The 143,514-nt window shown below is 43.3% G+C and overlaps 5 protein-coding genes and 1 pseudogene across 11 annotated transcripts in view; 2 read left to right on the forward strand and 4 right to left on the reverse strand.

Moving 5' to 3' along the window:
* Positions 1-13,838, reverse strand: part of LOC118006572 (A disintegrin and metalloproteinase with thrombospondin motifs 12-like) — a 298,824-nt gene extending 284,986 nt beyond the window's left edge. For 2 of the 5 annotated variants that reach the window (XM_034999292.1, XM_034999293.1), the window contains exons 1-2: positions 13,407-13,834; positions 6,005-6,369 (exon numbers count right to left, since the gene is read on the reverse strand). In XM_034999292.1, the coding sequence (XP_034855183.1) occupies positions 6,005-6,369; positions 13,407-13,533 (492 nt within the window). In that variant the 5' untranslated portion in view covers positions 13,534-13,834. Of the gene's footprint in view, positions 1-6,004; positions 6,370-13,406 lie in introns of all 5 variants that reach the window. The other 3 variants (XM_034999294.1, XM_034999295.1, XM_034999297.1) reach the window with 2 other exon arrangements.
* Positions 13,839-30,405: 16,567 nt separating this feature from the next.
* Positions 30,406-32,135, forward strand: LOC118006525 (relaxin-3 receptor 1-like). The gene has a single exon (XM_034999205.1). The coding sequence runs from the start codon at positions 30,588-30,590 to the stop codon at positions 31,962-31,964; it is 1,377 nt and encodes a 458-aa protein (XP_034855096.1). The 5' UTR covers positions 30,406-30,587; the 3' UTR covers positions 31,965-32,135.
* Positions 32,136-36,463: 4,328 nt separating this feature from the next.
* Positions 36,464-71,592, reverse strand: LOC118006497 (membrane-associated transporter protein-like). The gene is made up of 7 exons (XM_034999180.1): positions 70,608-71,592; positions 68,613-68,789; positions 50,469-50,794; positions 45,337-45,480; positions 44,519-44,642; positions 39,380-39,594; positions 36,464-37,068 (listed from the first exon to the last, which is right to left on the reverse strand). Exons 1-7 carry the CDS (start codon positions 70,990-70,992, stop codon positions 36,847-36,849), a joined length of 1,593 nt encoding a protein of 530 aa, XP_034855071.1. The 5' UTR covers positions 70,993-71,592; the 3' UTR covers positions 36,464-36,846.
* A 6,193-nt stretch (positions 71,593-77,785) lies between these two features.
* On the reverse strand, positions 77,786-95,473 carry LOC118006478 (alpha-methylacyl-CoA racemase-like). Of its 2 annotated transcripts, XM_034999147.1 has the most exons (5): positions 95,125-95,473; positions 92,901-93,044; positions 91,635-91,795; positions 86,987-87,173; positions 77,786-78,534 (listed from the first exon to the last, which is right to left on the reverse strand). In XM_034999147.1, exons 1-5 carry the CDS (start codon positions 95,369-95,371, stop codon positions 78,125-78,127), a joined length of 1,149 nt encoding a protein of 382 aa, XP_034855038.1. In that variant the 5' UTR covers positions 95,372-95,473; the 3' UTR covers positions 77,786-78,124. The 2 variants fall into 2 exon arrangements, with proteins under 2 accessions (XP_034855038.1, XP_034855039.1); XM_034999148.1 differs by lacking the exon at positions 92,901-93,044 and having other exon boundaries at positions 77,798-78,534; positions 95,125-95,467.
* LOC118006571 lies at positions 83,190-84,710 on the forward strand (annotated as a pseudogene).
* Positions 95,474-99,582: 4,109 nt separating the features above from the next.
* Positions 99,583-122,961, reverse strand: LOC118006495 (complement C1q tumor necrosis factor-related protein 3). Of its 2 annotated transcripts, none has more exons than XM_034999178.1 (6): positions 122,797-122,961; positions 117,288-117,399; positions 114,686-114,840; positions 110,628-110,757; positions 104,943-105,042; positions 99,583-101,500 (listed from the first exon to the last, which is right to left on the reverse strand). In XM_034999178.1, the coding sequence occupies exons 1-6, from the start codon at positions 122,878-122,880 to the stop codon at positions 101,341-101,343; spliced, it is 741 nt and encodes a 246-aa protein (XP_034855069.1). In that variant the 5' UTR covers positions 122,881-122,961; the 3' UTR covers positions 99,583-101,340. The 2 variants fall into 2 exon arrangements, with proteins under 2 accessions (XP_034855069.1, XP_034855068.1); XM_034999177.1 differs by having other exon boundaries at positions 122,578-122,961.
* Positions 122,962-143,514: the final 20,553 nt, after the last annotated feature.

The raw sequence follows: 143,514 nt of genomic DNA on the forward strand, positions 1-143,514 counted from the left end.
GATCTCAGGGTCCTGGGATCGAGCCCCGCATCAGGCTCCCTGCTCGGCAGGGAGCCTGCTTCTCCCTCTCCCTCTGCCTGCCGCTCTACCTCCTTGTGCTCTCTCTCTCTGTCAAATAATAAAATCTTAAAAAAAAAAAAAAGAGGATTGCCTTGAACATGTCAAATTTAAGATTCCTATTAGGCATACATGTAGAAATGGCAAAGAGCTGGAACTAGGAAATATCAGAGTTAGATACATAAATTTAGTAGTTATTCGTATACATATACAGAGATAGAGGCAAATGATATAGATGATAGGCAGATGAGTGATGACAAACAGATAGACAGACAGGTAGACACAAAAGACAGATAATTATACAAAGAGATGATTAGATAGATGATAGATAATAATGATAGATGATAAATGAACAGATAGACAGATGGACAGACAGAATGACAGATAAGTAGATAGCAGTTGAGGCTGGTCAGGATCACCTAATAAGAGGGTCAAGTTAGAGAAGAGGGAGCCACAGACCAAGCCCTGGAACATTCTATTAATTAAAGATATGGAAAGGAGTAAAGGATGTTGAGACAGAACTCTCAGAGTGGTGGGTAGGAATAAAACTGTAATAATATGGTGTCACTTAAGCCAAGAGAAAAAAATACTTAAAAATAGGAATTGTGTCACATGGTGCTGAAACACAAGTACAAGGAAACCAGAGAAGCACCTACTGGCAACACGACCTTCACTGATGACTTGACAAGAGCAGTTTTCATGAGGTGTCGTAACAACGTGGGTAAAGAGATTCGGCTACTCCTACTAAGCCAACAAAAGAACTGGGTACTTTTCTCAAGTATTTGAAGCTGTTATCTACAATGGTGTGAGATAAGCAGGGATGACTAATGAGATTATCCATATTTTTCGTGTAGAAATAGTTTGCAAGGGGCATGTGAGGTTAAGGCAGTCACTGAAATGAAGGTTCTTGCTACAGCTTTCGAGACAAGCTGCACACTTAAAAACCTACCAAAAGGGAAAAGGGCACTGGAATTCTTCAGACTGAAAAGAAATCCTAAATCATACTAATGAGGCATAGAAACTTGGGTTCCATCAGAGCAGACTCTTCTCCAAACCTGCTCTGAATCAATGAGCTAAGTCTTGCCCACCAGCCCCCATCTTTCAGCAGCAGGGAAGACAGTGAGGTTCAGCACAGAAGAAATTACTATCATTCTACCAGACTAATTTAGAATCAGAAAATTCTCCAAAACAGAATACTTCAAGAATAAATGTGAGTGAACAAACCAAGGGAACAAATTTGCAAAAACAGTTTCACAATTTTTCCCCAAATAAATTCTCTGACCCAGAAGAGGAAATTAAAAAAAAAAATACAAGGCAATTATTGAGTCCATTTAACAGCCTCATTCTCTAATCATACTAACTACTGGACAGGTGGGATGGGCCTGCAGGTCCATAAGAACAACCCATTTAATGGCTGGGAGATTTCCTGGTGAGAAATGCCATCAGAGTGAGATTTAGAAGGGAGGGCCCAAGGAGCTACAAAACTCTCACCTTGGGAAAGAGGGAAGACCAAACATGGATCTTTCAGTCCCACCAGTCAACCTGGATAGGTTTCATGGGAAGAACTGGAAGAGACTTACCATGTTCATGGATTGGACTAAACATAACAAATGTTAATTTCCCAAATTTATATATAGGTCTAATATAATTCTTACCAAAATTTCAGCAAATTTTTGTGGTCAGATTATTCTAAAACTTATATGGAAAGGCAAAGGAAGGAGAATTACTAAAACAATTTTGACAAAATATAAAACAGTAGGAATCATTCTATTTGATTTCCAGACTAATTATATAGCTCCAGTGATAAAGATTCTACTGGTGGAATAGAATATAAAACTCAGAAATAGACACAAAAATATTTCCAAGTGATTTTTGACAAGTATAGAAGCAATTCAATGGAAGGAAGGTAACTTTTTTAAAAAAAATGGTGCTGGAGCAATTGGACATCCATAGGCAATAAGAAAAAAAAGAGAATGAGAATGAACCTCTACCTAAGTCTCACATCTTATACAAAAATTAACTCAAAATGGATCATGACTCAGGGCACCTGGCTGGATAAGTTGGTTACGCATCTGCCTTTGACTCAGATCACGATCTCCAGGCCCTGGAACTGAGCCCCATGGCAGGCTCCCAGCTCAGCAGGGAGTCTGCTTCTCCTCCCTCTTCCTCTCCCCCTGCTTGTGCTCTCTCTGTCTCTCTCTCTCTCAAATGAATAAATAAAATCTTTTTAAAAAAATTTTTTTAGGGCGCCTGGGTGGCTCAGTTGGTTAAGCGACTGCCTTCGGCTCAGGTCATGATCCTGGAGTCCCAGGATCGAGTCCCTCATCGGGCTCCCTGCTCAGCAGGGAGTCTGCTTCTCCCTCTGACCCTCCTCCCTCTCATGCTCTCTGTCTCTCATTCTCTCTCTCTCAAATAAATAAATAAAATCTTAAAAAAAAAAAAATTTTTTTTAAATAAAGGGGAAATTTTTTTTTTTTAATGTATCATGACTTAAATATAAAATGTACACATAAGGAAGAGCTGGGGGCCTGAAGGAAATAGGTGTGTCTATAAAAGGACAGCACAAGGAATTGTTTGTGATGGAAATGTTGGGCATCTTGACTGTATCAATGTCAAAATGCCGGCTATGATATTGTACAGTAATTTGGGCAAGATGTTCCCATTGGGGGGGACTGAGTCAAGGGTACATTGGATCTCTCAGTATTAGTTCTTTCAACTGCATATGAATCTATAACTATCTCAAAATAAAAAGTTTAACTTTAAAGAAAAACTGAAAATAATACCTCTTTGAAAATTTCAATCCATAATTGAGCTCAAAACAAGAAAGAAAATCTCAGTGTGCTAAAAGGGAAAAGGAAAAAGTTGAGTGGGAGTTGAAGCTTAGTGGCCCGAGAGAGAGAGAGAGAGAGAGAGAGAGCCATGACCAGCTAGCTAGCTATTCAGATTAGGGGTCAGGATCTAATGCCCCGGTAGTGGCTGGAATTGAGGTTAGGCTTTAGGATAGAGCCAAAAATCATATTCACTTTAATAAAGCCTGAGGTGAGAAATACTGTCTCTGACTGTGAACAAGAATTTAAAATATTTACTAAAATAACAAACATTAAAAATATTTACTGACTCAGGTATACAGTCCAGGTGCTGGGAGACTAGACCAAGCCATCGATGAAGGGGGTTACCCATGAAGGGTCAGAACCCCAATCCCGTATCATGCAGAAGTGTGGAGTGTAACACTTTACAGAAACGTCAACTGAAATACTAACAACAAACTGACCTGGAACAAATCCTTAGAGGGCCCCTGGCAACAGCAAATCCAAAACGACCCCCCTGGGAGTCTCACAGGTAATGACTCCCACCAAGGAGGACTTCCAAGTCTAATTGATTAAACAACACGGTCTCTCCATCAAAGAACTTAGAATGGAACAAATCAACTAAACTGTTCAAAAGAAGCAAATTCCATAACTTCAAGGTTATAAAGACTTGAAGGGAGAGAGTGACGAGAATGGTAAAGACGACAGAGGGAATGCTGCTGGGCTGGGACACGGGCTGACTCAGTGGAGAGCAGCCTCCAAGAAGATGGGGACCAAAGCCATGTGGAAGGTATTAAGTGGAGGAAGGAGGTCACCCCACACCCTGGCCCGAGTGACCTTTCTTGGGTCTTCAGTTTGCAACCATCTGAGCCTGCTCCAAGGGAAGCTAAATAGACCCTAAATTATAGACAACCCCAAGAGAACACAGCCTACAGCATTAGGGTGACTACATCTAAAGCAAAGATTATGCCAGGCCTGAGCCAGAGAAAGGAGAAGCAGATGTCCTCCTCCACATGAGAGTGTTTGCTTCCTCAGAAAGCCTTCCCAAACGCCACCTCTGTCCTTAGGGTGGTGGGGGGCGTAAAAGTGAATATATCCTAAGCCTGCCGTCCTGTGAATTTGATGGTGGGGTCATGTTTGGGTGAAAGGGAAAACAAATACCACAGAAGTCAGATTCCAGAGAAGTGATCAGGAGAAATCAGACACACGTCCAACCACTATCACTTCGATGCGGAGCACTGGCCATAATGGTACATGAACTTGGAGCCAGCCAGCTCATATGCTCACAGAAAGGGAAGAAAGTCACTTGGATTTTAGTGCCTATTTTATAACTGTCCATAAACTGTTCAATTCTGTGTAACGGGCTACAAAATTATGCCAGTAGACTCGTTCTTCTGGCAAAAATCATTCAGCAATTTGAATCTAAAATTTCCATCATCTGGCTACCACATTAGTCCATTAGTGACTATTTGCTTCTTTGTGTCCCTGTGTTTAGTATGAATCTGGAATCTGAATCTGAAAATGCCCACATGGTAGTCCACACTGCTCCCTGGGGCCATTTGAAATTGAAAAGGTCCCAATATTCTGTTCCCGAGCGTGGAATAATGCTAAACAGTGTGCAGTCTCCCTGAGAGAGTACAGGATGAAAAGGGGGGACAACTGAGAGCAGCAGTTCTCAACCCTGGCTGCACGCTAGAATTATTCGGGGAGAACTGCTACTTTAGAGTAATATTGGCTAATACTGCTAATTAATCCCCACTCACGCTAATCCATTGGCTGGCAACACCTACCACACATTAGAGTTTCCTAGGGAGCTTTAAAAAATTACTGATGTCTGAGCTCCAGTCTCAGACCACTTAAATCCAAACATCTGGGAGGACGGGTGGGGAATGGGTACTTTTTAAAAGCTCCGCAGAGGATCCTAATGTTCAGCCAGGGTTATGAATGACTGCTCTAGTCCAGTCTTAAACTTCAGTGAGCACCAGAATCTCCTGGAGGGGTCATTAAAACAAGCGTTTCAAATAAGCAGATAACAGAGATAGAAGGTAGATTAGTGGTTCCCCAAAACCAGGGGAGGTGAGGGGATTAGAGGGCAACTTGTAAGGGGTAGAAAGTCTCGGGCTCAAATTAGCTGCGCAGTAAAGTTATTCGACATCTTCAAGCTTCATCATCTACTCAAATATAACCAAGATGGGGGGCTGGAGAGCAGAAGAGGATGACATACAGAAAACCCCTCACACGCCACACAATCCAGTACCTGGCATATTGGAAACATAAAAAATTGATAATAGCACCCAACATCCATTGAGTGTGTATTATTCGTAAGCACTCTCCTAAGGTGTTTACATATATTTATTCATTTAATTCCCACAATACTCTATTACGGGGATCAGGACTTTTTTTTTCCTATCAAAGCCAGATAGCAATTTTGGGGGCTCATGGGCCATACAGTCCTGATCCCAACAGCTCTGCTGTTGTACTGTGAAAGCAGCCTTGGACAATGTAAACACGTGGGCTTCTCTATGTTCCAATAAAACTTCATTTATGAAAACAAGTGGTGGTCCAGATTTGGTCTGCGGGCCGTTCTTTGCCAAGCCCTGCTGTGTGAGATGGGTATTGTCATTATCTCCATTTTATCTCTCACAGGTGAGCAAACCAAGGCACGAAGGGATAAACTGAGCCTAAGTTTCCGTATGAAGTCTGATGACGAAGTCCACATAGTCAGCTATCTACCAGAGCAGCCGGTGACGACACCGTCTTCGCTATGAGCCTCTCTCAGTCCAAACCCAGGTCCTCCTAATTCAAAAGGGGCTGGCCAGCCACTCAGGTACAATCCCCTCAGAGCGGCCTCAGAGGCTGAAAACCCGACTCCAGTCCTCCCTTCCCCCCACGCCGTTCCTGGTGGAAGTTCTCCCTGCTCTGAGGCCTCAGCGCCCTTACTCTCCATACCTCCCGCATTGGTCAACTTTTACTTTCATGCATTTCTCCCCAACCCGTTTGGCAGCCAGGACCATGCACATCACAAGTGTTGAATCTGCACGTGCTGAAGGTGGGTGCGAGCCCACTGGTAACTGGGTGTGCAGGCTGGGAGGACGGGGGCCTGGGGGCAGAGGAGGGAGGCGAGGGACCCAGGCACTCACCAGTCCCTGGCAGGCGCTGAGGGCCGCGGTCCCGATCCTGGTGCCCCGTTGCAGCACTGTGCCCCGGAGATGGCAGGGGGGTGCCGAGGAAGCCACCATCTTCACATGGGAAAGGTTCCCGTATCTCCGCTCCAAGATATAGCTTTTGGAAAGAAATCCCTGATTGACGGACAAGTTAAAGAACAGGTCCTTCTCCTCGTGTGAAATTCTGTAGTACACCCGCTCCTCTGGGCCATCCAAGTCTCTCTTCCTCCTGTTGTTGCTGCTGACGGGATGGTGCAAGCCATAGGACTGAAAATGCCCACTGGCATCTACCCGGACCGGGGCCACCACGTGGTATTCAGGCAGGGCCTTGATAAAATGCTCTGAAAGAAAAGGACACAAAGAATAAAACTGAGAGCACTCTCTGCTGAGTCTCCAGCAAGGTAAGCGCTCGGCCATTTGGAACTTAGACTTTAGCGTGTTGATGGCAAAATACCCCTGTTGGCCTGAAGTTTACAGATCCCATCTACCGCACAAACACCGGCAACAGTAAACTCCCTGAACCACTCAAAAGCGACTCGGGGCCCCTCCTGGATGACACGTGGCAGTCTGAGCCGGCACCCGGGCACAACTCTGGATGGCAGATGTTTTCCCAGAGACAAATCAAGATGAGAATTCACTCATGAGGCGTCCAGTTAGCAAGGAGGCAAGGTCAGCTTAAGGAATGTTTCAAGTCTTGAGTTGATGAATACAAGTCACAGAGCCTCGCTGTTTATTTTAAGGAGCTTAAACGCCTCAGGAACTTCCCATTAACTCAGGTTCAAAGAAAAATAAAAACAGCTAACCCGTCGTATAGACTCTGACAAACTTCACACGGATCACAGCATTAGTGTTCTGTAACATGAAACCGGTACTTAAAGAAACAAAGTTGGATTTTTTTTTTTATTTTTACAAAGTATACAAAATAAAATGGTAAGATGAAAACTTTAAAAATGCAAGACAGGACACTTGTCCCTTCCACACAGGAGAACACATACACCTTTTGGCTTGCTCACGTTTAAATTCCCACCACTTCCTCCTCATCCTGATGTTTGAAAAGAACAAGGAACCTAACTAGCAGGGGCGAATCATCCCTCAGGATGCCAGACTACTTCAGGCAAACCATTAGCCACTTAGTAAAATAACTCATTGTTTGCGTTAGAGAGAAAAAAGAAAAGAAAAGAAAGAAAGAAAAGGAGCCAGGGAGGAAGCAAGAGAGCAAGAAGGAAAATCAAATTCCACTTGCCACCTCCCAGATGTATTCCTTGCGCCTTCTAGCTTACGTTGTTTTCTACAGTTACGTCGCACTTTTGCACTCTCTACTGATAGCCTGTTTATTCTCACTTAGGCTTGAACATCCCAACTACAATCCCCCTTCTTTCTCCTAAGGTCCCTGGTTCAAGTTCTTTCAGGTCCTTAACTTTCCATACCTCTCAGAATAGCCTCATTTTACCATGGTTTTTGTGCATCAGACTTTATTCCCGAAGCCTCTGGAGGCAGAATCTTGCCCATCACAGCTGCCTGGCTCGCAATGTGTCGCTCTATCAACGAACACATCTGTAGTAGGTTAATTAAAAGAACTGGACTTAATGGGGTACATTTATAAAACAGCCTCTTTTCCCAGACAACTGCCTTCCAACACACTTTGTGAAATTGTTCATCTCTGCCTTGGATGAAATCTGGGGCAGAGCGCAGAGTTTTCAACTTAGGTACTAATAAATAGTCTCCGTTTTTTAGGTGTAAAAAAATCCAGAATCACTGCTTCTAATTGCAGCAGTTCTGAGCAACAAATCACACAGCAACACGGACAAACCTTTAAAAACAAGGTTCAGTGAAAAATAAGAAACAATACAAGTTAATACAGAGCCACTGACATCAATGGAAAATACATGCACACCAAAACAATAATACAAAGTCAGCCAGAACATATGCAAAGGAAAAATACATATGGAACCCATTAAAATGGTTTTCCATGAGGAGGAATGGGAGTGGGGACAAAAATGCAAAAAAAATAATAAAATAAAGCAAGAAAGGGGTTTTGCGCAAATCAGTGACGCTAGCGTGCCATGAACTAGGAGTCAAATTGACTCAGTCCTCTGATACTCCCCAAAGAATATCTGGACATATTTAGCATCAGAGTCTCACCGACCTTCCAAGTTCAGAGCTTAGGAGGGGAAAGGCCAGGGTGGGTCGGAAGAAAGTGGATACAATTGGCTTCCTTTGGGTTACTCTTTTCTTCTGCTACTCACAGTAATGTCTCTGGCTTCTCCAGGGTGAGCAGTGGATGGAAGTTAGGGGCAAAAAAAGTCTTACCCAACAGTGTATAGCCATCATCTTGCAATGGGCCCGGCTGTGCGTGCTCACTGCCCAGATGCTGACTCCCCCTCTCAGGGAATGCTCCTATTTGCCTTATAGGGCCTGTCGCTGAAGATGCATCTCAAAGAATTAAACATGATTTTTGAAAGTATAAAATGAAAGATAAAGCTTGCCTAAGCCCTAGCACCTACTCCTCAAAGAATAAAAGAGCAAACAAATTTAGAGCTCTTGACCCAGTTGCTTTCTTTCTAATGGGTTTTGAAGAGATCCAGCATAAGTTGGCTATACAATAATATAATGATAATAACCACAGTAACCATTTAACGAGCACTTGCTATGAGCCAGGCACCATCAGTCCCTTCTCACTCAGTCCTCACAATTTCAGTGAATTCTCATTTCATAGATAAAGAAACAGAGCCTAAGAGAGGTCCCAGAGCCAATATGCAACATCACTTATACTGAAATCTCATGTTTCCTATTTCAAAATCATGTTCTTAGCCCCTGTACTTCATGTACATAAGCAGTTGCCCTTGGCAGAAATGTATAACAGAGTAGAAGTGATATCACTGCCCTGGGGAGATGATTTGACAAGAAGAAGGTGGCTTGACTTCTTTAAGAGGCTTCAATTTGCTCAGCAATAAAGGGAGGATAATAATGGCCTGTTTGGCAGGTAGAGTAACAAGGGGTAAGACTAGTTTTGCCTCTTGATTTGATTGCAAACGAAGCAGCTAAGCCATGTCAGCCCATAGGTGTGGACAGAAATAAGAGGCCACGGGAGTGTGACTTATGCTGGTGGCCCACCTGCCGTTGCTTTATCTATACAAAGGAGTCACAGTACGAGTTTTCACCCCCTAGGGTGGCTGTGAGGATCCAGTGTGTATTAATATATGTAATAGATGTAGAGCGGTGCTTGACAAATAGCACTCAGTGGCTATGATTGGTATTAAAGATAGAAACTTGGCCATCAAGGATCACTGTGGCCATAAATAGGTATAAACTCCAAGCAGAGACAGGGGAGAAGCCCTCGCTCACCTTGGCTTCCTCTCAGTGGGTATTTAGTTTGGAAGATGAGGTAGCTATAACTTTGGCCAACAGAAGGCAGAGCTCAGAGGGGATATGATAGAAGTGGAGAAAGTATATGTCAGGAAATAATTTTTACCATTCCTGTGGTCAAGCCCAGCATTTAGAGTATACCAATCTGGTCTTGTCTAATCTGTACGGTTCTCTGGGACAGATATTATTAACTGTGTCCCTCATCTTAGCCCTCATTCCCACTCCTGTAAAAAGACAATGGAGAAGGACAAGGATTCATTCTGGGGTGATCTGACCCCGAAGCCCACCCTTCTAACCGCTGCCCTTGCTGCTTCTCAAGGGGCTACCGCTGAGAACCAGATGTCAAGTTGGGGAGTCAACAAGGCTGTGGGTGGGAGGAACTGAGGCACACTGAAATCCCATCACAGTCTGCAGCTTTATGGAAACACATTATCAGCCCTGAATACCTTGACTTGCCTTCTTTAAAATTAGCCTCGAAACCCTCGGTCACAAACATTGATGATACTTCATGAGAAGCTTTGAGTGAAGCCTGTTGGCACAAATGCTTTTGAAAATTCGCAACATCAGGCGATTTTTTACCCTCTGCTTAGAAAGAAAGGAGAGAGGTAAGAGAATATTTACCTGCCAGATTTTATAGTTTAGGTTAAACCTATACTTAACTCTTTGTATTGTGTATTTCTATCTTAGAGAGCAATGAATTTCTAAGGACTCTTCACTAAAAAGAGCAATGAAATTCTCTAAGAGTCAGAAGTTCATTTTCATAATTCTCTTCCATGGGATGCTGCAACCTTTCAAATATATTTTTACCACAGAAAACCACATGTGTCAAGATGTGGAGGATGGCGTTGATCCCTCCCAAGTTGTAAAATACGCCACAGGAGGTTGGAGTTGCTCACCAACTATAGGACCACCAACCTCCGGACTATCATTGCTTATGATAACAAACACAAATAAAATACCCAAACTGTGAAGTGTCTTCTTACATAAAGAAAATACATGAAATCACTTCCTTCTTTCTTTTTTTCCAAATAGCATAGATACATTATTAGGCCATTTGTCTTAAAGCATACTCAAAACACTTGTCTGGAAACACTCCCTCTGTTCTTACACCAACCTGTGCTGCCGAAAACACATTTCTACTGTGGGATAAAGTGCCCGCCCTGTTGATTTCAGAGTTGCTGGGGGCAAAAGAGATCATAGATGCAGCCGGTGACTTGTAGACAATACAAGGAATAAGGAACCCAAGGGGCTATCACTGGTTGTGGGAAAAAAGGCAGTACGTTGTGCGCAGGACTAATATTTCCCGTTGTTCTGACACTTGGTTGGGAACCAAGAAACCTTGTGGAAGTCACTGCACTTTTCTGTATCACAAGTGAGTGATGTGGAAAGAATACTGGGCAGAGTGTCAAATCTGCCTTTTCTGGTCCCAGAAAAGATTGGATGTACCTCTGTGTTCTTTTCCAGGGCTAAAATCCTCCCTCTGCCCGACCCGTAGGGCTAGAAAGAATGTTAATGATTATCTAGGATCAGAATGTTTCCAACCACACCCTGTACAATCCCCTCCACCCCTCGGGTGAAGGAGCACTTCATAGGTGCTCACTGAACACACACTGACTAACAGACTCACCTCCGAGGCCCCCCCTTCCTCCTCTGGAAAAATAAGGATGGCAGAGATGATATCTGAAGTCACTTTCAAGTTTAAATGCTCAGAATTTGGGTGCAATTCAAAAATGTCAGAGGGCGCCTGGGTGGCTCAGTTGGTTAAGCGACTGCCTTCTGCTCAGGTCATGATCCCGGGGTCCTGGGAACAAGTCCCACACTGCGCCCCCCCCCCCCCCCCCGCTGCTCTGCGGGGAACCTGCTTCTCCCTCTCCCTCTGCCTGCCACTCCCCCTGCTTGTGTGCTCTCTGTCTCTGTCAAATAAATAAATAAAATCTTTAAAAAAAAAAAAAAAAATGTTGTCAGAGTAGAAGTGGAAATCTAGGTCCATCGGTTCTTTGTGAAATGACAGGCTGATCATTTGGGGCAAAACCCAGGTCATCCTAGTCCCATGAAGCCTTAGAATTTTCTCATCCCTTCTCTCCACCTCTCTCTCTCTCAATTGTTCTCCCTGTCTCCACTCGGTTCTAAATGAAGCCTGCTCAGGAATTTCTCTGTTGCACCAAATGTGGATTACTTGTAAATCCATTGGTGAGTTAAGAACAAATATTCTGGAGAAGACTTTTAGAAGTGGAAATTATTTTTAAAACCTAAATATCTGTGCATCGCTGATAAACTCCGAGCCCTCTACAGCTACTTGTCAGTGTCAAATAGTTTCAGGACATAACCCCAGTGGCCACCAAGCAAAACAACCATCTCTCCCCTTCCAGGGAGGAGAGAGCAACGCCCAGGGGGGGTCTGCTCCACACTAAGCTGAATTCGCTTACAAAGAAGATGTGGAGCAAGGAGAGCTGAAAACCAACGCAGGAGAATGTGTGTCTTTGAACCAAATCCTCTCCAAACGCCCTGGGAAGTGCTCACAGGCTCTGATTGTGCTGCCAGAAGGGAGACTTTTCACAAAGGGGCTGTTTTTCAAAGAAAAACAAATGCTGCTATTTTAAACTTGGGGGTGGGAGATTGTATCTGGAAGGTTTACACAAGCAAGTGCTGGGTGATTGACATCTAACCCTGGTGTTCAGGCTCCAGCTTCCAAGGAAAGCAAAGGGACTTGCTTCGGATTGCTCCTGAAGTCACAGCAGATGAGCTCTCAGCAGTATTTGAACTTTGCAATGTAGGCAGAACCCTGTGTGGAAATCCTCAACAAAGGCAGGCTCCTGATCTCTGCCACCCAAGTGGTCTTGCAGATTAAAGGGGGCCCAAATGCTAGAGAAGCTTCTCAAGGCTTGAGCATAGTCAGCAAACACTGAACATAATGTTTGCTAAAGCAGTGGTGGGTGGGTGGGTGGGTGGGTGTGTGTGTGTGTGTGTGTGTGTGTGTGTGTGTTGCCCCTACCCTATTATTGCTAAGAGGCCAGCCTCTGGAGCCAGGCTACCTGGGTTCAAAACCTCACTCCACCATGAGCTGGGCCCATAAACTCATCAGGCTTCCTCAGCATTAAAACCGGGACGGTAACAATGGTCCCTGCACCCCAGAAGGCTGTGGACAGTGGTTGCTGGGCTGACACATGCAGAGTGCCTTAGCAGTCTCGATGCATGGAACTTTCTCCAGCCATGCGGGCCATTGCTGCCCCTCTATCTTCTCCTAGATGCGCAAGGAACTCCCCACCGAACACAAAAGTGTCTCTGACCCTTCCAAGTCCAATAAAAAAAACCAAGGCAGCCGTGCTGCTCTGCCCGAGGGGTTAGGCTTAAGGACAAGTTGTCCTCACAACCCCGCCAGTGTTTTCCATAGCATTGTATGTTTCATGACATTCACAAGGACGTGCAGTCAGCCGCCCCCAGGAAGGCAGGACAGGGAAAGGTGAGCCCCTACAGTGGTAAATGTCCCCCAAAAAGAACTGTTATTTTTAAAAAGACAGCCCTAAATCTTTCCAGGAAACCAAAACACAGCCAAACTCACTCAGCAGGGGGCCGGAATCACATTTCCCCTCCCCTGTCCAGAGCTGAAACTAACTGGAAACACCGCCAGTGGCCAGTTGGAACTTAAAAAAAAAAAAAAAAAAAATCATTTTCCATATTCATGATTTGAAAAATAGAGGATTGAAACAGAGCAGCATTCAAAGAAGAGACAAAAGGGGGGGGGCATTACCAGTTACCTCTTGGGTCTTTCCTGCCACAGCATTAGTGTATTAGAGACGGGATACTGGCCTTTCAGTAAGAATTAAGGAACCATCACATTCAACACTGAATTCTGAGACACCCTATGTTACTGAGCTCCCAGCCCAGATTTCCTTACAACTCAGCCAAACGGTTTTGCAGAGTTCAGCCAGTGGGGGAGGGGAAGGGAGAGCAACCAACTTTCCACGCGTCTCACCACCACGGTTTTCAAAGGAAATAAAGAAAAGCCACTAACCTTGCCTCCTGTCCGGGAAGTGCACCGGGCCTGGCTGAGCTTGTCTCCCATAGCAAAGGGCCCCAAAGTTAAGGAGGTGCGCTACAATGGAGAGGTTTGCAAGCCAGCTCCTCTGGGCACATGGCATGATTCGGTTGTTGGGGAGAAGAAAAGTCACCAAGGTTTAGCTCTCAGCTCAAGAAATCAAGTCCTCGCCTGTGGCCGAGCAGAAAGATGCAGAGGTGCATGGTCCAGGAGTGGGACGGAGCGGCTGCAAAGCTGCCCACGACTTCCCTTTGCTTTTTCAAGCAGAAAAGGGCTAGTTACCTTTATCCCCCTTCCCTCCTGAAAGGGGAATGATTCAACTGGCAGTCTGCTTTCCGCGGGGTGTGGAACGGGTCAGAGCGGGAGGGGGCAGCCCACCCAAGATCCCCACCCCTCTGCCTTCCGCGCCCGGCCTCGCAGCCAACTCCGCGCATCTTCCTCCGGCCTCCCACCCCCACGCTCCTCCGGCCCCGCCCAGAGCCCTGCCGAGCCGGCCAAATAGGGGAGACCCGGGAGAGCCACCCTGGGCGGGACTGCGAAAAGAGAGGCCCCCAGGCCAGCCCTCCCTGGCCGAAATACAGGCCGAAAGTGCCGAGCGCAGAGGTAGGGCACAGGGGACCCCACTCCTCCACCCTCCCGGCTCAGTGCTGCCCCCTTGGCTGCCTTTGTCCACCCAGTTCCGAACTTTTCCTAACAATGCTCTACGGAGACCCCTCCATCCGCCAGGCTTCCCGGGGATTCCCTTCCAAGGCATACTAGGACTTCCATTTAAAAAAGAAATGGGCAGTTTCTCTCTTGGCCAAGTCACACAGAGGGAAATGGCCTGAGCTAATCTTCTGGTTCAACCCTGAACAAGTCCATGGGCACGAAGACGTGATGAGACCAAATGATTATGAGCTACGCTGGGTCTGCAGGTCCCTTTGGTGCCTTTCTACTTTTATTACCCCACCTTTCCTAGCCCACCTCCACTCACCCACAAGGAAACCAAGACAGCGGAGGAAGTAAATAAGCCCAAGACCTGTGTGAAGGTATTTCTCCAGTTGACCTGCCCAGCTGCTCATGGAGGGCGCATCCACTGGGCTGGAGCTTTACATTACTGAGAGAATGCTGCAAACCAGGGAGCTCGCTAAGCATCCTGAGAATTTACTGGGTAATCCAGCCAAGATTTCACACCTCTGGGCTGAAACAGGCTTCCTTACTCCATTCAGGAGGAATTTGGCCCCATACTGGTCCTCCATGGCCTCCAGCCAGCCATGTGTCCAATGAGAGGTGCAGGAAAGCAACTCCTTCAACCCTGTGCAGGCCTGGGCAGCCCCAGCAAAGCGTGATCCAAGGGCAAGGTGGTCCTCACAGTCTTGGGGTGGGTATGAATCCTTCAGACTGGAAGCATATGCTCCACGGTATTTCCAGGGGGTATGAATTAGTTTTCTATTATCGCCATTAAGCATTCCCATAATGTTGGCGACTTAAAACAGCACAGATTTAGTGTCATATAGCTCTGGAGGTCAGAAGTCTGAGATGGGTCTCCCTGGACTAAAATCCAGGTGTTAGCACAGCTGCATTCCTTTCTGGAAGCTGTGGGGAAGAGTTGTTTTCCTGTTTTTTTCATCTTCTAAGAGGCTACCCACACTCCTCAGTCCCTTGCCCTCTGCCCCTGGTTTCAAAGTCAGCGATGGCCAGTGAGTCTCCTATATGGCATCATCGTGACACTATCTCTTTTCCCTCCCTTTTCCATTTATAAGGATCCTTGTGATGACAGTGGGCCCACTCAGATCACCCGGAATAATCTCTTGATCTTAAAGCCAGCCCATTAGCAACATTAATTCCATCTGCAACCTTTATCCCCCTTGTCGTGTAACATGGCATGTTATGTCATCATGGGCCAGTCATGGAAGTGCTCTGAGCCTCTTCTCCTGTGACGTAAATATTAAGTAGGAAGAGCATAACTTAAGTGCAAAAGAAACTCAGATATGACAGGCGATCTGGTGAAATGATCAGGCAGAAATGCAATTACAAGGGCACTGAAGAACCACTTAGAGCCAGAACTCCTTTTGTTTCTTTTCCTTTCTCCCTCTTTTCCTTCCCCTCAGTCTCCCTCCTCCACTTCCTCTTCTTCTTCCTCTTCATTTTATCCTTTTAATAGCAAGCGGAGTCTCATCTGAGGGTGGGATCACTCCTGGCTTCCGTGCCCTGGAGAAGAGCTATGTCTCTCAGGTAAAAAACTCTGGGAACTTTTGAGTCCCAATAATGTCAGGGAATATCAGGGAGGATCCATGGAACATTCTGGACTCAGAGTTTCACAACCTCTTCAACTCTAATGGCTTTCCCCTTACTTTCTCTGCCCCTCCTACTCTCAAGACCATGACCAGAAATACCTGTCATCCAGAGTCATCCAAGCCTGAAATATTGAAACTATAAAATCCCACCAAAATTTTGTATTCTGTCAGCCCTTTCAAACCTTTATACCCAGTACCTTGGGTCTTCAGCCTAGTAAGGACTGCCTGTCTCCTGATCTCTCCATCTTTGGTTGTCTCATAATCTATGAGCATCTCTCTGGCTTTATCTCCTTTTCTGCCAGCCATATCCTATGATTCATCTCCTTAAATAATCTCTCACCAGTGCCTTCAACTCTTCCTCATCAAACTCTAACCTTGTTTTACCCTAACTGCTGATTTTCTCGCTCTTTGTTTCCAAGTGCTGTTGAAACAACTCACCTAATTGCACCTACTGGTGCAACTATCAATTCATGTCTCCAAGTTCAGCAAGTTTTCAACATGACTCAGCACAAATACGCATCCTGCTACTATTCTAACACCAAGTTCTTCCTACTTTTTCCAAAATTTACAAAATGCCTCCAAAGCTTGGTATTTCCTCGGGGTAGAGGGAAGAGTTCATCTTACTCAACTTTTCCTCTGCTCTTTGGGAAAAGGTAACAAATGTTCTTGGTGACAAAGGTTGGCAGTGATTAAAAAAAAAAAAAAAAGCCAACTACCTTTCCTGATATGTCCACTGTAGAGAGCAGAGCTGTGAATCACTGCAGAGTCTCCAAAACATCCCTGAGGTGGCTGATGAAAATATACTACCACTGAAGAAAGACTATAAAAACATGTAAAATACAAGAATAATAGCTAAGAAGAGAAAAATTTATTATACACTGATTATGTACGGGGCACTGTGCTGAACACTGTATCTGCATTACCTTATTTAATCTTCACAAAAACCTATTAGGTAAGTACTATTATTATCCTTGGTTGATAGGTGGGGAAACACTGAAAGATTATACAACTTGCCTAGGACCACATCACTATGAAGTGGGAAACCGGATGAAGTAGTGAGGGTCAGAAGAAGGAAAAGATTTAGCCAAGCCACTAAACAGAATCAAACACATGTCTGTCTTACTTAAGGCCCCTGTGTCATGCCCTCATTTACAGAGAGTGGAAGGGCTAAGAACACTGATATACAGACATCATTGTAGCATCTCGGGTGGTGGTTTAGTTTCCTATGGTGAAGTGTTTTCTGTGCAAAAATACAAATTGTGACAAAAGATATAAATTGCCTCACCAAGAGCTCCCTCTGTTTTCATGAGCAAAGAAGGCTTTCAAAAAGCTCATACTTTCCAACTAAGCCTATAGAAGCCCAAGGGATAGCTAAAATTCAAGGACAGGGAGTCCAGTGCATTTCTCAGAGCTGTCATTAACACTGGAAAGGCAAGATAAACTGACTGCAAACAAAAACAAACCCAAACCACCCTTTCTTCAAAAATCATACATTTAAATATTGTTGTCACATGTACTATTTTCTTTTCTTTTCTTTTACATTTTTATTTAAATTCCAGTTAGTTAACATACAGTGTAATATTGTTTCAGGTGTACAATACAGTGATTCAACACTTCCATACAACACCTGGTGCTCATCACAGCAAGTGCCCTCCTTAACCCCCATCACCTATCACCCATCCCCCGACCCACTTCCCCTCTGGTAACCATCAGTTTGTTCTCTATAGTTAAGAAAGAGTCTGTTTCTTGGTTTGCCTCTCTTTCTCTCTCTTTTTTCCCCTTTGCTCATTTGTTCTGTTTCTTAAATTACACATATGAGTGAAATCATATAGTATTTGTCTTTCTCTGACTGACTTATTTTCCTTAGCATAATATTCTGTAGCTCCATCCATGTAATTGCAAATGTCAAGATTTTATTCTTTTTGATGGCTGAGTAATATTCTATTGTATATGTGTACCACATCTTCTTTATCCATTCATCAGTCGTCGGACACTTCGGCTGTTTCCAAAATTTGGCTATTATAAATAATGCTGCTATAAATATTGCATGCATGTATCCCTTTGAATTAACATTTTTGTATTCTTTGGGTAAATACCTAGTAGTACAGTTGCCAGATTGTAGGGTAGTTCTGTACTATTTTCTTTTAAACCTCTCTGCAGTCTTAAAAGAAGATGGAAGTAAGTATTTGTAACCCTCAGAAGTGTCAGTTCACTTTTATTCTTCCACCCAAGTGTATTCAGTGTGTAAGTGGATCAATCATCAGCGCTGCCCACTCTGCACACTCAGCCCGCAGAGAGTTTGCCTACCTGGCTCAATCTGAAGATCCTGGAATCTATGCCTTGCAGATTTTGTAGTTACCTGGCCTTGGATCAAGTGGATTCTATTTTGGAACAGTCTTCTGATGTTGTAATTAATCAATTTAATTAAATAAACAGTGTCATGGTAATGCCCCTTTGAAAGCCATGGCTGAAAAGGCTATGGATCCCTGATTAATGAAACATACTATTGGCTGGAAGAAAACAGCATATTTCAGAAAAAAATGTGTAGCACATAGATCAAATTATTGCAGTAAATTGAAACTAACTTCAGTTTGTTTCTTAATGCACCTTAAGCCTAATCAAAATGAAATACAACAAGATTTTACTGGGTTGGTAGGGGGAGATTCACATGGGAGGTCTGCCAGAGAGAGCCCAAGTTATATGGGGGGGGGCAGGAAGGAGCCTATTGAAAGGTGTCAGAACCTCAGCCATTTTAATTGTCATCCATGTAGGACCGCTGCCCAATGCATGGTATCAGAGACTGAGCAGAGTGAGGAGGGCATCCATCTGAGAAGAACTGTCCCAGCAGGGTGTTGAAATAATGACAGGGTAAGGAGGGGTGGGGTGATGGTGGCAACTGATGGTGGTAATTGGAGATTGGTTGCATACATACTGATCAGATGAGTAAACGTAGCAAGTATAATGGGAGTCAAGTTTCTCACTACCAGTGAAGACAATTACCAATGTAAAAAAAAAGAGGAAAGTAGAATAAACTCTATGTTGGATTATAACTAAGGTAACTGGTATGAATCCAAAGTTGTTGATGATTGTATAGGCGCATATAGAAGTAAAGATATAGGGCGCCTGGGTGGTTCAGTCGGTTGAGCGACTGCCTTCGGCTCGGGTCATGATCCCAGGGTCCTGGGATCGAGTCCCACATCGGGCTCCCCGCTCTGCGGGGAGCCTGCTTCTCCCTCTCCCACTCCCCCTGCTTGTGTTCCCTCTCTTGCTGTGTCTCTCTCTGTCAAATAAATAAATAAAATCTTTAAAAAAAAAAAGAAGTAAAGATATAAATAAGCATAAGTATTATGTATATGTGTGTGTACATACATATATTGTCTAGGCCTGTTCACTTGAGGGTGTTGGAGCAACGACTCCCCAGCAGCAGTGAGCACATCTGACGCCCAGATCTTGGATTCTAAATACCATTCTCCTCTAAAAGGAACCAGGACTCCTTAGAGAAATGACTGACTTCAGAACTAGGGCTTGGGAGATAGAAGATAAAACTGAAACATTTTATTGCTAAAATAAACAAACAAACAAAACAAAACAAAACAAAAACCTCGAAGAAAGATGAGAGCTTGTCGAAAGGAGAGAGGGTTTAACATGAAAGGCCCCCCACTGGCCAAGTCTAGGAAAATTTAAGCAAAAATATATAATAGTAATAAATTATTAGTCTTAAGATAAGAACCCATGAATCCATACTGATACAAATAGATAAACGAATAGAGAGATTGATGAGGAATGGGAACTTTATATCATTTTAAAGCATCTCCTCCCAAATGTTTATTAAATAGAAAAGCAAAAAGAGGGCGCCTGGGTGGCTCAGTTGGTTAAGCGACTGCCTTCGGCTCAGGTCATGATCCTGGAGTCCCAGGATCGAGTCCCGCATCAGGCTCCCTGCTCAGCAGGGAGTCTGCTTCTCCTTCTGACCCTCCCCCCTCTCATGCTCTCCCTCTATCTCATTCTCTCTCTCAAATAAATAAATAAAATCTTTAAAAAAAAAAAAAAAGAAAAGCAAAAAGAGTACTTCAGCATAGACAAGCATAGCAAATATCCCCCTAATCAAGTAAGCAAAGAAAACAAAATCAGTAGTGTGGACAATCAAAACCGCGTGCTACCTGACAGGCTCCAGTAAGAACACCATCACTCTGTAAAATATCTGCCCAAGATACATAGCCTGAATCTAATCATGAGAAAACATCAGACAACTGAAATCAAGGGACATTCTACAAAATAACTGTGGTTTTTTGTTTTTTTTTTTAATCTTCAAAATGCCAAGAAAGTCAAAGGAAAGCTGAAAAACTGTTCCAGATTGAAGGAGACCAAAGAGATATGGCGACGAACAGCAACACATGATTCTGAAGATCCTTCTGTTACAAAAGACATTGTTGGAACAATTAGGAGACAGAGAATGGGATGTTAGTATTGTATCACTTAATGTCCTGATTCTGAGGGTTGTGGCTGTGTAGAAGACTGTCCTTTTTTGTTAGAGATACACATGAAAGTATTTGGAGGTGAAGGGGCATCTAGTTGACAATTTACTCTCAAATGATTCAGAACACAAAATGTTGTCTCTAACTTTACTTCCAACTTCTATGTGAGTTTGAGATTGTTTCTAAATAAAAAACACAAAATGTGACAGTATGTTCTTATTCTTTAAAATAACTTGACATTTGGTGGAGATACTATAGAATTGGAAATTAGAGAAGCCCAATAATGAGAAGTTGGTAGCCAACTGAGTGCCCATGCCTGGTGGTCTCTGAGCAGCCATGCTGGCACCTACAGATGCCATCATTATCAGATTGGTCCTGTGTTAGTCCTGAGCCATGTGGGCACCAGTCCCTCTCTGTCATTCTGCCTTAAAGATTAAGTATGAACTAAAGAATAGTGTGCCCATTGTTCCCAAGGAGAGGAGGAAATTAGGAATGGAATGTATTAGGGAAAGCTTGAGCACGACTGCCTTAGCAAAAAGAGAATACTTCATATCTTCATTCAACAAATATTTATTGACTGCCTTCTGTGTCCAGGCATTGGGAATAGAGCAACAAATGAAATAATCAGAGACTCTTTCCTCATGTTTGCTTGAGCCAGGGGGAACGAGAATAAACAAGTAAAGATATAATATGTAAGACAGTGGTAAGAACAGTGGAGAACAATGAACAGACTAAGGAGGACTGGAAGTGATCGAGATGGGTGGGTTCCTGTTTTATATAAGAGGGTCAAGAATGGCCTCCCCTAAGATGATTTTAAGGGAAGGCATTAAGAATCTGGATGAAATAGGTATCTAGGAGAAGAGCATTCCAGGCCAGGGAGACAGTAATAGGAAAGACCATCAATTGGGAATAAGTAGGAATATGCTTAGAGAGCTCAAGAGGAAGCAAAGTGTTTGTTGTGACTATAGTGTGTGAACAAGGGCAGAGTGGTGATAGACAGGAGAAGGGAAGGTCATGAAGGCACTTAGATACCACAAGGAAGACTTTGGATTTGACCCTGAGCACTTTAAGAGCCATTGGGGGTGGGGAGGTTGAGTACAGGAGTGACAAGAATTGACTTAGGATTTATAAGGTCTCTTGGGCTGCTGTAGAGGGAAAAGGAGGAGCATAAAGAGCAGTTAGGAGGCCACTGAATTAACTCAGGTACAAGATAATGATGGATTACATTACAGCAGAAGACATGGTGAAAATTGGTCAGATTTATTTTGAAGGTAAAAAAACAAGACTTTCTAATCAATTGGATGTGTGAGAAAAAAGAACTCAGGATGGATTTCAAGGTTCAGAGTTGCCCATAATTGAGATGGGGAAAACGGAAGGTAGAATAGAAATGGTGGGAGTGGGGAAAATCAAAAGTTTAGTTTGAGACATGTTAAGATGTCTCTTAGATATCTGAAAGGAAATGTCAAGTAGATCACTGGATATACAAGTCTGGAGTTCAGAGAGAGGTTCAGGTTGGGAAGTCATCATAGGTATTTGGATGATATTAGTAGTCTTGAAATGGAATGAGAATACCTATTGTATGCATGTAGCAGAGAAGAAAAAAGACATGAGGCTTGTACTCTGGGTGCAATAGACTAAATATCTGTCCCCCTGTCCCCATCGCTACACATAAACAAAATTCATATGTTAAAATCCTAAACCCCAGTGTGATGGCATAGGAAGGTGGGGTCTTTGGGAGGTGATTAGGTCATAAGAGTGGAGGCCTCATGAATGGGATTAGTGCCCTTATAAAAGAGAGCCCAGAGAGCTCCCTCACCCTTTCTACCATGTGAAGACGCAGCAAGAAGTTGGCCGTCTGTGAACCAGGAAGCAGGCTCTCACCAGGCCCTGACTCTGCCAGGGCCTTGATCTGGGACTTCTCAGCCTCCAGAATTGTGAGGAATGAATTTCTGTTGTTTATAAGCAACCCAGTCTTTGACATCTTTATTATATCAGCCCAAATAGGCTAAGACCCTGGGAGAGCGCCAATATTTAGAGTCCCGGGAAATAAAGAGAAATCAGCACAGGAGACTGAGGAGTGGCCAACAAAATAAGAAGAGAATGAATGGTGAGTGTGGTATCTTCAAAATCAAGTGGAAAGCATTTCAAGGAGGAGTTATTCACTAGCACAAACTGGAATAAGAACAGGAGAAAAGTCCAGGCTTTACATACTCTGCTGCCCAGAAGGAAAAAAATGGAAGAGAAAGATTGAGTTCGTTTGGTTAAGAAACAATAACTCCACCTACTAATAAATGTAGCTCGATCAACGTCCTTGGAATCTGACCAATCATAAATTCTTTCATGGAAAGCAGTGTCAGGAAGGTATGAAAGTGCCAAGGAAGGTTCACAACCCTAGTTTATCCCACTTTTAATATTCTTTTAACCCACTGAGGTCAACAAGAGCCCATGAGTAGCCTGGGCTGGCATTCTCCTCCTCAGAGGAGAGCTCCTGCCCTCGTCCCAGGGGGTCACCCCCCTGATGTTCATCACTGCTTTCTGTTAGCCTCCTGTGGTCATTGAGAGCAGATCAGCTATGCCCCCAAGGAACTTCGGAATGAGTTAATGAGATCAGTTCAGGTAGCAATAAAGATATACCATAAGAGTACCCCCCTTTTTGTGTTATTGAGGCACAATTGATATGCAATAAACCGCGTATGTTTAAAGTATACAATTTTATGTGTTTGCAAGTGTATACATACACACCTGCGAAACCATCGCCACAGTAAATTTTGACATATATATGTGTATGTGCACATGTGGTGTGTGCGTGCTAGTGTGCGTGGATCAAACCAGAAATTTCTTCCTGCTCCTTTGCAGTCCCCTCCTCCTGTCCCTACTTGTATGACCCCACAACCACAGGTAGTCACTCCTGTTGTCACTGGACATTCATTAGCAATTTCTTGAATTTCACATAAAGGGACTCATACAGTATAAACTAACTTCTGCCTGCCTTCTTTTACTCAGCATCATTATTTGGATATTTTGTGTCCTAGTGCACTGCTCCTTTTTATTTCTGCACAGTGTTCTATTGTAGGGATCTACCACTGTGGGCCCATTCATTCACCTTGTCACTAGTTTATCTGTTGGTCGTTGGAAAACCAATGGAGCAAAAACTTGGTCAGCAACACCTAGCCTAAAATCAGGCAGACGCATACATACTACTAATTCCTGTTAAAGATATTTCCTTGTAACTTAGGAAGCAAGGCCCCTAAGTTCTCCAACAATCTCATTTCAATGGACAGTATATGTTTCTCCTAAGGATGAAGTGACTTTAAAAAATACACATGAAAATCACAACAAATTCACTTTGAAGTTAAGCCTGGATAAAGATAAAACTTCTCTGTATGGTTTTGTAGAGTTTCAACATAGCTTGTCCACTCTGCCAGACAGAGATGTAGGTTATCTCTACAGCCACGAGATGAGTATTTGCAGCCCTTTGGTCTTCAGAGCACAGAAAGCCAGACTCTGTGCTTTCAGAGACCCTTTCATGAGGCCCAGGGGACAGCTAGCCGAGGGCTAGATGCCTCTTCGAACACCTTTCTCTACCTTGGCCACACTGTCCAAATGGTGCCCACCAGGATGACCTCCTTGGCAACAAGAAGGCCTGTTCTGTTGCTTCACAGCCCCTCTGAGTGTTGCAGATAACACTGACTCAACTATTAGTTGATTGTTTGCTGTCCTATTAAACCTGCCCCCAGTCTCCTGAGAGGCCTCCAAGAGCAAAAGGCTGTATTGATTCAGTCACCACTTCCTGCAGTAGTGGTGGCTGTGATCCGATTAAGATGTTGTGATTCCTCTTTTGAAGGTGAGAGGACTGATAACGTGTATGGATAGACTGATGGAGTCTTTGAAACCCAATGTGAGAAAACTGGGCACACAGGATATGTTTTTTGAATACATGGACTAGTATGTAAGGCAAAGAAAAATCTGTGAAAGACTCGTAGAAAGAACTGATGTTGTCAAGTGGTGAATTAGAAAGCAGGCAGCCAAGCTGAATTTCACTGTGTGAAGTTAATGAATCTCATGATTCCTTATCTTGATTTTCCCCTTGATTATAAACTATAGATACAAGGACTATGTTTTATTTATTGCTGCATTTCCCTCAAAGATAAAAATGATAAACAAATATTTGATCCGAGGGTGGGTGGCTGGGAGACTTAGTGGCGAATGTTCTGGGAACGACCTGCTTTGAGACCCATGGACACACCTCTCCATTAAAGAGTTGACTTCCTCTCCTAACTCCCAGGTAGCCTCTGGGGAACTCTGGGGAAACAGATTCTGGTTTTAGTATTAGACTATTCATTTCTCTCTTTGCCCTTAGAAATAAATATTCTCCTTTATGGATATGCTGAAAGCCCCCCGAGTAACCCCACCTTGGCCGCTCTGGTCTTCTCTTGACAGTTCCTCCACCCACTCTCTCTGAGTCAGCAACTAGAAGGTTAATCCCTGACATCGCAGGGGCTGTCCAAATGTTCTGCTCTTATCTTTAATATACCCATGCTGCTTCTTTCTTTGGAATTAAAGTGTTTGTCTTTCTCTAGGATTTTGAGTTGGAAGCTTAGATCATTGATGTTTAACCTCTTTTCTTTTTTTTTTTTTAAGATTTTATTTATTTATTTGGCAGAGAAAGAGACAGCGAGCGAGGGAACACAGCAGGAGGAGTGGTAGAGGGAGAAGCAGGCTCTCCGCTGAGCAGGGAGCCTGATGTGGGGCTCGATCCCAGGACCCTGGGACCATGACCTGAGTGAGCCAAAAGCAGACGCTTAACGACTGAGCCACCCAGGCACCCCAACCTCTTTTCTTTTCAAAAATATGCACTTACAGCTATAAATTTCCCTCTAAGCACTGTTTTGATTGCATCTCAAAATCTGATGCCATGTTTTATTATGATTTACTTTAAAATATTCTATAATTTGTTTTATAACGTTTTGTATTTTAGTTCTTTAATCAGGGTTGTTTAAAATGTGTGGCTTAATTTTGAAACATTCAAAGACTTACAGTTATCATTCTTTTGTTGATATCTAGTTTAATTCCACTGTGCTCAAAATACATGTTCTGTATGATTTCAACCCGTTGAAATGTGTTGAATCTTGATTTTGGCCCAGCAAGTGGCCTAGCTTGGTGAATGTTTTATGTGTATTTGAAGAAAGTGTGTATTTTCAGGATGTTAAGAATAGAGTGTAGAACTTACCTTTAGGATGTTCCTCTTTTGGGGTTTGGCCTGAAAGCCTAGACTGTTTACTTACTCCCCTCCACTTTACTAAGCTTGAATTTCAGTCTTTATTGTTCCAGCACTGCGGAGCTGTAGGACTTCAACTCCTGTTTCCTGCTGGGTATTGTGACAACCTGCCCTATGTCAGGTTTCAAGATGATCCCAATGATGTCTGCCTCCTAGTAATCATATGCCTGTATAATTCCCCCCTCCTTGAGTGTGGACTGGACTTATTTTTTAAAGATTTTATTTACTTATTTGACAGAGAGAGAGAGAGAGCACAAGTGGGGGGAGTGGGAAAGAGAGAAGCAGGCTCCCCACTCAGCAGGGAGCCTGACACTGGGCTTGATCCCAGGACTCTGGGATCATGACCTGAGCTGAAGGCAGATGCTTAACTGGTTGAGCCATCCAGGTGCCCCTAGACTTATTGATTGGCCTCCAAAAAATAGAACAGGGAAGAGGTGGTGGGAGTATCACTTTTACTAGATCATAAAAACACTATAGCTTTCATGCCAATTCCTCTCTCTCTCTCTCTCTCTCACTCTCATCACTCACCCTGCTGGAAACCAGATGCCATATTGTGAAGCAGCCCTGTGGAGAATCCCACAGAGTGAAAGATCAAGGTCTGCCAACACCCTTCTGAATGAATCCCCCTCCCTACCACTAAATCTATTAAATAAACCCACAGCCCCAGCTGATAGCTTGCCTGCAATCCTATGATAGACCTTGAGCCAATGACCCTATGCTGCACCTGGATTCCTGACCTACACAAACGATGGGATGATATTTGTTGTTTTAAGCCGTAAAGTTTTAACATAAATTAGTATTCGGCAAGAGATAACTAACACAAGGAGAAATGGAAAAATAGAAAGAAGTAGATAGATTCAGGAATTTGGGGGGTTTGTTTTTGTTTTTGCTCTTGAGAACATGCTAACAAGACCTTCTAGATTGAGTTAAATTGGTGTAAGGAAAAATGAGAGATAAAGAACTACTCTTGGGGTTTTGGTTCAAACAGTTATATGAACAGTAATGCCTTAGACTAAGATTGAGTAATCTGAAGGGAATTAGCAACCATGTAGAAGTGCCAAGTAGCAGTTGGATATGCAGCTTTGGAGTTCTGGGCATTAAAGGCTGAAAATCAGATCTGTGATGATAGTAGTATCAACCTCACTGTTTTTCAGTATTAGGTGAGAAAATTCAGATAAAATCCTTTGCACAGTGCACGTGGTTGTTGCCTGTAATTGGTAAAATTTTATCTCCTAAAAAGATATGTTCAAGTCTTAGTCCCTGGTACCTGTGAGTGTGACCTTGTTTGGAAATGTAAATGTACATTCTTTGCAGATGTAATTAGTTAGAATGAGGTCCTACGGATTAAAGTGGACCCTAATTCAATGACTAGTGTCCTTATAGAGAGAAAACAGAGATACAAAGATATACACAGAAAGAAGAATGCCATCTGAAGACAAAGACAGAGATGACAGTGATGCACTTACAAACCAAGAAATCAACATAGACCCACCAGAAGTTGGGAGAGAGGCATGGGATGTTTTTTCCCTCAGAGTCTCCAAGGAACCCACTCTGCCAACACCTTGATTTCTGACTTCTAATCTCTAGGATTTTGAGATAATAAATTTCTGTTGTTTCAAACCACCTGTTTTGTTGTAATTTGTTACAGCAACTCTAGGAAAATAATAGTGTCCAAATAAATGTGAAATATAAGTGGTTATCATTGTTTCTATTATTATCATTCATATTGTGCCATTGTTGTTTTTGTTGCTATATATCCAAACACCTAACACATTGCTTTGTGCCTATTAGGAACTCAATTCATAATTATGGTAAAATAAAAATCTGTGATATCTGCAGACTGAAAAGAAGTAATGCACAGTGAAGGGTATCTGCACATATTCCAAAAGAATCTTAAAAGAATAGATTCTTTTTTCTGAAAACCCACCTGGCTTTGTAGAATCCCAGAATCAAGATTGTATATCTCCTCTCTAACCTGAATCCTGTAATGTCCTGTCACCTCATTTAGATCCAGCTCAAGTTCTGTCTTACTACAGTCTACCCAGAACAAACAATCCATATGATAACAGGCTCCCCCAAACTCACACCCTGGCCTTTACTTACCTGTTGGTTATATACTACATTATTTGGATATGATCTTTTATACCTAAGTGATATTTGACCACAACTGATATGTTTCTCTCCTTGAATTTTTTAGATGATGTTTGAGAAAAGCATGGCCCATGCTTTTAAGATAAATGGTCCAAAATATCTTTAGTTCATATTGGAAAAGTTCATTTCATATTTGAAAGGGGATTTTTGCTTCCATAACAAAGGCTTAGTTAAGTGATACTATAAATTCCTGAACATGATCTCTGGTTCATTTGCAGAGAGCAGATTTGGAAATGAAGAACATTCTAGGCTCAGAAGCATCTGGCAGCATTCTCGGAGAGTAGCCCTTGGGAACAGCCTCTCCTGAGGGCTCAATCTGAGTTGTGTGGGCTAGTATTCAAGGCCTGGCGTACCTCAAGAGCACATGGCCATCCCAGTCCCACAGTGAAGAAAATGTCATTGTTGGGCCCAAATGCGATTTTAGGGAAACTTGCCAAGACCTCCTTCTTTTCCTTTGCTTCCAATCCTAGTGTGTGATAAACCATCACTGGACATTAATTACTTTGGGAGACTTAATATTTTTTACATGGAATGTTAGAAAAGAAATAAAAGTCCAGATGTTCCCAAACTTGGGAAAAAATTAATATCATCTGGAAGAATGCTTTTAAAATGTAGAGTCTTTGGCCCTTTTCCAAATCCACTGAGAATCAGAATCTCTGGGCCAGTGTGGGACTGGGGGGAGAATTGCAATTTATATTTTTAGCAAGGTGCCCACCTGACTCTGATGTCATCTGCTTAGTACCTATCCTCAGAATATTTGAAAACTATAATTCCTTCCATATACAAATGTGAAAACCAAGGCAAAGTGCTGTCAGGGTATGCCCTAGTCTTCTTTGTTTTTCAACAGCACCTTGAAATTTTTTTTTTTTTACTTTTTTTTTAAAGAACGGAGAGAGAAAAATTTGATGGAGAAAGAACTGTAAAACACGAAGTGAAAAGTGAGCTTGAAGGTGAGACTACTAAAACAGAGATAAGAGGTGTCCACAGAGGCAACCTGTGGTTTGGGAGCAATAATCAGAGCAGGGTTGAGCTTCTCCGGATTAGAACAGTTCAAAGGTGGTTTGGTTTTGGTTTGTTCTTTACTAAAGCCCTGACGCCCTCTAGCAGGCAAGTGGAGAAGTCCAGAGTCTCTAGTGAAGAGTGTTCTGTGCTTGGAACTGGGTTGCGGCTTTGGAATCCAGATTGTTTCGGTTTCCCTTCATATGTTTTGGGTACCACATTTCTTTTTTTAACTAAGTATTTTACCATCTCCTCTTCTTGAAAGTCATATCCTCTCGATTTCTGTAAGTAAAGTTGTGGGCTTCGCAGGAGAGAGAACAGCCATGCTTAAGATACTTTTGTTTCAGTTTCGTTGGGGACAGTGAGGAAAACATTTCAAATTTCTCAAGTCCACCGTAAAAAGTGCAATTTACACTAGAGCAGTTGAACTGGCATTTAAATAAACTACAACTTGAGAAGTAATTCAAATGGTTTACACTGGTTCCCCTTGTCCAAAATAGCTTAGAAGATTCCTTAGCATTTACTTCCTTTGGTCTAAAAAACACCTGTTAAAGAGTTCTGATTATAATAGTAGTGAAAGGAAGCGGCTGGTGGTCCAAAAACAGCCTTATGGAATCCTCTATTCCAACTAAATCAAGGTAAAGAGAGTGCATGTGGGTAAACAATTTGTGGAAGAGCTTTGGGCTGAGGGCTGGACAGGTGATATCTAGTGTCTGTGAAGTCAGCTCACCAATGATATATTCTCGGCTTAGGTTCAGTTCTCAGAATATACCAAAGGCAGAGGGCAACACTTGAACCCAGAGTTTTGCTATATGAGGACGCTTTGAAAATCCTGACAGTCACAGGCACCAAGTAAAGTGGTTAGATAATTAAAGAAGGAGAAGCGTAGCTTGTGTTTGTCTATCCGGTTAAAGCCCATCATCTGACTTAGGGTCTGGGCATGAAGAGGTTGCTCATTGCTTTTAAAAACAAAAATGGGCAAGAGATCGTGAATTTTTAGAACCATCTTTCATCACATGGGATCATTTCAAAGATAAAGTGGGAGTAAGGAAGAAAGAAAAAAATTTCTAATACCTGTAGTTATGTTTGGGAATAAGAAAGAAAAAGGGATCGCAAATCAAAGCCGACTCTTTCTCCAGCAACAGAGGATAATAAAGGGTTACAACCATGTCCTGAAACTTTGAAGTGGAAAAGGGGAATCAGCTAGTGGGCTCTGCCCCCTACCCACAGCTTCCTCCTCCCGGAGGAGGAAGTTCAGCACCTCGGAAAGCGCCCCCTCTCCCCCGCGCGGGGGTTACGCATGCTCCCTGGGAGCCCGCAGCCTAGGCTTTGCGGGTACAACTATAACTCGGGTGGCCGCAGCTGGCGACTCCTGGGAGCTGACAACAGCGGAGAGGTGAAGGCGCGAGGCAGCTGGGTAGACGTCGAAAGACCTCCAGAGGGTCAGAGCGAGGTAGACGGAATTCTCCTATCTTTTTCTCTCAAAGGACAGAAACCTCGTCCAAGCAGCAGCGGAGGGAACCGACAAAGGTACTTGAAAGAGAAGGAGCGAGCCCCCAGTAGCGCTCCTGAGCGGCAGGGTGGATATAGGCTAGTGCCCAACAAAGGCAGTGGGGGGACGTCTGAATCGTACGGCAAGGACCGGGAGACTCCGACCTTGGCCAGAGAACCCTTGGGCGCGCACCGTTCGCCTCAGAAGCTGCGCTAGAACTCCCCTCCAGAACAGACGCCAAGCGCAACTCCGGCGTGCGAGGCTGGGTACCCCGCGCGGGGAAAGCGTTTGGCACCTACTTTCCGGGAACTATCTGCAGCTGCGGCTTTGAAAGCTCCCACGCATGCCCTGCGCCCTCGCCGGGACAGAACCCCCCGCGAGTTGGACTGGCTTCGGTCTTGACTCCACTCTCCCACACACACACCCCGGAACAGGACCTAGAAGCCCCTGCGCTTGCAGGTGGTCGCTGCCGCCACCACAGTCACCATGAATAAGGAGGCTGGCGGAGAGGAGCTCGCAGAACTCTTCAGTCTGATCCCGTACCTTCTACAGGCGGCCAACACCAGCGGCAACGCGTCGCTGCAGCTCCAGGACTTGTGGTGGGAGCTGGGGCTGGAGCTGCCGGACGGCGCGGCGCCGGGGCATCCCCCAGGCACCCGCGGGGCACAAAGTGCGGACACCGAGGCGCGGGTGCGGATCCTCATCAGCGTGGTGTACTGGGTGGTTTGCGCGCTGGGGCTGACCGGCAACCTGCTGGTGCTCTACCTGATGAGGAGTAAGCACGGATGGCGCAAGTCCTCCATCAACCTCTTCGTCACCAACCTGGCGCTGACAGACTTTCAATTCGTACTCACCCTGCCCTTCTGGGCGGTGGAAAACGCTCTCGACTTCAAATGGCCCTTCGGCAAGGCCATGTGTAAGATCGTATCCATAGTGACGTCCATGAACATGTACGCCAGCGTCTTCTTCCTCACCTCCATGAGCGTGGCGCGCTACCGCTCGGTGGCCTCGGCTCTTAAGAGCCACCGGACCCGCGGGCATGGCCGGGGCGACTGCTGCGGCCAAAGCCTGGGGGACAGCCGCTGCTTCTCAGCCAAAGCACTGTGCGTATTGATCTGGGCCTCCGCCGCGCTGGCCTCGTTGCCCAACTCCATCTTCTCCACGACCTTCAAGGTGATGGGCGAGGAGCTGTGCCTGGTGCGCTTCCCCGACAAGTTGCTGGGCGGAGACAGACAGTTCTGGCTGGGCCTCTACCACTTGCAGAAGGTGCTGCTAGGCTTCGTGCTTCCGTTGTGTATCATCAGCCTGTGCTATCTTCTGCTGGTGCGCTTCATCTCCGACCGCCGCGTGGCTGGGACCGAAGGAGGAGCCTCAGCGGCCCGGGGCGGCCTGGCCGCAGCCAGCGCCCGGAGACGGTCGAAGGTCACCAAGTCAGTGACCATCGTGGTCCTATCCTTCTTCCTGTGTTGGCTGCCCAACCAGGCGCTCACCACCTGGAGCATCCTCATCAAGTTCAACGCGGTGCCCTTCAGCCAAGAGTATTTCCTGTGCCAGGTGTACGCGTTCCCGGTGAGCGTGTGCCTGGCTCACTCCAACAGCTGTCTCAACCCCATCCTCTACTGCCTGGTGCGCCGCCAATTCCGCAAAGCGCTCAAGAGTCTACTGTGGCGCGGCGCGTCGCCTTCCCTCACCAGCATGCGCCCTTTCACGGCCACCACCAAGCCAGAGCCCGAGGATCAGGGGCTGCAGGCCCTGGCACCTCTCCACCGGACCGCGGAGCCTGACCTGGTCTACTACCCGCCCGGCGTGGTGGTCTACAGCGGGGGGCACTACGACCTGCTGCCCAGCAGCTCCGCCTACTGACTCGGGCCCAGGGGGCACAGTCGCTGCAAAGTGGCCTTCCCCGAGTGGGGAAAGAGGGGAGCGGATTAGGAGATGCTGGGGGCCCACAGGATCCAGAGGTAGGAGGGACCAGGATAGGGAAAGGCGTAAAGGAGCAGCCTGTGAAAAGGCGGGGGAGGGGAGGCTGTCTGCGGAGAGGGGAGGCTTCCAAACCGGGTGGAGAGAGGACGCCGGCAAACGGGCCGAGGTCAACCTCACAGGACTAAGCCACCAGCCTGCGTCCCCTTCTCCCCGCCTACGCCTCTTCCTCCCTTAAGCTGTTAACCCAGGGCGGGGGTGGGGGGCGCGCAGAAGCGGGAAAGGAATCAAGAACGTAGAGAAATTGGGGCACGAGGAAGTGGGGCTCAGCCAAAGGTGCGCAGACAATTGAGCGCATTTATTCCAGCCACTTTTATGGAGCTCTTGAAGGGGTCCTCAAAGCGCATCCAACCGCGGGAGCCGCCTACAAAATCCTTTGCGCCTTGGCACGCGAGACCACCACAGCGCCCTCTGACTTGCTGCGTGGCTGCGCAGCAGACCTAGTTCGCGAATAAGAAACTTCTTCGGAGTCGGAAGGAAGTAGTGACCACCCCGATCCGCCCTCCAAAGAAAGGCACCGCGAGAGGGGCACCTCCCAGGGGGGCATTGGATCGTTTATCATCCCGGACAGAGCGAGTGGCTCTGCGGGAGCCGGACCGCGACTCTGCGCTTAGATGTCACCGAGGCAAAATACTTGTCTCCAACACGCGCTAGCCATTCGCTGGGGAGTGGCCTCACTGCGGGAGGAAGCGGATGCAGTGTGATGAGAGGGACTGAAGAGAGACCTCTTCGGGCCACCGCCTCTAAAGGAAAAGGGGAGCTGACGTGCTCCTTGGTGACCGAGTAGGAAGTGAGTGCGCCAGGCGCTGGCAGCCGGGACGTCCGGGTTCCCCGGAGAGCGGAGGGGGCGCCTGGAAACACTGCGCGCTGCAGGTGAGCTGTGCCCTGGAGCAACTTGACAAGGTCTGAGTAGACAGGCCTGGGAGTGGGGGCGTCTCTGCAGCGCCCCCGCCCCCCCCCCCCCCAGCCCTCACTCTTCGCGAATCCGGATGTCCCTTTGATAGCGGCTTAGGACCAATCAGTAGAGGGATGGCTCCGCCAGAGTTTTTGTAGGCTTAGATAGAAAACTAAGAGATGCTGTAGAAATGTGCAGGGGCGGGGGGAAAGGGGGGGTGCTCCTGGAAACCAAATTTCAACAGGAGGGGTGGGGTGGGAAAGGGAACGGAAGACTCAAGTAAAATCTGTCCTAAAGTGAAGAGAGTACAGAGAGTCTGTTCTAAGGGGATCCTCAGAATTTCTGGTGTGGGGTTCTCTCTTTCTCATGATATGGAGAGGACAAGGTGGGGAGTAAGACTTCCCATAGGACACACCTTAACCAAGTTCCATTTATTCTAAGCAGTGCTCTGCACAGTGAATGAGTATTATGAATTCTTCTGTAACCCCCAGGCAATCTAGGGAACCATCTCTGAAGAGTGACACGTTTCTTAGGACAATTCTGTTCTGGTCACAGCAGTTTAATCCTTTCTTGAGGATGCTTAGAGAATGGGAATCAAATATCAGTCTATCCACCCAACCGCTAGTTTTGACAGAGGTGCTTCTGTTCTCTTTGGCGATCTAGCTTGGGGTAAAACAGCAACAACAAGAAAAACCCAGCAACGTGGGCATCTACTGCTGTGGTTATTTTAATACAAAAAATAATCATTATACAAACATGTCTGTTTAAATAACCTCTCAAACTGTAAATCTTTTTGTAATTTTGTTGGAAATTTCCGTATATTGTCTGAGATTTAAGGGTAAGTGTGACCATCTACAGCCCTAGCGTCCTTTATCCTGCTTTCTGTGACAAAACACAGTGCAATTACTAAGCATTCATACCTTTGCCACAAAAACAAAAGCTTCCTGATTTCCTCAATCCTGAGCAGTCTTGAGAAGTTAACTGTTTTAGAAAACAGAATAATGCTTTTGTTTTAAAGCAGTCAAATTAGGGACCCACCCGTGGCTGGCTCAGTCAGTAGAGTATGTGACTTTTGATCTCTGGTTCCTAAGTTCAAGCCCCATCTTGGGTATAGGGTTTGCTTTAAAACATAAATGTATAAAGTAGGCAAATTAGTCTTTCTTTGCCCTTTAGGAAGAAAAATTATTGATAGATATTGAATAGCAATTGGGCTAATAAAAATTTAACTGCAGGGCGCCTGGATGGCTCAGTTGAGTTAAGTGTCTGCCTTCGGCTCAGGTCATGATCTCAGGGTCCTGGGATTGAGTCCTACATTGGGCTCTCTGCTCAGCGGAGAGCCTGCTTCTCTCTCTCCCTTTGCCCTTGCCCTGAACTCAGAATGATTCTGTTCATTTTTTTTTCTCCCTGCTCGTGTTTTCTCTCTCAAATAAATAAATAAAATCTTTTAAAAAAATTGAACTGCAAGCCCCTCCAAGTCCCCAAAACACAATAAACATGCAAGTGAACACCCAGAAAGAACAAATAGTAGTAGCTTGGCAGTGTATCCATGTGTAGTGTTGATATTAGACTCTTATTGAGAGATTCTCTTTATCAAAGGAACTTGCCATTTCAATTCTGACAGTAAAATACTGTGTTGGTAGCTTGGGGTTTTTAGGAAAGTATGTTGAAGTGTGTGCTTCTGCTGTGATGGACACTAGAAAAATGGAAGGGGCTTCATGAAAGAACACTGCGAAAAGAATCAACTGGTCCCCATCTGAACCTGAGGGCTTGTAAGAACATGGCTGGAGGGAGCAAAAGCTATGACTTCCGTCTACCACAAAGACAAAAAAATGAACTAGGCAATGGCCACATTTTTTTTTTTTTGAGTGCCAGTTGCATGCCAAGCCCTGTACTGGGTGCTGAAATGGCATATACCAGCTGGACACACTACTGACTTTTACATCTAGAAGGAGACAGAGCCATGTCCACAAGGTACGTAAGTCATGGAGCAGTGAGTTGAATGTCATAGCAAGGACTAAAAGAAAGTGCTATGGGAATATAAGGGATAGAAAGCTTGGCTCTGCTGGGGGGGTGGGGGGAGTCAGAGACTTCCTCACCAAAATAGTACTTGAGATGGACCTAGAAATATGGGTACAATTTAGATGGGCAAGAATGCCCATTTAGACAGGCAGTGGGGACATAGAAAGGACATTTGAAGCTGAGGAAAAGCAATGATTAAAGGTTTGAGATTGAATGTCTGCTGCATGGTGGGGGAAGCAGGAAGCAAAGCAGTTTGGCTTCCTTTTCTTCTACAGAATTTTCGGGGATTTCTGTTCAGAATTTAGGTGTCCCTGTATTTGTTTTATTTGTCTGGGAATGGAACATTTTTGTCCCAGAGAGAACATGCCATTGGTATACTGAGAACAAGTACTTGAGTTCCCAAAGGTGGTTAAAGGCTTTTAAAATTGGCTTCTATCCACTCATTCAAACCTCAGTGGAGTGGAGTTGAAAGAGCCCAGTGTTTATTTGAATATTTGAGTGTGTGTGAGTGCATATGTATGGGGGGGGGGTGCATGCTCTAGCACCTTTCCTCATGCCAGCAACCCATCCAGTACTCCAGCTGAAAAGAGCTTCACTCATAATAAAGACCATGCCCTCTGGTTGGCCAAAGATGACGACTTTTAACTTCTTGGAGTCCAGGTAAGATGGTCCTCAGCTGCAGGTCACTCTCCTAGCTCACCCATTCATTGATTTCAAAATCTTCAACCACCAGAACAGTCTTTGGAGAAATGATCAGGAAATATACATTGAACTCTGCAAATAATTCCATTTTTAAGCCTTACAGAGGTCAAGGACAGGTGGGTAAAGCAAGCGAGGTAGCTGTTTCTTTTATAAAGGTGCTGTTTCTTTTATAAATGTAGGGTACTGACTCACATGGGGTCCTCTGAGCATTTGCTCATCATCATCCCACACTTATCGGGAAGGAAGCAAGTATCGATTGTCCCTGATCGTTCCTCTAACTCAGTCATGACCTTGCAACTCTGGGATAGATAATGTGATGGAGAGGGAGGAAGGCAGACTGGGGAAGATGGAGTGGTTTTGAGTGTTGACTGTCTCATGTAATTTATTGAATATTGTACTGAAAAGGAAAAAAAACTGCAGAGCTGTATGGGGATAGAATGGTCAATGTACCAGTTGTTCACCTTTGTGATCATGAGGCTGACTGGGAGCTGAGCTGTCACTGCCTAGCATCATGAGAGAGGAACATACCGCATATCACCCAGAAAAGATCAAAATTCAAAATTCGAAGTATGGGTTTCTACTGAATGCGCATTGCTTCCCAACTATCATAAAGTTAAAAAAAAAAAAAAGTTAAGTTGAACCATTGTAAGTCAGGGACTATCTGTCTATATGAGCAAATTATGAATTAAATATGAGTAAATTAATATCATAAAATAAATCATCAGCAGTATTTTGAGTATTGGTGACTTAATGAAAAATATGACCCTCTGACAAAATACGGACCTCTGATTAGGAAAAAAAAAACCACATGATAGAATAGACCCAATTTGTCGTGTGTAGAACTAGTCTGCTTCTCGAGTTTTGTCAAGGCCAGAAATAGCCTGAGATGGAGGAGCTCTCTCCAACACTCAACCTTTGCCCCAGTGAATGGAGGCAGAGCCCAATCTTTTCTAAGATAAATGATGCCCGAAAGCTGGAAACTGTTGTGCAGAGAGCTGGCAGAAAGTGAGGTGTGGGCAGACGGCTGAGGCTGAGGTCTTATCACAGGGCATCCAATGGGCAGACCCTAAAACTGCAGAGCCAAAAAAAGAGACTGATTTCCTGCCATGGACTTCCCTGTGTCTGAGGGAAGGGACGACGTTTATTGATCTAATCCACGTATCTAACAAAGAGAGCCACAAAACAGGAGCCGATCAGCGCCAACGCAGAGGCCGTGATCACCACGATGCCGCTCCCAGCCTTGTTGACCAGAAAGCCCAGGCCACCTCCAACCAGGATCTGCGCCAGCTGCACCATGCAGGTGAGGACAGCGCAGGCCAGGCCCTGCCCTCTCCCACCGCCGTCCTCGCTCCCTCCCGGGGCCTGCTGTCTCTGCAAGGGAAACACAGGAACACGCTTCATCTACAGGAACTGTGCTTTAGGGCAGAAGCTGGCGCACACTTTTTCTGTGAAGAGCCAGATAGGAAACCTTTCAGCTTGTGGGTCCCATGGTCTTGGTTGCATCTACACAACCTGTTCAAGACCAAGTCTTAAACTCCCCTGTTAATGCCTAGGAAGGTTAAATGGTTAAGATATGCAAAATTATCTCTTCCTAAGAAGTCAGTAAGTAGGGGCACCTGGGTGGATCAGTTGTTAAGCGTCTGCCTTTGGCTCCGGTCATGATCCTGGGGTCCTGGGATCGAGCCCTGCATCGGGCTCCCTGCTTGGGGGGAAGCCTGCTTCTCCCTCTCCCACTCGCCCTGCTTGTGTTCCTGCTCTCGCTATCTCTCTCTCTGTCAAATAAATAAATAAAATCTTTAAAAAAAAAAAAAGAAGTCAATAAATACAATGTAATGGAAACTCAATAAATATGCCATTCCTTTCCTTCCGTCGTGTTAGAAGTTCAAATATGTATAAGAAGGGTATTGAAGCACAGATCTACATAGGAGAGGCAACATGAAAAAAAAAAAAACAAAAACATTTCAACCTTTCAGAATGCAGTTGGTCTGAATTGGTTGATAATGTTGCCATTCATCGGGTGTCTTTTACGTGCTGGGCCTTACACAAGATTCTTTGGCTTGTGTCGCTTCGCTGCTTCACCGCATCCTCCCCTCCTTCCGGGTTGCACATACTATCATCCCCATAGAACAACAATAATACTAACTACCATTTTTTGAGTCCTTCCCAGGTGCCAGGTAGGCATGATGCCAGGCACCCCACTTGCACTACCTTGTTTAATTTCATTTTCCAACCACTCCTTAAGGTGGGCTTATTTTTCCTATTTGCTTGATTAGGAAGCCCAGGCCCTAGAGTCTGAATGATAATTCCTATATCATTAAGTAAAAAAAAAAAAAAAAAAAGCATTGTGCAGAAAAAAGCACATAATACTTTGAATACGAGAGGAAAAAATAGGAAAACAGATTCATACTTGCTTGGTGTTCATTTTAAAATACTGGAAGGATAAGCAAGATAAAGAAGAACCTAGCAAGGGGCTCACGCGTAAGCCCCAGAGGGCGATAGGAAAGGTGTCAGCGGGAGCCACTTCGGGAGTGCGCGTGGATATGGTTGGCATTGTTGAACCATGTGAACATACTGCCTTATCGAAAAAGGAAATCATTTTAAGGGATATTTAATAAATAAACGAATAACACCCCCTGTGTCACACACCTGCCAAGTAGGGGTGGCAGGATTTGAATCCAGGTTTCTCTGAGTCCAAAGCTTGTGTGTTGCGCCCTGGTACCACCTAACTGCCCCTAGGAGGGACGGTTCTGCGTGATAACTGTCTCTAACAGCAAGACCCTTGCGTGCATCGGAACATTAGTGACACTGATTGCCAGGGGGGTGAGGACAGCCACAAACTCTCGTTTGGAAGGTTCTAACTCCTGGTGCCACTTCGCCCTGCGGCCTTTGCCAGGTCAAGGGATAGGGAAAGCGGCGAGCATTGCAGCCACATAAACGTGTTTCTGCAGCGTCACACTGTGATAGAGTGAGCTGGAAGTTACCTCTTTAGCTCTTGTATCACTACTCCAGCTAAGGAAAGGTGATGCCTATTTTCATGGAGAAAAAGTGACATCTTTTGAAAAGAAGAGGTGGTTTTCTTAGAGCAGAAACACCAACCCACTGTTGCTGGGGGGCAGCATGGTGCCTTGCCCTCCAGCCTGAGCCTCAAGGCAGAGCTGGGGCAGGCCTCCCTGGAGGCAGCTGGTGGGCTGACCACCTGCAACCTCAGCTTTCCTCCTTGCACGCAGGGTCTGACTTGCTAAAACCTGGTCTCCAAGGGAAATCTCCTACCTTTACCCAACGATTCCCAGAAATGCCACCTTGCAGCCACGGGGGTGGGTGCCAGTGCAGGGGAAATGCTGCAGGTGCTCGGGACATTGGGGCAGGCGTCAGAGTCCCCAGGTTCCCCTTTCTTTGTCTCTGTGTGATAACCAGGGTGGGCTTGTTTCTCAGCATTACTGAGCCTTCTTTCCCTAATCAGATACCGGAGGGTAACTGGACCTGCTCTACAGCTCTCCAGGTGCCCAGGGCTTCCGAGTAAGGAGGGGGGTGTGGGCTGCGAAGGTGGTCATGCTTTGGCCAGACCCTCACTACATTTGGCTGGGCATTTTAGAGTTGCTGTTCCAAGACCCTGATTCTCCAGCTCTGCCCTGTACTTTCCTACCACATCCCCCCAGCCTTCCGGTGAAGTTCAATGACGCACCTTCTCCTCCTGCTCCTCGCGGTGGTACTTGGCAATGAGGTTAAAGGGCACAGTGTACAGAGTGCTGGACATCACACCAAACAAGGTACACAGAGCCAGGGTGGAGTAGACGTTCGGGAAAAGCCCAATAAATCCTGTCCCCAGGCCAAATAGCAAATACCCCATGAAGTAAAGACCCTTTAATCCGATGTAGGATACCAAAGGTTTCTGAAAGTCTGTGGGGAGAAGAAAGAAAGAAATTACAGCTGGAAGTGCCTCACAGCATTTGGTAATTTCAGACAATCTTTTCTTTTGAAGATTCACTGTTTTTTAGGAGCTTTCCTTTGATACCGAATCAGGAACAAAAGAACCTCCTTATCTTTGCTTCAAAATAGCTGGCTTTTGGAATCGGTTTTAAATCCTGTGCATGCAGACAGCTGGAAATTGTCTTGCTAGGTTGGTTTTTTTTCCCACAAGTAAGGACCAGGCGCCGTTCTGGCAGGCAGCTGAATAGCAATAGGATGCAAAGAAGTGCTGGAAAAGCGCACCTTGGCTATGGGACTGTGGGGGTGCAAGACGTGGAAGAAAAGTGGGTCCTTCTAATTCACAGAGTCTGGCCTAACAGGACACAAACAACAATCCAGGCCTATTTTGGCCCCATGGCCCAAAGTCAGGTTGGAGGCAACTGAAACAACCAGATTTTAAGAATGATCCAAGTCATCTGGTCCCTCCACCTCCATTTGAATGTCATCTGCATACCTGAGAAGGAAGCCAAAGAATGTTCTTTGTCTAAAGACAGGTTCCCTGACTTGCCAACACTTCCCAGGCTAGTGAGGGGCCCTCACTATACCCAGCACCTCCCCATTGCGGGCTCCCTCCCTGTCAGTCCATTCCCATCACTTCTCAAAACCTCAGGTTCCTCATCTAAAAAAACCTACACAAACAAATGGAACTAATAAAACCCTTCTTTGTGGTTGTTGTCAGGATCAAATGAAATCCAATGCTTGTGACATCACTCAGCCCAGTGCCAAGCACACAGAAGACATCCCGTTAATGGTGGCTATTGTCATTTCAACAAATACAGGCTTGACTGAGGCTGAAGATGGTTATCTCTTAACTTGGTTCCCCACCCAGCAGGTAAATTTGGCTTGCTCATAAAAGTACTCTAGTAGAGTTCATTCTTAAAAATTGAAAATTCTGCTTTACAATGTTTTACTATGTTTATGTTCTGCTTTACAATGTTTTACAATGTTTACTATGTTCCACCATGGTAGGAGAATTCCCTAAAAAACTTCAGTCTTTCGGAGCACCTAGGTGGCTCAGTCATTTAGCGTTTGCCTTCGGCTCAGGTCATGATCTCAGGGTCATGGGATGAAGCCCCGCATCAGGCTCCCTGCTCAGTGGGAAGCCTGTTTCCCCCTCTTCCACTCCCTGCTTGTGTTCCCTCTCTGTGTCTCTGTCAAATAAATAAATAAAATCTTTAAACAACAACAACAACAACAAAAACTTCAGTCTTTCTTTTTTAAATAGCTGTTTCTCATCCATAGGCTCCCTATCTTTCCCCTGGTCATTCTACTGGAACACGAACCCAGGGGATAAATGATAAAGACCGAAATGTGTCTATTCAAGAATGAAATTCTCCCTATCTATCCAAATAACTGTTAGATTCACATCACAGAGACAAGAAACCTAATCTGTATTACATTTGAACCAATTATGAAACTAAATACTGTCTCAGATCATCCCATGGAAGTCAAAGCTCTGAAAATGACAAGTGGGCAACGTTGCTTCCTCTATTAAGTTCATACCATCCCTAGGGGGTTGTTGTCAAGGTTGAGAGAAAAAGCAGTATAGAGCTAGGTCAGTTTCTGTTTGCTTAATGATTATATTTATACAAAAAAAATGTAATCTAGGTGTCTCAGTACCTAAAAGACACCATCAGTATTCACTGGGGAAATGCTCTCATCCAATATGTAGGCCAGCCAAGAAGAAGGCAAAGAAGCATAAAGAGCTATTTGGAAACATAAGTAACTTCAGAACAAAGACTGAAAGCCAAGCAAAGAATCCTTTATCCATGAAGAGAAATCAGTCAGTGTAAGGGTAAACCTGACTCGCCCTCCACTGGGTCTAATACCCAGTCATAGTTATGTCCTCACACTGTGCCTCTCATTAGGATTGGAGATAAATGACGGATTTAAGCACCAGCTATGACTAGTAATGTCAGATATGATAAATTGGCTACATTTCAGTACTCGATATTGCTATTTTCATGGATCTAAGTATGCTTGCTATGCAAAAGGAACTTGAAAATACCATACCTCACCCTCCACCCCAGCAGCCAGTTTGCCCTGCCAAACTCCATCTGGATAGAAATTCCAGATCTGCATCTGATGTTATGTGATGAGTCCAAGATAAATGGTGCACTCTGGAACTGAAGGAAAAGACTGATTCTGCTCAGGGTGGGTTAGAGTGCAGAGGGAAAGAACTTGGAAGATTTAACAGACAAGGTCCATGGGAGCTGAGTCTAAAAGCAGGATTAGCAGTTGTCTAGATGTGGAATTAGAGAGAGCATCTGGAGAAGGAGAAACTAAAGGCAGTAGGAAATACACAGAGCTGAGAAAGTCTGTGTAGTGAGTCATCAGGGGTAGTGAATCTGAACAGGAGTGAGAGAGGTCAAAGTGTGAACGGGACCAAACTGAAAATCATGGAATGCCAGGCTGAGGACTTTGACTTTATCTTATGGTCACAGAGAGCTCCTGAAGATCCTTAAGGTCTGGTTGGTATTTTATAAATAAAATTTTAGCTCTAATTCAAATGAAAGGGATCCCATAGGGGCACCTGGGTGGCTCAGTCATTGGGCGTCTGCCCTCGGCTCAGGTCATGATCTCAGGGTCCTGGGATCGAGCCTGCATTGGGCTCCCTGCTCAGTGGAAAGCCTGCTTCTCCCTCTCCCACTGCCCCCTGCTTGTGTTCCTGCTCTTGCTATGTCTCTCTCTGTCAAATAAATAAATAAAATCTTAAAAAAAGAATTAAAAAAAAAGAAACTTACTTTAAAAAAAAGGGGATCCCATAAATTTATATATTAATATAACTTTGGGAAACTATTCAAATAATAGTTTATTGTACACAGGGCTTTTAACTTAAAAGGACCTAAAAATAACATGCATTTTAATCTTCAAGTGCAATGAAATTCATACAAGAACTAAGACTAGACTAATGGGATGTCCCTAGTAGGGATTCTTTGAGAAAAAATTATTTTTTAATTGACACAAAACTAAAATGCATATTACTTGTGGGAAAATGGGCTCCTCTTACAAGAATGAGGGTGGTAGTAAATAGTACCCCCAGGTCTTGAAAGCACAAAGGGATTGAGATGAATAATTAGACCCTTTTAGTCTACCAATCTCGGATTCTATTTTAAGTACTTGAAATCTTCCTCCTGCGATTTTCTTAGTTCATGCACTCTAGGGGGAAAAAGGGAGAAATAGAAGTTTTAAGCCACTATTATCTGGTTATCATAAATTTTAAATTAATAAAGTTTATGGTTTCATGATTACTGGGCTCCTGAATTCCTTACATGTTTGTATTAGGTCACCTTTTCCCAACTGTGCTATATTTTGAAGAGATTTGTTGATCTTGAAGCAGGTTTCCTGCTGTGCTATGGCTAGGTGGAGGTCAGACAAGGGGTCATTATATGCATTCACTCTCTTCCCCCCCCAAGAAGCACACTTCAATGGCAGAACGTGTGCCCCTGAGAATGGTAACAGGGATTGTCCTCCGTCACTTCCCCCTCTCCCACCTGGGCCATAACCCTGCTGTCCCTTGGGCCTACCCAAAGCTTAGAGCTCTGAGTTGGGGGCCAACTATCTCCCCATAATCCAGGAGGAGCTCCCATTATTATTAGAAGCCCAATTTCCATCCCAAATGGCGGAACCTGCATACATTTTATAGGCTAGACTATTTCACTTAATTCAGTGTATACAGGTCTTAGAGATTTCCATATACATTGGCAGGCACCAAATGAGACTAGGGTTATAGTATATTAGTTTGGGATTGTTTAAAACCAGTCACAAGGATGCCTGGGTGGCTCAGTCTGTTGAGTGACTGACTCTTGATTTCAGCTCAGGTCATAATCTTGGGGTCCTGGGATCGAGCCCTGCATCGGGCTCTGAGCTCAGCTTGAAGTCTGCTTATCCCTCTCCCTCTGCTCCTCCCCCCATGCTCTCTCTCTTTTTCTCAAATAAATAAAATAAATAAAATCTTTAAAAAACACAATAAATAAATTAAACCAATCACAGAAATCTCTTTGTTTGCAATGTCTTTACAACTAAAACTTAGCTAAGTGGGGGTTAATCAACTCTGGTCCCCATGGAAAGCTAGTACCTGAGAAAGAAAGTTGTCATCCTCAATCCTGGAATAGTGCTCCTGTGACATACTTCCCTCCCCACCTGAGCTAAGGTCATTTTGCATGTTAATTCTGTCACCTAGCATATTAACCATCCCTCCTATGTTCTGTCATATACAGATCTAATAAGCGTATCTGTGAAACTCCACCAATGATCTTATTCCAGTAGAACCTAGACTTGATGCTAATCAATACTCAGAGCAGAGACTCTAGCCCTTGTGCATCTAATATTCCACCATCTTATTTACAAGATTTCCTTTTATTTTCCAGGGAGCTTTGATCAAGAACCCATGGACTCCAAGGAAAAAGTAATCAATGAGGAAAATAACATAGAATTCAATATGGCAAAGGATACTTCTTGTGGTCCTTTCTAAGGGTCCTTTCTGATCTCCATATATTTATCAAGAATCTGGTATTTTATTTTATTTTATTTTATTTTATTTTATTTTATTTTATAGATTTGTTTATTTGAAAGAGAAAGAGCAAGCATGAGTAGGAGGGGCAGAGGGAAAGGGAGAGAAAATCCAAAGCAGACTCCACACTGAGGGAGGAGCCTGACATGAGGCTCGATCTCATGACCCTGAGATCATGACCTGAGCCGAAACCAAGAGTCAGATGCTTAACCGACTATGCCACCCAGGCAACCCAAGGATCTGGTATTTTAAAAAGCAAAAAAATAAATATAGAAATATAAAACCCAAGATTCTGCTAGACCAGAGCCCTCTAGAAGATACCTTCAGGAGGAAGAGACTTACAAGAATAAAGTGAGGAAAACACGGAATTGATGCACAAGCCCCAACATCCAACCTCGACCCCTCTTTCATAGATGAGAAACTCTGTGGAGTTGTGTGCACCGTAGGGATCCCCTTGGTACACAATCTGAAAGAGAGATTTGGGACCATTGAGATACAAATGCAGTGTGGTAGGGACTCCCTTTCATGCGCTCTGCTTCTCCATCCTTGGGGAGTGACATGTTCCTGCCCGGGGGCCCTTCCTAAGACACAGAGCTCATTCCCCCATGACCACATCACCCCTTTCATCCTTTTATGCTTCTACTCAAGGACCTTCCAGAAGTCCTAATGCCATCAAGTCTAAACAATATTTCCCTGGATCATTAACACCTTTCTTTCCACCTAACATCTGGCCTCCGCCTAACTTAGGCAACCCTGCCACCCTTCTTCCGATACAGCCAACAGGCTTCTGACTCATCTCCACACATACCATTCTTATTCCTGCTTGGAATGTTTTCTCCCTCTTCTCTCTCTGTCCAACTTCCATTCACCTTTCAAGGCCTGGATCGTACTATACCTCCTTCATTAAGCCTGCCATGACTACTGCAGCTCACACTGATTCTTCCCTGTCTGTTGTATTTGATCAAGTACTGGTCCCATAGAGATGTCTAGGGTGTAATAACTTGGCTCCAGTTCCTGTCTGTAAGACAGCTTCTTGAATGTACTCTTTCTTACACTCTTACTGTGCCCATCCTAGGGGAGAGCCTAGAAGAAACTCGACAGGTGCTGAATGATGGATTGATGTGCAAGTCAATGAGTATGTGCACAGACATGTTTATTACCTGGCCCATGAAATCTGTAAAGAAGAGCATGTTAGACAGGAAGGCGGTCCATCCAATGAAGTGGCTGATGCAAAGGCAGCGGTAGTGGGGAGGCATATTCACCAGCGCGCTCAGCAGTGACTTCATGGTCATTGCCTTCCTAGTCTGGAATAAAACATGAAACAGGTGTGACCTTCAGTGCAGACATGCAGCCAGCTGTGTGAGCCAGAGCACACAGCCATGTTACATATCTGTCAGTCGATTACCCCACAGAGTCACACTTTCTCGGCATGGCACCAAGGTTTCCACGGAGAGGTCTTATAGGAGGTGTTCTGTTAAGTATGTGTGGATATTTAGCAGTTTCAGGCCCAAATAAGGCTTTGGAGAGCTAAAGGTAAAGGGACTGGAAATGGGGCTTGCTTTGGGCCAAGATGTAAGAGATATGTAGCATCCTGTCTTTGAGTGACAGAACCACTACACAAGGACAGAGCTCATAGATCTAAGCTAGCCCTTAGATGATTATAATTCTTAGATTTCTTGAATCCAAAAGTGTGGTAGGCTGAATTCTAAGATGGCCCCATGATCTCTGTCCCCTGCTGTTACCCCATAATTATGTTATGTTACATGGCAGAGGGATTTTGCAGATATAATTAGGGTTACTAATTTCTTGACTTTTAGTTAATCAAAAGGGAGATTATCTGGTGATTCTAACCAAATCACATGAGCCCTTTAAAAAGCAGAGAATTTTCTCCAGCTGGGAGCAGAAGAGGAAGTCAGAGAGTTTCAAAGCACAAAGGTTACTGGTTTTGAAGGTGGAAGGGGTCACATGGAAGGGACCTTAGAGTGGACTCTAGGAGATGAGTGACTCCTGGCCATCAGTCAGCAAGAAAATAAGCACCTCAGTCCTATAATCACAAGGAACTGGATTCTACCTGAATGAGCTCAGAAGCCGATTCTTCCCCAGTTGAGCCTCTGGATGAGAATGCACCTCCATCAACAACTTGATTTCAGCCTTGTGAGACCCTAAGCAGAGAACCCAGTTGAGCCCACCCAGATTCTGACCTATAAGACTGTGAGATAATAAATATGGTTTTAAGCTGCTCAAGGTAATTTGTTAGGTAATTTGCTAGGTAGCACAGAAAATTGATACAGAGAGCCAATCAGCTCCCTGCTCTTGGTCACGTACCTCTTCCCAGTTTATTTCTCTGGATCCTGCCATGAGCCAGCACACATAAATGAGCCCTATGTGGAGTCAGAGGTGAAAACAATATAGAAGACACACACACACACACATACACACACATACTCACATTCTTTATTTTTTTTTAAAGATTTTATTTATTTATTTGACAGAGAGAGACACAGAGGGAGGGAACACAAGCAGGCGGAGTGGGAGAGGGAGAAGCGGGCTTCCCGCTGAGCAGGGAGCCCAATGTGGGGCTCAATCCCAGGACCTTGAGATCATGACCTGAGCTGAAGGCAGACGCTTAATGACTGAGCCACCCAGGCACCTCCCCCCCACATTCTTTAATTTAGGCTTAAATTATGTTGAAACCAAAGGCTACACTATTTTTTTTGTATCAGAAACCTTGAGAAGATGAGAAATTTTGAACTATTGACACAACTGTTTTGAAATACAAAGAATAAAACAGCTTTCAGCATCTTGTTATATAAGAGAAGAAAGACACCTTGGGAATATTAAGACACTGAGACTATAAACATCAGTCATGGTGGGGTGATAGGCCTTTCTTCTCAGATCTTTATTTATTCTGAATCTCAACATAATGAAATTGAGTCCTGGCTAGTTTATTTATAAGGTGGTCTCCTGGGAGTTTCTATTTTAACTATAACAACATATTGTTTTATAACTCTTAACTTTATATAATAATGCTTTTTACTTCAATATTTATTGTGGAAAAATATATTTACTTATTGTAGATTTGTTATATAAATTGCTTTTTTAATTTGTTAGTTTTGTAGTAGTTAACCTACTGGCCATGACTAAACTGATCTTACACAGTCATCCCCACCCTTATGCATGGGGGATACATTCCAAGACCCCCAGTGGATGCCTGAAACCGCACATAGTACCAAAACCTATATAGACTATGTTTTTTCTTATGCACACATACCAATGATAAGGTTTAATTTATAAATTAGACACATTATAAGATTAACAACAATTATAAAATGAACAATTATAACAATATACTATAATAAAAGTTGTGTGAATGTGGTCTCTCTCCCAAAATATATCATTATGTTGTACCTACTCTTCTTCTTATTCTTGTGATGACATGGGATGATAAAATGCCTATGGGATGAGATGAAGTGAGGTGGATGACATAGCATTAGGCTACTATTGACCTTCTGATGATAAATCAGAAGGATAATCTGCTTCCAGATGGCAGTTGACCACAAGTAACCGAAATGTGGAAAGTTAAGCTTCAGATAACCGGGAACAACTGTACCTAGTCAGTATTTAAAAAGTATAGACATTCCTTTGGAATTAGGAAAAATAACTTCTCTGCATGTAAAACATGGTAACTGTAAAAATAAATGTTGACTGAAAAAAAAAAAAAACACCTCAGTGATGCCTTGTTACTTTTTATTTGACCATAGGAAGAAGCTAAGGGTATAGAACAAAAAAACAACAGGGGCTCCTGGCTGGCGCAGTTGGTAAAGCATACAACTCTTGTTCTCAAGGTTGTAGTTTTAAGCCCCACGTTGGGTGTAAAGATTACTTAAAAAAAATAAATAAAATCTTTAAACAACAACAGCAACAGCCTGAGTTTCATGCCTCAGACTAAGTGATTTATTTTTACTTTTCTTCTTTTCTTTCCAAAAATGCAAAATTTTAAGACGTGAATGTGGCCAGCAAGTATTCATCCTCATTCCAAATATTAATTTATGCTTCTGCCTTATACATAATTTTCATCCTACTTTCATTGTTAATCTGTTTTCCTCTCATCCAAAAATAAATATGAACTTTCAAATTGTGCCTAGTAGTTCTGTAAAAGCTGGGAATGTAAATATTCAAAGCCCTTTGGGTATTTTCACTCAGAATGAAAATTCAGCTGACATCTTATTCTGTGACTGCTTGATTCCCTTGGTGAAGTCCTTTCAATAGTTCTGAACCCTTGGGAGTTGCTCTACTTCACGTATTGTACACCTTTGTCAACTGGAGATGGGGGGGGTGGATTTATACATGAAAAAGGCACAGAGGCCGAGAGTAGGAAAGAGAACTTCACAAGCGTACACTCAAAAAGGAGACTACTGAAATATTGAGGTAAGCAATGATGGCATGGAGGAATTGTCAATGAATTTTATGGGATCCAGTTTGAATCCTGAAATAATTCAGGCCTCCTCTTGCCATTAAAAAAAAATAATAATCCCAGTTCTCAAACTGCACCACCACCCTCATTTTGGAAAGTGTATATTCTACCTTGGAATATAAGTATTGGTATAAATGGCTTATTATGGCCCCTGTTAGGGCTGTAAATTCTTGAGCATAGGAAGCAGAGATTAGTCAATTTCATGATCCCTAAATACCTAGTAATGCTTTGTACATACTTGGTACCTGAAGTAGTTTGTTGACTGAATAATGACTGTAATACACTTATATACTTATATAAAGCTTAAAAATCACCTTTGCATGCTTTATCTTAGCTGAACAACCCAATAATCCTGGAAAATAGATAGGCCCACCCATCAAGAGAAGTTGAACTCATAGAGATTCACTGAGCTTGTATGAAAGTTCTGTTAGAGCACAGATTAAATCTGTTCCCTGTTGGTGTGTGAGGTGCTCAGCCTTCTGTCAGGCTCATAACAGGCACTTGTACCTCACCCCTTACTATGTGGTAGGAACTTTGCATGGCTTATGTCATGGAATTTGCACAAAATCCTTGTAGGTAGATAGAATCACTTTCTTATTTTACAGAAACAAATGCCCAAGGTCATGCATTCCAGAGGTGGTAGAGGCAGGATTTGAACACCTATGCTCTTAATTTTTTTTTTTTTTTTTTTTTTAGAGAGAGACAGAGTGCCTGTAAGCATTGGGTGGGGAGGGGCAGAGGGAGAGGGAGAGAGAGAATCTTAAGCAGGCTCCACGTTCAGAGCAGACCCCGACGCCAAAGCAGGGCTCGATCTCACCAACCTGAGATCATGACCTGACCCGAAACCCAAGAGCTGGATGCTTAACTGACTGGGCCACCCAGGTGCCCCATATGCTCTTAATCTTCAGGCTCTTTACAGCAAGTGCCTGGTAATTGTTGAATGAATAATACAGGTCAGTCAGCTAGAGGAATCAAGATTTAAACCCAGGTCTTCCACAACCCCTTTGCCAGTGAGGGAATCCTTTGTATTTATATTAATGAGGTATTGCCATTAAACTCAGCTTGAAGGAGGATGCAGCTGTGCATCAGTGTTGTCCAAAAGAACTTTCTACAGTGATGGAAATGTTTTATATCTGCACTGCCCTGGACTGTAGTGCCTAGGCCCAAGGAGCTATTAAACATTTGAAATGTGGCTAATGCAACTAAGGAACTGACATTTTAATTTATTTCATTTTAATTAATTTAAACTTAAATAGCCTTATGTGACAAGTAGCCAATGTATTGGTCAGCACAGTTCTAGCCTCTTCTCTCTGACAATTTCCCCTTAACCTAGTCCCATTTCTCTGTAATTTAGTAGAGTTTTTTTTTTAATTTTTAAACTAATTAATTCACTGACCAGTTCACTGAAAATGACCTAAAAAAAATATTTAATCAACTCATGAAATACAAATTCAGCATGCCCAACCCAGTTACCAACCCAGGGATGCTGTCATTTGGAGGAACAAATTTATAATCCCAATCTAAGAGTTAAGATATTTCTTGAGGCCTAAAAATGGTTCCAGGCTTCTCTTATGGTCTAACATTTTGGAACTGGCTTCCTCTTCTCTACTCTGATGCTCTGAAAAGAATAAGAGGAAGACCAGAGGAAAATGCACACATGTTTAAAGTTTTAATTCAAAGGGATAAGAGCGAAAGGGGATTGGAGGATTCAATTAGACTTCACATCAAACAAGCCAACAAAACAAAGAATAATAAAAAAAATAAGGGTAAGAGCAAGGATATTTTTCCTGAGTAAAGAAAAAAGAATTTGCATCTTACCTGTTCAGCAGGATTTTTGTTTTTTTCTCCCTTCAATGTCAGCTCTGGGTTTACAGAACCGTTTTTAGCTTTCTCAATAGACCCATACTGGTACATTTTGTCTGATGGCAATGGAAAGTCCTGGGGGGCTTGCTGTGGGGATGTGTCCTTTGTAACATCTCTAAGTGGGGCTTCAGGAATACTGCAGAGATGAATAATAAAACACAAAGTGAGCACCAAGGCGGAGAAGAAGAACATGACCTGGAATTCTGTGCCCAGCATTCTTCCTATCTCCAGATGAGCCCAGTCGATGGCACCCAAAAGGTAACCCAATGCACCTCCAAAACCTAGAAAGCAAGAAAGAGCTGTATTAGCATAGTTAGCAAACCATCTTCTCTTTTCATGGTGTCCAGGCACCCCCCCCCCCTTCAGTGGGAAAGCTCCCTGAGGACAGCAGAGACACCTGGTTATGATGGAGAGTTAACGCAGCAGGAGGCCAAGACATCTACAGCCACGAAACACAGGTACAAGCTCAGTTCTGACATATACTTGCTGTGCCCTTGGCCTTCCTCACTCATAATGTGGGGGTAATGATAGAAGAGCAACCTATGTACGAGTAGGGTCATGATTGGAAAATGGACTAGTCCCAGACACAAATATTGCCACCATCAGAAGTCCTGTGACCTTTCTAAACTGCACTCTCTAGGGGCGCCTGGGTGGCTCAGTCGTTAAGCCTCTGCCTTGGGCTCAGGTCATGATCCCAGGGTCCTGGGAACCAGCCTCGCATCGGGCTCCCTGCTCTGCTGGAAGCCTGCTTCTCCCTCTCCCACTCCCCCTGCTTGTGTTCCCTCCCTCTGTCTCTCTCTCTGTCAAACAAACAAAATAAAATCTTTTAAAAAATAAATAAAAAAAATAATAAACTGCACTCTCTAACCTGCTTCAGGACTAAAATTCTTGCCCTTAAAGAGCCCCAGAGAGAACCAACCTCTGACTGCAGTGAAATTATTTGTATTGGCATTTATATGTTAATTAGCTTCTTAGCATGACATGAGTTTGCAAAGATCAAACAGCTTTAAACTCTGTCTTCTTTCCTCTATTAGAAACTAAAGGAATTTGTTCCCAGTTGATAGACACAGAACAAATAACAAAAGTTGAAATAATGAATTTTTTAAAATCTTATTGTCATCTCACGGGACGCTGACCTGAAGTCTTTCTGTTGCTAGTTTTACCTGCTTTTTCTACAGACAGTGTGATTTGAGGGACATTGAGGAAGGACTCCCCCAAATCGATCCTGCCCTAATGGTCTAATATTTGAAATCCTATCAATAGTGATTCATTCTTTTTGGATTTTAAAATACAAGTGCCCCTTGTTGGTGGGAATGCAAGCTGGTGCAGCCACTCTGGAAAACAGCATGGAGGTTCCTCAAAAAGTTGAAAACAGAGCTACCCTATGACCCAGCAATTGTGCTACTGGGTATTTACCACAAAGATACAAATGTAGTGATCCAAAGGGGTACGTGCACCCCAATGTTTATAGCAGCAATGTCCACAATAGCCAAACTATGGAAAGAGTCTAGATGTCCATCAACAGATGAATGTTTAAAGACGATGTGGTATATATATAATATATATATTATTATATATATATAATACACACACACACACACACAATGGAATATTATGCAGCCATCAAAAAACCGAAATCTTGCCATTTGCAACGATGTGGATGGAACTAGAGGGTATTATGCTAAGCGAAATAAGTCAATCAGAGAAAGACAAGTATCATATGATCTCACTGATATGAGGAATTTGAGAAATAAGACAGAGGACCATAAGGGAAGGGAGGAAAAAATGAAACAAGATGAAACCAGAGAGGGAGACAAACCAGGAAACAAACTGAGGGTTGCTGGAGGGGTTGGGGGTGGGAGGGATGAGGTGGGCTGGGTGATGGACACTGGGGAGGGTAGGTGCTATGGTGAGCGCTGTGAATTGTGTAAGACTGATGAATCACAGACCTGTACCCCTGAAACAAATAATACATTATATGTTAAAAAAAAAAAAGAAGAAAGTAGGAAGGGAAAAATGAAAGGGGGGAAATCAGAGGGGGAGAGGAACCATGAGAAACTATGGACTCTGAGAAACAAACTGAGGGTTCTACAGGGGAGGGGGTGGGGGGATGGGTTAGCCTGGTGACGGGTATTAAGGGGGGCACGTATTGCATGGAGCACTGGGTGTTACACGCAAACAATGAATCATGGAACACTACATCAAAAACTAATGATGTAATGTATGGTGACTAACATAACATTAAAAAAAAAAAGATAACAACAACAAAAAAAATACAAGTGCGCCTGCCCCAGGCAAGACACTGTATTACCCAGTGCCAAAGTAGTAAGTGCTCTTCACATAGTGGCAGGTATCAGTGATTCTGAAAATGCAGGGTGGGGGGGCAAGGGGGATACACCTGGGGGAGTAAGGAGATGGATGCCAAACACACTGCCTACCTACATCACAAACTTATGTAGGGCTGATCACCCTGTCAGATACCTTTATATGTCAACCTCCCATCATGCCTTACCAAATACTGATATCTACCTGAACGGAAAAGTTTTGTTTTTGTTTTTCTTGTGTGAGTGAAGTCTCCATTTTATTTCCCAGATAAAAGACAATATCCTCACAAACCAGGGAATCGAGGAAGAAAACAGAACTTAAGGAATTCTCTAACTCTAACCCTAAACACCCAACATAAACCTTGACCCCAGGAACACAAATGTGAATGTCAAATACCATGACAACTAATTTATCTCGAATGGTGGAAGAATGGGCGATTCTAGTCACACTACATTCTGGTTAGTTGCAATTTACTACAGAGGATATCTACAGATGACCAGCTGTTTAACTGTTAACCAATGAATTTCAAAAATAAAGCATCATTGTCATGCCCTAAGTGCCAAAGCATTATATGGGAGAAGTATGGAGAGACTGTGGCAAATGGGTGCAATGAAGTTAAACATATGTCTTCTGCCAAGAGGAATATATGGTCTAGTTATAGATGATGGGTGTATCCATAAACAGATAAATGACACATATTGGGGACCTGTCCTGGCTGGTGGGTTCCAGGTTTTGAGAGGAAGGAGAGGCCCCTGAGCCAGCCACATTCTGTTGTGATTCAGAGGGCAGTTCTGGGACTACTGGTGCCTCAGAATCACCATCAGACAACAACTCTCTTTATCACATCGTGGAGATGCCCAGGGTGTCAGAGGTCATGGGCTGAGCCGAGCAATCAACCAATAAAGATGTACTAAATTCCCAGCACTACTTGAGGGTCTATCTAAATTAGGATTTCCCAATTTCAACACTATGGACATTTTGGGCTGAATGTTGTAAAGGGCTGTTCTGTGCATTATAGGATGTCTAGCAGCATCTCTGGCCTCTCCCCGCTAGATGCCAGTAACAACCTCTCCACTAGCCTAACAACCAAAAATGTCTCTGGACATTGCCTATTGTCCCGTAGGGGCCAAAATGGCCCCCAGTTGAGGACTCTTGACCTTAATTAATCCAATGGAAAACTTACACATTCCTTTTTTGAAACTATTTATCATTTGTTACCAGATCAATGTTGTCATAATGTCATTTAATTCTCCTGTCATTTATGCCTCTTTCCTTCACAGTTACCATTCTGCTGAGCAAAGGAAATGTAAAGCCTGCCCATTTAAAAGAATTTATATGTGAAATAAATCCTCCACAGTGCAATAAAATGGTGGTTTTATTTTATGAATATAAATATATGGGTATAAATCTAATGATGAATTCATATTCAATATTGACTAGAATGATCAAGTCCTACAATTGGAAGGTTTCCTAGTCTATTTTCATGTCTGCTGGCTTAGTATACTTCAATAAATATTGTTGAGCACTAAATATATGTGAAGGACTCTCCTAGCTTCTGGGAATATAGATGTAAATGAGACACAGCACCCTTTCCCTTCCTCCACAGAAGGCAGTTCGAAGTGGGAGAAGCAGGTAAGAAAACAGCTACTTTTTAAAAACCTGTAGTAAATGATGATAAGGGGTACCTAGGTGACTCAGTCGTTTAAGCGTCTGCTTTTGGCTCAGATCATGATCTCAGGGTCCTGGGATTGAGTGCTGCATCATTGGGCTCCCTGTTCCGCGGGAGGCCTGCTTCTCCCTCCACCCCTCCCCCTACTTGTGCGTGCTCTCTCTCTCAAATAAATAAATAAAATCTTAAAAAAAATAAAATAAAATGATGCTAGAACTGTGAGCTGGGTACTCAAAGAGTACGGAAGAGTTGTGAAGAGTTTGTTATTGGCGCCTAGTTAAGAGTACCAAGATGATGTTGATTATTTAATAATTATTATAGGATTCCTCTTGATTAGCAATGAAGTTCATAAGAGTTCAAATATATCAATGGTTGCAAGAATTTTAGAGGTAGAAGGCTGTTTGGAACTCACCTGGTTGAATTCCATCTGAAAGCCAAGGGCTTACAGTAGTTAAGCGACAGGGAAGAGCATGGAAAGAAAGGATTTGGAATTTTCCCTGATTTCAATCCCCACCTGTGTGCTTTCTAGTCATGTGATCTTGGGCACTTCTACTCTGAGAAATGGGGGTGGTGACCCCTCCACGTCTGAGTCTTAGGAGGGCTAACATGACAATATACGTACCGCATCAGCACAGAGGGTGGCAGAACCGGGGCCCAAACCAAGTGCCCTACAGACTTGCTACAGAAACCCTAATTCCCAAGCCTTCCCCAGAAGTGGGAGAAGACAACTACTGCACTCAGGGTGACAATCTGCCTAGAGCTGGCTGAAAGGACTTGGACATCAAGGCCCAGTGATTAGAATCCAGGGATCATTCTGGGGGCTGACCCAGGCCTACCACTGACCAAGCAGGGCAGGTGGGAAGTATTGTGGAAGAAAAATGTATCCCAAACCTGGAAAGAGTAAAAACTGTTAAGTGCCTGATTTAAAAAAATTAGACTAGGGGCACCTGGGTGGCTCACCTTCGGCTCAGGTCATGATCCCAGGGTCCTGGGATCGAGCCCCACATCGGGCTCCCTGCTCTGCGGGAAGCCTGCTTCTCCCTCTCTCTCTGCTGCCGCTCCCCCTGCTTGTGCTCTCTCTCTCTCTCTCTGTGTCAAGTAAATAAAAGTCTTAAAAAATATATCAGTCTAGGGGCGCCTGGGTGGCTCAGATGGTTGAGCGTCTGCCTTCGGCTCAGGTCATGATCCCAGGGTCCTGGGATGGAGACCCACATCGGGCTCCCGGCTCAGCGGGGAGCCTGCTTCTCCCTCTGACCCTCTCCCCTCTCATGCTGTTTCTCTCTTGCTCGCTCTCTAAAAAATAAATAAAATCTTTTAAAAAAAAATATATCAGTCTAAAGCAATGCTTCTTAAACTTTAATGTGTGCATGGGTCATATGGACGTCTTATTAAAATGCAGATTGTCTTGGTCTGTTTGGGTTTATATAACAAAAATGCCATAAACTGGGTGGCTTATAAACAACAAAGATTTATTTCTCACAGTTGTGTTGGCTGGGAAGTTCACGATTGTGGCGCCAGCAGATTGGGTATCTGGAGTTAGTGTGCCTCACTAATTCCATTCAGGAGGCCTCGTGACCTAACACCTTCTAAAGGCTCCACCCCCTGATACCTGCACATTGGATATTGGGGTTTTCACATATACATTTTGGGGGACAAACATTGAATGTATAGCACAGGTTCTGATTTTAAAGATTCAGATTCTGCATTCTTTCCAAGCTCCTGGCTGACACCAATGGTGCTAGTCCAAGCATCACTCTGCGTAGCCAGGTAAGAGAGCAGTTTCTTTTTCTTTTTTAAAGATTTTATTTGTCAGAGAGAGAGAACAAGCACGAAGAGTGGCAAGCAGAGGGAGAGGGAGAAGCAGGCTCTCCACTGAGCAAGGAGCCCAATGCGGGGCTCGATCCCAGGACCCCGGGATCATGACCTGAGCCAAAGGCAGACGCTTAACCGACTGAGCCACCCAGGCGCCCAAGGGAGCAGTTTCTAATCAAACCAGCTCCACCCTTATCTGATATTCTCAGGGAATAGGACTTTGTTTTCAGAGGATATTTGACCAACAGTGCAAAACTGACAAAGTACAATGATGTGCAGTTGTGTAAAATTGAGGTTAAGTTGCAGACATTATTAGGGTTCTATGATTTGTGTTAAGTTTCTGCAGCCTAATAAAGGAATTACCCCAAAAATATTACAGAGGAGTTATAGTTTTACTGCCCTGTAGAAAGTTAATCAGATTTACATCTAACCTAACACTTTTTCTTTTGCTAGTCACACACACACACACACACACACACACACACACACACACCCTGCAAGAACTTGGGGAAACTGTTCTTTAGGTCTTCTCTGTCAGTTCCCTCATTAGTTGAGCAAAATTTTGACACCGGCTTCAAGTAATTTAGAGAATTTCGAACCCTCTCTTCTCTTAGGGAAGCGGAGGAAAACAAAACAGGCGAAACTGTTTCATTTGTCCCAAAGCTATTGTAGGATGTAGCTAACTGTTACAACAAAACATGCCCGGAAGGAATAGTGGGCCATTGGGGTAATTATTCCAGAGACAGCATATTAACACTCTGGATAGAAACACCCTCAGATATGATAAAGGCCAGCAGAGGGCTGTAGGGATTCACTGAACACTTTCTTTTCTGTTGCCTCTGCTTAAGCGAAGGATTTTATCTTCAAAGATAGTCTCCAAGACAAAGCCAAGTCATCTTAGCTGCAACAAAGGTCAATACCACCTCCCACATCTACATCCAGACTGCATTTCTCTCTCTGCCAGCATTAGTCTCACTGGGGCCTCTGGGATTAACCACTAGGTTATTGGCCAAACGGTAAGCTGGAACATCCACGGGACATCTGCTAATGTCAGATGAGGAGCCTTTACAAAGACTTTGCAAAGAAGAGCCCACAGTGATTCAGCTGGCTCCTTCACAGAACCAGGCCGTGTTGTCACACTCAGACCACAGTCAACCTCAGAAGAATGCATGGCTGGACGGACAGATGTTATATTTCATAACTTATGATACAACTTGAACAAGGCTCGTCCTGGAAGAAGTCCAAGCATATAGAAATAGGGTTATTTTTCTTTAGCTTGCAACTATAATAGGTAAAATGGGTAACGGGGGGAGTTGCAGGACCAAGGAATCTAAAGAGTCTATCTATGTCAATCTCTGCATCTACGATGTACCTGTAATTTCCCCTCTGCTTCAGGCGTATGACTTAACAATCCACATTCTGATGGCAAAATAGCTCGAGTCAAGACAGCTAACGGTGTGCAGCTAGCTACTTCAACAAGAGATCGAACTAAAAATCCCCCAGGTTCCTATGGAGCTCATGAGAGAGTGATTCTGACTCTATTCTAGATACTAAGAAAACAGCAATGAAAGTATTCAGTTAGGTATATGGTTCCTACCTCCCCCCAACATATACACACTAATCCTGGAGAGGTAACAAATAAGTACCAGCTACTGTGTGTGTGTGTGTGTGTGTCCTTAGACCCAGTTATCAATACAAATTGATGGAGCACCCACTCTCCAAGAACTGTGCGAGGCACTGGGGACACAGCCATGATTAAGACAGACATGACCTGTCCTCTTGGAGGCTGAGAGTAAAGGAAAATCAATGAAGAAGACATATATACTCTGGTCAAAGAGAGAAAACACGAGTAATTAGACAGTTCTTCAGATTTACAAGGCAACTTTTCTCCCAAAGCATGGTGAGATAATATATTTAAAGTGTTGGCCATTGTTTCCATCCCAGCCCCCCCCCCACCACCTGTGGTCCTGTGGTATTTCCTTATGTCCTTGCCCCTCTGGGCCCTTCCTTCACATTCAAGCTGAGCCAGGGTTCATCATTTCTTTAGGGGAAGGACAGGAAAGTAGAAAGCAGAGAAACAAGAATGTGTCTTCTTGCTTCGGAGTTTCAAAAGTCCTTAGGCTCCAAAGGCACAGAGGGAAGATTTGGTAGAAAATGTGATTTAAGGGGCTCCCGGGTGGCTCAGATGGTTAAGCGTCTGCCTTGGCTCAGGTCATGATCCCAGGGTCCTGGGATCGAGCCCCGCATCGGGCTCCTGGCTCAGCAAGGAGCCTGCTTCTCCCTCTCCCTCTGCCTCTCTCCCTGCTCATGCTTTCTCTCTCTCTCTCTGTATCTCTGTGTCTCAAATGAATAAATAAAATCTTAAAAAAGAAAATTAAAAAAAAAAAGAAAATGTGATTTAAGAGCAAGGCATTCGTGATGAGTGCACACGTACCGGTGAACCCCTCAGGCAGTGGTGGTTCTGACCCTGCTCTTAGGGCCTAGTTGGTACTGGGAGGGTGGGAGGGAGGGAGCAGAAGCACCCCCAAATGGCTTGGAGGGATTCCCCAATAGAAGGGACCAATGCCTCACTTCCTGGGCAGACCCCAGGGAGGCAATAAGACCTCGAGGAAGAAATGGTTTGCAGTGGGTCTAGATAGATGAGCTGATGGTGCGTCAGGCTCTGTTCTAAGTTCTTGACATATATTGACTCATCCAGTCCTCACAACAACACTTTGAGGAGGGTACTGCAATAGATTCCTATTATTAGCGGTAGTTGTGTTAAAAGTCACCCCAAGCACTGAATTAGTGAGTAGCAAACAACTGTTCTGAGGGGAAATACGAGGCTCAGTTACTGTGAACCTTTTCACCAACTGATCAACACAGTGCTTCCATGTGTGTTTCCATTTAGAGATACTTAATATATATTGTTGCTTCATTAGCGTTGAGCCCATGGGCAACAGCGCTGTAACTCATGCCTGAACAAAACTTAACACCCATATTTTCTCCACAAGGCACATCACAATGTTCTGGCCCTTTTGAGCCCCAGACAGCACTTCAGCACTATAGTTGGGACCATTTTAAACACTGAAATCACATACACACAAAAAAGACAAACATGCAAATGATTTGGCACTAAATACACCATGAAAAGGACACTTGTTTACAATATGAGAACCAAACAGGAAGTCAGAGGTCACCTTTACCTACCTCAACTGGGAATCTGGGAATGAGGCCTCGGGTGACTTCAAATTGTCCCTCTACACCCCACACTTGTTTGCACAGGACTGCAAATGAGCTCCCTGGATTGCTTTGGATGTTACACAGAAGTTTTACTGAGTGAATTTACAAATACAAACCCATGAATAATTGATCAACTTGGGGCGCCTGGGTGGCTCAGTCAGTTAAGCGTCTGCCTTCGGTTCAGGTCATGATCCCAGGATCAAGTCCTGCATTGGGCTCCCTGCTCAGCAGGGAGCTTGCTTCTCCCTCTCCCCATCACCACCCCCACACCCCCGCTTGGGCTCTCTCTCTCTCTCTCTCAAATAAATAAATAAAATCTTTTTTTTTTTAAGATTTTATTTATTTGACAGAGAGAGACAGCGAGAGAGGGAACACAAGCAGGGGGAGTGGGAGAGGGAAAAGCAGTCTTCTCGTGCAGCAGGACCCTGGGATCATGACCTGAGCTGAAGGCAAACGCTTAACGACTGAGCCACTCAGGCGCCCCTAAATAAATAAAATCTTTAAATAAAATTGATCAACTCTATTTTATCTCTATCTTCGAGACAAAGAAAGCAAAAAGCAAAGCGAGTTTGCAGCTCACAGAGTTCCGCTCACCTTGGCATGGGGAGGGAAGAGCAGAATGGCAGGGAGGGAGCCAAGAAGCCTGTGGTTCTACAGGGGCCTCACAAATGAGAATAAGATATAACTCAATTGTGACCACTTCAGCTTGAGCACCGAAATGCGGTGGGACAGTGGACATCTCAGTAAATGGCCAGCGCGAATAGATGACACCAAAACCCAGGAACTCTCTGCCCCAAACCCTTGCACTCTAAGTCCCCAGAACTTAGAAGCCACCTTGGGGAAAGCAATGGGGAACATGCTAAACCAAGACTAAATTTTCACCATCCTGTGGCAATGAGGCTCAACACAGGAGCGATTAAATTAATTTTGGGGACTGGCATGCACTCCCATTTCAGACATGAAGATTTATCCAACACTTTGCATTACTGAGCATTAGCTATGCTGTAGGAAAAAAAAAATTGCAGTAAAGCAATGCCGAAATCCTGTTCTTCTTCATCATTAAAGAAATAAATGCAGAGAACTGGAATAGGGTGTTTGCCAGAGGTCAAATGCGCTGAATTTGCAATTTGTGTTCCTGCTGAAAGCTGCCAATATGTGCGAGTATGTCTAATGCAATAATGGTTCACATAAAAGTATCCACCTTAATTATCCCCCCCATTTTCCCAAAAGCAAGTTTCTCGATTTGAGAAATGCACAACTATTGCTACCCTAGTTCAGGTAAGATTCCCGAAACTTCTCATTCCCTGACACGACACAAAAACCCTAACTCTTGTTTCTTTGCTTAAGGATTAGAAATGACTGCAAGGTCAGGTAATTAGCTGGCCTGGTTCTGGAGCCATTTGTGATTACCTTGGGTTTTCTTTTAACTCTGCAGAGTTAATATTTTAGCTCTGAGTTATAACAGCTCAGTTGACTGTAAGGTTAATCATTGAGCACTTTGCAAAATGCTTTAACTCTTCTAGTGATGGAGTAGCACGAAGCACTATGCTAGAGAGAAAAGGCTCAGGACAGGAAGTCACGAACTGTCTGTGACATCCCTTCGGCGATTCAGCAGGTCCCCTCAGCGCTCCACCCCCTTCTCCAACAGCTGCTGCAGGGCCCGGTTGTAAGCCAGCTTTGGCCACCTTTACTCAGGTGCATCTGGACAGTGCCTTGCCTGAGGGAACCCACACTCAGGTTGGGGTCAGCACTCACACAAGTGAGGTTAACACCCATGGGGCCACCCTTGGCCATGGAGATGGGAGCCAATGGATTAATCCCCCTTCTTGATCCCCTCAAATAAGAAAGTTCTGAGACGAACTCCATTAGGCTCCTCCTCAGAGGAGCCTGGTGAGATGGAGGACGGTCACCCAGAGCAAAGGCCAACTCTGCAATGTCTCTTATATTGGCTGGTTTGCTCCACTCCACCATTTCCTCACCTTCACACTCCAGAATCCTTTTCCAAATAAATTATGCATACAAACTTTCTCTGGGGCTCAGGTTTTAGGGGAATCTGGACCAAAATATGAACCATGTCTTTGGTTGGCTGGCTGGCTGGCTGGTTGGTTAGTTGGTTGGTAGGTTGGTGAGGTTTTGCCCCTAATCTAGCCTACTGCTACCCAGCTGTGTGACCTTGGGTTAATCGCTTTACCTCTCAGTAACACAGCCTCCGCAAAGGTACAGTGGGGATGGTAAAACAGAGTATTCGTCCCGCCAATATTACATGAGCATATTCCAGGAGCTATTCTAAGGACTGGTGCTATAGCAACAAATAGGAAAGATAATGTTCCTAACCTCAGGAAGCTTAGATGTTGCTTAGAGAGGCAGAAAATAAGCAATAAATGAATAAATAATATAGTTAGGTAACGACAAACACATCACAGAGGAGGGGCTATGTGACTCCAGAGTATAACGAAGCAAGGAATAAAACCAAGGCGATTTGGTATCTGGGTACCTCTTTCAAGCAGAGGACAGAGCCAGGGAGAAATCCCCTCAAGTGTTTCCTTCTCTAATCTGCCTTTGAGATTCTTGGAGAGATGTGTTGCTCACGCTTGAATGGAAAAGAAATGGCAATTTGGAGACATGAATTGTTTTGCTCTAAGTCACCCATGTTGCCCACAGAGCTGACATTCCTGTGTCCTTGGCTTATGCTCTGGCCACATCTTTTCTGAGCTAAGTGACTGAGGAGATGTGAAAATTCACCAGGGACGGAAACTTCAAAGGGAACCCAGCTGACACGAGAAAAACCACTCATGCATTCAAACAGACTCTAACTCGAAATAAAGCATCTTTTCCACTTGTGTGAGAGGTTTGCTCACAGGAGCTCATGCCTAACCTTCATTAAGACTCTTTCCTTAGTCCTTAATTATTTCTAATCAGATCATTTGTAACCTGAGCATTTGTATACATACTTTGGGATATTAAAAAACCAGAAGAGTTCAAAGAGGTTGTGCTCCACAAGTTACCCATCCTTGGACGTGGGGCAAGTTCCTCTCTGAGTTACCACAAATAAAATTTTGATGGTTTTTATAAGCCCAGTGGGAACAGAGGGAATGAACTAAATATAGACATTTGGTGTTTGATCCTTTTAAACGACCTCTACTCTGGGCATTTGGCAGGATATTAACATTGTGGGGGCACCTGGGTGGCTCAGTCGTTAAGCGTCTGCCTTCTGCTCAGCTCATGATCCCAGAGTCCTGGGATCGAGCCCCGCATCGGCCTCCCTGCTCAGGGGGAGCCTGCTCCCCCTGCTTGTACTCTCTCTCTCCGTCAAATAAGTAAATTCTTAAAAAACAAAACAAAAACTAACATTGTGTAAAGATTCACTTTAAGATCCTGTGAGGAAACAAGAGTTTAGAAATACTGAAACCACTCAGCAGTTAAGAAGAGGGGCGGGGATTTGAACCAGGACAACTTTTCCCACCATGCCTCGTTCCAGTCACCCACTTCAGGATAGAGCCAACTGCTAAAGATAGTAAGGTGGTGGGTTCAGCTTAACAGATATACACTCAGTTGGAAGCATTCTGACACAAAGAAGGAATTCTCTACTAGTGAATGTGGGTTCCACAGGCCCAGATGCACCCAGAAGTGAAGGCATGGGGTAGCAGCGATGGTGGGAGGAAGAGTTAGTTACCTTCAAATATAAGAGACAGAAGAAGCCAGGGGACAAAAATGTCCCCTGGGAACCAGTGGAGACTTTTCTTAAAAAAAAGAAAAGTCAGAAATATGCTGGGAAATATTTTGGCAACAAATCCTTGACACTTATTTGCAAAGCATTTGGAATTGTTAGGCCTGGACTAAAATGAAATAAATAGCTCTGAAATAAATAAGAAGAATTTCAATTTACTCAGATGATTGGATTCCTTGGGTAAACAATGTCTTGCTGATGATGATGAAAATCAAAATGGGCTTGATGAGGGAGCAGAAGGCTAGCTAAGGACAAAGCACAAGCTGACACCATGCAACCTCCCCCCTTTCCCCCACTCCTGGGTGGGATTTGTGTGACATTCCTCCAGGAAGCTCCCAACTCTCTTTTTGTTAATGCCTTACTAGAGGGAAAAACCTTAACTTGACAACGGCAAGGCCTCGAGTATCTTGTAGGTCCTCTTTAGCATATGAAAGTTCTTTTGAAAACCTCCCTTTTCCCTACCCCCAGTTCCCCAGTATATAGTCAGCCCCAGGGCAGCAGCTCTTTCTGCCCACGGGTCCTGTCCCCGAGCTTTAATAAAACCACCATTTTGCACCAAAGACGTCTCAAGAATTCTTTCTTGGTTGTCGGCTCCGGACCTCACCCCACCAAACCTCACCTATATTCCAAAACTACATCAGGCTCTGACACTGAACCTGACTTTATCATAAAATGCTTGATTCAAGCAGAATGCTATAGACATTTCTTTGCCAAGTTCATGTGAATTCAGGAGGTCTGGCCTGTATGCAAAGACAGAGCAGTATGATAATGCATTGCTTGTTATTTTTCACTCCATTTTTTAATGTGGTCTTCCATTCAGAGCAAGGACACTATGGTGGGGTAACACATCCATGTTTAACTGGACAGAGTTCAACTATTCATACTTTGAAAAGAAGGGGAGAGAGAGATTAATATTTTAAATAATACAGGTGACCCTATCTTCTCTCCCATTCATTGAGCCCACGTCCAGCAGTAAACATTAAAGAGGAGATGTTTCTGCAGATATATTTATATGTATCCATTGCTATGCAGGTCTGTGCACACAAAACAAGGCATACTGTATTTTATGTGTGAGATATTTATGAATAATAGAGACTCTATGATTATCACTTAGGCCGGGACTCTAGAATCTAAGCTTTAAACAAGGTGAGACTTCACTGTACTGTTTTAGAAGAGGAAGATGTTTTCTTTTTTTCTAATAGGAAAAAAAAAAGCTTGATTTGAGCCATCCACACACCCTCAGGGGTCCCCCTTTAACCAGGGACTGTTGGCTGGGATTCAGAGCTCAGTGTTGGTCATGAGACAAAATTAGATAACTAAATGAGCATATTTATTTGATTGATACAATTTGCCATCAACTTGATGTAAAGCTGCAGGAAATGTAAGCCGGGTTATGAAACCAAGAATCTCCTTTTATGCAACTAACATTTCTAAGTACCTGCTGTCCACAAGGCAGTGGGTTAGAAGCCATAAGGAAATAAACCCTAATGTTTTTACAAACTGTGTAGTTCATAAAATCTTGTAAAAGAGAAAGATAAATACACACTGAATTAGAATACAGGGGAGGCTGTAAACCGTCCTATAATAAATGTGATCAGGTAACATTGTGAACTGGAGTATAATTTTAAAATGCAATTTCCTTTCAATTATTCACAAATAGATTGGGCTTTGAAAGTTCTTTCTTGCAATAGTCTTGGCCTTTAATTGTTCTCATTAGGCTACCACTCAATTGTATTTGTATTCTATGTGATAGCTACCACCTTTTGGCCTATTCCATAATAATTACCCCTTCCTGCTGGCTAACAGAACTAAAATTTGGTTTAGGGATTTGCCTTTCCCAACCTCCCCAAACCCTCACTTTTCCAATCTCCTAGGCTCCTGGGGGCTCATGTGGCCTAATTCTGTCCAATGAGAAACAAGCAGAAGTCTATGGGAATTCTAGGAATGTTTTGCTTTCTTTATAATTTTTTTTTTAAAGATTTTATTTATTTATCTGACAGATAGAGAGAGAGAACAAGTAGGCAGAGAGACAGGCAGAGGGAGAGGGAGAAGCAGGCTCCCCGCTGAGCAGGGAGCCCGATGCGGGGCTCGAACCCAGGACCCTGGGATCATGACCTGAGCCGAAGGCAGCCACTTAACCAGCTGAGTCACCCAGGCGCCCCAGTTTTGCTTTCTTTAAAAGAGACATATGTTGAGGGGCGCCTGGGTGGCTCAGTTGGTTAAGCCACTGCCTTTGGCTCAGGTCATGATCCCAGGATCCTGGGATCGAGTCCAGCATCGGGCTCCTTGCTCAGCAGGAAGCCTGTTTCTCCCTCTGCCTGCCCCTCCCCCGGCTTCTGTTCTCTCTCTCTCCCTCTCTCTCTGACAAATAAATGAATAAAATCTTTTAAAAAAAAGAGAGAGAGAGAGAGACTTATGTTGAAGCCCCGATGTGACTACATTTGGAGATTAGGCCTTTAAGGAGGTAATTAAGGTTAAGTGAGATCATAAGGGTGGGGCCATAACCCATAGGACTGTGTTTTGTTTTGTTTTTAAGATTTTATTTATTTATTTGAGAGAGAGAAAGAGCACACAAGCAGGGGCAGAGGAAGATGGAGAAGCAGACTCCCAGGGAGTCTGATGAGGGACTCAATCCCAGGACCCCAGGATCATGACTTGAGCCAAGGGCAGACGCTTAATCAACTGAGTCACCCAGGTGCCCCAGGACTGGTGTCTTTATAAGTGGAGGAAGAGTCATGAGGAACATGTGTACTGAGGAAAGGCCACGTAAGGTCAGAGTGAGGGGAAGGCCAGGTAAGGACCAAGAAGTGAAGTCTCACCAGAAACCAACCCTGCAGTCCCTTGATCTTGGACTTCCAGCCTTCAAAAGTGTGAGAACATAATTTCTGTTGTTTAAGCCCCCAGGCTGTGGTATTCCGTTATGGCAGCCCAAGCAGATGACATGGGACCCAAGGGCACTGAAGTTCAGGGTATGTATGAGATGAACTATAGCCTCTGCCATCTCTCCCTGCTGGAGTTACCCACCTTGTCCATACCTCTATGTTCATCTACTTCATAAACTCTTACTTTGATCACTTTGTGGGTAGAGTCCCTGACCAAGTTGTTTGCCTGCAATTTAGAAGAAAGGGGGTCTTCTCCCCAAGAAGTGGATGGAAAGTTTCCAAGCAACTTTGATTTCCAAAGGGAGAAAGGGGGAAGGGAATTTTGAAGTTGGAACAGAAAAGGGCAGGCTCCTTTGTTTTTCCCAGAAATATTTATTTTGAGCACATATGATATGCCAGGCTGTGCTGAAGGTATAAGGGATGCAGTGAGTAAAACAGACCTGGCCTCTGCCCCTAGGAACATGTTGGGAAATTGTTCAGAGCAAAGAAAATGTGGAGGGAGTAATGGGAAGTAAAGCTTGAAGAGTAGGATGGGAACAGATTATGGGGAGTCTTGAACCCTGTCTAGGAATTTGTTCTTTATCCAATAGGTGAATGGGGAGCCCCTGAAGGTGACTGAACAGGACAGTGCCCTGGTCATAGCTGTCTTTTAGTAATATGAATCTGAAAGCTGTGTGTTGATTCAATTGAAATAGGAAGAGATTAGAGACCGGAGAGACAGTAAAGGGAAAAATACTAAAGCTCAGACAAGATGTAGTGAGAGTCTGAACCAAGGTAATATGAAAATTATACTATGTTTGCTGAGACCACCATACACTAATATCAACAGAAAACCTTAAGATATTTTCTCAGACTCATAGAAATATTACCATGTGTTAGCCTTTGAAAAGTTCCCTAAACACCGAACTCAATCTTTTTTTTATATACTTTTTTTTTTTTTAAGATTTTATTTATTTGACAGAGACACAGCGAGAGAGGGAACACAAGCAGGGGTAGTAGGAGAGGGAGAAGCAGGCCTCCCGCGGGAGCAGGGAGCCCGATACGGGGCTCGATCCCAGGACCCTGGGATCATGACCTGAGCCGAAGGCAGACGCCCAACGACTGAGCCACCCAGGCGCCCCCCAAACTCAATCTTCTAATATTAGAGGCAACAAAGGAGAGACTGGCCAGGACTAACACTGACATGAGCTGGGAAAGGGTGGCCACATTGCCCAAAGTACTTTAGAGCAATAAAACTCTCAATGTGTCAGGTTCAAAAGCCAAAAAATCTCCCACTGTTGTAATTAATTTCAGCAAATGATGATAAAGGAGAAGGGATTTAAGTTGGAAGACTGCAGGTCGAATCTCTATTCTGAGACCCTCTAGCTGCAGACAGGGTGGTCAAGGGGCCACAGACGGATGGGCTGGACTCCGGCTCCTCCATCTTCCCTAAAGCAAAGAAGAACTACTCTCCTGGCTGGGCAGCCCCCTTCTTCCAGAGTTCACCATTCAGATTTTGGTGCAAATGACCAATATTGACCCAACGGCTGCCATGAGCAGGCACTGCTCTTGGCTGTGGAAACATAAACTGAGCAAAATGTAAGATCCTGCTTCTCATGGGAGCTATCTGGCCATGAACAGACACAGAACATATCAAAACATAAAATAAATATATTGGCTGGGCCATAAAGATATCAAATAAGGTGGACTGATAGAGCACCCCACCAACTAGATATGAAAACACTCCCAGGCCAGGATCATGTTGTATTCTGATGTATAACCTCCCTTCCCAGGGTCCTAGAATAGTCCTGACTGGTGCTCTATAAATGCATATTGAGCATTGCTAGCATTGCTCTAGATGAATGACCCAACAGCAACCAAAGGACAGCAAAAGCCCCAAGAATTGAAGAGAGCCCCTCATTTCAAACCAGGAAGTTGAGGAAATGCCAACTCTTTATATATATAAACTAAGAAATCTCTAGGACATGTGGGGCTTTTTTTCCCCCTTAGGACACTTGCCACAGAATCATCCGGGATACTTATTAAAAATGCAGACTTCTGGGCCCCATCTCAAACCCAATGAATCAAAATAACAAGAGGAGAGGCCGGGAAGCTGCATTTTTAACAAGCTCCTAAGTAATGCTGATGCTACGTTACCGATCTAAAAAAAAAGAAAGAAAGAAAGAAAGAAAGAAAAAGTAAAATGCACAAGGGCCCCTTTTCATTGCAGTTGTAAATGTCTCCACAAACCATTCTTCAGAAAGCTCTTATGTATGAACTTCCTTTGCAAAACCTCCAGAACCCAGTCACAAGCTGATTTGTTTAGGGAAATGCACTGAAAGACAGAGCCCGCGTGATGGGAGCCTTCCATCAACAGATCCATTCATTCAAAAACTCTGACGTGTATGGACACTAGATGGCTTCAGTGGAAGTGCCTCCCTGTCTGGGGAGCTTAAGGTGAGACTTTCTGGAATATTCCCTACCTGTGAAGAGGGCATGGTAGTGGAGGCCCCTCTCCTTATCCTCATGGGAGCAGACATCAAATAAGTAGGCTTTAATGGGCCCATCAATGAAGTCAGCAGCAAAATCAAAGACAACTACACCTATCATCGTGATGGTTATGGCCCAAATCCGTTTCCTTCTTGGATCAGCAATCAAAGCTAAAAAGGAAATCAATATACATCATCTAAATCCCGCTTTAGAATGATTTGCATTTTTATTTCCATCAAAATGTCCTGTCATTAAATTTCTCCCTTTGCTTTTCCAAATAAAAATGGCTTCATTATTTTTTCAGGTTTTAAAAATTATACACGTGAATGCCAGAAAAGGTAGATCTATAGAGACAGAAAGTAGATTGAAGGGTTGCTTGGGCCTGGTAGGGAGGAGGGAATGGGGGATGACTGCTAATGGTTACTAGGTTTCTTTTTGGGGTGATAAAATATGGTGGAATTAGATAGTGGTGATGGTTGCACTACCTTGGGATATGCTAAAAGGCACTGAGTTGTATGAATTTGTATCACATCTCATTTTAAAAAGTTGTTTAAAAAATTATACACCATTGTAAACCATTCCAAGAATGTAGAAAAGCTGGGAAAATGCTTCATCCCAGCCCCCACCAATGGTCATTCTTCAGATACCCCTTTCTGTACGTACGCACTAACAGAAAAAGGTGTATACCTGTGCCCTAATGCAGTGCTTCTCAAACCTCAGCATCCTTAATCATCCCTTGGACAACTTGTTGAAACAGATTTACTGGGCTCTGTCTCCATAATTCTCCATGATTCTCCCACGAGTCTCTAGGAGTTCTGAGGTGGGGTTGGGCATTTGTCTCTCTAACAGCCCCCAGGGATGATGATGCCCTGGCTCTGAGGACGACGCTTGGAGGAGCACTAACTAATGGGATCAGGTTGGAACTGCTCATCTATAACCAGCTCTCCTTATTTCTTTGCATTTCAATTAATGGAGATCTGCTGCATAATTTTTAACAGCTGAATAATATTCACTCTGTGGACATGCCCGAATTCATTCACCCAATCTCCCATTAGAGAAAAAAGAATCTTTTCCCTTGCTTTCAGTTTCACTTAAGAATAATGTGCAATATATGCACATTTTTAAAGATTACTGCATAACAATAAGTGAAAAATAAGCCTACACTCCACTTTTTACTTCCAAAGTCCTTTAGTAGTCCCCCCTAGTGGCAACTATTCTTATCAGGGGGTTTTGTGATTATATTGCAGAAATAACCTACATTTGTGTGTTGATGCCCTCTTTTAAATACATACAAATGATAGCTGATTATCCTGCCTCATTATCATCCATTCTGCTAGCCTAAGAGTTAATGGTCCAGAAATGGGTGCTATTTTTGAGTTTAACAATTCTTTTTTCAATGAAACTTTTCATGTACTACCACCAGTTACTGATTAATTGGTGGCTGATTAATGTCAAGAAAAAGTGTTCACCATGAGGTTTGTTTTTGTCCAGAATTTGCAGTGCAAAAATGTCCCCTTGAGCTGACAGGCTGATGTCCTCCTCCCATTAAAAGACTCTATGTAATTCTATGAACAGAATTAGCTCTTATTTAGATATATAGGTAATTTATTATAAGTATTCATGGAATCATATGGCAAATGGTTAATTTGACAAAAATACTAACTAAAGCATAAGCTCAAAGAACACTGCAATTGATAAACATGTAAAAATATTTCATTTGATAAAAGAGATAAAAACTTATTCCTATTTTTAAATCCTCACAACAATAAAACAACAACAGCAATGCATCCTGATGTTTCTAAAAGTGAAGTGTCCCCAACCACGGAATTTGGGTCATTCCTAGGTGGAAGTTCATTGTAACCTAGGAGAGATAATCGGTTCTAATCAATTTCTAAGTAAGTGTCACATAAAGAAATCTGCCTTCTCCTCCTATTGAGTTGCATAATGGGCCCCTTTCCCCTGCCTGCCCACCTGTGCAGCCCACTGACCTGATACAACAGCGTCCCCGTTTAGGTACAGAGCCATGCCCGAGAGCATCAGGAGGCCCAGGGTGAGGATGTACGGTCTCCGCCGGCCCCACCTGGCCTGGCAGTGGTCGCTGGCTAATCCCACCACGGGCTGCAGCAGGAATCCCAGGGTGGGGCTGAGGAGCCACACCATGCTGTACAGACTCTTGGGCAGCCCCACGCTGAGCAGGACCGGGGTCACGTAGGCGGCCTCCACCGCGTAGCAAAACTCCCGGCCAAGCATGGCCATGCTGTGCATGATGAGATTGCTCGTGGGTCTTTTGGGTGGCTCCACAGGGTCAAAGGGGTCATCCGCAGCTGGGGACTTACAGGTATGAATGCCAAGCTGCCCAATGTTGCCGCCCATGGCCACAGGGTGAGGAACCTGCCTGCAAGCTCACCAACTTCTATGTGGCCCTCAGGCTTCTGGCCCGAGCTGGATTTGACGTGGAACCCGGCTGAGCGGCCAACAGAGATGGTGAAGCTGGGGGAGGGGCTCAAATTCTTTCATGCCTCTAAGATCACAAGTTATGATGAGAGGGAAGGGGGTGGGGTCAGGCAAGCAAAAGAGATTAGCTGCTGTGAGCCCTCTGGCTCCTTACAATGTTTGTCTAAAGGAATCTTTCTTTGTACAGTCTCTTTCTCCCTCTCTGTCTCCGTCACACACACACTTAAACACACACTCTATTACCTACAATCACATACACAGCTTTGAGACGGTGGAGCGGTATGACGCAGGTGTTAAGTCAAAATATGAAGGCATCAGTATCTCCTTCTAAACTTTTTCTAGATAGAAATATTCTGTTTTCCTGAACACAAGTTTCTATACACGCACCTCAAGAGTCAATTAGACTTAAAACCGTGGGAGGTTGCATCCTTTCTCTAATCTCTAGCTGTCTCATAGCACTGTGATATTTCCCTTCGTTGCACTTAACACACTTTATAATTGGATGGTTCTGTGTTTATTCTTTTTTTTTTTTAAAGATTTTATTTATTTATTTGACTGAGAGAGACAGCAAGAGAGGGAACACAGCAGGGCAAGTGGGAGAGGGAGAAGCAGGCTTCCCGTTGAGCAGGGAGCCTGATGTGGGGCTCGATCCCGGGACCCTGGGGATCATGACCTGAGCTGAAGTCAGGCGCTTAACAACTGAGCCACCCAGGCGCCCCAGTTTTGTGTTTATTCTATTTCTCCTGTTAGTCTTTGATCCCTTTAAGAGCAGTGATCAGGTTTATTTCCGTCTTTATGGTATCCCCGGCATCTCACATGATCTCTGACACCTAGTAGGTCCTCAATAAATATTTGCTAAAGGAATTATTGAGTGAATAAAGTGTATACACTACATTTTGTAGTATCAATCAACTGCCTGTTTGCTCAGGTCCATTCCGGGCTCCTCCTCACATGTTCTATATCATAAGAGACTACATTTCCCAGGTTCCCTTGCCCTCTGGCTTCTAGCTAGGTTGGGCCAATGGAAGGCATTGGTGGGAAGACTGGGAGCCGGAGGGAAATCATGTTATTTTCTTCCTTCTCCTTCTCCTTCCTGAGCTGTCCATGGCAGTGGCTGCATTTCCACAGTGGGTCCAGCTTCCACCAGGCAACCTTAAATTCTGGGTCCTGCTAACACTGTCTTTCCCATTATCCCCTGCAGCCATACGAGTGGCCCTGGCTTCCCTGTTGTGGTTCATATCTGGATTGCCTGCCTCACTGTCCCCTGGGCTTCTCAGCTCTTTTATCACCAATGAAATTCTCTATATTACATTTCCTGACTGATTGATTGATATTTCACCCATCCCCACCTGCCTCCCCTCTGGCAACCACCAGTTTGTTCTCTGTATTTAAGAGTCTGTTTTTTTGTCTCCTTTTTTCTTTCCTTTGTTTCTTAAATCCCACATATGAGTGAAACCATGGCATTTATCTTTCTCTGACCTTTTCACTTAGCATTATACCCTTTAGGTCCATCCACGTGGTCATAAATGGTAAGAGTTCATCTTTTTTTATGAGGAATAGTCCATTGTATATATACACCACATCTTCTTATCCATTCATTATGGGTGGACAGTTGGGTTGCTTCCTTATCTTGGCTATTATAAATTTTGCTGCAAGAAACATAGGGATGCATGTATCTTTTCAAATTAGTGTTTTTTGTTTTCTTTGGGCAAATACCCAGTAGTGGAATTACTGGATCATAAGGTAATTTTATTTTTAATTTTTGGAGGAACCTCCATACTGTTTTCCCCAGTGGCTGCACCAGCTTATATTCCCACCAACAGTGCAGGAGGATTCCTTTTTCTCCACATACTTGCCAACACTTGTTTTTTATTGTTTTTTTATTTTAGTCATTCTGACAACCATAAGGTGATTATCTCATTGTGGTTTTGATTTGTATTTCCTTGATGATTAGTAATGTTAAGGATCTTTTCATCTTTCTGTTGGCCATCTGTATGTCTTCTTTGGGAAAATGTCTATTCAGGTCCTCTGCCCATTTTTAATTGGATTGTTTGTTTTTTTGGTGTTGAGTTGTATAAATTCTTTACTTATTTTGGATATTAACCCCTTATCAGATATATCATTTGCAAATATCTTCTCCCATTCAATTGGTTGTCCTTTTGTTCTGTTGATGGTTTCCTTTGCTGTTGAAAAGCTTTTTATTTTGGTGTAGTTCTACTAGTTTAATTTTGCTTTTGTTTTCCTTGCCAGAGGAGACATATCTAGAAAAATGTTTCTACAGCCGATGTCAAAGAAATTACTACCCATGTTTTCTCCTAGGAATTTTATGGTTTCAGCTTTCACCACGTAGGTCTTTAATCCATTTTGAATTTATTTTTGTTTATGGTGTAAGAATAAATTTCCTCTGTTTTAAAGACCCTGCATGGGTCATATTTTCTTTGTTGGACCCTGAGTTCCAGTGAAAAGTCTCTGGGGCAAGAGGAACACAATCTTATGGGAAGGGCCCTAAAAATGGTTTAAGAGCAAGACTCAGAGTCAGAATATTAAAATTTAAATTCTGGATCTGCCTCTTCTTAGCAGTACCTTCCTGGGCAAATCACTCAAACTGGTGGTTCCCAAACTGTGTGCTAAGATGCCCCAGCACACCACATTGAACTCAGAGGGGTGCCTCAGGATATTTAAAATTTCAAAGATAGTAAACAGAGTGAAACTCAACATCTGTCAGACACCACATGAACTGCCAGTGAGGTATCTCACACTTTCAACCTAAGACTGCACTCTAATCCTTTCAATGAAGCCAATAGTATATGAAAACAAATGTGGAACAGAAAATGGGGGTAGTGGTGTCCAATCCAATTTTGAGGCATGAGAAGCTGCACAGTGGCCAACACATGTATGACCCACAAGTGTGTTAAAAATGAAATAAAAATTAAAATGCTTTCTCTCAATTTATGTGTATTATATTTTTTCAAACAGTGAATTAGCTGTTGGGGCATAAATATTTAAGTTGTTGGGACCTAATTATTTATAAATGGAATAACTAGATACTTCTTTTGGCCTAGGGGAACCATGAACAAATTATTCAGACACAAAGGGAGATGTGAACGAAGGTTTAAAACCATCTGAGCCTTGCATTCTCATCTGTACAATGAAGAAACTTGCCCCACCTATCCCTGTGATTGTTGAAGAGAGACTGGGATACTGTATGTAATGGATGTTTTTTGCTGCCTACCCAACGTCCATTCTCCACTCTTTCCATCCTGATAGGACCTGGATTAGATTCCAGAATCCACCCCTTCCTCACACACCCATGTGCTTCCAGCTAGCTGAGTCCAGGGGCGCTCTAGGAGCAGGCTGGTTTTATCTAAGGACAACCCTACCTTCTCTGATAAAGACTGGCGTAGGACTGGCCTATGCCTTAACTCCATCAAAAGAGACACAAGACAAGATTTGCTGATGGTTCCCGAGACCATCTCTTCTTCTGGATGTCCCTGTGTGTGGATATGAGATCTAGAGCTTGTTACCAGGCTGAGGATAAAGTGAACATATGGAGGATGGCAACTTGACAAGCCACAAGAATGCAGGGAAATAGGGTCTGGGTGACTGGATTCAGGCAACCCTAAAATCCTTCTGGATTCGAGGTGAGTCAAAACATTTCATATTTTGGATACTGTTGCTGCCAGTTGAAGGCATCCTGATGTGACATAGGTAAAAGTATTTTGCAAATTATAAAGTACAATGTAATTGTGACTGAAGCCAAGAATGTGCTTGGAGGAGTGATGTGAATACAAAGAGGCCTGGATACAGCCAGTCATCTTGTTCCATGTGATTTATTTATCACCATACAGTTGGTAGCATCTCATCACTTCCTACATTGTAGGATAAAGAGAAAGTGCAAATCAGTGTATATTCAACTATACATTCAAGAATAAAATTCCTATTTACTCAAGAATATAATTTGTCTTTCATTAGAATTTGCCATTTTCAATTTCCTGCTTCTCCTCCATCCTCCTTATAGCCTCCTATGTTCTTTTCACCTGCCCCCTTGCCTATTCCTAAGTCTACAGTTTGTCAAAAGATAACAAAAGAGAAGTGTAGCATTTTCTGCACAAGGTCTTAGACTCTTCAGAAGAAAAGTATGGGTCACTAACAAAGGCTATTATTAACCTTATTTACATACCTGTATTCCTTAAAAAGTTTATACCCTACAAAAACTAATTTTTCATTCAACATTTGATATGAAGTAAATTAATCACAGAAATCAGTATTTTGAGCTAGCCCATCTGTTTATTTGCAGATTTTTGCCAACTGGCTCTTATCCTTTCCCTCATCAACCCTTCAACAGTTATTTTTTGAGTACCTATTATGACAGTAACAAAGGGAAAAAGACTTGGTTCATATCCATTAGGACAGTGCTACTCAAAGTGTGGGCTTTGAACCAGCAGCATGATAATCACCTGGAAGCTTGGCAAAAATGCAAATTCATGGGTCTGGCCCTAGACATACTGCATGAGAATCTCTAGGGTGGGCCTAGGAATCTGTATTTTAACAGTATCTCCAGATGATTCTTCTGTGTGCTAGAGCAACTACTCTAGGAGCTTATGACCTAGTGAAGAGTTCTGTAAACTACATTAAAAGCAATGACTATCCTTGGAGATATGTACAAAGTGCAATGGAAACATAGGAAGGGCCCCTTAGAACTAAAACTTACTGAGCACTTAGGATATTCCAGGCATATGATAGGCCTTGTCTTAGCACAGTGATTGAGTGATATTTGAACGCAAGACCTTTCTGACTCCAAATTTCACAATCACTGTATAAAACTGCCCTAGGGCTGAAAGTTTTGCAAAGAAGGCTGTGTTTGAGCCAAGTCTCAATTTGCTAAATCAACAACCTGGAGCAAAAGGGACTAGGAGTATTGTTAGTCCTGCTAAATGTTACAGTACGGAAAGGAATGGAAGCAAGAGAGACCATCACATAATTAGGAACTTAAGGCAGTCCAATGTAAAGTGCCGGGGAGCAGCGAGTGTGGATGGGACTAGACAGCTAGGGAGAAGTCTTGTTATAAATAAAGGGTTGATATGCCATATAAATGGATTTATATTTTGTTATATAGAAAAAAGAGAGGACCATTGAGGAATTTTACAGGACTGAAAGACCAGTTTGGTGTGATAAAGATTACCAGTAGAGTAACATGATACAAAAAAAATGAAGGCAATAATACTGGAGGTCAAAAGTCAGGTAGGCAAGCTGAGCAGTAGGCCGTGGTGGAGATAATAGGGGCCTGAATGAAGGCACAAAGGGTGTTGGGCAGAGGGGACTGGTACGGAGCTAGGAAGATGGAACTGACAGCACTTCACTATTGAGATTCACTTCTTTAATAAATATTTACAAAGTTTCCACTATGGGCCAGGTGCTGTTCTTGGAACTGGGGATTTAGCAGTGACTAAAACCCACAAAGTCCTTCATAAAGCTTTCATTCTAGTGTGCCTTGGTTAAGAGGGCTGGGGCTATTCAGTATAATGTCAGTAATGATACATGACGTGAAGGAAAACAAAACGGGTGAGGTGAGAGTGAGTGATGAAGTGGCTGCCATTCTAGGGAGGGGTCAGGAAAGGGTGCTCCATAAGGTGACATTTGGGCAGTGGCCTGAATAAAGTGAGGGATAAGCCATGGATCTACTGGGACAGAGGTGGACATGATGGGAATGGAGGCTGGAGACTGGTAAGTTGAGGAAGAGTCTAGAAGGACTTCCAAAAAGATGGCAATTTACTGAGAAAGAGATGTGGGTGGGTGATGTTAAGAGGCAGCCACAAAGAGAAGCGGGGCTCTCAGTATGGTGGTCTAGATGGAGACTGGGGATTATTTGAAGAAAATATCAAGAACATTTTCTAAAATTCCAATTCAGATACTGGCTGAATGATTTTATCACATAAAAAGGATCAGATTTTTTTTTTTTTTTTAAAGATTTTATTTATTTATTTGACTGAGAGAGACAGCAAGAGAGGGAACACAAACAGGGGGAGTGGGAGAGGGAGAAGCAGGCTTCCCGCTGAGCAGGGAGCCTGATGTGGGGCTCCATCCCAGGACCCTGGGATCATGACCTGAGCCGAAGGCAGATGCTTAACGACTGAGCCACCCAGGCACCCTGGATCAAACTTTTCTAAGGACTTCATTTTGGTAAACAGTAGAGCCAAAGTTATTACAATGAGCCACAAAATGCTTTTTAAGTGCTATTTATTTATTTATTTTTTTAAGATTTTTTTATTTGAGAGAGAGAGAATGAGAGACAGAGAGCACGAGAGGGAGGAGGGTCAGAGGGAGAAGCAGACTCCCTGCTCGGCAGGGAGCCTGCTTCCCCCTCTCCCACTCCCCCTTCTTGTGTTCCCTCTCTCGCTGTGTCTCTCTCTGTCAAATAAAAAAAAATTAAAAAAAAAAAAAAAAAGGGCTTTCTTGAAAGCTTTCCACAAACTTAAAAGCATAAGCAAACTTTAGGGAGGGGAAGGCTTTATTTAATAAAAAGCATTATATTTATTCATTTAAGGTACACCATTAACATTTTAATTTTTTTTAAAAGATTTTATTTATTTATTTGAGAGAGAGCAAGAGAGAATGAGGGAGACAGAGTGTGCACGCACATGTGCACACAGAGGGAGAAGCAGACTCCCTGCTGAGCAGGGAGCCGGGTGCAGGGCCTGATCCCAGGACCCTGAGATCATGACCTGAACCAAAGGCAAACGCTTAACTGACTAAGCCACCCAGGTGCCCTATTAACATTTTAATATTAAAAATATAATCTATCAAATAAATCGAAAGGCAGAAAAACTGTCACAATTTGATACTGGTAAACTAAAAACATTCCTAAATCAAAAGCCATGATGTTAACCATTTTCAGAATTCTATCATTACTGTGTAATCAGTCTTGTTTCTTGATTGGAATAGCTGGTCCACTGTGATACTGTTCCTTCATGTTTCCACACTTAGAATTTTATGTATTCTTCTGTACTGAACATGCAATATTCAAATTCATTTGAGCTAGGAGGCCTGGGACTTAGAGATTAGCTCTTGGCTTATTACTTTCAATAATTTTATCTGAGGTAAGCTGATTGATCTCTACCTGGCTAAACCCAAATTCTCTAAGTATCTCTTCAGTATGTTCTCCTACAAAAGGATTCCTTTTGGAAGAAGGGGTAGCTGGGGTGTCTGACAGCAGAGGTGCAGGGCGGGGACTCACCCCATGCTCCTCTTCAGTGATAAACGAGCCCCGTTCTTTGTTATGATCATGGTGGGCAGCCTCTTCAAACGTCAGAACTGGAGTCACGCATGCATCTGTGCCATCGAAGATCTGACACCACTCTGCCTTTGTCTTCTTTGCAAATACATCTGCAAATCTCTTCTTCATTTCTGGCCAATCACTCATGCTCATCTGATGAGGAAGCTCATCAGACTTTAGCCCAAGTCCTGAGATAAAAACACAATTTCTTAAAATTTTAAGCTTTGGGTGGAGTGATTATAATCAAGGAAAATGCATTTTGACCTCACCATACCGTCCCAAACAGGATGTTCTGTAAGATTTCTCAACTGGGTCAAGAGAGGAAATTCAAACTCAACTTGAAGTTGGAGCCAATGGCTAGAGGTAAGCGGGTAGCAGGACTCCAAACAGACTTCCCACTGGCAAGATTTTATTATTTATATTTCATCAAAAGTAGTCTATTTGTAAAGGTCTAGTTTACAGAAATTGATTTTTTCCCCAGAGTAAGTTTTCAAAAATAAATTTCCTCATGATGCTATTATCTGTCATACTGAATTCAAACAACCCCACATTTTATATAGTGTACCCAAACCCTACAAAAAATAAAATTTAAATAACTTGACACACAATTATCCCATTTTTTAAGAAAACTGAAGGTAAATGATTAAATTCAAAATTGCAATTTTATATATAATATTCACCTCTCTTTATTTTGGTCAAATAAAAGAGCTCTAGTAGGACGGATGTGTGACTCATTACCCTCTTAGAACACTGCTGTGAACTAGAAACAGAGGCTTTGTAAGATAACCAGAGACACACGCAACAAATTATTCCTACAGCAAACATGACAGAAAGTGATCACCCAGCCAAATCATGAGTGAGGCACACAGACTTTTGTGTCAAGCATGAAGGAGACCGTGAAGGGCCCATCAACACACGGTGCAGAAAAGATGAAAGCATCCAGCTGCGGATTTAACAGAAAGGATGGCTTCTTGGGCCCGTGACCTGATCTATGCCTCCTTTACAGACTAAAGCTATAAAGCATCTGCACCCCTGCAGATGCACCTGAACTCCAGAGCAGACTGAATTATACCCAAAAGGCCACTTTACTAGGGTTTGGTGTAAATGTCATGTTTACTCCCTCATGGAAGAGGGTTTTTCAGTGTAGACGGTGAGAGTGGAATAATAATGAAAGGCCCTTCTGCTTATGCATGTTATTTTGCATAAGTTTAGTCAAGTTAATCTAATAATTATCACTTTTATCATCCTTTCCTTCCCTATCATGTAGAAGAACAATGACTAATTGTAAACTGCTCTGAAGAGGAAAATCCCTCAAGAGGTAAGACATGAATACCGAAAGCCATTCTTAGGGTTCTGAGGTATATAAGGAAATAAGGAGAACTCATACAGTTCTGGACAGTTGTGAAAAGACAACTGTGGGATACACAAATAAATTTTTCTCTGTAGCCACTTGTCCCATTCAAATACCAGGAAAAACACGGAGCCATAACTTCAGGTTTATCACTATAATCTACCCCAAAAAATGTTTCTAAGGATGTCTTTTACTTAGCTTTCTTCTTCCTGATTGCCCCAAACTCTGTGATTAAAAAACAAATAAAATGACCAGTTAGCCAAAAATAGTGATATAGATCATAGCTACTACTAGAAACATTTGCATGCTTTATTTTTTTAATTTTTTTTTAAGGATTTTATTTATTTATTTGAGAGAGAAAGACAGAGAGCATGAGAGAGAGCGAACACGAGCAGGGGGAAGGGCAGAGGGAGAGAGAGAAGCAGGCACCCCCTTGAGCAGGAAGCCCAACTTGGGGCTCAATCATAGGACCCTGAGATCATGACCTGAGCGGAAGGCAGACGCTTAACCAACTGAGCCACCGAGGTGCCCCTGCATGCTTTTTCATTCAGAATGTGATCAGAATCCTAACACTAAATAAAACTGGATCCAATATGTTCTCTCTGTAACAGACATTATATTTAAGATCAATGGTCTCACAAGCTATAGTTTGTATACTGGAAAAATACTAGAAATCAAAGGACCCCAGCTCCTACTCCTAATTCTGACACCCCAGCTCTTCAACTGTCTTCTCATCCTTTCTCAGCCCACAGTTTCCCATCCTGCCCAGGACCCTGATCAAGGTCACAGGATTAGCCACCAAAAGTTTACAATAGGCTGTTTCCTGTGTTCTTGACATTCCTGTATGGAACTCTAAAACCACTCCCCCACATAAATACAACTGTAGATGGTAGCTAGTTTTTATAGCATAACCAATATTAAATTTCTGGTATTTTTAAGTCAAACATTTCAAGGACTGGTCTGTAGACTCAGACACTATTTAAAACTTGGGAAAGTATGTTTTAATTTCCAAAAAGCTACCTTAAATACACATATACATACACACAGGCGATTATACAAAATACTTATTATTTTAAGTATGTGTCATAAACTTTACTGCTCTGTGACACAATATCTGGCAAATATGAAGCAGTCAAAAATTCATGTTGTAAGCATGCAATGTTCTATGTACAAAGATTAATGTTTATTAATAAATAATGTTTTAGTACAGGGACACCATACAATATCATATGGCTGCTATATATATCATGAGGCAGATTTTTTGGATTGACAAGAAAGGACATCTTTAGTATACTGTTGAATAAAAAAAATAGCTATTAACTACAAATTTACATGATTATATACTGTATATAAATATAATTTATAAATAAATAAAACAATTGTGTTGATATGTACACAGAAAAAGTTCATGAAAGCCACATCCCAAACTTTCCCAGAGTGGAAGGACAGAGAGAATTTTTACTTCTTACTTTACAAATTCTGTATTATACTTTTTTCTAAAACACACATTATTTTGAATTATTTTTCATTTTTTAAAAATTGTCATAGCATAACATTTATAGTAATTCTGTTTTAAGTTTCTGAGTAACTGCCACACAGCTTTCTACAGCGGCTAAATAATTTTTACATTCCCACCAGTAACGCACAGGCCTGCAGTTTCTCCCACAACCCTGGCAACACTTGCCATCTGCTTTCCTTTTAATAATATTTTGAAGTTTTAGAACTACTTTAAAAAAATTCTCTAGTGCTTACTGATTATACTACAAGAGTCTTGTTATCCCAAAATGTCATGAAATTCTGTGTTTTCAGATTTCTTTGCCCCAGAAAGCAGCAGTAGAATCTGTACCTTGCAAGAACCTTGTGTATTTATGTTCAGACACTGAAGAGTTCAATGAAGTATGGTCTCAAGATCTCAAATATAAGGTAAAATAAATGAGGTACATAATTAACACTACCTAAAAAAATCATTATGGATATGGCCATTGGTCCAGTTGGGACCTGAGAGAGAAGTAATGTACATGTGATTAGTAAAAGTACTATTTTTGTAAATAAATACTGTAAAAGAAAGAAAATGCTGAGGCATTTTGGCATGGACTGTGTAGATTAGCCAAAGCTGATTGAACATGCTAAGTCAGCCTGAACCACAAACCACCTATCAGCTAAGGATCCCTAGTGAACTTTGAAGGGAGAGAGGAGGTTAAGGATACCATAAAAGGCTGTAGATGCAAAGAGAGGAGGCTATAAAAAAAATCAGGGTGGTTACAGAGTTTAGACTTAGAAAGAGAAAATCTAGAAGGTGGTCAGAAGTTGAAGGGCTGGAACAATTAGCCTGCTAGAAAAATATCCCATTTCATTTTCAGTGTTTCCAGAAAAACTCATTCATTGTGGTGGAGTGTGAATGTTAGAAATTATCGTGCCAAACACATATGTTTTATCTTAAGATAACAACAAGATACACCAAGGAGGTAAGTTAACTTCTGGAATGGCAGAGCCAGAACCTTCAAAAGCCTGCTCTTGCATAAAAGCAACAAGAACCCTGGCACAAATGGTCAGAATGAACCTTTTCATAACTCTGGAAATTAACCAAAAGTTTACAATAATCCAAAAAGCATTTATTCAGGAAAAACAACTACATCCCAATAAGATCGGTGAGACTTGTGGTGTTATAACTTGCACTAATTTCATCCCTCTCTTCCCAGCTCTGTTGTAGCCGTCAAAACCAACGGGCTCCCAACCACAGTGCTGTAATAACTAACAGGATAACTGCCATTGTAGGAAGCAAATGAGTTGAGAGCTTCCCCAAAATCCCATTCCCAGAGAACTGCCATTTGTCTAGCAGCTCCCTGAAAGGCTCCATTCTCAGGGCTTGTCTTCATTTGATCTGACTTAGAGCTCACAATGCCCTATTCCTGGAACACTTTTGACATATATCAAAAAAATCAGTGGCAATTGTTTACTATCATAGCTATCTGAGGTGGCATTCCCTGTTGGAACTAAAAGGAAGCTGACAAGTAAACTTAAAAGTGGGGAATAGGATTTTCATGGGGGGCTCTGAAATGCTCCAACATTTTCCTGAGAATTTAGAAGGCACATATGTAGGGCTGTGAGTATGCGCCCAGGAAAGATCTGAAAAGGTCCTAATCTTTCACCTCTGGTTGACCCCGAGTCTCCCTCCGCACAAGCAAGAAGTGAAGGCACAGAGCACCTCAGGAAAAGATGGGAAATTAATTGGTTCAAAGCATTTAAGGACATCTCTATCCAATCATGACCTGATCACCAAGCTAATGGAACAGACTTCAGTGGCTGAACATACCAAAGAATACGGATTTAGTCCAGGAAAGTCATTAAATAAACAAATAGCAGAAATGACAAACCCAGGACTGAGGAGAAGGGAAAGGAAGGTGAGACCTGATCTCCAGAGTTGCCACATTACAGGATTTAAAATATCAAGTTTCAACTAAATTTGTGAGGCATGCAAAGAAGAAGGAAGATATGACTCACACGTAAGACAAAAAGCGATGAACAGAAACTGTCCCTGAAAAAGCCAAATATCGGACTTACTGGAAAAGACTTTAAATCAGCTAGCTACTTAAAATATGTTCAAAGCACTGAAGGAAACCATGTCTGAAAAATTAAAAGAAGGTTTGAGAATGATGTCTAATCAAAGAGAATATCAATAAAGAGACAGAAATTATTGAAAAAGGAACCAATAGAAATTCTGGAATTAGGGACGCCTGGGTGGCTCAGTTGGTTAAGCATCTGCCTTCAACTCAGGTCATGATCCCCGGGTCCAGGGATCAAGTCCCACATCAGGCTCCCTGCTGGGGGGGGTCTGCTTCTCCCTCTACCCATCCCCGCTGCTTGTGATCTCTCTCTCTCTCTCTCTCTCTGACAAATAAAATCTTAAAAAAAAAAAAAAGAAATTCTGGAATTGAAAACTTCATTAAAGGGACACAGCAACAGACATGAACTAGCAGAAGAAAGAATCAGGGAACTCAAAGAAAAGTAAACTGCTTATCCAGTCTGAGCAACAGAAAGAAAAGGGAAAAGAAAAATGAACAGAACCTCAGAGACCTGTAGGACACCAGCAAGAACAGCAACATATGGAGTAACTGGAGCTTCTTCCACACATGCCTCTGCCCTTGTTTCCTGGACTTTCCTCACAGCCTGGCCCCCAAATGCCAGTCTTCACTCCTGCCTCAAACGAAGAAACCGAGACTGCCACCTGCCCCCAAGCCAGAGGGAGAGGGAGACATCTCAGCCCTTGCTAAAGGGAGAAAAACAACCGCAAGCAATCAAAGATGTTGATGAAATACAAGGTGAAATAGACTTAACAGAAATGTCAGTGAGATTTTGAAAGTAGAACAGGAACAGGAACATAACAAACTCTGCCAACCATTTCTTCAGGAGAGGGCAGAATTGACTGCCCAAACCCCAAATTGGGGGGTAAGAACATTTGTCAACCATCCACAAGTGTCTGCACTGCTTGGGGAGGAGGATGAAGAGGTGTTACATTATTTGACAAGAGTTGAAGTGGCAGAATTTGAAGATATTAAATCGGGTTACAGAACAGAATATTATTTTGATGAAAATCCTTACTTTGAAAATAAAGTTCTCTTCCAAGAATTTCATCTGAATGAGAGTAGTGATCCACCTTCAAAGTCCACTGAAATCAAATGGAAATCTGGAAAGGATTTGATGAAACGTTCAAGTCAAACACAGAATAAAGCCAGCAGGAAGAGACAGCATGGGGAACCAAAGAGCTTCTTCACCTGGTTTACTGACCATTCTGATGCAGGTGCAGACGAGTTAGGAGAGGTCATCAAAGATGATATTTGGCCAAATCCATTACAGTATTACTTGGTTCCTAATACATATGAGAAAGAAAGGGAAGAAGATGACGATGACAATGAAGAAGGTATGGAAGATACTGATTAAGAAGATGAAGGTGAAGAAGATGAAGGTGATGATGAGGGGGAGGAAGGAGAGGAGGATGAAGCAGAAGATGACTAATGGAACACTGACAGATTCTAACCTTCCTTTTTTAATTCTCTCCAGTCCCTGGGAGCAAGTTGCAGTCTTTTTTTTTCTTTCCTCCCTGCTCTTGTGCTCATTTGCCCTGTTTTTTGAAGTCTCTTTTCTTTCCCTTTATACTAAAGGTTCTCAACTTATTTTGGGGGGAAATACCTTGAACAAAATACTTTGGGAAAAGAATGTCCACCCCTCTCTGTTCCAAATTTATTTTTATCCCTTCCTGTCTCAACAAAAAGTTGATGGAATCAACACCACTGTGCTCTGTGGGAAAAAATAAAAACCTGCTCCCTTAGCTCTGCTGAAAGCTGGAGGGTGCTAGGCCCTTGTGTGGTAGTGCACAGAATTCCAGCTTTTTTTTCTCCAAACAAATCCAAAACAATCTTGAAAAAGAATAAAATTGGAAGGCTCACACTTTCTACTTTCAAACTTACTACAAAGCTACAGTGATCAACACAGTGCGGTGCTAACTTAAGGAGAGACATGTACATCAACGGAACAGAATTGAGAGTCCAAAAATAAACCCTTACACTTATGGTCAACTGATTTTCAACAAGGATGCCAACACCATTCAATGGAGAAAGAACAGTCCCTTTGACAAATAGTCTTTGCTGGGAAACCTGGATAGCCATATGCAAAACAATGAAGTTGGACCCTTAGCTCATCCCATATACAAAAATTAACTCATAATTTAACAGAGACCTAAATGTGAGTGCTGAAACTATAAAAATTTTAAAAGAAAACACTGGAGTGAGACTATAAAACTGGGCATTCTCTGGATAACTTCTATGCAATATTTATTAAAGGATAAGTAATAAAAATGTGCTAATCAGCTTACATGTTATTAGAACTCAATAGTAGCTGAAACAATTGTTCAGAACTCAAACATTTTTTTCAATGAGTATATTTTATCATTGTCATTTAGAATTGCCTGTGAATGATGATGATAAAAAGCTGACTGAAGTTTAGTCATTTTTATTATTGTATTTAAATTCTCTATAGACAATGCATAAATATACAAGGTTTACGTCAGGTATGGACTCCACTGTGCTCTATCCTGCTGCCTTCCAAGGCCCGAGGAAGGAGTGTCACTCCCACCACTCAGCCCCTCACATAGCATTGTTCTGTCCTTGATTTTGAATTAAGACCTTCCATTCTTAGTTTTAATTTCTGAACAGAAAAGCCTTTATTATCTAGAGAAACCATTCTGTTCTACGTTTCTCCAACTATATTTAAGTTAGTGAAGTTAATATTGTTGATCATAAAATGCTTTCTGATGCTTGTAAAAGACAATTTCAGTTATATGCCAATAACTGTAGGTAGTATATTGCATCTGAAAAGCTACCAAACATAACAACAAAACTCCACACTTAAAGTTGAAAAGATAGATGCACCATGACCAGCTTGTCACACCACATTATATATTCTACAACTTCTTACTCAGGTATCTGTAAAGTAAACTTTAAATTCAAACATTTTACGGAAACAAAATAACATTAGTCCAATTATTTAATTAGGGAAGAAGAGATCCCAAATATTCCTGCTAACTTGTGGCCACGTGCAAATAAGACAAGAATCTACAAGAAAGGTAAACTGTAGAAGCATCAAGTGATAATAACATATTCCAACAAAATCTTATTCACCAAGGTCGCTCTGTATTCTAGTGACCCCTGACACTGGGGAGGACTATAGGTGACATCTATCAAGGTATAAGAACTGGTAGAGGGGCACCTGGGTGGCTCAGTTGTTAAGTGTCTGCCATGGGCTCAGGTCATGATCCCAGAGTCTTAGGATCAAGCCCCACATCGGGCTCCCTGCTCGGCGGGAAGCCTGCTTCTCCCTCTCCCGCTCCCCCTGCTTGTGTTCCCTCTCTCATTGTGTCTCTCTCTATCAAATAAATAAACAAAATCTTAAAAAAAAAAAAGAACTGGTAGAACCAGCAGGTCATTCCTAAGGAAGAATAAGATGTGGGCACACAAGGGCAATATAAATATCTGAGTATGAAATGTGATAAAAAACTGAACTTCCACAAAATGGATTATTTTTTTAAAGTCTGAGCTATTTTATAGACTTGTCAAATTACCTGTCAATTTAAAACATAAGGGAAATGCCCCACAATATAATGATGGCTATAATTAGGTTAATTAGAGGTAGATACATAACAAAAGACACAATGAATTTCAAAAGGCTCCAAAATAGAGGTTACAGAACATCCACAAGAAAAGGGGAGATGGGGAAGGCACATGAAAGTTACTTACCTTTGATCAGCAGCTTGTAGAACTGGGGCTCTAATGCTCCAACAGCCATGAACCCCCCATCTGCCGTTTTGTAAGTTGTGTAGAAAGGTGCTCCACCATCTAGTAAGTTCTGTCCTCGAGGCTGTTCCCACATTCCTAGTTGTTGAGATTCCCACAGAAAAGAACTCAGGTATGCTGTTCCTTCCACCTTTGAAGAAGAAACAGGATACAATATGAATCCAGATATTTAAACTATAAAGGCATGATTAATTTCCACTTAGATTTTTTTTTAACATTGGTATACAAATGTTTCTTAGAGTATAGGAAGATTGTATCTAATTACACAACTTCTTTGATATTTCAAGAAAGTGTGTTAGAACAGGTTTATGGTAGAGGGTTTCTCCACTATTCAGGTCAGAAGATACTTTTCAGAAAAGACTTAGAAGGAACTACTTTTGTTCTCCCTTTCAAATAAAACTGCCAAATGTTGATAATTTTTGAAGCCAAGTGAGGGCACATGGAAGTTCATTATATATTCTCTCTATAATTATATATGTTTAAAACTATCAGGATAAAAAGTTAAAAATAAAGCAAAGAGGCTTTTGAAAATCTATCTTCTGATCTCAATACCTATAAACACATACACATAGATATATGAAGCATATCACATTATAAAGGTAAATCATATTACAGTTAAATTTAGCTTATTTTATTTTGACTCCAAGCCCAAGAAAACTATATTTGAATATTTAATACATTTTAATTTTAACAATCACTAGAAAGTAACAAACATAACAATATGAGTGACAGATACATGGGTTTTCTGAGTCCAGACAAACTAGTTTGGGAATGCCAACTTCCCACTGAGTCCTGAAGTAATAGTAATGGATTCATATCCTCAGGTATAATTGTTACAGGCTGGATGTACTGGGCTATCCAAAGAAGACTACTTCCCTCTCCTAATGGCTTTATGATCCTAATGATCTAGGCCCCCAGGGAGAACGCCATCAAAGCACCCTTGGTGGGCCTACGGAATTTCTCACAGTTACTGGCTACGAAACAAATGCAAAATGTATCTTTGGATACATTCCAATTTTCCCTTTTAACTTGAAATCTCATGCACACCTAAATTTATGGCTTTGAGATCTGACATACCAAATAGTATGTATATTTTGTATAAGTGGCTTCTTTTGAAACTGGGTTACATAGATTTTAGAGTCCCCATATCTATACATATACATACACACACATATATATACATACACACACACGTAGAATGATACACCACATATAACGATACATATACATACATAAATGTATATACACACATACACAAAATCTCCTTTATATACTAGATATACTGGTGAGTATCTTGAAAAAACATGCACTAATAGAGTTACGGGTCCAGTTTGGCCCATCCAGAACACACAGAGGTTCTGATTTAATCCTAATTTTATCCTAATTTTATTTGGGTAGGAGAATATAGGGCAGCAACAGCAGTTACAATCCTCACCTCCACACGCTACCCAGATGTACATCTTCTCTTACCCTTCACGCACATGTTGAGCAGCTGACACAGACAAGAGCCCTTTGACACAAGGGAACTGCAGCCTCAATTTCCCAACCTTTTACACTGTTCTCATCATGTGGGACCACAGCCTATGTGCTAGCGCCCAGCCACCTCGCCCCAGGTCCAGTGCCCTTCCCCAGATCAGGGGTAAACATGGGAAAACAGACATCATGTTCCACAGTTTTCTTCACTTGGCAGTTTCCAAGGAGACGACCCCCGGACATCACAGGCAAGCCTGAGTCAAGGATTCTGCCGCTAAAAACACTTGAAAACTATGGCCTAGAAGAATAAGGTATCTGCGCTCACTCATCAGCTTCTATAACTATTTGTATCACAAGGGTTCCCAGAGATGGGAAAGTAATGAATATCATGCTTTACTGACCCATAAGGCCTTAGAGTTATTAGCCAACACTCACTTGACCCTAATGCAAACATGAACCCCGAATCAAGTTTGCATTTCCACATATACTAACAACCGACTATCTTCCTAATCATCATGTAATTCTGATTAGACACAGTCTGATGAAAGCAGCAATTACCTTTTATTGATATTTGACTATAAATAAGCAATTACACATAATTAGTAAATTATTCAAATTATTATTAAGTAAGTATTTAACCTTATATTCTCCTTAAAACTCCCAAGGTCTCATGTTTGTTCTTAGCTCATTCCTTTTGGACCCCAGGGACCATGTCCATGGAGGGCAGTGACGGAAAGCATGAGTTTTCATGCCCATGAAGATGTCACACTGCCTGCGTCTGACCCTCTCCAGCCACCTGCTTTGGAAGGCAGTTCCCCGTCTCCAAGTTGGAAGTCTTCAAATGCCAAGAGAGTGAGCACCCCTCCTTGACGGAGCTATGTGGGTCAGAGGGAAGACACAGGGAAAGCCCCTCGCCCGTGCTCGGCCTACAGTAAGTGCACAGTGGGTACCACTGCTGCTCCTAGGTGTGCAGGGACTGGGCCAGGAGCTGGAGATAGAAAGACCAATCACACACCACTCCTACCAAAGTCACTTCAGACAGGGACACAGAGGACAATGTGAATGTCACAGGAGTTAGCCTGTGAGAAGGTAGTGCAAGCCAAGGCCCCAAGATGAGGGGCCCTGGAAATGGCTTTTGTAAAAGGTCACCAATGGCAAATCCAATTTACACTGTTCAGATCTAAACTCTTGAGGTCTCCACCAACATCTGGCCCTCTGACCATTCCTTCTTTTTTTTTTTTTTTAGCACTTTCTCTTTCCTTCGTTTCCATGGAAACACACTACAGTTCTCCACTTTGCTCTCCTTAGCCCGGTTTCTCCTCTTCTGCCCACTCTTCAAACCCAGTGTTCTGTCTGCTTCCCTAGAGGACCACACAGTCTCAGGTGGCTCCCAAATGACTCTACAACTCTTTCGAGTCTCTAACTTCGAGTATTCACCTCCATCTGGACATCTGAGTGACTTCAAACTTGAAATGACCCAAACTGAATTCCTTTTATAATAATAATAATAATAGAGCACCACCTCTATGCCAGACACTGTTTAAACCCTGAACAACGGATAAATTCATTCAGTTCTCTAACGATGCTCTGAGGTAGGTACCATTGTTATCTCCATTTTACAAAGAAGCAGCTGAAGCGCAGGGAGGTAAGTACCTTACCCGAGATCACAGAGTGAGTCGGTGGCAGACCTGTGGTGGAGGAAGGGGGGCTGCCGGAGTCTGTGCTCCTACCCACTAACTCACGCTGCCTCTTCCATCGGCAGTCCTCCCCCATGGTGCCAGTGCTGCCATCCACTGGGTCACCCACAGCAGAAACAGGGGAGTCAGGGCGCCTAGGGGGCTCAGTTGGGTAAGGGGCCCACTCTTGGTTTCAGCTCCATTCGTGATCTCAGTGTCCTGGGATCGAGCCCTGCATTGGGCTTCTCTCTCAGTGGGGAGTCTGCTTGAAGATTCTCTCTCTCCCTCTCCCTCTGCCCCTCCCCTCACTCAGATGCACACACTCTCTGTCTCTCCCTCTAAATAAATCTCAAAAAAAAAAAAAAAAAGAAAGAAACAGGGGAGTCAGCCTTGACTCCTCCTTTTCCCCTCACTGCCAATGCATCACCAAATCCTGGCAATTTTACATTCTCAGAGATAAATTTCCCTTAAACCCAGACCCATTCTATCACCAATAACTTTAGTGCTCACGCTTCTCTCTCAGCAACAACCCAGTAACTGTCTCTCTGCCTCCAGTCTTGTCTTCCTCACATTCATCTCCATTCTCCCTCCAAAGAGCTGCCCAAATGCAAACCTGTAGTGGTGCTGGACTGGGTTCCTTCCAAGGGGCTGTGAGAACTTGGGCTTCCTCCTCTTTAAAATAACATACTCCAAGTGAAACTGCTGTTTTGAGGATTAGGAGAAACTGCACAGGGAAAGTGCCTAGCATAACATGAGGCCCATTCTCAAGGCATGGCAGTGAAAAAAAAACGAAGCCTCACAATGTTGGAGTTTCCCCGAAAAACGTAGAAGGAAGGTCTAGACTGGCCCATTTTACTTTAGCACCCTTAAGAATCTTCTCTATCTAGAGGCGCCTGGGTGGCTCAGTCATTAAGCGTCTGCCTTCGGCTCAGGTCATGGTCCCAGGGTCCTGGGATGGAGCCCCGCATCAGGCTCTCTGCTCGGCGGGAAGCCTGCTTCTCCCTCTCCCACTCCCCCTGCTTGTGTTCCCTCTCTCGCTGTGTCTCTCTCTGTCAAATAAATAAATAAAAATCTTAAAAAAAAAAAAAAAAGAATCTTCTCTATCTATCTGCTAAGGGAGACTTCCTGAGCCCAGTTTTAAATGAAGATTGCTTGAAAAATGTATTTGAAGCACAAGAAATAGTATGGGGGAAATTGCTGAAACCAACACAGGAATCAGATGAGCCACGGAAAGTTTAGAAAATTGATTCCACAAACAGATAATCAATGATGACATTCTAACACACGTAAAGGATATGAAGCTATTTTAAAGAAAAGTTAATTTGGGTTCTAACTTCAAATCTCATTCATCTCCTGCCTTGTTCAGAAAAGAATCCGAGGCAGCTGCCTATCATACTTAGGAACAACCGGGAGGCTTATCACTTCCCCTAATTCACACTTACCATGCTTGCATCGATGACCTGACCTTTGCCAGAGCGTGTGCGTTCAAACAGAGCCATCAAGATGCCCAGCGTGCACATGAGGCCGCCACCACCGAAGTCAGCCAGGAGATTCAGTGGGGGATATGGATTCTCACCACTTCTGCCGATTTTTGATAGAACACCTACATCATTAAAAAACATCAGGGAACAGTACTTGTAAATTTAATGTCTCTTTTAAATAAATACATGAACACCTGAAGAGGAATAACCAGTCTCTCCAGTTGCTAACATAGTGAATACTAGTACATAATGCTTTTCCAAATCTAAGCCTATTCAGCATATTTATAAACAGGCTTTTCCCACAACAAGGCTCCTTGTTTTGTTTTTTGTTTTTCTTCTCTAAAACTTGATTCCAACTCATGCTTTCAGAATTTTATTGCTAAGTTTTTACTTGCTGAGTTTCAGGGAAAAAATTATTGTTATCAATTTAGTTTATGGCTTAACAACAGTATTATCCACTGCCATTCTTATTAGAAAGAGATGCAAGAAAATGAACACAAGAAAAATAAAAGTGACTACATTTTAAAATAGCTGGAAAAACCGATTCCATCCTCACTCTTTTCTTCAACCTTTTAAATTTGTACTCACAGGAAATTTGAGACTTTCTTTACTCAAAAGCACATACTTTCTTAGGATCCTAGGACTGGGTCATTCTAAGACATATTCTCACAGGCAAAAATTCTAATAAAGTGATAATATGACCTAAAACTACAGGTATTTAGAGAAGTCTAAAATGGTGACTCAGGCAATGATTCTCAATGAAGGTAGGAGAGGGGAGGCGGGATCAAATGATATTAGCATTTTCAAACTACAGGACAATCAGATCTCTTACTTCCTGGCAGGGGCTTGCCTGAGAATTGATTATACAAATGTAGTAAGTAAATGTTACTAGTGAGAGTGTATTATCCCTCAAATGTGTGAAAACAAGGGGAAAAGGGTTGAGAATAACTGTTCCAGGACAAACCAACCCCCCTCTTTAATTTTAACTAGGTTCCATGTGCAAAGTGGGGCTTGAACTCACAACCCTGACATCAAGAATCGCATGCTCCACTGACTGAGCCAGGCAGGCGCCAGACAAACCCGCCCTTTTTGAACGACCATTGTCCCCTTATTGATTCTGGTAAATATTTAAATCTGCACCTTTAAAAATTCTTTATAATTAGTGTAACTGTCCATCTCGACCTGGAACAAAATAAACAGTACAGAGAAATTATTTTGTCGATGTACCTGACAAAGCCAAATAGTTGATGTCATGGCCGGCTACTCTAGAGAATCTTCCTGACTGGCCAAATCCACTCAACCTGGCATAGATAAGCTTTGGATTCTCCTTCTGCAGAATCTCTGGGCCTAGCTGGAGTTTTTCCATGACACCTTAAGAGAAAAGTAACAGTGATTTTTTTTAAAGAAGGATGAACTGAGGATGGGTATAATCCCGTCTCTGTGGCAAACAGAAAATGGCACTCTTGCAAGTCATACTAATAACGTTTGTGGTGGGTTTTAGCATGTTTTAAGGACATGGACACAATGAGTGAGGTCACCACTTGTGCAATGTGTGACTTCTGCCCCAGAATACCATTTCCTTCCAGCCCTTCCTTATTTCCCTTCAGGCATATCCAAGCTCCTTCAATCCCCATAGTGTGCCTTTCATTCCTTGAGTCAGTACCTTTATAGTTCCCCAAATCCTCTCCTTAGTCATTTATTAGAAATGGTTTGTTCTCTTGGAGCAGTTACCCTGGGGCTTTATTTGGTCAAAAATACACTTCTGAAAACGGCTATTCCTTTTAGGATCTTTTCTTTTTCTGTGCCTGCCATCACTGCCCACCACCTTCTACCTCATGCTGCGCTTCTGTGTGTAGATATTCCTTCACCTTCCCTATCAGCTTAGAATCCTCTGGTAGGATTCACGTCTGATCTGTTTCCTCGGGCCTCTAAAGTGCCTAGCATGGGTACCTTCACAAGAGGCTCAGCAAATATCTGTGGAAGGATTTGCTAAAATAGCATCTAAGAGCTCTTTATCAGCAAGTACCATATTCATTGCACAAAATTCAGATAACTGGTACTTTAAATCTCCTGGGACTAAAAATAATAAAGATTATATAATAATTTTATGGTCTTTTTTCTCCTAAATGTACATAAATTACAAAAAAAAAAAAAAAAAAAGAATTCCAGTCCTCTGCTTAAACAAACACCAGCCACAATCCTCTCACCCAGTAGCTATGCCTGTATTCAGGGCTCTATTTTCCTCCTAATTGCAAGACCTTGGAATCAACCATGTTGAGCCTCCATCTTTAAATGGGGCATTATTAAATTATATAATCCTAATCATTAAATTATTATAATCCTCCAATCTGCTGTGAGGATAAATGAATTAACACGTTTAATATGTCTGGTGCCCCACAGACATTCAATTCACTCACCAAACATTTACTGACTTCCTGCTATATACCAGGCAAAGCTTTGGTTTAGTACTTGAGCGAGATTACCTGGCAGCTGTCTGAGAATGGATCCAAGTGGTGCTGGACCCAAACGCCAGCTTTAAAAAGGCTGTTACAACAGTGTGAAGGAAGCTACAGCAAGTATGTAAAGCCCGAGTGAGAGAAAGGAGGAAGAATGTCTGGATTCCTGATAACTGTAAGCAAAAGAAGTGAAGAATATTTGGAGTCATGGACGGGGTGCAGGCTTCTGATTCAGGCAACTGGGTGACTATTGGTTCCATTTACTGAGACAAATAATATAGGAGGAGATGCTATTTTAGGAGGTAACATAATGGACTTGTTTTGGGATTTGTGGAAGTTGCCATGCCTGGGAGACAGCCAGTTAAGAGATGTGCATGGCTTGTGTATTCCAGCGGTCTGTGGCTCTAAAAGAGGGGGGTACAGTTATAGATTTGGTCATCATCTGTCTATAAAAGGTGAAAACGTTCGGAACAGACAAGGTGGCTCCAGGACGCAGAGTGTAAACTAAATTGATCTGAAGCTGGAACTTGGGAACACAAGGATTTAAGACAGAGTGTTAGCCTGGGTCAGAGGATAGCTTTTGGAGGGTACACCAACCCCCCAAACTGTAGAAAAACTTCGACTATGTACCTATATGCAGTTTTCCAGGGAGGGAAATCTATGGCTTTCGTTAGATTCTCATAGGATTCGTGACCCTCCAATAATAAAGAAAGGCAAATACGAAGAGGCGATTATAAAAACGAGCAATGTGGGAAGGAGCCGGCAATGGGTATGAGGAGAACAAGGGCAACAGCAGTATCTAGGATTCCAAGTACGCAAGATCATCCCAAGGGGCGAACGGTCCACTGCAAACCTGACAGAACAATCTAGAAAGGCAGGGACAGGAAAGGGTTTGAGCGGCAACAGGGCACGGGTGCAGCGGGCGCTGCCTGTCGAACGTCCCGTTTCCTGCGTCCCGCCCCCCAGCGGCGCTGAGGAGGCGCCGGGGGGCTCACCATGGCGGAAGGGCTCCAGCAGCACATCCGTCCGGGCGCACAGGCGACGCAGCACAGCCGCCCCCTGCGGCCGCTTCAGGTCCACCGCCAGCGAGCGCTTGCCCCGGGCCAAGAAGCTCACATCTCCGCGGGAGCCCAGTCGGTCCACACGCACCACCCGCGCCCCGAAGTCCGCCAGGACCATACCGCAGTACGGGCCCGGGGCCAGGCCGGCCAGCTCTAGCACCGAGATACCCTTCAGCGCCATGGCTCCCGGGTCTCCAAGTGAAGAACTGTCCCAGCCTAGACGTAGCGCAGGCCGCCAGGCCGCCAGGCCGCCAGGGAGGCGGGACCGCCTAGCGCTCCCTCCCTCCTGCGCCTGCGCGGGGCCCTGTCCTGGAGTCTGCGCATTGGGCGGATCCCGGCTCCGCCTCCTCGCCGGGTCCGAAGGGTGATTTCCCTTTTTCTCGGCTCCTTGCCCTTTGAGGGGTTGCTAGTCACATGACTCAGACAGGATTTCTTTGCTTCCCTTTCTGCATATCCAATGTTAAACTGAGGCTTGTTAAAAATTTTAAGGTTTTTTTGTTTGTTTGTTTGTATGTTTGTTTGTTTTTTTAGCAAAACATATTCTAATCAAGCAGGACCCAAAATGAAGTGATTAGGAGCATTCTACCAACAGGAGCTGGGGAGAGGCTTTTACAGAGAAAAGCAAATAAGTGATTGATTAGCTGCAGGTGAAAGTCTGCTTGGCTGTTTGTGATGGATTGTTCTTAGGTTTCAATTTCATGACTTTGAGACATTTACAGGGTTATTTGTTTAGTAGGCTGCCGAGGCATTGAAACCACAGCAGTCTAATGGCCTCCTTGTTTAATTAATATAACACCTCCTTGACCCTCTCTAGCCCATGTTCCTACCTTTGTTCAGACGTAAGCTTCCTTACCCCCTTCTCTTGTTTTATTTTTATTTTAAAAAACTTAAAGAGAAAATTGCAAAGACTGATAAAGAAGACATCCAGATTGACACAATATTTTTTTTTTATATTTGTTTCCAGGGAAACAGTATACATATAACAACCAGGATGGATTCACATGAATCAGAAATATTACCCAGCATCAAGTTTTACTAATAAGTTCAAAGATACAGGTCATGGAAAGGCTCAGACAAATCAGAGTTCTTGAAAATCTCACATGGCCCTTCCTTCCTACATTGGACACATACCCTCTGTTACAAGCTGAATTATGTCCCTTCAAAATTCATATATTGAAGTCCTAACCCCAGTACCTCAGAATGTGACTGTATTTGGAGATAGGGCTTATAAAGTGATAACTAAGATCAAATGAAATCATATGGGTTGGCCTTAGTTAATATGACTGGTGTCTTTACAAGAAAAGATTAGGACACAGAAAGCAAGGACTGAAGGATGGCCATGTGAGGATGCAGCAGAAGGTGGCTATCTGCCAGCCAAGGAGAAGGGCCTCAGAAGAAACCAAACTTGCACATACCTTGATCTTGTACTTTTAACTTCTAGAACTGTGAGAAAATGGTTTTCTGTTGTTTAAGCTGCCCAGCCTGTAGTACCTTATTATGGCAGCCTGAGCAGACTAATACAACTATTAAGAGGGTTGGCGGTGGAGAGTTATGATATTTTGTTATAGCCCTAGCAAACTAATATACCCTCTGACCCATGGCTATAGTTTAGGTCTCTAACAAGCTTCTCAGGTACCTAACAGACTTCATTTTACATCCTAGAGAGTTACTTAGCTCTGGAACCATGCTTCCTAGATTCTGGGTTTATTTAGCATAAGTAATGCTATGGCCAGGGCTATCTGTTAAATGCATCAAATAGATAAATTCTCTTCCTTCTAGCAAATATCATTCATCTATTTACCTAAGGTAAATAGATACAAAAGATACAATTGACAAGGAGAGTCATGTGCCTTTTTCTTTAACCCTCAAGTCATCCCTGTAGTAAAGGGAGCAAATAGATCACAGGCCAGCAGCTTTTAACACCTTCCATAGCTAAAGTCTCCTTTACCCTCCCTACCCACAGTTATATTTCTCTGCTCCTGCTCATTCCACTGATCAAGACATAAGCACTCCCATGATTTTGATATATGGTCCACAGTCTATTATATCTATTGATGCTGTAGCTATACTATTTATATACTACATTTTGTTTATATATATCATATTTTGTAGTTTTAATTTCCATAAATGATGTTACATTGCAGTCACTCTTCTGAACTTGCTTTTGTAGTCCATCTTATCCTAACTTGTCTCCCCATTTCTACTCCTTTCTCTTAGATCCATCAGATTCTTGGCTTAAATACAACAGAATTCATTGGAAGGATACCAAGTAGCTTACATAATTGCCTGGTGCTGCTGAATTCAGGCCACTGGAGTCCCATCCAAGGTCAAAGCATGAAAGTCTGTTTGGGATATAGATCTACACAGTTTTCACTCACCTCTGCCCTGCTGAGAGATTTACACCAGCCTGATTCTGAGTCAAAAGAACAGAGGTACTTACTTGAAGGACCTCCCACAGAAGATTAAGATGGGGCCATTAAATTATAATAATGACTCTGGTGGATTGAAACACATTAAATATATGAAAAATCATAAGTTAATAATAATGCTTTTTAAGAGATCTTATTAATCACCTTTGAAGATTTCTAGGGCACCAACTCATTATTCTAAAAACTGATAAATAAAAATGAAAAAAATCAAGCATCAATCTTGTCTTCCATATAAACAGTATTTCAGAATAACCAAATAGCTAGTGAAAGAATGTATTTCTTTTAAAATGTCACTATTTTTGCACAGTGAAGGAAACCATCAACAAACCAAAAAGGCAACCTACTGAATGGGAGAAGATGTTTGCAAATGATATATCCAATAAAGGGTTAATATCCAAAATATATGAAGAACTTACACAACTGAACACCAAAAAAAACAAACAAACAAAAAAAACCCACCAAATCATCAAACTAAAAATGGGCAGGGGGGCACCTGGGTGGCTCAGTGGGTTGAGCACCTGACTCTTGGTTTTGGCTCAGGGTCATTTGACCTCATGGGTCGTGGGATCAAGCCCAGTGTCAAGCCTTGCGTTGGGCCTCGTGCTCAGTGTGGAGTCTGCTTGAGACTCTCTGTCTCTGCTTCTCTCCCCACTCATGCTTTCTCTCTCTCTTTCTCAAATAAATAAATAAAATCTTTTTAAAAAGGGGGGCAGGCAGAGGACCTGAATAGGCATTTTTCCAAAAAGACATACAGATGGCCAACAGACACATAAAAGATGCTCAAGCAAATCAAAACTACAATGAGGTATCACCTTACACCTGTCAGAATTGCTAGAATTAAAGAGACAAGAAATAACAAGTGTTGGCAAGTATGTGGAGAAAAAGGAATCCTTGTAACAGTTGGTGGGACTGTATATTGGTGCAGCCAGGGGGAAAAACAGTATGGTAGTTCCTCAAAAAATTAAAAATAGAATTACCATACGATCCAATAATTCCACTACTGGGTATTTACCAAAAATAAAAACAAAAACACTAATTCAAAAAGATATATGCACCCCCATGTTTATTGCAGCATTACTTATAATAGCCAAGATATGGAAGCAACCCAAGTGTCCATGTACAGATGAATGGATAAAGAAAACATGCCATATATATATATATATATATATACACACACACACACATATGTCTATAAAATGGAATATTACTCAGCCCTAAAAGGTGAAATTTTGCCATTTCAGACAACATGGATGGACCTAGAGGGTATTATACCAAGTGAAGTGACTCAGACAGATAAAGACAAATACCATATGATTTCACTCATATGTAGAATTTTGAAAACAAAACAAATTTTGAAAAAAAAAAAAAACAGACAAATACAGAGAACTGATGGTTGCCAAAGGGGAACAGAAGGGATGAGTGAAATAGGTAAAGGGGATTTTTTTTAAAAAGTTGGTTGCTTAAATGATACCTACCTACTATCTCCTTTTTACATCCTCAATTTTATGAAAACTTGTAAAATTAATCTTCCAGATATAATTCTGGTCATGGGTAAAATTGTGAAACAATCAATCTTGATCTTCCCCCACCTTCCTTACTAAGCACTCTTTTTTACACCTGGGACTTATTTGCAAGCCTAAAGTCTTTTCCACCTGCCTGCAACCAAATTGGGTGTCTCTACTAAGAAGAAAACTAGAATTTACATCAGCATAGAAAGACCTCATATATGTGATGAAGATCCTGGTCCCTTAAGATACTCAGATTACATTAAAGGACCTCCTCCAAACATCAATGTCTTAAATTTGCAGAGGGTTGAAGTCATAACAATGGGATAACTGAAAAGTGGAGTATTTTGTAGACAAATGACCATGCTCTGTGCCTACATCATCGATGTATGGCTGTTTACATCATCTGCATGAAAATATTTTAACTTTGTGTTAACAAACCATAGTGACTTACAATGTATGACTATTCAACTTTATTCAGAACATTATAAAACAATACATTTAACAAAAGTATGTTTATTTCCATACAATGCTTTTACATTTTTCTCACCTCAGTTTTATCTAAAGCTAAGCCAATATCTTCTTCTAAGGCACTTTATTAATAGTGTATGTTCTTTAGACATGGAATCCCTTTGGGCAACATGCAACATTCAAATGTCTGTTGGCAATACACTTTTACAAAATATTTATGATGTCTGGAAATAATAAACCTCAACACCCATGACCACACAGCCCCAGGGGCAGTGGGGGACATACACAAAATCACAAAAACATTACCAACCAGTCAAGCACATTTTGGCTAATATCCATAATATCCATTCACAAATAACGTTGCTTGTGTTGGTCAGGAAGAATTTAAAAATATTTATAGATCAAAAGAAAGGGTCAAAGACAGAACTGAGCATGGAGCACACCAAGTTAGCTGATAGGGCAGTCCTAATTAATTCTTTCTGCTTCTAGCTAGAGGGGGTAATCAATACAATTAAACCCATAGTTTAAAAGCTTTTGTGGAAATTCAAATTGTAACAGAAAATAAATTAAGGGCTAATTGCTTCTAAGGGATTCATTAAATGACATGTGCTAGACAGGTATCTCTCTAGTGCATTTTAAATATAATTTGACATTAAGGTAAACACATATGCCAATGATGCTTCCTTTGCTTAAAATAAACAAAATCTGTGTACTATCTTCTGTACTTGTCCCTTTTTGGGGAGGGACAGGCAAAAGTAAAGGAGCACAGCTTCATTGTAAGTATTGCTTAAATATGGTAATCAAAAAAGTCATATCATTTTTTATTTTTAAAAAGGTTAAGAGATTTTATTTTATGTCTTCTAAATGGAATGCCCTTATATTTTGTATCCATTAGTTTGTATGTAACTGAGTTTACAGCTCCTTCGAATATCAGTATGTGTAAAGTTTATTGGGGTAATTTCTAAATTGAGAGAGAAGAAGGTCACTGTATCTGTATATATGGATGTAACCTCACTTAAGCTGGCCAGGGTCAACAAAGATCGATTATAATCTGAGAAACACAATGGGAAAAATTCAATATAATAAGTCAGATCTGATAAACCCAATTTTGGATCATGAGAAAATTCTATATCCAAAAATATAAGCCATTACAAGTCAAGATTTAATTACAGCAGTATTCTTATAAAAAAAAAAAAAAAAGGAGGAGTCCATTATTTATGGGCATTGTGAATACTTTTCTTATCTAAAAGCTATCTGAAACTACTAAAAATATCTATATTTATTCATAAATATTGACCCACTGGATCAAAGTGTTACTTCCCAGTCTAGGTTTTACAAATGTTTCTGGTAACTTGGTCCTGGCAAGTGCCCTTGTTCCTCCCAGGCCCCATCATAATCACTGCACCCTGGTCTCTGAAATGTTTTAAAGAATGATGAACCACAAACCTCAGGAATTCCTGAAAGTTGCTATTAAATTAAAAACAGAGCAGCCAAATTCTTTGCAAATGACTTCTTTGATGGAAACAATTATTTCCAACCTGTATCAAGAAGGGAATTCTTTTTTAGATGCCTGGGGAAGAGTAAACATGCCAAGTATATTAGTCAAGGTCACTTGAGGAGAACTGTTTTGTGGATTCTTCTTCTGAGCTCCTGAGTAGAACCCTCAACTCTAGTGTCCCTCAGATCATAACAATACCAGTGCAGCCATAAATCTTCCCAAAAGTAGAGCTGGTCTATTCATATATTTACTTGGTTTCAAAGAGCAGGAAGCCTGCGAAGGTAGAGAAGCGCTGGTGGTCCCCATGAAGAGCGCCATTGCCCATTCTCAGCCAAACCTCATCCCCTTTAGCCAGCTTCAGTACTGCATGGTTGCTGGACGTATCTGACTTCCCCTTTGTTTCATAACTGTAAAGAAAAAAAGGTACCAACTACTTAGTCTTTGCAGTGGACAGTCACCTCTTTACCAAAGTATGTCCTCCCCTTCTCCTCCAGACTCTCATGCACTTAGACTCCTATGATTAAGTTCTCTAAATAGCATGTGAACAAAAATGACATGTACCACTTATAGGATTGGACAACACAACTCTCCCAAACACCTCTCCTTGCTTCTTCCTCATTATGACCATGTGGATTGGTAATGACAATGACCAGAATGACCTTGGAAGCCAAGTGTTGTAGCCTGAGTTCTTGAAGACTATGTTGCCAGAAGCTCTGTCTCACTTGCCCCAACCCGGAACAACCACTCTGGACTGTTCCATGAGAAGAAAAGTGATTTCTATTATGTTTAAGCCATTGGGTTAATGTTATAGCAATTTAGTCTACCCTAACTTATTTAAAATTTGGTACTGAAGGATGGTTTTGCTATAAGCCAAACTAAAATATGTTGCATTGGCTCAGGGTCAGGCAGAGAGACAAATATTGTGGGCTTGAAAGCTGGAGACCTATGTCGTGATGGGGCAAAACATTTAGGAAAACATCGGATAATGTGGAAAGCAGACCTTATGTCTACCAAGCCTATACCCTAAGAAAGGAAGTGACTGGGGCGCCTGGGTGGCTCCGCTATTAAGCATCTGCCTTCGGCTCAGGTCATGATCTCAGGGTCCTGGGACCAAACCCTGCATCGGGCTCCCTGCTCAGCGGGAAGCCTGCTTCTCCCTCTCCCACTCCCCCTGCTTGTGTTCCCTCTCTTGCTGTGTCTCTGTCAAATAAATAAATAAAATCTTAAAAAAAAAAAAAAAGAAAGTGACTGGAAAAGCCAAAATACTGCTTTTAGTAAGATGTTTCTGCAAAAGACTAGTTCAGACAAAACCTGAGATGTCTGAAGCACAGGAAGCAGAAAGGGAGAGTCTAGAAAGTTGAGGTCTAACAGGGTTGGAAAAGCCAAGTGCTTTTATACCAGAGATACCAGAGATAGTCGATGTTGTCCTATTAAGACTTCTCATTCAATCTAATAGACACAGCCTGTGACATAACTTGATGGATTAAAAATATTGCCTTTCTACCTAAATCTATTGTTTAGGTAGTCAAGACAGAAGGGCCTGAAAACAAGGAATCAAGGAAAGAACAGGCTGAAAAACTGTCAAGAAAAGAATGTTGGGTGTGGTTTGCTAACACATATAACTGACTGGTAGCAAATGGAATAAAAGCCTGCTAAGTTTCTGAGGAAATGGTATTACCCAGAAACCCAAACCTGGCTCACAAAGGACTTGGGATGTTTGACTAAATACTAAATACTCTTAGACCTCAAATTTGCACGAGCAGGAAGTGGGCTGTGAAAGACCCCAGGGAAAGCCTACTCACTTTTTAGATGGAGACAAATAAACAAGGAAGGTCCTCTCAGAGAACAGAATTAGGGGCCAAAGAGAAAAACAGCTGAGAGGCTGACTTGATAAAAAGGATTGCTCATTCCTAAGCTTTGAGCTGGATGCATGAACTGCAGTTTTGGATGTCTTCCGTGGGGGTGGAGATGGGGAGACATACATTCTAAATGTAGAAGAATTCAACAGCTACTTGGTAGCCAGAGGAGCAGAGAAGCCTAGCTTTTCACCAGACTCCATCTCCCTGCTTCCAGAGGAGCAGCTCTACTTTTCCTTGCTGCCCTTGCCTTGGTTGAGGGGAGTTAGGGCTGGGGAACAATGTAACTGTATTCTCTGAATAGAATGTGTGATGCATAAACATCTTCACAAGCTTGTTGCTCTTTTCTCCTTCTGACTATGGCAATGACAATGACCAGGGAGAATTTGCAAGTCCGTTTTACAGGTGACAGAACTGCTTTCACCAGTCTGCATCTCTCAGAACCCAGATAGAGCACCTCCCTTCCAACCTGCCTCCACCCAAGCCCTCCTCCACCCTCTCTGCCTCGCCCTTCCCCATCCTGGAGCTGGTCAAGCAACATCAAGTTCTGCAGTGTTTGAGCTGCCATATTGAGTCTCTCTCTCTTTTTAAGAATTTATTTATTTATTTGTTTATGAGAGAGCACAAGCAGTGGGGAGAGGCAGAGGGAGAGGGAGAAATGGACTCCCCACCAAGTAGAGAGCCGGACGCAGGGCTCCATCCCAGGACCCTGGGATCATGGTCTGTAACAAAGGCAGCCGCTTAACTGACGGAGCCACCCAGGTGCCCCTTGAGTCTCTTTTTTGCAGCAATTTCACCTACTTCTCTTTTTCTCTTTTGGTTTTTCAAATACATCTTCCCACTGGAGGCCAGGTACCAGAAGAAATGGCAATCCTCCCAAGTCATCAAAAATGACAGGGATAAGATAGCAACTAGAGTTTTTAATAAATAACTCAACCACCCATTTAGTTATGGGAAAGATGTTGGCTCTCTGCCTCTTTCCCACATCCTAAGCTTATATCAGAACAAGTTGTAATATTTCTTTTTAAGATAATTTTTTAAAGATTTGTTTATTTATTTATCGGGGGGGGCACAAGCCTGTGTGCACATTAGAGTGAGTGGGGGGAGGGGCTGAGGGAGGGAATCTTCCCAGCAGACTCCCCAAGAGCAGGGAGCCCCATGCAGGGCTTGATCTCATCACCCATGAGATCATGACCTGAGCTAAAACCAAGAGTGGGCTACTCAACCGACTGAGCCACTCAGGCGCCCTAAAACAATTTTTTTACAAGAAGCTCTAGGGCCAGGCATAGCCTAAAGACCCGGGTCTACTCCCAACTCTCTACCTGTCAGCTGAGGAAGATAGTAGAGAAGACCATCAATAGGGGTGAACTCTGGCCAGAGTAAGAAAATAGGAGAAAAGGCTGAGAAAGAAGGAAAGAAGTTATGAGTTAAGGAAAGAATACAAATGGGGGCGCCTGGTTCAGTCAGTTAAGCGTCTGCCTTCTGCTCAGGTCATGACCCCAGAGTCCTGGGATGGAGCCCCGCATTGGGTTCCCTGCTCAGCGGGGAGCCTGCTTCTCCTTCTCCCTCTGCCTGCTGCTCCCCCTTCTTGTTCTCTCTCTCTGTCAAATAAATAAATAAAATCTTAAAAAAAAAAAAAAAAGACTCTCTCTCCCTCTCCCTCTCCCCCCGCCCTGCTCTCACAAGCACATGTGTGTTCTCCCTCTCTCAAATAAATAAATAAAATCATTAAAAAAAAAAGATACAAATGATTAGTTATGGGGAGTGTTGCTAGTGATTAGCTCAAGGCCTTTTATCAACCTGCTTATTCTCAAGTTCATCAGATTTATTTCCTCCCAAATAGTAATTATAATCTGGCCATATATTGGTATATGGGAGCTCTCGGTGATGACAGGTCAGGTGCTATTGATTCTTACACACTCCCTGGCATTTGCCATCCTTTGAGCAAGCCATGGTGGCATGGTTGATCCCTGTGATAGAGAAGACCACCCACCTGTACATGCTGAACACTGTATTGCCATTGTGCATGAGGTACACATACACTTCTTCAACATCCTCATGCTTCATCATGCTGAAGGTGAAGAAATACACACCTGAAAAAGGCAGGTATATAGCCACATTTGTATTAATATATTGTACATCGAGGCCCGGGAGATATACTGTATGACTTCCCTTTTTTTGTTTCTATTCTATTTGGTATGTAGGCTCTTCTTCGCCTTTATTTGTATGAGTGTTCCTTTATCTGCTCTCACCTTCAAACTACTTTAAAGTTTTTTGAGACTTTCTCACTGTGGGTACTATGTATCCCCGATAAGTGCTTACGGTGAGGTACATGCTATTCCTAGGTATCAATTAACTGTCATTAGGTTAGCGCCTACCACAGGACTCTTATTAGACAAGGTACAGAGCCCTGCGTGGATGAACACACAGCCTCCGCGGCCTAACAGAATGAACCATGTGTAGCATTACAATGGATGAGTACCCTCAGCACAGAGATGTTACCCAGAGATAAGAAGTATTTTAGCAGATAAGTGTTTATCAGTTCTGAAGAAATAGTTTTAGTAATTTATCGTGTTATTCATTGTAAGTAGATGAACTTATGTACAATAAAGAGAGACTCAACTATGACTCAGCAGCATGACCTTGCTACTAAAAATAGGGATCCTTCTCATTTGTAAAGGATCAATGTATTTTAAAAAATGTGAGTTTTCTTATAAGTCTCTAGGCCACCTAACAGAAAGGAACTTAATATGACCCGATACAGTCTAAAAGATTAAAACGAATCAAAAAGCAGAGAGATGAGCAAAAAGGAAAATCTTCCCAACTCCAAATGATGTGGGATTTGAGAGTGCATTTTGGAAAGATGAATGAATATACATCATCAAGCTTTTATGGATTTCCATGCTACATTTTTAAACTAGTGACCTTGTCTTAGTCCATTTGAGCTGCTATAACAAAATGCCACCAAATGAGCAGCTTAGAAACAACAGCAATTTATTTCTCGCAGTTCTAGAGGCTGGAAGTCTGAGACCAGGGTGCCAGCACGGTCAGGGGAGAGTCTTCCTGCAGGTCACAGACTTCTGATTGTATCCTCACATGGCAGAAGGGGTTACGGGACTCTGTGGGGCCTCTTTCATGAGGGCACCAATCCCATTCACGAGAATTCTGCCATCATGAGGTAATCATGATAGGCCTTTGGGCCCTACCTCCTAATACCATTAACTTGGGCCTTAGGTTTTCAATGTATGAATTTTGGAGGGACACATTCAGACCATAGCAGCAGGCCTTGTAAGAGAAAAAGCCAGAAACGTCTTTAAAAAAAAAAATAGCATGGCACAGTCCTATGCTTTTTTTCAAATGTACAATCAAGTAAGATAGAAGCTGTAAGGGTATCATGTTGACCGCCTGCTTCTGAGTCAAGTTGAACCAATTGAAGAAGTGTGATTATGCTTCACTTAGTGCCAGGCTTGCATATTCAATACGCTGGGAATGAAAGAACTGGTATAAAAATCAATCATATCCATTCGTATGCCTAGAGATTGGTTCACAGATGAAAAGTAAAGGCAGATTAAAATTAAAGGACTTGAAGAAAGCAGTTTATGGTGTTTAGGTTTTTATATTTTACAAAACGTATTAGACACACACACATACACACACGATACACGCATGTGACAATTTTCAATGCCTCAAGAAGATAAAGCTGGAATCAAAATGGCAGGAAAAAGTATTGGTTCTCCTGAAACAATGATGGCTGCTATACAAAATAGATTGCAGAAGCATGTTAGAAAGAGCAGACTAAGGGGCACCTGGGTGGCTCAGTCGTTAAGCGACTGCCTTCAGCTCAGGTCATGATCCCAGGGTCCTGGGATCAAGCCCCACATCGGGCTCCCTGCTTGGCAGGAGGCCTGCTTCTCCCTCTCCCACTCCCCCTGCTTCTGTTTCCTCTCTCGCTGTGTCTCTCTCTGTCAAATAAATAAAATCTTAAAAAAAAAAAAAAAAAAAAAGAAAGAGCAGACTAAGACACCAGATGGGGAATAAATGAAATGCCTAGAAGTGGAAATATAAAAGTGAATATATATCATATCCACCTATGGCTTTCTTCTGCAAGGGAAGATACTGAAAGAAGAGGCAACACACTTGTGCTACAGTTTTCAGGTCTTTGTGTTACTGTAATTGCAAAAATCAGCCTTCTCTGTCCCATCACTACCAAAGTCAAAAAGTAGAAAATGCTCAATTTGTCATCTATTGGATGAGGTTTAAAGTGGGAGGCAAATGATGGTTGTTACCAAATGATGACCCAAGAGAGTTCCAAAAAACTACTAAATCTTTGAACTTCCATTATAAAGCCCTTGAAAGCAATGGAGCCATCGGGCATCTCGAGGTGCTTATGTAAACTGCAGCCCAGATAGTGTGTAACAAAATAGTTACAAGAAAATTGTAAACCTTCAGAGCAGAAAATCACATAAGAAGGTTTACAACTGGTTGAAGTGTGATGAAAGATCGCTTCTATCACTTCATATATCTGTTTATTTCTGAGTTTAGCTACATGGAAAACTAAATCAAGGCATTAAAAGCACTTGTGACAAATGTAATATGGCGACTGCATCCATCATAATTTTCCTCTATTCCTTCTAGATCCCACACAGGGAAATAAGGAGCATTGAAAACAAACACCAGAAAGAATCCATTTTTCATAAAACTAGGAGTCTGAAAAAAGCCAATAAACTTCAAATACTTGTAAGTTTGTCAAATGCAACAGACAGCAGGCAGAGTCGCAGAGGCAAGGAGTTTTGAGGAGGCCAAGCCGAGGCAGATCTCACAGTACTGGAAAAAAGGCACTCCCTGATGGAGAAGGGCCACACATGTGGAAAAGCAGCTCTTACGAGCATAAGTGGTGTTTTGGGGGAACATTGCTAGATAAAGTACAAAAAGTGAGGTGAGTCGTCCTAAAGTGGCAGATTTCTGAAACTACCAGCAAAAACAGGACTCCTAAGGGCAAGAGAACTACACGTGCAAGGCTGGGTCTCACAAGTCTTCCCAGACCCACTGCAGTCTGAGGAGGGAAGCAGAGGAAGTGTGGCCACACAGAGAAAACACACAGAAGGGCCACACTTCAAAGAGCAGACTGAGTCCCCTGCTAGCAGGAGAGGGAACCACGGAGCCGGAAGTATGCTGAAGTCCCTCCGCCTTCAGCAGAAATTACTGCCCCTGGCGGGTCTAGGGAAATCCAACTCATTCAACCACCAGTTAATTTTAGAAAGTAGAAAACATGAGCAGAAACTACCTATAGAGGAAGAATACTCACTGAGAAGAAATGTTGTCAGGTAGCAGATGAAAACTGTAACCAAATATTCCATCCTGAGTTTAAAATATGTTAATGAAGCAAATCCCTCCATGAAAGAACATTATTAACTCACGGCAGAAATGTCCAGACAAAGGGCGCCTGGGTGGCTCAGATGGTTAAGCGTCTGCCTTCGGCTCAGGTCATGATCCCAGAGTCCTGGGATGGAGTCCCGCATCGGGCTCCCTGCTCCACAGGAAGCCTGCTTCTCCCTCTCCCACTCCCCCTGCTTGTGTTCCTGCCCTGGCTATCTGTCTCTCTGTCAAATAAATAAATAAAATCTTAAAAGAAAGAAAGAAAGAAAGAAAGAAATGTCCAGACAAGAGGAGGAACTAAAAACTGGGACTAATGAGTAATGTTAGACATAGAAAGAGTAAAGAAAAATCACAGAAATAAGACAGAAGAAATTGGAAGAAGCAAAAAGGAAAATTCATCCTCAGCATATGTAATTAAGAACATGCAGAATAGTGATAGAGAAAGCAAACAACATGAAATGGAAATTAAAAAAAAACAGCAAGAGATTCGAGAAAATAATAGATACAGAAGACAGATGAAGAAAAGTTAAACACAAAACCAACAAAACATAATGGGAGCCCTTCACAAGTTAACCAACCAGTGGTGTCCTAAAGTGTGTGTGTGTGTGTGTGTGTGTAGGGGGGGATGCTTGTGAGTGGTCAACCCCAAAGGGGAGGAGTATTTTATGATTGACATGGTTTAGAATTGCTGCACTAGGATGACGATAAAAATCTAGTGACCTTTTCATTGGTCTTATTATAGTTCAAAAATATCCCATAGACAGGGGCACCTGGGTGGCTCAGTCAATAAGTGTCTGCCTTCGGCTCAGGTCATGATCCCAGGGTCCTGGGATCGAGTCCCACATCGGACTCCCTGCTCCGCGGGAGGCCTGCTTCTCCCTCTCCCACTCCCCCTGCTTGTGTTCCCTCTCTCGCTATCTCTCTCTCTGTCAAATAAATAAATAAAATCTTAAAAAAAAAAAATCCCATAGACAATGTGCCCACTTATTGCCTGATTGCCTAACACAAGTCAGACTGTTCCCAATGCCACCCCACCTTAGTACAGCAATGAGAAGGAAAAACAGTGTTTAAATTTATATTTAAAAATATAATTCAAAGAAACTTTTCAGGGCAAAAAGAAGGCTTACAACCACATATTCAAAGGACAGCAGGAAAAGTCTACCCAGACGATCAGCTTGTGGTGGCTGAAAGTAAGGAAGTTGTAGGGGCTGAATGCTGACCCCCAAATCGGCCCAATTCCTAAAATCTCCAGGAGCTGCAAATGGTACCTTATATGGCAAAAGGGACTTTGCAGGTCTGATTAAATTTAGGATCTTTAGATGGGGAGATTATCCCAGATTACCCAGGGGGGCCCAAGGTGATCACGCTGCCCTTGAGAGCCAAGGAGGTCAGAATCTGCCAGGAGGTGATGTGACCATTGAAGTAGAGACTGACATGATGTGGCTGACAGAGAGGGAATGTCGACAGCTTCTCAAAGTTGCAGGAGGCAAGGCCCTCGAGCCTCCAGAGGAACTAGCATTGTCTATACCTTGACGTCAGTCCAGTCACACTGATTTTGGACTTCTGACCTCCAGAATTACAAGAGAATAATTGTGTGTCATTTTAAGCCCCTTAGTTTGTGGGAATTTATTAGAGCAGCAATAGGAAATGAATACAGAAGTGCTCGAGAAATTTTAAAAATTCAAATAAAAAAACTATTCAAAGGATCAGGTCCTCCTTGGGGTGGTGGTGAGAGGAGGGCACCGTAATGACACATTTAAACTGTGAGAATTATGATCTAAAGAGTTTTAAAGTCAGAGGTAACTATGTCCTCTGAGGGATTATTTGCTTCAGTTCGAATCAGAGTCAAAAATCTTAGTAATCATAGAAGTGTATTCATCTGGGATGGCTGGGTGGCTCAGTCAGTTAAGCGTCTGCCTTCCGCTCAGGTTATGATCCCGGGGGGGATGGGGGGGGCGGGTCCTGGCTCAGCAGGGAGTCTGCTTCTTCCTCTCCTCCGGGCTCATGCTCTCTCTCTCTCTCACAAATAACAAAATAAAATCTTAAAAAAAAAAAAGTGTATGCGTCTTTTTGAATTCTAATTAATTTACTTTGAAATCCAACAGAAACCTATATATGAGCTGATTGTTTTAACCGGAATCAGAAAGAATTCTCAACTCTCTTAGTGTCTTCCTTTCTTTGTTTCCTCTTCCTTCATTTTCCTTCCTCCCCCATTCCCTCACCTCTTTCCTACCTTCTTTCTGTCCTTCCTTCTAGATTGCTAGTTGAATAATTCAGTCATTCATTTATTTTTACATCTCACCTGATACTGGAGCCCCAAATCTACCAGTCATAACATCAAAGAAGTTTCCGATGTTCGTCTCCACGCTGCTGAAGATAATCCCGCTGTTCTGATTGCTGAAGTGGGTTGCCAGAGAAGCCATGAATGCAATCTAAGGAAAGTTAGTCAATAGGAAATTTACCTTAAAGAAATGGGGTTTTTATAAAAGTAAGTTTAGTTCAATATTATTTGTAACAACTAGATCGGAAATAAGCAGAAAAAAATTAAATAAATCATGGTAATTTCTAACATTTTATGCTATGAAGCCATTAAAATGATAGTATATATCAGCAGTTCTCACCTTGTGTTTCAAAATGTTTTTTGAAATATTAAAATTCTATTACTGAGAAAATTTGGATGAAATCTACTTATAGCTGTTAAATGCTATTAAATGCACATTAGCATATTAAAGGATCTGAGTAGGCCTGCAGCCAAATAACCTTTTAATTTTGTTCACTCTGTGTTATTTTTTTCTCCAAAAGAACTGTGATATTATGATTTGTAATAAATATACATTTAGTCTTTGTCCCAGTTTTTGGCACAGAGTTCCCAAAACCATTGGAATATCTTAAGTGTTTAGGGAGAGCAAGGGGTCTTTTGTTATGTTAATGAGGTGACTTTTGGAAAGCCCCTAGGTAACCTAAAGATAGGGGCTCATTGCCATTGGAGCCAACGCTGGGATTAGAGGGTTGAAACTTTCAGTCCCACCCCACATCAGGAAGGGCAGAGGGGTGGGCGGTTGAATTCAATCACCAATGGCCTGTAACTTAATCAATCAAGCCTATACAATGAAGCTTCCATAAAAACTTAAAAGAAAGGGGTTCAGAGAGCTTCTAGGTTGGTGAACATGGGGAGTGCAGGAGAGTGGTACTGGGTCTTTGAGAGGGCAGGGAAGCTCCGCACCCCTTTCCCTAAACCTTGCCCTATGCATCTCTTCCATCTGGCTGTTCCTGAATTATACCCTTTTACAAGAAACCAGTGATTGAGTAAGCAACATGTTTCTCTGAGTTCATGCTGGCAATTACTTGAACCCCAGGAGGGTTCATAGCCTCCCCTTCATAGCCGGAATGTCAGAAGCACAGATGACAATCCAGACTTAGAGTAGAGTCTGAAGTTGGGGGTGGCAGTCTTGTAGGGCTGAGCTTTTACGCTTGGGATCTGATGCATTCTCCAGGTAAGTAGTGTCAGAATTGAGTTGAATTGTAAGGACACCTAGCTTGGGGGTGTGGGAAAACCCCCCCACACTGGAATTGTACCGTTATTAGACAGTCACATTTGAAAATCAATGTCAGTCCCCCATCCACATGAGTCATTGTAACTGAGTGTGAGTTAGATCAATAAATTCTTGGGGCACCTGGATGGCTCAGTTGGTTAAACGACTGCCTTCGGCTCAGGTCATGATCCTGGAGTCCCGGGATCGAGTCCCACATCGGGGTCCCTGCTCAGCAGGGAGTCTGCTTCTCCCTCTGACCCTCCCCCTCTCATGCTCTCTCTCTCTCAAATAAATAAATAAAATCTTTAAAAAAAAATTCTTTAGCTTCCTGGGATTATCAGTCTTCAATGAATGGGAGTTTTAAGGGAGGGGCTGAAAGAGGAGAGAGGGAATAATTTGAAGTTTGGAAGACCCAGGGGAAAGCAGGCTTAGGAGAATCAACACGGAAAGGATTTGGACAGTCAGAAAGACAGCATGAGGGCTGTGGACTCGGAAGGAAGGGGAAGGAGAAGGATGACCCCGAAGGAGGGATTTCGGAAATGGGAATGAAGGGGCCTGGAAGTCACCCTTCTTTATAGGCTGCCTGAAACAAATCATTCTTCCTCTGTAATGCCTCCTTTAAAACAGGTGAATGTAGGGGGTGCCTGGGTGGCTCAGTCGGTGAAGCATCTGCCTTCAGCTCAGGTCATGATCCCAGGGTCCTGGGATGGAGCCCTGCATCGGGCTCCCTGTTCAGAGGGGAGTCTGCTTCTCCCTCTCTCCTCAGTGGGGAGTCTGCTTCTCCCTCTCTCAGCTCATGTTCTCTCTATCTCTCAAATAAATAAAATCTTAAAAATAAATAAAATAAAATGTGTGAGTGTAGTTCTCCCAAATTATTACATTGTGGTTTTAGGGTAAAATAATTGATGGAGCATTTTAATAATTGCCCAGGGTGCGCTCCATCAGACTGGCTACTCCAGGGCCCCCTGGCCCTTGTATAACCATCACAGGTTTAGAATTAAAGTTTCTAGGTTTGGGGATATTAATCATCCCTCTCATTAGACACCTTTAACCTGGCCAAGCGGCATCTGTCTTCTTTTCTTTGTAAATTTTTGCCGGCCCATTAATCCCAGGTTGCTAAGATTATTAAACAGCGTTCCTTTACAAGTGACAAAACCTCAAAAACAGTTCGAGAAACACAAAAGACCTCTCAGGTTATAACTTAGAAAACTCGAGGCCCAGAAAAATGATGGAATGTATCCGAGGTCAAACAACCATCAGATATGCCCAAATAAAAAGCAAAGTTTTCCCCCAATTGATCTTTCAGAAAGAGTCTCTGTATTCTGATTCTTTAAAAGTCTCTCAGGCTATGGTATATTCTCTCAATTACACACAGCCCCCAGCTGTGTGAAATAATATTTCAACTTTAGATGCTGCCACAGCAATCTGCTTTCAGTAGAAACCATACTTCAGATTTTGAATTTGGATCTTTTCTGGGGCTATCAATAGGCAATAGACCCTTTCTTGTGATGCTGGGCAGGGGCAGCGGGCCACAGCCCCCAGTCAGCCACACCGTCGAGAGCGTCAGCAACTAATGATACACTTAACCACCATTATAATTAATAATAAACACTAACTTTCAATGTTGATAGAAATCCCTTGGAAAAATCAATTTTAAAAACATCAGCCAGGAAATAAAGAAATAGCCAAGACTTAGTAATTTTCTTGGTGACCTAACCTTGCATTTGCAAGTTTTAGATGTTATTGGCCACAAGAATTTTGAACATCACTTAAAAGGGAAATAAACAATAGACAAATGAACACGTAAGCTTAGGATAAAATATTCAATTATAGCCTCATAAATAGATTCAAAACATGTTAAGCTGAAATAAATATAATTTAGTCTAAACTAGGATGGATGACTCAAAAATAAAATGTCTCTAGCGATAAAGAAGATGCTGATGAGAAAAGTTTATTTCTTTTTTTAAAGTTTTTTTTTGAGGGGGGGCACCTGGGTGGCTCAGTCGGTTAAGCAGCTGCCTTTGGCTCAGGTCATGATCCTGGAGTCCCGGGATTGAGCTCCGCATCAGGCTCCCTGCTCAGCAGGGAGTCTGCTTCTCCCTCTGACCCTCTCCCCTCTCATGTGCTCTCTCTCTCTCAAATAAATAAATAAAATCTTTAAAAGATTTATTATTATTATTATTGACAGAGAGATAGAGAGCACAAGTAGGCAGAGAGGCAGGCAGAGGGAGAGGGAGAAGCAGGCTCCCCAGTGAGCAGGGAGCCCAACTCGGGCTGGATCCCTGGACCCTGGGATCATGACCTGAGCCGAAGGCAGCCACTTAACCGACTGAGCCACCCAGGCGCCCCAAGAGAAAAGTTTAAAAAAAAACTGCCACAAGATCTTGAGTTGATAGAGAATAATACTTATATATTAATATCCATATATATGATTTAAATTGGTAAATGTAACAAAATGAATAAATAAAATATTTGAGGTAGACACATTCCATTTATATATTTGAGTTACCAAAACCCTTTTTATTTAACATCTCTTCCAATTTGGAAAACGGGACATTAGCTGATACTCAGGGCTTCTGTGTATTTAGTCTAAGAAGGGAGCTGAATTTCAACTTCTTAGGAATGATTTCAAAATGCTCTTTGAAGAGTACAGGCCGCCTGCCAATGCCCTGCAGTGGGGTTGAGCAAAGCCAGCCTCGGGCATGCGGGCATGTGGGCCAGCAGCCATCAGTGAGGATGTGAAGAGGCACTCGGGCCTTCTGCTTCCTGGACTTCAAGGGTCTGGGCAGTTTAGAAGTCCCATGGAGATCTGCCCAAGGTGACTTACCTGCAGTTCTGGCGGAATCCCCGGGTAGCCCTTTTCTCCCTTGGGGCCATGCTGCCCTCTTTCGCCTCGTGGCCCCAGGTCACCTTTGTCTCCTTTCTCACCTTTGGCCCCTTCATGGCCAGTGGCTCCATTATTGCCATTGTTCCCATGGTTTCCTTAAATCACAAGCAGAAGGCATCATAGGAGAAAGCCCCCATCACTCACACTGACCATCTATTGTTATACAAATGCAGACCTGTTTTTTTTAAAGATTTTTTTATTTATTCATTCCAGACACAGAGATACAGAGAGAGAGAGAGAACATGAGTAGGGGGAGAAGCAGAGGGAGGGGGAGAAGCAGGCCCCCCGCCGAGCAGGGAGCCCGATGCGGGGCTCGATCCCAGGACCCTGGGATCATGACCTGAGCCGAAGGCAGATGCTTAACCATCTGAGCCACCCAGGTGCCCCAGACCCTTTCTTCGAAAATGTTCGCTCTCAATTGCAAAAGAAGACCATTTGAAACAGTCCCAAACACAGCCAAGGAGGCATCATCAAATGGGTTCTCTTACATGGGACACTGAAGACAGCCTTAGCTACTCAAGTCTCCAAAGCCTGTTTTTCCTATAAAGCAAGAGTTGGGTGAAAAATTTTGAGGACTGATGATCACAGTATCATTTATAATAGCAGAGATTAGAAACAAACAATACTGGAAGAGCTCAATTAAAAAAATGGCACATCCCAGTAAATAATGTTACATCATCACAAAAAAAGAATGCTAAAGGAAAATATTTAATAACATTTAATAATGTTCATGATACTTCTAGATAAAAAAGTTATGAATCAGTAGAGACAGTGCAATATTATGTGTAAACAGTACTTATATATTATGTAAAAATATTTCCAGTGGTTTTGTTTTTTTTTCTGAATGGATGAAACACGAGTGGTTTTGTGTCCTGCTATGTACTTTTTCGTCTCTTTGAATTTTTCTGTAAAGGATGTGCACCACTTTTATCACCGAGGGAGATGTAAAATCACTGATACAAATTGTAACAATAATTTTGAAAGCAAGACTTAGATAATGATTTCAACTCGTCACTTTGCCACTAAGAGACAATTTCTACAACTCTCCCTTTATTTTATATTTGTTGAATTTCACACCCTGTCGCAGTTTATTTTGCATGCTACCTTTGGTCAGGTATTATACCAGGTTTGCAAACTCTCCAGATAATTGAACTTTGACTGTGTTTGCAAGTTAATGGGCCCAAAAAAAGCCATTTTGATTGGGAAACATTTAGTCAAGGCCAGCTTGTTCTGTACCCTCAAAAGAGTTTAGACTTCAGAACATTTTAAGAGGATGAATATTCTCTACCCCCAATCACTGCACCTGCTAGAGCCACCCTTAACATTCCATGACATAGACTCCAAGACAGTAATCACGGTGTAAAGTCTAACAGAATGTTTTCTCACGTTAAATTTGGTTTCATAAGAGAAGCCACTCAAAAGTATATTAAAAAATCAAAACTCGGTGAACCCGGGTGGCTCAGTCGGTTAAGCGTCTGCCTTCAGCTCGGGTCATGATCTCGGGGTCCCGGAATCAAGCCCCACATCTGGCTTCCTGATCAGCGGGGAGTCGGCTTCTCCCTCTCCCCCCTGCTCCCGCGCTCTCTCTCTTACTAGCTCTCTCTCTGTCAAATAAATAAATAAAATATTTTTTAAAAAATTAAAACTCAGTTGATAAATGTTAACATCACTGAGGGTAAGTGAGAGAAGAGCAAGTGGACTTCTGTCAAATCCTGAGAAAAAGTCCTACCCCCAGTAATTAACCTGTAAAGAGGAAAACAATTAACCCTCAGATGGATTTGGGAGTCCTAAGACAGAGAGGATCTGGGCTACCCTTTCCTTGGCTGACCCCAGACACTAGCCAGTTTTCAGAACCTCCCATGTCTGGGGCACACTCTGTAGGGTAGGGTGTCTGAATGGAGCCTGACAGCGTTTCCCATGCCGCCATGTGGTGCTGGAGCCCAAAAATGTTCCCATGAGCCCAAGAGAGGCATGAAAGTCAACCAAGAGATAGCTGAACGTGGACAGACCCTGAGACTAAGGGAAGAAAAACTTAGCTAGACGCAGAATCAGACGTAAGGCTGCGTAGTTCAGTGAACGGCACTGTGGAGACGGCTATAGCCAGCCCAGTAGGCGCTCCTCTCCTCCCCACCTTCACTTCCTAAGTTCCCTGAAAGTTAGATAGTGTGTTGCATGAAGTGCGTTGTGGCAGAAATGCCCAAACAAGAGTATGTCCAATAAGATCCCATGATTCTGTACTCCACGCTGGTGAAGAGCCTCCCCCTCTCTGCCGCCGACAGTGCATCTGGTACCCCAAGATGATGAACACCTGTGGGATGCTGCAAGCTGGATAAATAATAAATACTATAGAGTTTATGGTATATTGTTCCACCTAATTGGCTCTGTAAACCCAGTCCTCGCCCAAAACTCTCTTTCGGATTTTCCATGCACACCCTTTGGATCACGCACAGTGAACCCAAATTATTTCGATTCGCCCTGGCTCTGATTTTGGCACAGTGCCCAATTAGACTGGCAACAAACAGAGCATTTCTTTCATCCTTACCTGGAATGCCAGGGGGGCCAGGGGGCCCCGGGGGACCTTGGTAGCCTCTGAAGCTGTATTCTCCATGGCAACACTTGCTGCAGTCTGGGGGCGGTCCTCCGGTTTGTGGAGACTTTAAAAAAGATAGAGAGAGAAGCTTCAGAGAATGGTACTGGGGAGTCATTAGGACTTGTGAATTTCCCTTGGTCTCGTCTTTTGGGTAAGTTTAACTCCAAACAACCTACGACAGCATCAGAAAAGCTGGTGTGGGGTGGGGGCTTGAATGGCATGCTAGCTAAAGAGAGCCAATGACCAAAAGGACAAGGAAGCCAGAGGGTCAAAAGAAGGGCATGCTCTTTGGAAGGAGTGTGGTGTTGGCAGGGGATGGGGCAGTGTTTCTGGGAAGTACTGTCTTGAGCTACTGGTGACGGCCAAGGAGGAAACCCCTTCAGAGGTGGACTGGGAGGTAGCCCTCTCATTCCCAGCTGCCAGGAGCCTCCCCTGTCACTCCTTTGAGTAGGTGACCCTCAAATGGTAAGAACAATCAACTTCCAAGATACTTATTAAGAATTTCTATATTCAGGATACTGGGATAAGAGTTCTTAGAAATTTTGAGTCAAAATGCCGCTCTTCCCGTCACAACACACTTAAACTGCCTTAGGACATGGAGGAAACAAAGTATTCTTTAGCCCAGCAAATTACTATTAAGTATCTACATCTTGAAACAACTTTAACTCCCCCTTAAGCAGTATTTAACCTCAGGTCCTGTTTCACATTTTACTTCAAAATTCTAAAAGATTATCACATCGTTCGAACCAATATTCAGTGAGTACTTAATGGGTACTAAGTGTACTCAAATGTGACACTGAGGGGACTTGCTTATTTATTTAAAGAAAAATTTCTAAAATGTGTGCTTACTGTTGAGGAGCTACAGATCTAGTACAAGAGCTAGATTCACTGATAAAATTTAGAGTGATACTAAACTGGTAACTTGCCTTTTGATTGTGTAATATAAAATATTTATGGAAATTTTCCTAAACTTGAGTTATAATTCAATGGTCTGTTGAAAACAGTGTATTATTTCTAAAAGATTCTAAAGAAAGGGAAGGAGCAAAAGAGGGAAGGATAAGAGCAGAGGGAGAAAGGAAGGAAGAATTTGAAATTCAGGTTTTCTCTATTGCTAGAAATCCAAGCAGAAAAGTGGGTCAAGTCTTCCATTGCTGCACATTTAGACTTCACTATTTTTTGTTGTTGTTTAATCAAAAATGGGCTTGGACGTTTTCCTCACTCCCTCATTCCTTTTCCTTTAAGGCCTCCACCACGCTCATCAGGGAAAATGCAGGCTATCTGTAGTCTGAGCATTCTCTTGCAACACCTCAGAGCCGGAGTCTCAAGTGATCAGGGGCCACAATGTGGAGCTAACTCCTGTCTAGTCTTCTGCCCACCAGACCCCACACTGGACAGATATGGGAGTCTGCAAAAACCTTTGGTAAAACTGGTGAAGGAAAAGAAAATCAGCTAAAGCAAGTGGTCTGGGACAAGGAAATTCAGACACTTGGAAAGTCAGACACCACAGCACCACCCCACCTTCTAATCCAAGGACGCAATCTGAGAAGTAAGTATTTCATAATTTCCTGGTATGATTTTGCTAATGTGAAATACAGTTTTTTTAAGTTCCAAGAAATCCAAGGCTCTGCCAATAATGGGCTTTGAGGGAGAAGGAGGGAAAATTCTGAAGCGGGAGCCATTTGAAAATAGAACTGAGTTCCTGGGATGCTAAGAATTTTAGGAACATGTCTGTCCTGGCACCAGAACTCCTATCTCAGTTCTGTGTGGCTTTAGTGATGTCACTCCCCCCCCCCACTGCCCCCACATCATTTTTCTTGTCTACTAAATTAGGGCACTGGGTAAAATGGCCAGGAAATTTCTTGCCAGCTCTAAGAGCAAGCAAAGATACTAAGGTCTTTTCTAAACCCTCAAATAATGGTTTAGAAAAATTCTATTTGTAAAGTCTGGTGTCTGAATGTGAGAAGTTAGCTCCAGGAGAGCGGGCTGCTCGGGGGCGGGGGGGGGGTGCCCAAGCTACTCGGGAACACTTCGAAAGCAGAGAGCTGCCACCCCAGCAGGGAGAATCTTCTGGTTCCTACTAGTTGGTCATGTCCTGAGAGCCCGCCTACAACATTCACATGTTCCTCTGGCCTGGTCCTTCACAATACAGTCAAATGGAATAATGCTTGCAAGCCTTTTGAGGGACCCTTAGAACAAGTTAGACAGGATGTGTTAATTCAGAAGTTATCACCTAGGTAAGGGACAATTACACGCTAGGGAGTCACTACATATACCCTCTTAAGTTTATCAACCCTTTTCTCATAATCAGGTCAAATGTGAAAGCCAAAGGAGAATGAGCAGCACGGGAGGAGGAAGGGTTCTCTAAGACAAGTCCCAGCCCTTTTGTGGATGGAGGCCATGGGGCAGCTACTCAGGTTCAGCTCTGCTGTTAGCGAGTGACTTCTCAGAAAGAGGGCCCACAGCTCCTTCTTTAACCGAAGAACGAAGAACGAGAGAAGAGAAAGGAGAAGGGAAGTGGGACGAAGGGGAGGAGGGAGTCCAGGAGGAGGAGGAGGAGGAGGGGAGATTGATAAAGGAAGAAACTGCCTAGAAAAGAGAGCCCAAGTCTGCTCTCCCCCCAGTCTCTGCACACTCTACCCACCACGAAGCCCATGGCCAGAGTGCTTTTTCTAGAACATACGCCAGACCACCTCACTGCCCTGTTGTGAGCAAACAAACACAACTTTGGCAGGCAAACTAAGGTCTGAGCTCCTTAACCGGCCAACAGAATCTTCCAGGCTGGCACTGAGATCATCCTGTGTCTTCCTTGAACAGCTCAGGGGCTCCAGCTGCGCCCATCCCTCCCAGGCTCTCTCATCTCTTTGCCGTCCCACATAGTTTTAGATTTTATGTCTTTCGTGGATAACGATCTTTTTTGCCTCACTTTTGGGATCCACTGCAGCGGCCACCACCCCTCTGGCACTTTCTCCCCAACTGCCTTTTGTGCAGAGATTTTGTTTACCACACGGTATTCAATGATCTGTTCATTTGTCCCCACGAGAGCCCTTCAGAACTGTCCGGAGATAGGCTTGGGCTTATTTATCCCCATCCTAAAGCTTGGCACATACTAGAAGCACAGGAAATCATAGGTGAAACAACAAATGAGGAAAAAGAAGAATTAAAACAAGAGAGGCGGGGAACGCAGGCAAGAAGGGGAACACAGGAAAATCCTAAATGCAGTGAGTCTCCATACCCATTGGCAGAGGAACCTATTGAGGATCGCCAGAATATCAATGGTTCTAAATCTCCTCAGGATCTGCTGTTGGGGGTTTGTTTGAAAATACTTCAGGAGCCCAGGAGGGTTTGAAAGCCCACCCCCTCCCCACTGCCACTTCAACAAAAGAAAGCCAGGAAGTGACTTCCCGCCCCTCTCATCTGACTCCAGCATGTTGGCTGCCTACTCAAAGGTACAGCGAAGTAGAAATGTAATTTGGATTCCAGTGGTCAGCTGGGTATTGGTTGCCAAGAAATAACAACAAACAGCCTACATCTGCCTTCTGCTGCGTCTGGGAGCACATACTGCGAAGGCCAGGGAGGGCCCAGCAAAGATCCCACCCACTGAAATGGAAAGTCCAGGTCAAAGCCTGGATGAAAATGAAAATATCTTCACCACAAGGAAATACAGAGGACCATGAGTCACCCTCCAGCCAAAAGATTATCAGATGAGGGGTGCCTGGCTGGCTCAGTCAGTAGAGTGTGTGACTCTTGATCTTGGGGTTGTGAGTTTGAGCCCCACGTTCCACTCCACGCTTAGTCCCAGAGTCTACTTAAGACTCCCTCTCCTTCTGCCCCTGCCCCCACCCCGCGCACTCTCTTTATCTCTTTCTAAAATAAATAAATAAATCTTAAAAAAAAAAATAAAAGGATTGTCAGATGAAAGGACAATCTCTAAAAGTGGGCTTTGAAAAATAAGTATTTGGAGGTTATTATTTCTTTTGTGGCTCCTTAAAGAAACAATTTTTTATTTTTTAAAAAAAGATTTTATTGATTTATTTGACGGGGGGGGACGGGGAGAGCACAAGCAGGGGGAGGGGCAGAGGGAGAGGGAGAAGCAGGCTCCCCGCTGAGATCATGACCTGAGCCCAAGGCAGACGCTGAACCCACTGAGGCACCCAGGTGCCCCAAGAAACAATTTTTTTTTGACACGGTCTGACAGAACAGTCTGGGCGACTGCACTGTGCAGCTGAGTTAGAAATCCCAGCTCAGCCCCAGATCTCTAGCTGATCGTGTGTGGGGTTTCAGTCTGATCATATCGCCAGTCTCAACCCAAACTTTTCAGTCTATGAGAGGCCAGGCTTGGATTTCACCTGCATGAACATTTCCAGGGCCTGTTGAATGCAAAGACACAGTGAATTTTTGTTCTAAAACCTCTTCGTTCAAAGCTCTTGTAATTCAAGGTAACTCTTCTTGCCCCCTTCCTCTGATTTCAGCATGCCAGATGCCGAGAAGGTAAGTCAATATCCGTTTTGTCTGTTCTTAATGTTTTAAATGAAATTGAATTTCACCAATTTGCAATTCACTACATTGAAACCTGACCTCACTCCAAAAATCCCCAAAAAGAGTTGAAAGATGTTTCCTTGGACACTGAGTTCACACCCAGGGAAATAAATCAAGTCCTCTGTGATTATCAGGCTTTAAATCACACAATGAAGTTTTGCTTTTAATACACAGGCAGTCTTTTTTGCTCTAACTCTATGGTTCACAGGCTGAACATAGAGGCTTAGCAACCTAGACTACTATAAATCAAATAAACAAGCCTGGCATGAAATGTCACCGTCAACTAACACATCAAAGTGAAAAACTCAAAAGGCAACTTCTCCCTGCTGGGAAGCATTAAGAAAATCCAACTCTCTTAGAATCTGCAAATGATTGTCTCCAGCAATCCGATACGTCTTATCTGCTATCTGCGTGCTCAGCACTTTTCACACCAAGAGAGCAAGAAAGAAATCAAGTCAGAGCACAGCAGGGAGCTGGCTGCTCTGTTCTTGACCCCGGGGGACACCGTGTCCCCCCACATCCTCTGCTGATTTCCTAACAGAGATCGGCAGTCGTCCCCCGCCAGGACCCCAGAGCAACCCAGAAAGACCCCCACAAGCAGCACAGCAAACTTCTCGAAAGCATTGATCCTAAGAATCGCAGCTGAAAAAGAACAACAAAACTCGTTAAGCTTTCACAGTAATCCTTAGAAGAGAATTCCGAGTACCTGGCCCCAGAATGGGGTGATCTGGGCTAGGTCATCTACCTCGGGGTGCGGTAGCTCATCTGGTCTCAGGGGTTTTAGGTCTGTAGAAGTGTTATTATCCACAGTCCCAGTTTTAGGATGGCTCCGCTCTCTCACTTTCTCCCTCCTGGAGCCGCTACGGCCAGTCTGCTGGTGGCTTTGCACTATTCTCGCCTCTACTTTATTAGCTCTTCCGCTCACCTCCATGTATTCATCTTGACAGAGGCAAAATGGGAGGAAAAGCAAAGCCAGCAGGTGCCAAGAGCCGAGCTGCCTCCCGAGCATGATTCTCAACAGAGCCCCAGAGCCTCCTGGAGAGCACGGCGGGGCTTCTCAGGCAAATGCCAGGGCTGGAGAGGCGAGCTGCCGCCGGCTGGGCTCTTTTATACTTTGGTGTGTAATAAATAAGGCTGCAGGCATGCCAGAGGGAAGCAGTCCTCCTCCCCAGGCAGGACAGCCCCCATTCATCACTCCCCCCCCCCCAACCCAGGCAACCGGGTTGATACGTGCAGCTCCCAGTTGGTGGGGTTCATAAATGTCACACCTTGGCACGTTTGTGTTAAAGTGTGAGGGAAACATACACAACCAGCTGGAAACAGAGAGCATGTGTCCAGAGGTTTGCTTTCGTGATTAGACATGTGCCTTCGCGGTCTGAGATGCTTTTGGAAAAACCTGCCCTCAGGCTTGCCAGGAAATTTGGGCTTCACTGCATCAGTTCTGTCTGAAATGGCCAGGCGGACTAGTTCAGGGCAATCCGGAGAGCTCATGCACTCTCGCTGTACAGCTAATGCTTCTCCACGCTGGTCCGCTTAAGGGAACTCATTCCTCCTTCCAGACGTCAGCAGCAGAAGGCAGTTGGGTGACTCCAGAACGCTGAGCTGGATTCGGGTGCAGAGTCCCCGCGTCTAGCAAAAGCATTTCCCCATTCTAGTCTAGATTTCCCTTTCCCCTTTGTTTCCAAAAGCCAAGGTTAAATTAAAGTCAGTGATTGCCAGATGAAGGTACAACATCCTGCTTTCTATTAGAAGACGCTTGTCTGTCTCTGGCTACTCATCCTTCTGACATATTCTTGATTAAAATGGAAGAAATGGAAAGGGCCAAACCAAACACGCTGCTTCATCAGATCAGAATGGAGAGAATTATCATTTCTTTTATTTGCTACACTTATTTTAATTTGGTCAAAGAGCAAATGGATATCCCTAACTTCTTTATGATAATAAATTAAGGGCATTTATGTAGCCGGGCCATGAAAATTTGCTTCTATTTACATATCGTTTCATTTAATATTACTCATTCACTCACAAAACAAAAAGTCACTGCCCCCCCTCCCCCAGGAGAATTGCAGAGACCTTGGGACTTAAGGGACAATGAGTGGCAAGTGTCTCCTGCTCAGTGGACAAGCATGGCACTGTAAGAAGGCCAAACCTGGGAGAAGCCAGGCCTGATAATGAGGTGACAGAGCAGCTGGAAAGGGGGAAGAAGCAGCAAAGGACCTGAGACCCAGAAGTCACTGATTCAAGTGGTATCACTTTTGCCGGACAGCTACCTCTATATATAGGCTATATATAGTCATGCCTATTCAAAAGCGAGCAGTTCTCACCCAGTGGCGGATCAGAGGCTCTGCCATCCCCATCCCGTAAGTCTACCCATCCAAAATTTCCTCACTGTTGAGTTCTTGGAGACCTGTGATGAGCCCTCCTAGGCAGATATCCCTAGGGAAGGTAGTACATCAAGCTGTTATCTGGCATTAACTCTTACTGAGGATTTCTTTCCCAGACCTGGAGCTGAGACGGGTGTTGTGGGCAAGCAAGTGGATGGAATATCGCTGTGAGAGAAAAGGCCCAAGGGAGTGTCTTAGTGGGGATGCTCCCTCATGGAGGCCTGGAAACAATTTTTCAGGGAGACCACAAAGCAAGAAATGGCTCAGAAATCTAGGTCACCTCATTCAAAGTTTTCTAAGAGCTATCCCTGGCACCTCCCACAACCTGGACCATCTGGCTAACTAGCTACAAGTCAACCTCTTCTGACTTTCAACCGCATCGAGGCTTTCCACTGCTGTTTTCAATCCTTTCAACTATTCTAGTAGTTCTCAATCCTGGCTGTCCATTGAAACAAACCAGGAAGGTTCTAAATATATCAGTGCCTGGGCCCCATCCCAGAGCAATTGAGTCAGAATCTCTAGTGGGGCCTGGGTGCCAATAGTTTTCAAAAAGTTCCCTGAGTTGATTTTTTTTTTTTAAGATTTTATTTATTTTATTTGAGAGAGAGAGAGTATGAGAGGGGGAGGGTCAGAGGGAGAAGCAGACTCCCTGCCGAGCAGGGAGCCCCATGCGGGACTCGATCCAGGGACTCCAGGATCATGACCTGAGCTGAAGGCAGTCGCTTAACCAACTGAGCCACCCAGGCGCCCTCCCTGAGTTGATTCTAATATGCAGCCAGGGTTAGGGAGTTGCTTACCCATCCTCCCCTTGACTCAACAGGAATAAATAAAAGTATCTATAATTTGGTGAACACTTACCATGTGTCAGACAAGTATTTCTTTGCTTTAGGTTACTGACTTCTCACAGCAAACCCATTATTGCCATCTTTTAGATGAGGAAACGGGGGCTCAGAGAGGTAAAGGGACTTGCCTGGCTTTATACAATTGGAAAGCCGTCATTAAGACAGGTATCTATCTATCTGTCCTCCTGCCTTCTTACAGAAAAGTAGGAGAAGACCAGCAGAGAGAAGGCCAGCTCCATAGCCATCTGCCAGGAGGCTCACCTGCAAAAATCAGGTCAGAAGGTTATGAGTGGAATTATGTCACCCAAAAAGATGTTGGAGTCCTAATCTCCATACTTCTGCGAGATGACTTTATTTGGAAATAGTCTTTGTAGATGATCAAGTTAAGATGAGGTCACTGGGGTAGGCCCTAACCAGATACAACCATGTTCTTATAGAGGAAAAATTTGGACACAGAGACAGACACGCACGCAGGGAGAATGTGGTGTGTAGACATAGGCAGGGATGGGGGCAATGCATTTACAAGTCAGGGAACACCAAAGATGGCCAGCAAGCCACCGGAAGCTGGGAAAAGGGCGTGGAGCAGATTCCCCCCACATAGCCTGAAAGGAACCAACTTGACGTCAGCCTTCCAGCCTCCAGAATTAGCAGACAATGAATTTCTTTGTGTAAGCCCCTTGAGTTGTGGTACTTTGTTATGACGGCCCCAGCAAACAAATAGGTGAATATGTGGGGAAGCTTTGAAGAAACCCCAGCCCCCATCATCTTGCCAATGAGGAGAGGGCAGTCTGAAAAGACTTAGCCAATTGCTCAAGTTCAAGGATGCAGAGTCGCAAGTCTGGCCCCAACTAGGGGCCCCAGCCCATAGGCATGGGTCCCTTTTATTTGTCTCCCGTAATTTCCCATTAGGTTCATTTTAAACTTTGGCTTGTTATTAAATCTTACTTGGGGTTATCCTTTCACACATGTTCTGGCCATGTCCCTTGTATCCAGTTTATCCAGTTTTCAAAGATGTGAATTGGAGTTGGGCCATCATTTCCTGCCTGTGAACAGAGTACTGGAAATATGTAGAACCTGCCCCCAGTGAAAGCTGGAGTCCCCGTTCTGCACCGAGGTCTGGAGGCATCCAGCTGCTGAGATGAGCTGGGACTGCCACTACATCTTGCTTGCTCAGCTGGCCCTGGGGGTCCAGCCAGGAGGTTGGCAAAGCCACCCCTGTGAGCAGCAGAGATACACATGAATACATGTGAAAGCTCAAGCCTGTGAATCAGCTCTGCAGGCTGGAAGCAAATATTTGTTTAGCTCTACAAAGGAGGCTGTTATGAAATGTGTAGGTGCCCTGTGGCTTCCCCCAGGGTGCTCCACTGTGGCCTTGGCCAAAAGGAGATCAGCTACGGTCTGGCCAGGGACAGTCAAGGACTGTGTGGGATTGAACGTGTCTTTATATCAGTGCCAACTTGAAGGGTAGCTAAAGAAGGCATCTGTTTGCATGATTTTCAGGAGCAGTTGGAGTGTGACCCACCTCCCCTCTACCCCTTCTCACTGAAAAATACTCCAGCGCTCAGCTCAATGAATTCTGGGATTCAAAAATCAATACTTGATCCCTCGGATTTAAACCGATTAAAGGTTTATTAAAATGCAAATGAAATAAAAATACTCTCTTAGAGGAGGTGGTTTAACTGTATTGCTCACTTATATCTTAATGTTGAAGGCTTTTAGATCCTTTTCAGAGAAGTTTTATTTGGAGAAGCATCAAAAGAAAGGAATGTAATGTGTTCAAAAGGGGGACATTGTCTCTTAATATTAGCTATTGTCATTTGAAGAGAAACAGGTTCATGCTTGACACCCGTATGGGGAAGAATAAGAGAGGAGGTTGGTCGACTGGTCAGGATGTCCTCACTTGGCTGGAACTACAGATTTGGGCCTGACCCTCATTCGGCAAGTGCAGGATACCCGTTGCCAGTGACCCTGAGATAGATCTGTGTCCATAGCCAAAATAAGGTCACCAGAGACTGATGTATAAAAACCAGCATTCAAATGTATTCACTTATAATGAAAAATATGGCTTTCAAGTGAACTATACGTGTTTTACATGCTTGCCGAAGAGAAATTCTCTCTGTAGAAAATTTGCGTGAGAAGCCAATTCTAATCAGAGAGATGTATGATAAGCAGGAAAGTGTGTGTGTGTGTGTGTGTGTGCATGCACGCACGTGTGTGAAGTGGAATTTTTCGGATAATATTAATGGCTCATATCATCAAACATTTGTTTCGGTCAGGATCCAAACAGAAAAGCAGAAACCATTCCAGGTATTTCAACAGAGAGAATTTGATAGAAGGAATGGGTTAAACACAGAGATAGGAACTGCAAAAAGCAACCATCTCCTAAGGCTAGGAATATAAAGCGAAGAGGTGGGTGTTGTCAGAACTTAGAAGCTGGAGGTAGGGACCCCGGCAGAGCTGGGACTGGGACTTCTGAGGAGGAAGGACTGCCCAAGGTAAGCTGGTACCTTTGTCAGGGTGCGGTGAAGTTAATTCTGGGCATATAGGAAGATGTCTGTCTGGGACCAACTCCAGCTACCAGAGGGTTATCGGCCAGATGACACAAAAACAGCAAGCAGAAGGAAAGAACAAGTGTTTCCTGGGATCTTCCTACCTTTCAGCATCTCCTTCCAATGCCCCCTATTCCTTGATCAAGGAGAAAAGTAATTTGCAGATTCCTAGCATCACAGCGCTGCTTTGAGGGCTGGGATGGAGCTGAGAGACAACGGGACAGCTTTAATAACCTGATGCACCAATCTCTTCTCTAGGAATGTTCCTGCCACAAGAAACAGATATTCAAGTTCCTGGGGTGGCACTTGAGACACATCACCCAGCTGGGTCTGTCTGAATTCTCCTTTTGTAAATTTTATTCAAATCATCTCCATTTTTCCTAACAATTTCTTTCTTTAGACAGAGGACAATGCAATTTCTTTTTTTTTTTTTTTTAAGATTTTCTCTATTTATTCATGAGAGAGAGAGGGAGAGAGGCAGAGGCAGAGGGAGAAGCAGGCTCCCCACAGAGCAGGGAGCCTGATGAGGGGCTCGATCCCAGGATCCTGGGATCATGACCTGAGCTGAAGGTAGACACTTAACCAACTGAGCTACCCAGGCAGCTGACACTGCAATTTCTTACCCAAAAGCTTTCTTATTTCCTCTGTAGATTGCACCCAGAACATATGGATTGGATTTAGGGTATGCATAGATGATTTTCAATCTTTCTCATTAAAGTGACATGGTGACTGCAGGGGCGCCTGGGTGGCTCAGTCGTTAAGCGTCTGCCTTCAGCTCCGGTCATGATCCCGGGGTCCTGGGATCGAGCCCCGCATCAGGCTCCCTGTTTCGCGGGAAGCCTGCTTCTCCCTCTCCCACTCCCCCTGCTTGTGTTCCCTGTCTTGCTGTGTCTCTCTCTGTCAAATAAATAAATAAAATAAAAAAGATTAAAAAAAAAATAAAGTGACATGGTGACTGCATATAGGACACTAACAATGACCTTCCCCCAGACTAGTCTGCCCAACCCCGTTTTGCTCGTTGAGAAAATCAGAAGTTCACTCCTGCCTATGGAGGCCAAAAAAGCTTTCTTCATTCTGAGGAAGCAAGTCCCCCATAGGAAGTAAATCATGATTGATGTCATCTTTTCGGCCATGTTTATTCTGGGCATGGACATTGACATAATACAGTGTGAAAGAAATCTGCTAGGGTACCTGGGGGAAGGACCCTCACTCATAAAAAGGGACATACAAAAAAGAAATGTACCTTTTCTGTCTCTTCTTCCACTTAATATTGCCATGTTTACATATGAAATGTGGCAACACCGAGCATGGCAGAACTGAAAGAGATAAATAATTTGGTCCTTGATGGCATCCATGAGCCCTTGATTACCTAATCTTCAAGCCACTCAGCTGTCTTGCTATGTGAGATAATATACTTTGTGTTATTTATGCCTCTGATAAATAATACTGTCTTTATTGTATTAATACTTTCTACACATTTGTCTTATCTTTTCAACTAGATCAAAGATTGTGAGGGAAATATCAATGCCACGTATATTATTGTGAAAAGCCTAATTCTACAACTTTCACATAGCAAACACTCCATAAATACCTTTCATTAGTAGAATAGGTAAATGGAAAATACAAACCAAATTAACTATTAAGTTTGGACTGATTAGTTAAAGCCTGCCTAAACTCAAATAAACCAATTATAAAAGAGCTGAGGTGGGGGCAGGGGGTGGCGCCTGGGTGACTCAGTCAGTTAAGCATCTGACTCGATTTCGGCTCAGGTCATGATCTCAGGGTCATGAGATCGAGCCCCACAATGGGCTCCATGCTGGGTGTGGAGCCTGCTTATAATTCTCTCTTTCCCCCTCCTTCTGCCCCTCCCCACCCACTCTCTCTCTCAAAAAAAAAAAAAAGGATGGATGGACGAATGGATGGTAGATAGATGGATGATGGATGGAAGGATGGACAAATGGACAAGTGATGACTGGCTTTGGCTTCAGACCCAACTCAACTTTTGAGTCGACTCCTCAACTTTCTAGCTATGTTACCTTAATGATTCTAAGCCTCAGTTTCCTCATTAGTAAAATGAGGCTAATGATCTGTCTCATGTGGTGGTTTTGGCACTCAGATTGTAGCACAGAGGTAGAAAAAAGGGTGGAGTTGGCAGAAATTATTAGAAAGAAAACATCAGGTTAATATAAACTTCATTATACTTCCTGCTAGTGCTTGGGCAATTTAAAAATAACATTTGAGTCATTAAACCTATTAAGAGGTTTCAGATCGGTAAAAACAATCAGTTTCTCTTTTTAAGTGCAGGGAAATTTTTCCTCCACTGAATTAAGCTACAGGGTGTTGGAGTTCAGTAAATAGTTGGGGAGCCTTGTGTAATTTTAAAAGATATTTTGTTAAGCTCTTTTATTTCCCAAGGATACATTTGAGAAAATGCAGAAACAGATACAAACTCCCCAAGGAATAAAGTTCTATAGATTTATGAATAACTCATATATAACTTTTAATCCACCTTGAAAATTAATCATTTGATTCAGCAAATAGTAGGGCAGCTCTGTCTTGCCTGCTTTCATGGTCTGCCACAGCCTGTTCCAGGATCTTCTGGAGGTATTAAAGAGCAAAATGTTTCCACATGAGTAATGCTGATTCCAGACACTCCACCCGAACCACAGAGGGAGTAGATCTGGGGTTGGCATCCCAAATACATTTCTTTATTCCAAGCCTAAAAGTAGGCCATAAAGGAAAGGCATTCTTGGATTCTGAACCAAGAGTCCACCCAGCCGTGTCCCCTAATGAGTGTACTCATCTCATTGGTTCCTGTCTGCTGGTGTGACATGGTGCTCTCATCCTTCAGAGCCGTTTGCCCCATTTGTCTGCAGGCCTTCCCACAGATCCTGTCAAATGCTCATGTTCTGTGACTGCATCCTTGGCTGGCCCCATTTAGGATGGATTTTGGTGCAAAATCAGCCAGTTATTATGCATCTGGTTGGGATGTGTATCGGTGGAGAGGTCACACGTTTTGTGAGCAACAAGAGCACCCCAGGATTTTAAGAAAAGTAGAGTCAGCTGTGGCCCATTTAATCTAATTCCTCTGCCCTGTTATGTGTGAGCAAATAATGGCCCATAAAGGAGAAGGGACATGCCCAAGGTTATGCAGCTAGTTAGAGGCAGGGCCAGAACTAAAACCTACGTCTGTTGACTTCTAGACCAGTGATCTTCATGTTTCCTAATGAATGATCTATTAGGTATCCAATCCAATGAAATGCTGCTTTTCAGTGTTTAGGTACTGGAGGGAGATTAGTTAATTAACAGTTTTTGCTTGCCTAGATTGCACTCAGGATTCTAAGCCAGACCCAAACCCCACCACCTCCAAGAAGATTTCCCTGATGAAGTGGAGATAGTACCAGGCGAAGTATGGGAAGACCTGGCTTTGGGTCTCAGCTGTCCTTTAATAACTAGCCCTGTGGCCTTGAGCACAGCACTTCCCCACACTACCTCCGGAAGTGGGTCTCTGAGTCTCCCGGAGCAGGGCCTCCAGGGAGGGAGGAGGAAGAGACCAATGTTTTCCTCCTTTTTTTCCTGGTTTGTTCCTCTCCTCTGGGAAAATGGGTCCCAGGCCTCTGAAATGGCATAGGGCCCTGTGTTAAACCCTCAACAGGGGAAAAGTATAGCTGGGAAGGGAGGGCATGGAGGTGAAGAGTGAAAAGAGGAAAATAGATTTCTGTACCCCAGTTCCCAGAGATTCAGATATCCTATTCTAGGAGTCAATAACGTCTTCTGTAAAGGGCCGTGCAGTAAATATTTTAGGCTCTGCTGGCCATACAATCTCCGTTGCCACCACAGCTCGAAAGCAGCCATAGACAACGTGAGAATGAATAAGCATGGCTGTGTCCCAATAAAACTATTTACAAAAACAGATGGTGGCCCTTAGGTCACAGACCCTGGTCTATTCCAAACCTGATTATCTTCAGGATCTTTTCAGCTGAATTACGGAACAGACCATCTGGGAAGTCACTGTGCTCTGTAACTTTTAAGGAATAGTATTAGCATATGAGATGATACGGTAAAAAAGGACAACAGGCGATGTTCCTAAACCAGCTGTGAGAATCTGAATTTCCCATCTACTTCACGACCTTCCCATTTGTCTTCTTGTAGCTTTTGTCCATACCTTCATGATGTGCTTCTTATCCCCTTCCTCCTCTGCCTTCTCCTCTTCTCTCTCCTCCTCCTCCCTGTTGATGACCACCATCACTTTTCCCCACCATACACAGACCAAAAAGCATGTGTATCAATTAGAGATATGGCTGTAAAAACCAGGAATCATCACAGGATGTGATGGGCAGAAAAGCCTTGCCTTGGAAAGTTGTAAGGTGCTCACAGACTTGTCCGGAAGCCAGAGGACCAGACTTGGAAAGCAAGCAGGAAGCGCAGTATAGAGGGTCTCACACAAGAACCTCATTACCTTGCAGCAGGAAACTTCAGGCCAGAATGTCACCGTCCTGGAGTCAGATCGTGCATATTCCTGGACACCCCTGAAACCACCATGACTAAATCTTAACTGACCCTTTGTTCTTCATCACTTATTCCAAATTCAAGACCTGGTTGGCAGTAGGTGGTCACCTGATTCTAAACCACACACCCGGGCCGTAGCTGGCAGAGGATAGGGAGAAAAGGAAATCTCCATACTTCAAGTCCTATAGTGGACAGTAGAGCATTGGGTCCCACTGGTAGTACACATGATGGGGGATTCTTGCCATATGAACAGGGTACAGACGCTAGAAAGCCAATACAATGACAAAAGTCAATCAGCACAAATGAGAATTCAAGGCCAAAGTTGACCCCTGGGTGAAACACTGAACTCTCATATGAGGATGGACATATGAGGAGTAGAGTCTAAATTAACCAGAGTGTTGTTATGTGTGTGCTGCCTATGGGCTCAGGGATGAGAGGGAAGTGGAGATTGTCAACATAACCAGACTCACATTCCCTGGCTATGGAAGTATTTTCAATTCACAGCAAGGAGCATGAGGTTGCAGATTCCTCACTGACATGGATTTATACCCCTGTGGGTGCTGGTTGGTCTGCATCTGTCACATCTGTCTTCTAAGCCCATGGGGGCTTTACTAATAAATTGAAGCTCTCCTGAGACAGATGCAATGCTCTGGCAGTTATCCCCATGAAAAGCTCATATTTTCCAATATGCAGTGGGAAATCTGCATACATCTGTCTTCGATGCTGAAACATGCAGCAGCTGAGGGACAGCTGCTCAGCCTTCAGATAATCGAGTTCATTGCTCCCTGACATCCACCCCTCATAATTTGGTCATTCTTTTCAAATGGCTGCAGTGCTAGGTAACAAGCTACTCTGGGATGTATCCTCTAACTTGGTCATTGTCACTAGAATTTCGGGGACATCTTTTCTCCAAGTTAAGGGCAGCATTCATCAATTTTACCCGGAAATGCATGATTTTATACTTGTTCCCCCCAAAATTTAATTAGTTTACCAGAAAAAGTCCTTTACTTTTATTGGAAATTATGTAAGGCTTTGATGAGTCCCAAGCCATAATGTTATGGTTTCACAACAGACAACACATTGGGAAGGGGGAAAGAGAGGAGACTGAATGAAAACAGAATCAATGAAATGCAGTTTTAGCTATTCATCGTGATACATCCTCTTTGCACTCTCTCTCTTACAGTTCCTTGTGCATGTATTTATCACATCCATTTTACCTGTCCCAGAGCACATATATTTATATCCAATACTTGCCGTGGAGTCCTGGTTCACGCTTTTCTGTTTTTGACATTATTCTGGATTGTAGTATTTTACTTATTAATTTGTATCGTGACTTTTATACTCAAATGAGCCAGTCTGGGTAGTTACTGCATTTTTATGAATTGGGATATAATGCAGGCCAAAAAAGTAACAATGAAAAAGGAAAATTTAATAAACACAAGCAATAACCTACTAATGGCATTAGCAGACTCCAACCACATTTTTAATTGAATAGGAGTAGAGCCCCACTGACAAATATAGACCTTGAGTTCCTTTTTTTTTTTATGAGAGAGAGAGAGAGAGAAGCAGAGGAAGAGGGAGAGGGAGAATCTTAAGTAGGCTCCACACCCAGCACAGAGCCCCATGCGGGGCTTGATCTCATAACCCCAAGATCACGACCTGAGCTGAAACCAAGAGTTGGAGGCTCAACCAACTCAGCCACCCAAATGCACCTATAAGTGTGCTTTCTAATTCTTTTAGCAGCAATCCTTTGTTAGATGACACTTTTTTGAGGATTGGGGCAAGTTTCTCTCGTCTTTAAAGCAATGAGGATAGCAGGGAGCCTAAGGCATACACCTCACGTTGACCAGCTTTATTCAGGGGTAATGAGGCAATCCCATCCCTGAAGTAAGCCAGGAGGTACCTCAGGTTCTTAGAGGCCACAGTTCCTCAAGCAGAGTTAGGTCAATACTGTGCTTCCTGTCATAAGCATGCCAGTGCTGGCGGATGTTTGCAGTCAACAGCCTTGTGATGAAGCCCTCAGCTATTTTTCTGGGTGGGAGAGCTGCCTCCCTTGGCTCCTCAGCTGCCTGAGCTCCAGCCTGGACCATCCCTGATACAAAGAAGAAGATCGTCCAGGCTTGTCCTGTAAGAGGGCTCAGTCCGCTCAAGAGTGAGGCTGTGAGTTTCCAGAAACACTTACAGAGCGAAGAACAGTGTGGGTGAGGGGGAACTTCTGTGGGAAAGTTTCAGCGAGATTTCTTTTCCCATTATATTGACTGCCCCTCTGGGAGTATCCTATGAGGCTTCTTTTCATTTCAGATCCAATTCTACCCCCCACCCCGTTCCTTTTGCCTATCTTCTCTGACATAGAGACCATATGATTTTCTTGGATTCTGATTCTGTCACCATCCACTGAAAGTTGCAGATTTGGGATAAAGGGTGAGGTGTGGGAGAGAGTGGGGAGCAAGGCGTGGGAGAAAGGGGGGAACCACAGTTTAGAGATCTCTGGCTCATAAAAAGAGTCTGGACCATGTCTCAAGGCCCTTGCGTTCCTGCCTCCAGCATGTGCCGAGTCCACCACAACTACCACAGCCCCTGGGCTCTGGTCCTCCATCTCCCCTGGGCCTCTGAGGGGTATTATTACATGATGGAGAGTGGCCGCCTTCCTCAGTGTCATTAAATAATACCCTTCTAAATATATGACCGGCATGGAGAATGTGACTGTTTCTACCAACTTGCCCACAAAGGCCTCTTAGGCGAATACTCTCTCATTTCAGTGACATCACTGTCTGGCTCTGTGGGGCTAGTCTTGAGCAGTGTGAAGAAGTGGACATATACTTCTGCACATTTACCCTGGCCACTGGCCCCTTCTTCTTCCCCCTGCCCCACAGAGGCTGGTGTTCCCATGAAACTCCTTCCTCCATCTGAGAAGAAAGGACCACTGTGTTCCCTGAGAAGCCGGGTACTGAGGCATTAACATTTTCATGATGGTTACATTTTTTAAAAAGATTTTATTTATTTATTAGAGAGAGAGAGAGAGAGAGAGCATGAGCGGGGGAGGGGCAGAGGGAGAGGGAGAAACAGGCTCCCTACTGAGCGGGGAGCCCAACGTGGGACTCAGTCCCAGGACCCTGGGATCTTGACCTGAGCCAAAGGTAGACGCCTAACCGACTGAGCCACCCAGGCGCCCCGATGGTTACATTTTTAAAGAGAGTAATTTTTTTTTTATTTCCTCTTTTTTTAAAAAAAATTTTTATTGTTATGTTAATCCCCATACATTACATCATTAGATTTAGATGTAGTGTTCATGATTCATTGTGCATAACACCCAGTGCTCCATGCAGAACGTGCCCTCCTCAATACCCATCACCAGGCTAACCCAACCTCCCACCCCCCTCCCCTCTAGAACCCTCAGTTTGTTTTTCAGAGTCCATCGTCTCTCATGGTTCGTCTACCCCTCCGATTTACCCCCCCTTCATTCTTCCCCTCCTGCTACCTTCTTCTTTTTTTTTTTCTCTTAACATATATTGCATTATTTGTTTCAGAGGTACAGATCTGGGACTCAACAGTCTTGCAGAATTCACAGCGCTTACCAGAGAACATACCCTCCCCAGTGTCTATCGCCCAGTCACCCCATCCCTCTCACCCCACCCCCCACTCCAGCAACCCTCAGTTTGTTTCCTGGATTAAGAATTCCTCATATCAGGGCGCCTGGGTGGCTCAGTCATTAAGCGTCTGCCTTCGGCTCAGGTCATGATCCCAGGGTCCTGGGATCGAGTCCCACATCGGGCTCCCTGCTCTGCGGGAAGCCTGCTTCTCCCTCTCCCACTCCCCCTGCTTGTGTTCCTACTCTCGCTATGTCTCTCTCTGTCAAAAAAATAAATAAAATCTTTAAAAAAAAAAAAAAGAATTCCTCATATCAGTAAGGTCATATGATACATGTCTTTCTCTGTTTGACTTATTTTGCTCAGCATAATACCCTCCAGTTCCATCCACGTTGTTGTAAATGGCAAGATCTCATTCCTTTTGATGGCTGCTTAATATTCCATTGTATATATATACCACATCTTCTTTATCCATTCATCTGTCGATGGACATCTTGGAAGAGGGTAATTTTTAACTCAAAAGAATAAAGGGCTGTGATGAAATTGTATCCATGAATACCTGGTACATAGTAAATGTTCAACAAATAGTTGCTGAATGAAAGAATGTGTTCTTGTTTGATCTATCCATAGTGACCACAGCTTCTTGTGACATGGCTCCCTGCCCCCCGTCTGACCCTGCAGAGGGCTGTAACTGTCCTCAGTGCCAGAGGGAGCTCCAGTTCTCAAATCTCCGCTCAATCAGGTTCTTCCTTCAGTGCCTTCAGGTTCCCTCTCTTCAACATAAAAATGCCATTGATGTGGATCTGCCAGCAAGTTGTAGCCTCAGGGTTCACTTCCTCTACCTCTCATCTTGTACTCAGTTAGGCTGGCCCACCTGCCATTCCCCCTTTGTGCAGCGCCCATTCCTTCAACCGTTCAGTGCGAAATACTGGTTGAGTTCCTCCCATACACCCACCCGGCACTGTCCTAAGCACTGGGATGTGAGCCCCTCCCCACAAGCTTGCATCTAGCACCAGGGCTGCACTGACACATAGCATGGGAATTTCTCCATCCCTAGGTTTCCCTCACCAGACAGATCCCATGCCTCCCTCTGTCTGCATCCTCCACTGCTCCGAGCGCACCCTCTGGCCAGAGGAAATGCCTGTTTGTCCCCTGGAACCACAAAGGCAGCCCAATCACCACAGTGGGGCTGGATGACCCTTCTCCTGGGTCCTTCCACCACTGAGTCTTTCTTCCCAATCCAACATGCTTACCCTCTCAGGCTAATGTGCAAGTGACTAATGAAACCCTTATCTCTTTGTGCCTTAAAAAACACAAATCTTTAGAGAAAAAGCTTCAGAATGCTCATCAGCCTTAGTCTCTTCCAGACTGAAGAAGAGTTCTAGGAAGATGGGTAGTGACAGACGCGAGCATGGAGGGAGGGACAAATGGTGAATTTTACACGTAATCAGTTCGCCCGTGTACCTTTATCTCCTTGTATGGGGGCTTAAATAATGAACATTTAGACAATATAATGCCCCTCTGTACTTTCTTTGCACCTTCCTAGGCATATGTGGAATTTACCAGAGATCTCTTTTGTCAGCCAGCAGGTGGGAGGATTCAGAAGGAAAACTGAAGATAATTTTAGATTTAGATCGATGGCAGACTGTTAACTTTCCCCAAACTATCTGTTCTTCTCTATTCCTTAGTAATAGGATTACATATAGGGCATAATGGCTACTTGGAATAGAGATGACATTTCCCAGGTTCTCTTGCAGTTAGAGGAAGCCTTTCTGACTAACTTTTGGCTGATGGAATATATGGGGTCTTATGTGTGAAGTCTTCATTTTTCCTCCTTTCTGCTGATGGGAATGTGCGTGTAATAGCTGGAACTCAAGCAAGTATTTTGTACCATGAGGTGGAAACCATTAGGACAATGTGAAGCAGTTAAATAAAAAGTTAAATAAAAAAATAAAAAATGACTATTGTGAAACTAATGTACCAGCTCTTGAGTACACAATTCTAGACTTCATTTATGTGAGAGAAATAAACTTCAATCTTGTTTAAGCCCTTTAACTCTTTAAAGGTTAACTTTTCTGTCATGTGGAGCTGCATCTAATCCTAACTGATACAAGATTTGTGCAGGTGCATTATTTCTCTTTGCTCTCAATTCTTTTTTTTTTTAAATATTTTATTTATTTATTCATGAGAGAGAGAGAGAGAGAGAGAGAGAGGCAGAGGGAGAAGCAGGCTTCCCACGGAGCAGGGAGCCCGATGCGGGACTCGATCCCAGGACCCTGGAATCATGACCGCAGCCGAAGGCAGACGCTTAACCATCTGAGCCACCCAGGTGCCCTCTTTGCTCTCAATTCTATATTCTTATGCACAGGGATTGATTCTACATTTTTGTACACAGGAAGAAGTAAGTGGGATTGCAGATGTGGCCTTTTATCTCTCCTCAAAAGTTGACCCCAAAATCGAGGAAATTTGGAATATGTGAGATATGTGACCCAGGATGAACAAAGAGATTTATTGCAATGTTACCTACTGAAATAAGAATAACATGAGACTGAATGGCCATAAAATTAAGTAACTAATATTTATTAAGCACCTAATTATGTGCATAGATGGTACAAAGCAACGTGGCAGACAGAAGCCCTCCAACGATGTCCACGCCATAATCCTTGGAACCTAAGAAAATGCTACGTTCCATGGAGAAGGGAATTTGTAGATGTGATTTGGATTGCAGGCATAGGATAGGGAGACCCTTTCACCTGGTGGGAGGCAGCGGAGACATGCAAGAAGGGGAAACCAGAGAAATTCCAAGTATGAAAAGCACTGGACACACCGTTGCTGGCTTGAAGGTGGAAGGGGCAACGTGCCCAGGAATACAGGCCAACTTGGAGCTGAGAAAGGCTCCTGGCTGACAGGCAGCAAGGAAAGGGAGTGGTTGGGTAAATGATGGTGCAGCCATTCCACAGCATACTATCCATCCACTGAAAATGAGAAGCATTTAATTGACATTGAAAGATGCTCACCATACATTAAGTATTAAGAAATGTTCAGTGAGGGGCGCCTGGGTGGCTCAGTCAGTTGAGCATCTGCCTTCGGCTCAGGTCATGATCCCAGGGTCCTGGGATTGAGCCCCGCATCGGGCTCCCTGCTCAGAGGAGAGTCTGCTTCTCCCTCTGCCCCTCTGCCCTGCTTGTTCCCTCTTTCTCTCAAATAAATAAATAAATAAATAAAATCTTAAAAAAAAAAAAAGAAATGTTCAATGTATAAAGCATTTATGCAATAAGCATATCTGCAGTGTAAAATTTTTCAAAGTCACAAAACTAATCTGCAGACCTCATTTTATACATTTGTTCTAAACCTAACCAAATTTGGGTCTTGAGCTGCCATTCACCTTGGAACCAGAAGTGATATTGCCAGTAAAAGACATATTTGGTTAATTTATTAATAACTCAATCGTTTCATATGTGAAAATTTTCAATTTCAGGAGGCTGCCTTTCCCCATTTTTTTCCCCAGGGCGACAACTAAGTTCTTGGGAGAAAGTTTCTGCCTGAAGGTTATAGCTGGACCTATGTCCTTGGTCATGTGGGTGTTTTGTGCCCCACGGAGGCCAGAGGAGGCTCCGGGGACTCTCCCAGGCCCTGCTGCTGGGACAGATCTGGCAGCCATTTCTACTTTCTGCCACTGATTTTTCACTTTTAGTGTGCCACTTCCATGTGCTGCAGCCCAGGAGTCGACAGGATTTCTCTGAGGGAAGGAAGGAAGGAAGGTTGAGTGGAAGAGGTTTGGGGTTTTTTTTAAGATTTTATTTATTTATGGGGCACCTGGGTGGCGCAGTCGGTTAAGCGTCTGCCTTCGGCTTGGGTCATGATCCCAGGATCCTGGGATCAAGCCCCACGTCGGGCTCCCTGCTCAGCGGGAAGCCTGCTTCTCTCTCTCCTCCCAGCTACTGTTCTCTCTCGCTATCTCTGTCTTTCTCTCTCTCAAATAAATAATTAAAATTATTTGAGAGAGAGAATGAGTGGGGGGAGGGACAGAAGGAGAGGGAGAAGCAGACTCCCTGCTGAGCAGGGAGCCCGATGCTGGGCTCGATCCCAGGACCCTGAGATCATGACCCGAGCCGAAGGCAGACGCTTAACCGACTGCGCCACCCAGGTGCCTTGGGAGAGTTTGAGACTACAGTACAATTCTAGGGAAATCTGGTGAGGCTGATGGGGACTCCTTGAACCAGTCACCCCTCCCAGAAGCAGGCCAGCCCAGCATCCCTGCCATGCTCAGTTGGGGGCTGGGGAGCAGCCTGTGGAAAGACTGGTCTCCATAGGAACCTGATGATGGATTTCTGAGCCCAGCAGCTGGGGTGTTGGTCACATATGAAATAAATAATGAGATCTAAAACATTTCCAAAGCATTGCATCAGCCAGATTGAAAGAGAGGTCAACATTTTTTGAGAGAGCCATTTATAGCTAAGGCATGGTAAGGGATGGAAACATAATACGTTCGGTTGCTGGAAATTCTTCATTTGTTCATTTGGTCAGAAAGTCATTCCTGTCTTCCAGACTCCAGCTGACATTACGCCTGCACTCAAGGAGTTTACACTTTGGCAGGGAGACAGGTATTAATCATCAACAAATGTACAACTGCAAATAATTATATACACACGTGCATATGCAGACACATTTTTAAGAAAATTGAGGCTGTGCATCAGTCACTTTCTATACATTCTTTTATTGAATTCTTTCAACTGTAGTGGATCTTTATCTCTATAATTAAGAGTTCTGGGCATGATGACAATCATATGCATCTGTAGCTGAGGAAGTTATATAAAATGTCTGTTACACAGCCCATTGGCTTTCTTATGCTGTCTGCCCGTGGGGTGCTGGTACATGGCTAAGTCCCATGAAAGCAACACAGGGGATCAGAATACGACCCCCACCCTGATCCTCAGCTATACAGCCCCACTGGCCCATGCTGCGCTTGGAACTGAGCCCAGTTCTATACTGGGCTCTCTTTCCCCCCACTGTGATAATCCTGAATAAAACCTTCGTGGAGGGGTCCCCCTCTCCTCTCTCATGCCTGGAGTGACAGGATGACTGAACCACTGTATTCACCAGAGATGACTCTAAACTCTTACCAGACCAAGACACAATGACAGCGATCTGCCTAACAAACTGTACTTAACAAACCTTGTCTTCCACTAGGTTCCCCTCTATATTTACCTTCCCACAGTTTCCCGCCTCTAGGAGCTCAAACTCCTTTACCTTTGTCTATCACATCTCCACAATTCACCGCTCTTTGGTAAACATGGTATATATGCTCTCAAGCCTAGACACTTCTTTGGGTTTTCATTTATTTGATATCAAGGACTCCATGTACACATAAAATTATTAATACCAAATAAAATTTGTATGCCTTTTCTCCTGTTACTCTGTCTTTTATCAGTTTAATTTCCAGGATCCCAGGTACAGAACCTGAAAGGGTAGAAGAAGTTTTATTTTTCTCCCTTACAGTTTAACAAGGGTAAAAATCAGCATGGAATGAGGAAGGAAAAGGAACAGGCTAGATCTCTGAAAGGGAGTACCATCTATTGACATCAATATCACCTGTGAGGATGCTGTGGTTTGAAGTTTGGGTCCAAGAGCAAACAGTCAAGAAAGAATTCTTGAGACATTTTCAGTGCTGAAAGGTGGTTTTATTAAGCACAGGGACAGGACTTGTGGGCAGAAAAAGCTGCATCATAAATGTGAGGAGTGACCGATTATATAGGGTTTTGTTTATCCTATGGAGGGGAGGGTGATGTTAGGCTTCTAAGAAATGGAGTCTATAGGTTCCTGGAGGTCTGACTATTATTAAGATTGTGCTTTTCTTGTAAATCATCAAGACAGTTAAAAACTGATGGAGTTTTATGTCATGCATAAGAACTGCAATCTTTATCAGTTGACCATTTGTTTGTCCTTTCTTTGTTCCTGGGCAGTCACGAGTGCTTGAAGAATGTCACATATATGCGGCCTTTGGGGGAGGGGGGTGTGGACTGTTATTGTGCCTTCTGCCCTCAGCTTGCCTTTTGTTATCTCATCATTGTCATTTGGGGAGTTTTTAAATCTGGTCTGGGACGCCAGGGTGGCTGAGTCAGTTAAGCGTCTGCCTTCGGCTCAGGTCATGATCCCAGGGTCCTGGGATCGAGTCCCACATCAGGCTCCTTGCTCAGCAGGTCGCCTGTTTCTCCCTCTGCCCGCCGCTCCCCCTGCTTGTGCTCTCTCTCACACACACAAAAATAAATAAAATAGTAAAATCAATCAATCAATCAATCTGGCAGGGTATGGTGTCCTGGTGCTAATTCATATCCCAAATATTGTACCTTTTGTTTAGATATTTGTACTTTTTTTTTTTAAAGATTTTATTTATTTATTTGACAGAGAGAGAGAGAGACAGCAAGAGAGGGAATATAAGCAGGGGGAGTGGGAGAGGGAGAAGCAGGCTCTCCGCTAAGCAGGGAGCCCGATGCGGGCCTCGATCCCGGCACCCTGGGATCATGACCTGAGCTGAAGGCAGACGCTTAACGACTGAGCCGCCCAGGCGCCCCTAGATATTTGTACTTTTTTTTTTTTTAAAGATTTTATTTATTTATTTGACAGAGAGAGAGAGACAGCAAGAGAGGGAAGATAAGCAGGGGGAGCGGGAGAGGGAGAAGCAGGCTCTCCGCTAAGCAGGGAGCCCGACGCAGGCCTCGATCCCAGGACCCTGGGACCATGACCTGAGCCGAAGGCAGATGCTTAACGACTGAGCCACCCAGGCACCCCTCCTTTTTTTTTTTTTTTCAATACTGAAAGATAAGATGCAAGAGGAAAGGGATCATGACTAATTTTACTGCCTTCTACATCTCCAGTGTTGAGTACAAGGTCAGTAAGCATTTGTTGAATGCATGAGTGAATGAATGAGCTTCACAGGGAGGAGAAGCAGGCTCCCCACTGAGCAGGGAGCCCGATGCGGGCCTCGATCCCAGGACCCTGGGATCATGACCTGAGCTGAAGGCAGACGCTTAACGACTGAGCCGCCCAGGCACCCCTAGATATTTGTACTTTTTTTTTAAGAGAGATGTGATGCCCTCTGTCTGCCAAGAAATTAAGTAAAGTTATAGAATTACTACCAAATGTTTCTTTTGTGGGACCACAGATTGAAATATCATCCACATATTGAATTATAGTTCCTTGAGGCCAGGAGATATCATAGAGGTGTTTACTAAATGCAGCCGTGAATGGGTGAGGCCTGTCTCTAAATCCCCGGCATCAAGACTGTCCAGGTTCATTAAGCTGCCTGTGGGCTTGAAGGTGAGGCCCATTCAAAAGCAAATAGGGGCTGTGTTTCCTCACCCAGGTCATCACAATCCTGACCTGTGGATTTACTTCCTTCCAGATATTACAAAGGGTACCAGGGTAAAAGTTTTAATTCCCCAGGCATTAAAGAGAACAGCTTGTCCTCTTCCTTAGGAAGAGCAAAACTGCTTCCTAGTTTATACATTAAATCTCATCTAAGTAATGGAGTGGGACAAGATGGAAGGACTAGAAAAACATAAGTAACCAACTGGCTTCTGTACTTACAGGTGAGAGGTATTGTCTGGTGACACGTTTTGGTTTCCTCTTCTATGCCAACAATTTTATGGTTAGAAAGACTAGTAGGGCCTGAGTGCTGAATAAGAATAGAGCAAGTGGCTCTTGTTTCATTAAGGAAATTGATAAGCTTACCTCCCATGTCTGGGCAACCTGGGACTCAGTGCTGATATCAG

The sequence above is a fragment of the Mirounga leonina genome, unplaced genomic scaffold (genome assembly GCF_011800145.1).
Source record: "Mirounga leonina isolate KUSES-001 unplaced genomic scaffold, KU_Mleo_1.0 Mir_97, whole genome shotgun sequence".
Lineage (NCBI taxonomy): Eukaryota > Metazoa > Chordata > Mammalia > Carnivora > Phocidae > Mirounga > Mirounga leonina.

Coding starts and splice junctions, on each gene's coding strand:
- LOC118006495 (XM_034999177.1), bottom strand. CDS start 122,880: ATGCTCGGGAGGCAGCTCGGCTCTTGGCACCTGCTGGCTTTGCTTTTC. Junction 117,400..122,577: donor TCACCCCATTCTGGGGCCAG/GTACTCGGAATT, acceptor TCTTTTTTAAAG/TCTCCACAAACCGGAGGACC. Junction 105,043..110,627: donor ATTTGGGGCTCCAGTATCAG/GTGAGATGTAAA, acceptor TGCCTTTTTCAG/GTGTGTATTTCTTCACCTTC.
- LOC118006525 (XM_034999205.1), top strand. CDS start 30,588: ATGAATAAGGAGGCTGGCGGAGAGGAGCTCGCAGAACTCTTCAGTCTG.
- LOC118006478 (XM_034999147.1), bottom strand. CDS start 95,371: ATGGCGCTGAAGGGTATCTCGGTGCTAGAGCTGGCCGGCCTGGCCCCG. Junction 93,045..95,124: donor GCTGGAGCCCTTCCGCCATG/GTGAGCCCCCCG, acceptor TTTTCTCTTAAG/GTGTCATGGAAAAACTCCAG. Junction 78,535..86,986: donor CTACAAGCTGCTGATCAAAG/GTAAGTAACTTT, acceptor TTTTTATCTCAG/GACTTGGGCTAAAGTCTGAT.
- LOC118006497 (XM_034999180.1), bottom strand. CDS start 70,992: ATGGGCGGCAACATTGGGCAGCTTGGCATTCATACCTGTAAGTCCCCA. Junction 44,643..45,336: donor TTACAGATTTCATGGGCCAG/GTAATAAACATG, acceptor TCTCTCTTTCAG/ATTGTGTACCAAGGGGATCC. Junction 37,069..39,379: donor GCGAGGAGCAGGAGGAGAAG/GTGCGTCATTGA, acceptor TTTCCCTTGCAG/AGACAGCAGGCCCCGGGAGG.